The sequence below is a fragment of the Schistocerca gregaria genome, chromosome 3 (genome assembly GCF_023897955.1).
Source record: "Schistocerca gregaria isolate iqSchGreg1 chromosome 3, iqSchGreg1.2, whole genome shotgun sequence".
Classification (NCBI taxonomy): domain Eukaryota; kingdom Metazoa; phylum Arthropoda; class Insecta; order Orthoptera; family Acrididae; genus Schistocerca; species Schistocerca gregaria.
Genome location: NC_064922.1, coordinates 607,278,780 through 607,422,958, shown reverse-complemented (window position 1 = coordinate 607,422,958; position 144,179 = coordinate 607,278,780). Strand labels below are relative to the sequence as shown.

The window sequence follows — 144,179 nt, the reverse complement described above, 5'->3', positions numbered from 1 at the left end:
GCTTAAGGGCAAGACAGGAACATTAATTTAAGAGACATGAAAACTCGGCTGAAGGCCGCACATCAGAAAAAAATTTAACGGCTTAAACCCTAGGAACAAGAGTTTCAACTTTAGAAGAATGAAGGCTTTATCTTACAAAATTTCATATAAAATTCGGCTGAAGGCCTCTATAAAGAAGAGGCTAACAATCTCATGCCTTAGGGGCAAGACAAGAACAATAATTTAATAGACAGCCGAGCGCTCCACGCAACCAGCAAAACGACTGTAAGATTTCAATACAACGACACAGAGAATATTGGCTCCACAACGACCAAGGACACCTCAGCTGTCTAACTACACGCCGCGCTGGACGGAGACTTCCTTGCTGCTCCACGCCAAGCGAACGACTCGTCACACACCGCCCAGCCGCAAACTATATCCGCCACACCAAAGATAGTACAGCAGTACTGATATCGACACACGCTGTTGCTGCCACTCATGGAGAGGACAGCAACATTATCGCGATAACCGCAGGAGAAATAACACCACAGGACTAAAACCAAGGTTTAACCTAAGACAAGCATGACTCGGGTCAGCCACGGCTCAACTGTGAAGGACACGGAAATTCCGTGTCCCGGGGTGGATGTTATCGGCTTCATTCTGAGTCTCTGTGTGGTCAGTTGGTCGAATCGTGCAGTATCCACGGATATGGAGCATTTAGATGTGACGGTGGCCCGATGTTGGACGAGAAATGAACGTGAAGGTAGGCAGACTCACCATTAAAGATATGTCGACCACGTCTGACCACGACACGTGAGGATCACCGTACTGTGCACCAAGCACGTCGTAACTCATTCACATCAGCACTTGTTATCCCCCAAAAGAAGTAATGGAATCCCTGCAACTTTCCATGTCATCTCGCACGACCGGTCGGAGACTAGCTACAGCCTAAACAGGGGATTAGCTTTCCATTAGGTGGCTACCTGTTAACATAACAGGATCAGTTGAGTTTGGAGTGGTGCTGTGGCGAGAAGCACGGGTCGCTGATGCATGTCGTCACGTTGTGTGAATCGCTCTTATGCACTGTCCCAGATGCCCATTATTGGCGACTATGGCGGCTACCTAGATACAGATCCCATTCTTTCAGTCTACTCTACTCAGTCTACTATTACTCTTGGTATCATGATGTGGGGTCTTATTGCGTATGACTTCAGGCCACTACTGGCAGTGATTGAGTGAACTCTGATGACACATCGGTTTGTCATGGTCATGTAGTGGCCTGATCAGTCATCTCTCACTGCGTGATGCTGGGGAACTTGTAACCTCCCCCTTACTAATCGGCCTATCCTGGTTGTGATATAAAATATGACCATGGGTTGCATATATGTCTAATGGATTTTTGCTAATTGGATAAGGCTATCTTTCCCAAAGAAATAACACCGATAAGAAGGAGGAAAGTGTACAACAGACCCTTCTGATGGAGAAGTCTACTAAAAAAAGTAATTAAACCTTGCAGGGTTATAATATGGAAAGATGAAAGTTATATTGTGCATTCACTCACGAACAACACTGGACAGAAAACGGATACCACTGATCATGAATCCAAAAGTTACACTAATGAACAAAAAGGTCGTCAGCCCACTAGGGTAATTTCCATCCAAAATCTTGTACAGGATGATGGGAAAGAAAAACCTGTATTACTAAACAATGACGTGGCAACAGAAGATTGACGCGTTTTTGACACTAATTTTATGTGATTATGTAATGATAAAGAAAACTGGCAAGTCACTCTTACGTTATGTTTGGCATTAAATTTTGAAAGAAAAAAAACAAAAAAACAATCGAGTAATGATTTGAATATATGCAATGAAACTTTATGTTAATATTGAACTTCGTTACGTGAACAATGACTTTCAGTGGCCTTAACGTAACGTCATCAAAGAAATTTGGAGAAAAATCAAGCACTTTTCCTTTGCAGTTACGTATTTTGCAAACTGGATTTCAAATTATTGTCAGACCAACTGAGCCTTTTTTACTGACTTGAACAGAAATAAATAATAGAATACGTACCAAACCAAACAGCCATGTGCTCCAAGCTATATGTACAATAAATAAAACTTCCGGACTCTTAATTTGTGCATTTATGTAGATTTGGATTTTTTCCAGTGATTGATCAAACTTGAAAAATGAAATTGCTTTACTTTACTCATATACTGAAGCCTCTGTTGTACAACAGTTAATTGAAAGTAGCCTGAGGCTAAAATTCTTAAAAGTGAAATTATTCATTAATAAACTGGCTGTAACAATTCGTTTCTTATCACACTCGGTTTGCATATAAGGAAAAAAAAGTAAGAAGGATCCTGCTTGGTAACGATGTCTGAGGGCAATGAGGACACAATCGCCCTGAGTTTAGCTGACTATTATTTCAATAAATTTTATCAATCAAATCACATTCAGTTGTGCTGCTGGGTTGGCTATTAATACTTTCTACCAATGAACAGTGTTACTTCAGCGCTGTGCATACGACTTAACTTGTGGCCGACTACAAATCTGCGTTGCTGGAACTGCTGCTGTTGTTGAAGACGGTAGCATCTTGTGGAGCATGGCTAATTACAGGAATGGGCAAATGTAATTAATACAGCCTCTTTCGCCCATCTACTGTCCTTACTCCTGCTACTAGACATCTGGTCGGCGCGCGTACAAGTACATGATGCCGGCGAAATGGTACACACTACCGCGAGAGCGTTGACACCACACTTCTGCACTCTAGAAGCACTGAAACATGTCTCCTTCTCCCCGCGAGCTCTGTGCAAAAACTCCCTACCCCCAAAGAGTTTACAATGCACAAGCACTGCTATTATCGTTGCTAGTCGATGCAAATAACAATTCCTTTGGCTTTTTCCCAGAGCTTATAAGTTTCACAGTGAGACACAGATAAATACAATGAAATGTCAACAGACTTCTACTTAAATTTACACATACAATGAAGCAATGTCCTCACTTAAAAAAAGAAAACTCACAAATATTTACATACTATTAAGCAAATATATATATATATATATATATATATATATATATATATATATATATATATATATATGCAGGTGCCATGCATCCTGCGTTTTCGGTGTTACAAACTCCTGTGGCTGGCGAGGTTCTGAGTCCTGTCCTCAGTAGGACATGTGTGGGACGAGCTGGGACACCAGTCTGATCCCACTGTCACTATGCTCGAGAGAATACAATGACTTTCTGACACTCTTCCCAATGGGAACAGTACATGCATCCAGTGAATACTGATAATTGGGCTCACAGTGACAAGTAATTCGTAAATTTGACTCAATTTTGTGATCTGCGTCTACATCCATACTTTTCAAACCACTGTGATGAGAATGGCAGAGGGTACTATTGGTGTTTTTCTCCATTTCCAGTCATTTATGGAGCGTGGGAAGAATTAATGTGTAAATACCGCATGCCATAATTAACCTCCTCTTGTCCTCAATATACCTATGGGACCGATACACAGGGGGTTGTGGAATATTCCTAAAGTTATCATTTCAAGCCAGTAAGAGGGCTTTCTCGAAATAGTTTACGTCTGTCTTCAACAGTTTTCCACGTCAGTCCCATCAGCATCCCTGTGACACTCTGCCACTGGCAAAAAAAAGCCTGAAACATCAACACATAATCTCTCAATCTGTGAAATTTCATTTTGTGTGCTCCACCCCTTCTTACAAATGCTTCGCTTTCTTTGTAAGGTAGCATATATATTTGTGCTATGTTTAACGTTGTTCAACCGACGTTGTTGTACGGATTTGTGTTTGGATGACTTTAAGAACCACTTAAGAGGGACAGTCTTCCAGCGTCGCAATGGGAGCATAGCTGATTAATTGAATCGAGAATGGATATCTTTGAAGCTATCATGCACGAGTTATGCTGCACAATTTTTTTGAATAAGAGTGTTTCAGAATTCTTTGAAGGGATTGCGTAGAGTATTTTATTTTGGAATAATCACTTTACTTTATGATTTAAAATGTTTTAGAATTATAATGGTTATAGTTTTACCACAGTATCAGCCACAAGCGTGGTACAGACAATTTATTTACATTATATTTTAGCCAATGCTCCTTTCAGAACGTTTAACATTCGTCGTCACATGGCTGTTATAAGCTTTCATGCTGAGGAATTGTTTTCTGCTCATTCATTGTTTGGTCCAATGGTGTAGTTCCTGGGCGACGCATTTGTAGGATATGTCTACTGCAGTTTTCTAAATTTTACATTGTTTAGCGTGCACTTTGTATATACTGTACAATTTATTAATCATCGCTTTGATAAGCATAATTTTAAGTTTTATGACACCCCATACCAATCAGTGAGATTCAAAGAACGTGAGCCTGCTTCACATGACTGATGAAACAAGAAAGATTATTTGAACTCGGCCGATAAAGTTCCGGATGTTGGTGGTCAATATTTTGTTAGCATTTTGGTCCAAATCTGCGCCGCAGATCCCATCGACGGAAAGGTTATTAGAAAAGGTTATTAGAAGCGGAACACAGACTCGTGAAAGATGGTTAGAGATGGAATTATTCTTGTCCTTTTCCATGGAACTGTCACAAAAGTGTGCGTTTGCATAAATATCCCACCATATGCCACCACACTGTGTGTGTCGGAGAGTGCCCCGTACCACTAATAGTCGTTTCCTTTAGTGCTCGACTCGCAGACAGAGCGAGAGGAAAACGACTGTCTATATACCTCCGCACGAACCCTGAATCCTAGTATCTTATCTTCGTGATCTTTACGCGAAATGTATGTCGACGGCAGTAGGATCGTTCTGCAGTTAGCTTCAAACGCCAATTCTCTATTTATTTATTTATTTATTTCGTTGTGTTCCTCGAAGAGAACATCGCCGTCCCTTCAGGGATTCCAGTTTGAGTTCCCAAAGTATCTCCTCTGAGTTGCTTTGATGTCTTCCTTTAATCCGGTCTGGTACGGATAGCATACACACGATCAGAAGAATAGGTCGCATTAGCGTCCTATCTGTTGTCTCCTTTGCAGGTCAACCACACTTTTCCAGAATTCTCCCAATAAATCGAAGTCGACCATTCGCCATCCCTACCGCAATCCTAACGTGCTCTTTCCATTTCGTATCACTTCGCAACGTTACGCCCCGCTTACGCCCCGATGTGTAAACGACATGATTGCGTCAAAACAGGACACCATTAATGATGTATCCGAACATTTCCGTTTGTTTTTTCCAACTCATCCGCAGTAACTTACATTTTCATACGTTTAGAGCAAAGCTACAATTCATCACACCAATTAGTAATTTTGTCTTCGTCATCTTGTATTCTCCTACAGTCACTCAACTTCCACACCTTCCCGTGCATCACAGCATCTTTTCCAAATAACCACAGACTGCTGCCCACAATTTTCGCCAGATCATCTATTTATACAGAAAGTAATAGAGGTCATATTACACTCCCTGGGGCAGTTCTGACGATAACCTTATCTGTGATGAAAACTTCCCTTCGAGAACGAGGTACTACGTTCTATTACTTGAGAGGTCTTCGAGACAGCTGTTTGGTCGTTTTCAGGTGGAGCACGGCATAAAACCTTTGCTGCTACCCACTTGAAAGCTTCTAAACGACTGTAGTTATAACAGTGGATTTTATGAGTAAATAGTCTTAACAATGAAAATCGATGATGTTGTCTTTCAAAGACGACCTCTTTCAATTTACAAATTAGAATATGCATAAAACGCTTTGCATGCATTCGTGCGCGCGCAAATCCAGACCACACCGCAAGAAATAAAGCACGAGAGCAAATAATTAAATGAAACATAATTTTCTAAACTCTCTGGCGCTTCTGTTGATATGAAGCTGATCTGGAAGTCAAATGCTGCAGATAATTTTTAATGTCTAAGTGAGAAATGACTTAAGTATTTTCTCAACCTCTTTTTCTACGCCAGTCGTATCTCGGGGTTGGTGAAAGTCAGCTTGTGCAAAAAGTGACGAACAGAGAGATGTGTTATAAATGCCTACTTAATAACTCTCAGCGGTACTGTTGCCAGAACGCGAAGACTATCCACCAGTTCTTGTTTTTGCCTTTTTAGGAAATTAGTGACGAATTATTTTTTTTATCCTGGAAAGCACTGGCACTCTCCTCTGTAGAAAGTGAAATAAGCTTTGCTTCTTTTGGAGCAGGGTCACGGCATCCACCGAGTCCTTTGATCGCCATTTCATTTGTGCCATTTAGGATGGTACCAAAAATGTTTTAAATAGCTCTCAGCGCTATGGGACTTAACATCTGAGGTCATCAGTCCCCTAAAACTTAGAACTACTTAAACCTAACTAACCTAAAGACATCACACGCTTCCATGGCCGAGTCAGGATTCGAACCTGCGACCACAGCAGCCGCGCCGTTCCGGACTGAAGCTCCTAAAACTGCTCGGCCAACGCGGCCCGCTCAATGGCATGGGACCTCGTCTGATCAAAAGTAAGTTCAGAGCATCATAACAATTGGATTGTTATTTAAATATTGACGGTATAGTTGGGAAATCCTTTTGGTTAGCGTTTAACAAATGCGACATGACCATACACGGTGTTTTCTCATGATCATTAATGTAATATTTACTATATTCTTATGTCTAATGTTTCTACGTCGTGGGCAGCATCGGGCAGCTTTACACATATCGCGGTGTTATTGTGCGCTTTTTAGAGGTTATCATGTATGCTTTGCAGTTTGGGGCTTCTTACTTCTGAATCGTGTTCAAAGTATTTGTAGCACCCTTGAATGCAATAACCCATTTTTAGGTGTGGGATTCGTAGGATTTGGTTTCTTATAGATCTTCACCAACTTATTGTATGAAGTTCCGTTAGCGACAATCTTCTAAAAAGAGGCTGTCCTTATCGCCTCCGTAGCTCAGTGGTCAGGTCGGCTAATTACCATCCAAGAGCCCAGATTCCATTTTCGGCCCGGTCGGACATTTTATCCGTTGGGACTTGGTGTTATGTTGTCCTCACCACTTCATCATCATTGACGCGCAAGTCGCCGAAGTGGCGTCAAATAAAAAGACTTTCAGCGGTCCGCCAAACAAGAACAGACGGGTTCTCCTGCCCAGTAATGCCATACGATAATTTCGTTTTTGTGATGGCACTATACTCTGTTTTATCCTTATAGACGAAACATACACAACGAGGCATATTTGAAGAGTTTCCATACATTTTTCCGCGTATGAAATTGATGAAACAATCTTCACGCTACTACTGCAAGGAATAATATTATAGCTACGAAACTTAAGTGCGTCGTCTTTACTCTTGCCCCTCTAATTTCTGAAAAGGAGTGCAAATAATGTTAGTCATATGACTGAGTGATGGGCTCTAAGTTAAAAGGAGGAGGTGGAATTTTTATTAGCAGAAATCGGGGAATCAGGAGGGCCACTGTGGTGTGACAACTGACGAAGGGAGTCTGTGAAAATGCTGGCTGGTGATGTGTTTTGGGTTCTGGCTAACTACGAACACTCCAATCACTTAGTAGGGGAGAAAGGGCAGGTTGACCCACTTTTTCACCCTTTTTTCCCCAGGTTGTATTTTAAATGTCGGCATCGATCGTTCTATGTGGAAAAATTGTTAGGTTATTTCAGCACTTATACAAATAAGTAATTACTGGCTCTCAGTGACTGTCTATTGCTTGAAACATATTTAGTATAGAAATACCTTCTGAGGCAACAAACCCCACCCAGAGGGCAAGATGGCGCAGCAGTTGGGGCAAGAATTTATCATTTAATTTAGTTGCGGCATTGGTTATTTAGTTGAAAAGATATCTACTTTAATACCTACAGTTTATTTTAGTAAAAATTCCTACCGCTCTGTGACAAAGACTAAAAATCATAATTGTGTTATTAGTATTATAGTAACAGTTTGTCAGAAAAGTATGTCTGGAAGATTTTCATCAGTCTTCGAGTGGATCCCCAATAGGATCTTCACAGTACAAACATTCATAAAAATGTTCTTTGAATTTTAACTGATGAGAAATGTGTCCACATGTTATAACTTGGACATTGAATCCATTTTGCCTGTATTGCTGTGACAAAGTAGTTTAAGTCAACTAAGATACAGGACATCCTCATCGTCATCTTCTACGTCTTAAAAAATCTTTTTAGGAATGCCTACGTTCTTTCTGCTTTTCATTCGAGGAGCTTTATCATGCGATTTTGCTTGACCATGGCCATTCTTTTTTGAGTTTTTATACAGAGGTTCCATACTTCTCTTTAAAGCGTTTTCTTTCCTATCTGTCGAGGTTTGTTGTTCGCATTGTAACGAATCTTTCACTGGAGTATGTGTCAGTATTTCTGAAGCTTTTTCGTTTGTTTGCTGTCTTTTTCCTTGGTTGCGGTTTCTTAAATGGCCTTCCTTGTTTAGGTGTCGGGAAGCACGGCTATGGAGGTGAGGTGACGTTTCATTTAACAGGCTTTGTTACTGACAATATATAACTACCACTGCATTCTTGAACAGTTGAAGGGCCAGTTTCACCAATTAAACCACAAACAAAGGCATTGTTATCAGTTCTGCCTACGTACGAATGCATTGGTGCACAGAAAAAACTGAATAGATATTAACCATTTAAAATCAATGTGGAACGCACTTTGCTTATGTAAAAATTCTAGTGGATATGATGTAGACTTTGAGTAGATTGGACCTGTTAAATTAAAGTTAAAAAACTGCCACTTGTTTATATTGTAAAACACTACGACTGACGCGCTTCCAGCATCAGAATAATAAAAGTAAAAGAAACTGTTAAAACTCGCTAAAATGGAACATGCACCAGGCACAATAAAATTGATAATAAAATTAAAACATCGTGGCTACTTCCCTTGTTGCAGCCGTGTCTTCCAATGTTCATCTCTACATAGTCGTCAAAATATAAAAAAACTAAAATGGTGTCGCATATGGTGTTCAACATCTAACCACATGACTCTCTCCTCTATCGTCGTAAACCGCCCGTGCGTCTTCGTTGATACCACACAGCACGTAGCCAAACACGACACTGAAAGGCGAGTGAACTCACGCGCAAGTAAACAAGGAAGTCACAGAGATGTCTATACAATCAGATAACGTATACATGTCCCAAGGACCTCATGAAATGATGGTTCCTGCCAATTGTTAAAATGTAGTCACTAAAAGAAACCAGTGAAATGTTTGAAAAAGTTATTTGTATCACCAGTTAGATGTTCATTCAGTGTGTTCTGATTATCCGCGCTATGTATCGTAATTTCCAGCTGTTCTAGTAGATCCAGCTTTTCGTCTTTGTCCTGTCTATGTAAAATAACGAGATCCTGATCTGTTCCCAACATGGGGTGTCCCGTTTCCCAAATATGCGTGGCTACAGCTGACTTTTCGAAATTATTAAGCTGGAAGCATCGCTATGTTCTTTGTAACTTACTTTAAAGGACCTACCAGTTTGGCCCACATAGCTTGCCTTGCAAGTGTTACACTGAATTTTATAGACCCTAGCTCCCTCATATTAATCGCTTTCCTGCTGTAAATTATTTCTTAATTTAAATCGCAGCGAATTATTGGTCTGAAAAGCGGTATCAACTTTAAACGGTTTGAAAATGTTAGCCACTTTTTGCGAAATATCACCGAAGTATGATATTGTCACTCTCGTAATATTATTTGCGGTATTCTTCCTTGCATTCGCGCGCTGTTTCTGTCGTATTAATTTATTGACAACGTTTTGGTGATATCCGTTAGCTCTGGCTAATTGTTTCACGATGATCAGCTTAGTCATTCTGTCTTCTTCATTCATAGGAGCTCTAAAGGCTCCATCTATCAAAGATCAAAAAGCAGAAAGTTTCTTGCTTTTAGGATGGCAGGAATTATTTTGTATCAACACAGCAGTTGTGGTTGGTTTCCTAAATATTTTAAAAACATGCCTACCATTATGTTTCCTAATACATAGGTCGAGAAATTGTAGTTCACCATTTTTCTCTTCTTCCACAGTGAATTCAATTTTACCGTGTACTCGTTAAATTTTTACAAACATTTCACTGGTTTCTTTTAGTAACTACATTTTAACAATTGGCAGGAACCATCATTTCATGAGGTCCTTGGAACATGTATACGTTATCTGTTTGTATAGACATCTCTGTGACTTCCTTGTTTACTTGCGCGTGAGCTCACTCGGCTTTCAGTGTCGTGTTTGGCTACGTGGTGTGTGGTATCAACGAAGTCGCACGGGCGGTTTACGACGATAGCGGAGAGAGCCATGTCGTTGGATGTTGAACACCATATGCGACACCATTTTAGAGTTTTTTATACTTTGACGACTATGTAGAGATGCACCTTGGAAGACACGGCTGCACCAAGGGAAGCAGCCACGATGTATAATTTTATTAACAATGTTATTGTGCTTGGTGCATGTTCAATTTTAGCGAGTTTTAACAGGTTCTTTTATTTTTTATTTCTCTGATGATGGAAGCCTGACGCGTCAATCTTAGTGTTTTACACTATAAACAAGAGGTTGAGCCGATATATTTTTTAACATTGACATTCACAACCACGACCTCTCAGCCAGTATGGATAAAATCAGAGTTAAATTAAATTATTGCCAAAAGACAGCGTGGTTGGTTGGTCATGTTCGCTGATGTGCCTTTAAGTAGACCATTGTGCCCCATTGCCATATTGGAATTATTTTAAGTAGTTTATGAAAATGTTTTAAACATTTATACAGCGTCGGAATAATGCTTCATCTGTGTACTGAAATAGTTGCAATTACTTGCTTAGTAACAGCGTTGTCTACGAGTATACAACAGAATGTTTTGAGCAAGCAGAATTTACGTTCACTAAGAAGAAAATTTATAAAGCATTCCCTTCCTCGCTCGACAATGTATGTGCACTGATGCGTCTGTGGGAAGACGACGGTATTATTGCTACCAACCTCATTAGTCGTTGGCGTATTTTAAAGGCACTTTAACGAGATGATATCAATTGGTCATCGTTCCCCTATGGTCAATGTGTCCTTGTCTCCCCTACATGTGTAAAACGTCATCACTTTTATTTACAGAATAAGGAAAAATACATAACATTTACGATCTGGGTTTCTGATTCAGTAATGTGTATTTGCTTGAAAGCCCTTTGAATACCAGTGAAGCTATGCACTGTCGATATTGTCTCACAGCAAGGCACCCGAGTTCTGAAGACGGATCATGTTGAGCAGCGTCGTAAGAAGACGCGGAGGGATACATTTGCACGCAGTTAGTGCAATAAAAGACGTCTCCACCCACAGGAATAGGGCGAGTCCGGTAGGTAGGGAGTTTCGTGGTGGCGCAAGCTGGTGGACAGACCCTGAGTCGCGTCTTCTGCGGAGACGGTGGCGGCGCGCAGCGTTGGAATACACGGTCGGCATGTGGCAGTGGAAATCACGAGTGACAAAATAAGGCGTTTGCATTTCGCGGATGGTTATTGGTATGAAGGCACCCACTGCCCTGTTGTGTTATTAACTTGGTCACTTACCATGTTATTGTACACAGAGCAAAGTTCAGAATACGATCTTAAAAGGTGTCACTGCAGTGAGGATCCCTTCGTAAAATGACAGAGTGTGGCTGCTTTTTACTTTTAATTAAGAGTGATCTGAAAATGACATGAAATAAAGATGTTAAAAATGTGCTTGACCATGACGTTTAGTCGAAACCTCACGATTAAATAAACATCGCATTACAGCCTACTATGAACCATGTTTACGTTTATTATTCTCATAGAATTTATGCTTAGGTCTGTTTGTTTCTGTCACCGCTGCTTTAACATTTAGACACTTCCCTATATATCACTCTTCATATGATTATCCCATAACATCTTTTTTCACTCCTTTGCTATGACAGAAAATGAGCCAAAGGTTTGGTCATTACAAAATGTTTTAACGACACTGAGATCACAAAAATCATGGAATACCTCCTAATATCGTGTCGGACCTTCTTTTGCCCGACGTACTGAAGCAATTCGACGTGGCATGGACTCAACAAGTCGTAGGAAGACCTCTGCAGAAATACTGAGCCAAGATGCGTCTAAATCAGTTCATAATTGGGAAGGTGTTGCCAGTGCAGCATTCTGTGGACAAATTGACCTCTCGAATATGCCCTGTTTATGTTCGAATTGTTCAGAATGTTTTTCAAACCAATCGCGAACAACTGGGGCCCCGTTACATGACGTATTGTCACCCACATAAATTTCATCCTCGTTCGGGAGAATGAAGTCCTTAAATGGGTGCAAACGGTCAATGATCTGTTCATCTGGACCAGAGGATGGAATCGATTCCATGAAAACACAGTCCAAACCACTACAGACCCACCACCAGCTTGAAGTTTACCTTGTTGACAACTTGGGTCCATTGCTTCGCAGAGTCTACGAGACACTCGAACCTTACCACATCCTCTTACGAACTTACACTGAACTCATCTGATCAGGCCACAGTTTTATAGTCGTCTGTGATCTTACCGAGAGAGATGCTGCAAGCGATGTCGTGCTCTTAACAAAGTCACTCTCGTGGGTGGTCTGCTGTCATAGCCCACTAACGATAAATTTTGCCTCACTGTCCCAACGGATATGTTCGTAGTAGGTCCCACATTGATTTCTGCAGCTGTTCCATGCACTGCTGCTTGTCTGGTAGGTTGCTGTTCTCGGCCGTTAAGTGAATACCGTCTGGTGTTGTCTTGACTGCGGTAAGACTTAATACGTGAAATTTGTTATTCTGGGCACACGCTTGACACTGTGGGTCTCCAGAGATCTAGCTCCAACTACCATTCAGCGTTCAAAGTCTTAATTCCCGTCGTGCGACTCTAATCACGTCATAAACTTTTCAAAATAGGGTACAAATGACAGTTCCGCCATTGCACTGTCCTATTACACCTTGGATACGCGATACTAGCCCCCCCCCCCCCCCCCCAAATCTGTCTATGTGCATATTGCTACCCCATTGTTTTTGTCACGTCAGTGTAATTTGCTATTATTTTTTTCGGGTGTTGCTAATAGTGCTATTAAAACTGCAGATACTAGTAGCATAATACCAACAGTACAACTGTAATTTCCTAGACTTTCTCCGCTATTCGGTGTCGTCTCGCAGAATCGGGTGTACTGCCGGTGATGTGCGCCTTCGCAACACAATATTCCCACGTCTTCATCAGGTGTTTCCTGCGACACAGGAAGATATTACAAATACAAGAAGACCCCATTACTTACATCAGCACCTTTATTGTTTCTACAGTAGCTACTACCATAAAAACATATGTTACAAATTTTAACAACAATATTAATACTTCCAGTACGTTAACTTGCGGAAGGGTCACTTACTTTCAAAGCATATTGTCTTGTGTGGTTATAGCCGCTGTTTCTCCCCTGTAATCTGAAATGGACATACGCACTTTGCTGCTATTACAATACACTGACGGAATATAATCGCAGCACCATAAAATAATTCAGGTAGAGTAATGAAATTTCAGGAACACATTTGTCTATGTCACATATTTAAGTGATGAATTGGTTAATGATAGCGTGAGATAAGTCATTGCAAATGCGAAATGCTGGTACATTAATTCGTTTAAGCACCAGAGCGTTGAATGCAAGACTGCAGACGTGCATATATTGTGTCGTGGATGTCAGTTTATTGGATGGAGTTCGATGCGTGTTGCATTTTGTAGACCAATACTGGGACGGCATATGCTGTTTGTGGACCGCCCTGGAGCAGACGTCGGGCGGCGTCCCACGTGGGCTCGACTGGAGACTCAGCTGGTGATCCAGCAGGCCAAGGCGTCATGTCGGCTGGGAGCTTGTTTCTCAACATGGTTACGATTGTGGGCGGGGCACTAATCAGTTACTCTCGGTTGCGCAACAAATACCTAAAGTTTATTTAAAGAAATTAAAATTTTAAAACAATCTCTGAAAAAAGAAACACAATTGACTCTATGATGGCTGAAGGCCTTGTCACAAAAAAATCCACAATTTTAGAGACGAAGGCCACCAACAATAACCTCAAACAACAAACGGTTGAAGTCCTGAATTAGAAGTCAGAACAACAATTCCAAATAGCACATATTAAGATAAATACTTCGTTTTAAAACAAACTGTAACATGGCTGAAGGCCTTGTTACCAAAGAAGAGAAATTATCAGTTGGCTGAAGGCCACAAACAATTTCAAATAACAGACGGCTTAAGGCCTGGATTAGAAGTCAGGAAAACTATTTCAAATAGCACACATCTCAACAAATACCTTGCCTTTAAAACAAGTTTGCTTTTTTTAAAAAAAATAAAAGCTTATTGTAACACGGCTGAAGGCCTTATTATGAAAGAAGTGAAATTATTTTTCGGCTGAAGGCCACACACAACTTCAAATCACAAACTGCTGAAGGCCTGAATAACAATTCCAAATAGCACTTTTAAAATAAATACCTTGCTTTTGAAACAAGTTTGCTTAAAAAGCTTACTGTAATACAGCTGAAGGCCTTGTCACGAAAGAAGTGAAATTATTGCTCAGCTGTAGGCCACACCAACAATAAATTAAAAAATTACAAATATCTTTAAAACACACATCACACTCCAAGGAATCAGGACAAGCGGTTCTGAGCAAGTGTTCAAAGGGTCGGTCTGGGAAGGTAACTCAAACATAAGGTAAGGTGAGACAGGCAGATAAGAGCTGTACTCACGTAACAGGATGGCAACTCAAACTAGGGGCAGCTTAAGCGGACTGACTAACCAATCCGCCTAATGTCCGATCAGCGGTACAACGATGGAATATTTTCAGGCAAGGGTGAAGAGACAGACAGCACTACGTCTTCAGAAAACACCCAAGGCCGAATGAAACACTAGAACCTCAACAAAAAAAAGTGCATAGTACAATACAAGAAGCTGTCCAACTGCTCGCCGTGTTGGACAGCATCAACACAACGAGGAAAGGTACACTGCCAGAAAAGTACGCTAACCTCCAGGGCAGGTAACTGGGTTTTTAGCGGCCACAAGGCAGAAAATACCGCCGGTTTCACTTCACTAATAAGGACAATACTAAGTTGAGTGATGAATAACAAATAGAGAAAGACGGCTGCAATATTTCACAGCCTCGAAACACTTTACTCGCTGCAGCCAGGCTCAGCGGCTCTAGGAGCAATTACCGACCGACCGAAGGCGAGACGTCAGAACAGTCGAAGTTGCATTAGCAGTTAACTCTTCAGTCAACTTAAACGGCCAGGGTTCGGTGTGCAACGAAGTCGTCGCTCTCTCAGCTACTCCTCCTCGATACGGCAGGGGCAGCACGCCGCCAGCGGTCCAAGCTTGCCCTCGCGCTGCATGGCCTGCTCGCTGCTGTGCCCCAGCCAAACTGATCTCCGTTCGCAACTCCCCACTCCACCCAGCGCGACCCCGGAAATACGAGCGGTCGTTCCAAAGATAGTACCACAGTACTCGTATCGATAAGTGCTGCTGCTGCCACTCATGGGCAGGCAAGCCAGCAACTTAATGACGCCACTAAATCGAATAAGAAACGAGATGCCATAACCGCAATGACAAGATGTCAAGCAATAAAAGGCACGAACACGAGCTGTGCACGGCTCATCGACAATCTGTAGAACATGATGAGTTACAACAGCGGTGTGTAGGTGAGCGTTGGAAAGCGCCCCAAAATGCTGTTCATGAATGGCAGCTCAGTGGGTCGAATCAGCAGACTAACGAACAAAATTGCAGTCGGAATGCCTGGGATAACAACGAGGGTGCTCCTGCTGTCGTACGAAGTCGCACCCCAGACCACAACTCAAGGTGTAAGTCCAGTGTGTCCAGTACGCTGACAGGTTGGTAGCAGTTCCTCAACCGGCCTCCTCCTAACCATATAGGGCTGTCGCTGGCACCGGAGCACAACCAGGGTTCAGCAGGAAACACAACAGACCTCCACCCTGCCCTTCAATAAGCTTTCAATTGACACCAGAGGAGTCGGAAATGGCGGTGACTTGGGGTCACAGTAATGCATGCCGCAGGATGTCTGTCTCAGAGCCGTCCTTAAAGTAACCGGTTTGTAGTAGTTCGTTGTGTCACTGTGGTGCCAACAGCTGATAAAATTGCTCCTGCAGATGCAGTACAGTGCGCCAGAGCCATATGTCGAACACAAAGGTAGTGCCACGTGGGCATCTGGAGCCGGCCTTCTCACGACCGTACATTATCGTGCCCACCGCTCCAGCAGCCAGGTACAGCGGCGACTTTCCTGCCAAGGGTTTGTGCAGTGACGCAGAAGGAACATCCAACTTCTCGTAGACCTATTACACGACCTTGCTGAAACTCAGAGGTGCTGACAATGGTATCATTGTCACCTCAAAGGCATTCTTGCCTAACGTCACTTCACTATGTTCAGTCTTAAAAACGAATGCTCACGACCGTTACAGCGAACATTTAAAGCATACCTGAGCTACATTCTCGTAGTAGCTCTACCAGCACCACTCTTATGGGACTGGCGGGAAATGTAATTAGACATTGTCTTTCAAATGTAGAAACATGCCAACCGACAACCGTTTATGTCACAAGACTCTTTCATGGTGTTGTGATTTTTTTTTGTCAGTGTGTATCTACTCTCTCCGTATCCTTCGTAGCAGACTGTCCAACAGTGTCTTGCTGCCTGCAGACCGCATGGCGAGGGATGAGCTTTCATTGATTTCGCTTGTTCTTCTCAGGTACTCTACGTCACTTCACACTTTCGTGAATGGGACGTGTGATCGTAGAGTTACCGGGCTTCGTTCTCATTTGCAGTCTGTTCTACTAGCCAAGCTCCTGTTTGATATGGCTAACTACAGTTAACCCTTGATTTTTCTGAGATAACATAGCTAGAAAGTTTAGAGCCTCAAAGTCCTTACTTTGTTATGCTGCAAACAAACTTACGCCTTAATTCCTGTCTACTATTCCTTGATGCACCTTCACCTGTTGGTCAAACCCATAAAACACTGTCAGATGTGCCGAAATGGGAGCAGTCAGAGCTAGTCGTTTCCGTACTACTTATTCTGTTAGGATATGTAGTCCTTTTCTTGGATCAAAAAGTATTACGTGTAGCCGTTTCTTTACATCAGGAAGATAATGAAACATTCTTCTTCCTGCATCAGAGGAATTCCATATCTGCTGCCACGCTGTAAATAGTAAATTATTTACTATTAATAGATTTGTTCCTGGCTCTCCAAAATATTGCGTTGTCTTTCCTTTACCAAATACACTCCTGGAAATTGGAATAAGAACACCGTGAATTCATTGTCCCAGGAAGGGGAAACTTTATTTACACATTCCTGGGGTCAGATACATCACATGATCACACTGACAGAACCACAGGCTCATAGACACAGGCAACAGAGCATGCACAATGTCGGCACTAGTACAGTGTATATCGACCTTTCGCAGCAATGCAGGCTGCTATTCTCCCATGGAGACGATCGTAGAGATGCTGGATGTAGTCCTGTGGAACGGCTTGCCATGCCATTTCCACCTGGCGCCTCAGTTGGACCAGCGTTCGTGCTGGACGTGCAGACCGCGTGAGACGACGCTTCATCCAGTCCCAAACATACTCAATGGGAGACAGATCCGGAGATTTTTCTGGCCAGGGTAGTTGACTTACACCTTCTAGAGCACGTTGGGTGGCACGCGATACTTGCGGACGTGCATTGTCCTGTTGGAACAGCAAGTTCCCTTGTGGTCTAGGAATGGTAGAACGATGGGTTCGATGACGGTTTGGTTGCACCGTGCACTATTCAGTGTCCCCTCGACGATCACCAGAGGTGTACGGCCAGTGTAGGAGATCGCTCCTCACACCATGATGCCGGGTGTTGGCCCTGTGTGCCTCGGTCGTATGCAGTCCTGATTGTGGCGCTCACCTACACGGCGCCAAACACGCATACGACCTACATTGGCACCAAGGCAGATGCGACTCTCATCGCTGAAGACGACACGTCTCCATTCGTCCCTCCATTCACGCCTGTCGCGTCACCACTGGAGGCGGGCTGCACGATGTTGGGGCGTGAGCGGAAGACGACCTAACGGTGTGCGGGACCGTAGCCCAGCTTCATGGAGACGGTTGCGAATGGTCCTCGCCTATACCCCAGGAGCAACAGTGTCCCTAATTTGCTGGGAAGTGGCGGTGCGGTCCCCTACGGCACTGCGTAGAATCCTACGGTCTTGGAGTGCATCTGTGCGTCGCTGCGGTCCGGTCCCAGGTCGACGGGCAGGTGCACCTTCCGCCGACCACTGGCGACAACATCGATGTACTACGGAGACCTCACGCCCCACGTGTTGAGCAATTCGGCGGTAAGTCCACCCGGCCTCCTGCATGCCCACTATACGCCCTCGCTCAAAGTCCGTCAACTGCACATACGGTTCACGTCCACGCTGTCGCGGCATGCTACCAGTGTTAAAGACAGCGATGGAGCTCCATATGCCACGGCAAATTGGCTGACACTGACGGAGGCGGTGCACAAATGCTGCGCAGCTAGCGCCATTCGACGGCCAACACCGCGGTCCCTGGTGTGTCCGCTGTGGCGTGCGTGTGATCATTTCTTGTACAGCCCTCTCGCAGTGTCCAGAGCAAGTATGGTGGGTCTGACACACCGGTGTCAATGTGTTCTTTTTTCCATTTCCAGGAGTGTAGATGGCAGCTTATTTTCTTTAAAGGTCCAACGACGTACTCAGATTGATACACCTAAGACTTCTATAGAAGTGTTCTGAAGTCCCGACAACAGCGTAGCAGAATTCCAAACTGTACTTTTCTTAATGTAGCAGCATGTTTCACCACCATTAATGTGTTCACTCAAACACTGCCACCACAACCGAAAATTGCAGTTAATATAGCCTCTGTGTATAGCCTGATTATTTTCAGGAATAATTTAGACGTTTGCGCCATCATACAGCTACCTTCCTTTATGTATTTTTTGTGTGTACTTAGAATATTTCTCTTTCATCTACGTACAGATCTAAATACCTGTTAACAGTATGTCTTTGAATTATAGCCGGATTTATTTTAATCAGTGGGGTCCCTAATAAATCTTCCTTTAAGAAACATGTGTCTAGATTTTTGTGGTGCCACCATGAGTGACCCCTCATGAGTCATAGACTTTGCCGTGGCGGGAGGAGTGGGTGGGAGGGGTTGGAGGGGGGGGGGGAGGAAGGGGGACGGGCGGCGGCTTGCGGAAATGTGTGAAGAAGCCTGGCTAATCCATGTTTCCTGAATAGGGACAGCGGCCATTTGGAAAGGCGATGGGGTAACATTGTGGATGGCTGACTCATCTAGCTTTGTAATATTATTAGCCACCATGGCCTTTACATGCTGTACGTCGATCGGCTCAGAGCAAGTGGAAAATACTTCATTTATGTTTGCCGAAGGCATGCTGCCCTACAGTATTGTTATGATATCCTCTTGGATAAAATATTTCATTAGAAAAGGTAGTGCCAAATTCTGATCTCCCGGAAAAATAAAACTGGGAGTGTGCAAGTTGGAGTGTGTAGTATTAGATCCCTTAATCATGTAGCTAGACCAGACAGTTTGATATAAGAAATGGATAGACTAAAGTTACTGTAAGAATTAGTGAGTTGCGATGGCAGATAGAACAGAACTCTTCCTCGCCTGAGTACAGGGTAGTGAATACAAAATGAAACGGGGGTATTGCAGGAGCAGATCAGATGATGATTACGACAATAATAAATCACTTAAGCTTCTGTGAACAGCGTAGTGAATGCAGTATCGCAATCAGGACAGATACAAAACCAATAAATTTATGGAACAAATTGATTAAAATAAGGGGCCGATAAATCAGACACATCCTGAGGTGTAAAGGAAACGTCAATCTGGTAATGTAGCGAACTGCAGAGGAGAGAGCGGGAGGGTTAAAAACTGCAAAGAAAAAGATTTGTGTTTAACATCGCGTTGAAATCTAAGTTATTAGAGACAGAGCACAAACTCGGATTGTGTCAGAGACGGAGTAGGAAATCGGCCGAGCCCTCTCAGAGGGACAATCCCGGCATTTGCCACGAGTGACTTAAGAAGAAAACATAAGACCAAATTATGGATGGCCGCATGCTGATTTGAACCGTCGTCCTCCCCGAATACGAGTCCAATGTGCTAACCACTGCACCACCTCATTGGGTGTAAAAACTTGTCCAGTTTGAGAAGCCCTTTCTCTTGAATAAATCAACAATTTAAAAAAATATCTGTTTGTCTGTGCATGTCCATCACGTCTACCGATTCCCGCACATTAGGATCGTTCCTTCGTGGTACGTCGTTTTTTTTTTTTTTTGGTCTTTGAGTATATAATGATAAATGTTTCTGAGTTATTAGTTAGCTTATGCTATCCTTCATTCCTTAGAATACTAAGGGAGAAGGACTGCTTTGGAGTATGTGCAGTTGTTTACTGGATTACTGTAGAGACTAATACACGACACTATCAAGTCCTATATCAACAGTTACCAAACGTATTACGAAAGGATGTCTTCAAGCATCTCCTTGCGGTCTGTAATTCAGACACATTATGTGGTCAAAAGTATCCGGATACCCCCCAGAACATACGTTTTTCATATTAGGTGCATTGTGATGCCACCTACTGCCGGGTACATCGGCCTCAGTGGTCATTAGGCATCGTGAGAAAGCACACTGGCTCGCTCTGCGCAACTCACGGACTTCGAAAGTGGTCAGGTAATTGGGTGTCACTTTTGTCAAAAGCCTTTACGGGAGATTTCCACATTCCTAAACAACAGTAGGTCCACTATTTCCGATGTTATAGTGATTTGAAAAGTGGAAGAGACACCTACACCACTAAAGCATAAAGGCCGACCTCGTCTGTTACTAACAGAGACCGCCGATAGTTGAAGAGGGTCATTATGTGTAATAGGCAGACATCTACGCAGACCATCACACAGGAATTCCAAACAGCATCAGGATCCACTGCAAGTATTGTGACAGTTAGGGGGGAGGTGGCAAAACTTGGATTTCATAGTCGAGTGGCTGCTCATAAGCCACACATCACGCCAGTAAATGCCAAACGACGCCTCGCCTGGTGTAAGGAGCTTAAACATAGAACGATTGAACAGTGGAAAAAGGTTGTGTGGAGTGACGAATCACGGTGCACAAAGTGGCGATCTGATGGCAGGATGTGGGTTTGGCGAACATCATCTACCAGCGTGTGTAGTGCCAACAGGCCAACAGTAAAATTCGGAGGCTGTGGTGTTAGGGTGTGGTTGTTTCATGGAGGGGGCTTGCATCCCTTGTTGTTTTGCGTGGCACTACCACAGCACAGGTCTAAATTGATGTTTTAACCACCTTCTTGCTTCCCACTGTTGAAGAGCAATTCGGGAATGGCGACTGCATCTGTCAACACGATCGAGCACCTGTTCATAATTCACGGCTTGTGGCTGAGTGATTACACGACAATAACATCCCTGTAACGGACTGGCCTGTACAGTGTCCTGAACTGAATGCTATAGAACACCTCTGGGATGTTTTTGAATGCTGACTACGTTCCAGGCCTCACCGGAAGCTGTCATCAAGGCTAAGGATGGCCCGACACAATATTGAATTCGAGTATTACCTATGGTGGACGCCGCGAACTTGTAAGTCATTTTTAGCCAGGTGTGCAGATACTTTTGAACACATACTGTATGTTAGTAGAACTTTTATGGATAGACTGGGGAACAATGAGGAATTGTTAGGAGTTGTAGCTTCCTCTGAGGGCCTATTATTCCAAGTGCATGTAAGTCGACATTCGCTACAAAATATCCCGGGTTCTATTCCCGGCTGGGTCAGGGATTTTCTCCCCCTCGTGATGACTGGGTGTTGTGTGGTGTCCTTAGGTTAGTTAGGTTTAAGTAGTTCTAAGTTCTAGGGGACTGATGACCAAAGCTGTTAAATCCCATAGTGCTCAGAGACATTTTTTCGCTACAAAATAATTGCAGAAAACTCCTCCAAATCTGGCGTGAGTGGTGCTGAAGGTTCGACTCAGGGACGTTGTTGTTGTTGTTGTTTTTATTGTTGATAACTCCAAAGACTGCTTTTATGCAGTTCTCCGAAGTCCTCTGTAGTGTCCAAGCTTCATCATCAAATAACTATAGCAACCTACACACCTGGTCACTGTATTCTTTCCTTGGTCTTCCTCTCGCTTGTCAGCGGCTTTAATTCGAAGCGAGATTTGTCAACGAAGACTAATCTGCTCCAATCAATGAGACTCCAGGCCAAAGACGTATCTGTAGATGCCCTGGACAGCGGTGGGATAGCAGCCTGAATGTCACCGGCCATGTGGCCTGACAAGCAGCAGTGGTTTTCTAGGTTGTCATTTCATTTCATAGCAGGGCCGTTTGGTTGTCATCCGCCACACCATTACAGCACAGAGGTACGTCGACGATATTCTGCACCCCATTTTGTTGCCGTTCATGGCGACGTCATTTTGGATCTACATTTCAGCAAGAGAATGCCCGCCCACAGACGGTGAGTTGGTCAGCAACGTCCCCAGATCTTGAAACGTTTGGATCATTACGGAGAAGACTCTCTAATCATCTCGAGATTCTGACACTCTAACGCGTCTGGACGGAGTTTGGCGCGATATCCCTCAGGAGGACACCCAACAACTGTTCCAATCAATATGCCGAATAACTGCCTGCACAAGGACTAGAGGTGGAACAGCCCGTTACTGACTTGCTCAGTTTGTGGAGATCTTTCTCTTGAATAAATTATCCAGGTTCTCTGAAACTGTAACCATTTGGGGGTCTGTATATGTATATCACATCAACCTATTTTCGTCGCATGCGGATAATTCCTCCGTGGGTCTTCTTTTTAGTCTGAGTGTATCTGCTATGCTATTTGTGTCTGCAGTGTATACTAATTTCCTCGTTTCACTAACTGTGTGATCAGACTTTAGCGAGGAGATTGATATCGATGCTGGTGAGCTTCCCGTAAACTACACACTTGCACGTTATAAAACGTCAGTTTGTGCCATTGTATGCGGTCGTCAACACTTTCCTGGTAAGTACCAATGGTTACTGCGGGCGCAGCACCAACTCATTAAAGCAGTTCCCTCCAGTTTCTGTAATGAGTGCAGCCGGTCGTGGTGGCCGAGCGGTTCTAGGCGCTTCAGTCCGGACCCGCGCTGCTGCTACGGTCGCAGGTTCGAATCCTGCCTCGGGCATGGCTGTGCGTCATGTCCTTAGGTTAGTTAGGTTTATTCAGTTCTAAGTCTAGGGGACTGATGACCTCAGATGTTAAGTCCCATAGTGCTTAGAGCCATTTGAACCATTTTTTTGTAATGAGTGCCAATCAATACAGCATACACAAGTTCTATAAAGAGCTTAGTTCCCATTCGTCTCACACACAACATTCTATCACAGCGTGTGTTGTCTTTTCACACATTTTAAGGAATAACAAGGACAGAAGCGAAGACAGGTTATTATGTTTAAGTTTGCATTTTCCGAATAGTATTAAATAACATTGTGGAGACCACTTAGTATAGCGACAGAGCATTTGTACATAATTTTACAACAAGTTATAGAAACTGACTCTAATTGCGACACGCTACGAACTATTGTATAAAAAAATGTCATTTTGTAGATAAGGTGGATACTTGAGTTACGTTATTGTGCGATATGTAGCAACATTGTAACAGAAACACAATTTCATTGGTATCCACATAATTGCTCTTTTCTAGCCTGAGAAATGCATACACGTGTGTTGGCGTATACGTATAAACCTTAAATAAGTCAAATGAACTAAGAATATAATCCAGATAATTGTCTTTTATCTGTTTTTGGTAGGATTTACAAACACAAACTCAACTTGCTGTCACAAAGAGGGCGCGACCTAACCACAAAAGTTGCCAAGTCAGTGCTGCTTATCTCAAAGCAGAACTCAACGTTAAGCAGTCTTGCATGAGCCGGCACTTCCGCCGACCTTGGCACCGAGATGCCTGGACGCTTCTCGTGAGAAAGTGCTGTAGTGATGACGTCACCGAATGTTGTCTCTGCCGAGGTCAGCCAATGCGAGATAAATGCAGCGGAAAGGAGCACTTGCATTCAGACGACATCACATTGCCCTGAAGGCGGCGCCGACGTCCGTGGCTGAGGCCTACATCAGGGTCAGCACACGTTTGCAGTGTCGTTGCTGATCAGGACTACAGGCTGACAGGTGAACGTCGCTACTTAATACGTTATGCTCTCCACATTCTTTATCGTATATTAATCTTAATGTACATGCTTGAAGAACGTTCGTATAAAAGTTCACGCCGGATGGAAGTGGCGATTAACGCTCTTGTTGGACACCTTTTTGACGATCTTCTTTTCGACCATATCATTTCTAACACAGAAACCATCATCATGGATGGTTGAATACAGACCGCGCCCTCTATATTAATGGTTCCCAACCTGGGGGTAATTACCCCCGAGGGTAAAATGAAATTTTCTGAGGAGTAAAAAGTAAACGATTCGATTGTGTTTTAGTCATGCAACTAAACTATTTTCAAAAGATCATTACTAGAGCCAAAATTACGTAAGACTCTTATACTGATTATATAAGTTACCAGTAATTACTTTTTCTCAATTAGTAGCATTAATGCAGTGGAGGTTACAGGTTTCTCACATAGTCCATCCACTACACACATTGTTGTGCTTTGTGCTCTACATCACTCCTTTTGATTGACAGGTCCTTAACCTATTATTTCCCTAACACCTCTTCCTCCTCCTCCCCAATCACTCAGGGAACTCCCATTACTGATAAAAGTACACTTTTGATATTAATTTCATTGACTAATTAATTAAATCAATCAGTTAATTATATCTACCCTCTGCAAATTCAGTTGTTCGCGTTCTGGGTGGTAGTGAGTTTGAGGGGAATGCTACTTTGTGACTGGATGGTGGGGCTTTGGGAGGTGGTGGGAGACTGGAAAGCTAATGCATGAGAGATTTGTTTTTGTACAAGGTTGGGAGGATAATTGCGGTCTGTGAAGGCTTCAGTGAGACCTTCGGTATATTTCAAGGGGGACCACTCGTCAATGCAGATGTGACGATCGCGGGTGGCTAGGGTGCATGGAAGGGACAGCTGTCACGTGGCAGCTGTCGAAGTGGTTAGCAGGTTTGATATGGATGGAGGGAATGATGTAGCCATCTTTGAGGTGGAGGTCAACATTTAGGAAGGGCGCTTGTTGGTTTGAGTAGGATCAGGTGAAACAAATGGGGGTGAAGTTGTTGAGGTTCTGGAGGAATTAAGAGAAGGTGTCCTCACCATAGATGCAGATCACAAAGATGACGTCAGTGAATCTGAACCAGATGAGGGGTTTAGGATTCTGCGTTTTTAGGAAGGATTTCTCTAGATGGTCCATGAATAGGTTGGCGTAGGATGGTGCCATACTGGTACCCATAGCTGTACCCCACATTTGTTTGTTTGTAATGCCTTCAAAGGAGAAGTAACTGTGGGTGAGGATATAGTTGGTCATAGCGACAAGGAAGGATGTTGTTGGTTTGGAATCCGATGGGTGTTGAGAAAGGTAGTGTTCAATAGTGGTGAGGCCATAGGCTTTAGGAAAGTGAGTATAAAGTGATCAGCCGTGTGCTATGTGGTAAAGGGATAGGAATTGTGAAGGGTTGGTGGAGGAAATGGTTGGTATCTTTTATATAGGAGGGTAGTTTCCAGGTAATAGGTTGAAGGTATTGGTCTGCAAGAGCAGAGATTCTCTCAGTGGGGCCACAGTAACTGGACACAAAAGAGCATCCTGGAAGCATGTACAGGAAGTAGGAGTGCAGGAATGGTAGGGTTGAGTAGAGAGATGGACTCTAGAGAGAGGTTGTGGGATGGGCGTAAGGATTTGAGTAGCGACTGGAGATCCTGCTGGATTTCTGGAATGGGGTCACTGTGTCGAGGATTGTAGGTGGAAATATCTGACATCTGGCGGAGTCCATCTGCTAGGTAATTCTTGCAGTTCAAAACAACAGTGGTGAGGCCTTTGTCTACAGGTAGAATTATAAGGTCAGGATCAGGTTTTAGATGGTGGACTGCAGTTCTTTCTGTGGATGTTAGGTTAGTTTGCATGTTGAAGGATTTGGAGAATGACGGCGCGGCAAGGTTCGGAGTCCATATATCTACTCACCCCTGCTAGTCCCCACACTCTTACCTGCTACATGTTTCATAAAGTCCATAAACCTAACGACCCAGATTGCCCCATTGTGGCTGGTTACTGTGCCCCCACTGAGAGAATCTCTGCTCTTGTAGACCAACATGTTCGACCTATTACCTAGAACCTACTCTACTATGTAAAAGATACCAACCACTTCCACTACCTACTCTTCACAATTCCTGTCCCTTTACCACCTGGGGCCCTGCTCGTCAATATTGATGCCACCACCATTTACACTACCATTGCTAATACCCGTGGCCTTACAACTATTGAGCACTACCTCTCCCAAAATCTGATGAATTCTATACCAACAACATCCTTCCTAGTCACCATGACCCACTATATCCTCACTCACAATTACTTCTCCTTTGGAGACATTACTGACAATTAAATCTGGGGTACAGCTATGGGTACGTGCATGGAACCATCCTATGCCAACTTATTCATGAGTCTTCTAAAGGAATCGTTCCTAGAAACCCAGAATCCTGAACCTCTCACCTAGTTCAGATTCATTGATGACATCTTTGTCATCTGCATCTATGATGAAGACACTCTATCTATACTTGTACAGAACCTCTTCAACTTCATCCACATTTGTTTCACCTGGTCCTGCTCAACCCAACAAGCCACCTTCCTAGACGTTGATCTCTACCTTAAAGATGGCTACATCAGTACCCCTGTCTATATCAAACCTACTAACAACCAGCAATAACTCCACATCTACAACTGCCACCCATTCCATACCAAGATGTCCCTTCCTTACAGCCTAGTCACCTGTTGTCATCACATCTGCAGTGGTGGTGAAATACACTAAAAGTCTCAATGAAGACTTCATAGACCGTAATTATCCTCCCAACCTTGTACAAAAACAAATTTCCCATGCCTTAGCTTTCCAATCTCCCACCAACTCTCAAAGTCTCACTGTCCAGTCACAAAGGAGTGTTCCCCTCTGACTCAGTACCATCCAGAACTGGAGCAATTGAATTACATGGTTCTCCAGGGTTTCGACTACCTTTTATCGTGCCCTGAAATGATAAATGTCCTGCCCACTATCCTTCACATCCCTCCCACAGTGGTATTCCGCTGTCCACCAAACCTACACAATATACTGGTCCATCCTTACACATCCACTGGTCCCAAGCCCTGACCCCATGGTTCACACCCCTGTGATAGACATAGATGCAAAACTGCCGCATACATCCTCGAGCCGCCACCTGTGCCAGTCCAGTCACAAACATCAACCATTCCATCAAAGGTAGAGGTACCTGTGAAACCTGTCATGTGATCTATAAGCTAAGCTGCAACCACTATGTTGCATTCTATGTGGGCATGACAACCAACAAGCTATCTGTCCTCATGAATGGCCACCAACAAACTGTGGCCAAGAAAAAAGGGTGTCCCACCCTGTTGCAGAAAACACTGCGAAACATGACATTCTTCATTTCACGGCCTGTGCCATATGGATCCTCCCCACCAAAACCAGCTTCTCTGAATTGTGCAGGTGGGAACTCTCCCTGCAATACATCTTATGTTTTCGTTTTGCTCCTTACCTCAACCTTCGTTAGCCACACTGTGTTCACCCATCCAGCCCCTTCCCTGTTGCCATTCCAGCACTACATAGCCATCATTCCACTATCACACTCAGTCTTTTTACTTCTCTCGTTTTCCGCTACTTCCCCCCCCCCCCCCCCACTCCCCCCGTCACCCATGCCCACTGTCTTATCTGCAGAACTTCACAGTTTGCCACCTCCACCATACTATCCCTCCCCCTCCCCACCTCAGCCTCGTCCTTATTGACACCATGTCACCACGCCCATCATGCAATGGTGCTGATGCTTGCAGTGTGGTTTCAATTGCCTGTTGCCTGACACTGCGGCCATGTATGTGAGTCACTTTTGCGTATGTGTTTGTGTATGTATGTGTGTGTGTGTGTGTGTGTGTGTGTGTGTGTGTGTGTGTGTGTTGTATGTGTCTATGTCTGTTGATGATGAAGGCCTTAATGACCGAAAGCTTTATTTATTTGTGACAGTAGTTTTGTTGTACCTATCTGCGACTCAGCATCTCCATTATATGGTGAGTAGCAACTTTCCTTTTCAAAATATTGTTACATCCATTCTGGATTTTCCATTGGTTGTTTATTTATAGAATTTACGGGATACGAGAAGGTGTATGGAATATAGTTTATCAGTCAGGAAATCGATCGCTATATGCAATATTTAAACGATTGCAGCGCTTTTTTTTTTAGTCTGATCGTGCTTGGAAACGCTGAGCAGGCTTAGTTTATATTTGCGTCCAAAATGAGGGATGTTAAGGTTCATATTATTTACTCTCCTCACTTTTCGAAGGACACTGGTGTCTAAGCACAGACAGGAAAATGAGAACAAATATATACCTAAAAGTTCACCACATATTTCGAAACCCATCGTCACTTTTCACGTATGACAAATTGCTGAAACTATTTTGTGTGGATCAAGAAACATACAGAAGTCATATTGCACTCACAGTTAAATGCTGCAAAAGTCGTCTACACATCATGAATGGAATGAAGTGCGATGCAGCAACCGCCGTTTGATGTATCCCGTGTGTGTGTCTACCGCTAGTGCGCCGCAACGAAGATCAGCACCAGCCAATGTAATGTTTACAGATCACGTTACTAAATAACACAGACCACGGACCACATATCAGCCTCCTTTATATTCGCAGGCCCCAAAGTCGAAACACTCGCTCTCTCTCTGCCTCTCCTCCTGTGACATGTCACCGCCAGGCCTGCACGCCGCGTCGACCGCCGTCCGACCGAGCGGCAAACGAAACAGCGTTTAGCCGGTAAACACCTGCTGAATACCGACGCATGCGAGGTGCCTTCCAAAGCAAATTCCTGACTGACAACGGATTCCGCCATGGGCTCTAAGCTTCTGTCTGTGCTGCAGATAAAGTCCTCACGACAATGAAGTCAATTATATAGCACACAATATGCTGTTTATTTACAAAATTTAATTTTCTGGGGCTGGATCTCACTTTTATGTGGTGAAAAAGCTCGCACCCATCAGCTACTTGTCCTAATTACGTAGATACAATGTGGCAGATTGAAGGAGTTTCCTTATTGGATAATTTTCCTGTGTGTGCTCACTTTGACATGCAGTGATCGACTGAGCTACTTCTCAGTGCCATCACCAGAGGACGTTTCACCCCCTACTCCTCGCCAATCCCTCCCTACCACTCCTAAAAAAAGTTGGTAAGAAAAAGACGCACTTTGTCCTGGAGAAGAAGGATCTCACAACACGAAATTCAAATCAAAGTATCGATACACGTTCTTTATTTAATCACTTTGGAAGAGACGGGCAGACGTCGTCACTGCACCCCCAGTCCTTGCTTCCCATGACATAATAACTGTAATCACAAGGGAATGAAATGAAGTGCGATATAGTAGCCCTTGTTTTAGCACACCTGAGTGTGTTTCTGTCGTCAGGGTGCCGCCACGAATGTCAAGGCAGCGAAATATTCTAATTACAGACCATGTTGCTAAATACCACCTACCAGGGACTTGATATCAGCTTCCTTTGATCTCGTGGCCCCCAAACAAATCATCAAGTGGCAGCATTCTGTTCATCGGGAAATTCCAGCCTGGCTTTCTGTCTCTGTCGGTCGCCAGAAGCCACTCCATTGTTGTCTGTGTGAACTAGTGTCTCCAGACTCGAAGCTGAGGTAATCATTTCACCTTAGAATACTGTATTCCTGCTGCCTAATGCTGGAGGCAAAGGGAAAGCTGACGCAATTTCGATATAAAAAATGGGGAGAAATAATTCATTTGCACTAAACTGTTAAATTAATTGTTTGAAAATTTACAGGAGTCGAATAGATCGCTTAAAACACTCACATCCACCTTACAATGATCCTTCTTCATAATAAAACATATTTTCAGCATTTGAGTATCACACGCAAACATTATCAAGTAAAGACATTTCCGTCACAAATAGATCGTAGCGCTGAGTGACTCCGAGGTGCTGTGCGTCTCCTCTCCTCCACAACGGTTCCACTAAACGTATCTGCTGCAAAAACAGAAAAGAACAAAATCCTGACTATCATACAAGCTAACGATCATGAGGCGCGCGCCTCGAGCCCACTGCATGGTAGCCCATATATGCACTGCCTGGGAGAGACACCCACACCTCCACCAGCCATGCCTGCCGGCACCGAAAGCACGCGTGCACGTAATATAACTATCAGAAACAATAAATTCATCAATCGGGAAATTGACGCCGCGACTGCGTTTTTAAAGGTACTATACACTCCCAAATTATTCTCTCCGCTAAATTCGCAAGGGGTGGCAATTGCCTTGCCGTAGTGGATATACCGGTTCGCGTGAGGTCACAGAAGTTAAGCGCTGTCGAGTGTGGTCCGCACTTGGATGGGTGACCATCCAGGCCGCAATGCGCTGCTGCAATTTTTCTGGGTTCACTCAGCCTCGTGATGCGAACTGAAGAGCTACTCTACCGAATAGTAGCGGCTTCTTTCAAGAATACCATCATAATGACTGGGAGAGCGGTGTGCTGACCCCACACCCCTGCTATCCGCATCCTACTCTGAGGATGACACGGCGGTCGGATGGTCCCGGTAGGCCACTATTGGCCTGACGACGGAGCGTTTTTTTTTTTTGTACATTTGGAAGGGGGAAGACGGTGCTACTGCGTGATAAAATAGAGACAACAAAAAATTTATCATTGGAGGGCAGCGTGGAGGGTAAAAATCGTAGAGGGAGACGGAGAGATGAGTACACTAAGCAGATTCAGAAGGATGTAGGTTGCAGTAGGTACTGGGAAATGAAGCAGCTTGCACAGGATAGAGTAGCATGGAGAGCTGCATCAAACCAGTCTCAGGACTGAAGACAACAACAACAAACAACAACAAATACCACTGCAATACAGAGACCAATCCGATGAATCGAAAAGCACGAAACAAGACGCACTTAAACCATGATCCAGTCTGTAGCAAAAAGCTGTCAGAGTTAGATGTCGGAGACAGGTGCAAACACTCGCATATCCACCCCACCCTCCTGTCCTGAGATCCATAGGCAGTGCTCCTGTCCCCACGTACATTGCCAGCGCGAACGAAAAGAGATCAGTGAAAATTTCCGCCTTAGCCGCACTCGCTGTCGTGGTCGCGCATGTACGTCAGAGTGTACCACTCCCAGCTATGGAGGGCATCCTGTAATGGCTGGAGTGGGAGGAATTCGGATGTTATCAATACGCCCAGCCCAAAGTTCATCATTTTGAATTTTCTCTCGCGCAACACACGCCCGTCCTCTTCTGTCCCTCTCACCCAGCACACTGGTCACTTCGCCAGCCATCGCTGGCGCGGTCAAGATTAGACAGGTAGGCACATTCTTTGTTTGCGTCCAAGGCTGAGCTAGCCGCTACTTCCGGTTGCCAACTACTTGTGATCGCCCTTGCGGTGCACTGCGAAACAAGCAGCTGCAGCTTGGACGTGTGCAGTCCTTCTAAACAATTGCACCCTGACATACGCCCACCAGTTTAAAAAATCTACTTTACCCAATCCGAGGCCACGATGTTGTTGACCATACATCTCGAATTTCTCACGCGAAATGTAAATTCCTCAAGTTTATACCCTTTATTTTCGAAGATAGTGTAATCGAACAACACACGCGTTTTCACGTCCCTGAAGTATCGTTAATTGTTATGAAAATCCCGTACAGGGCTATAGCGTAGGTCATATTCCCTTTCTTTCATTAGGTAGAAAAATTTCTTTCCTTATTCGTCACGTCATACAGGACAGGACTAGAATATTAAACTCAGTTTTGGCTCATGACGGATTGCTAAGATCAACCACTGTCACAGGATGTCTCATCACATACTTAATCTCTTGAGGTAACAGCTATGTATCACTTTATAAATTCGGTAACACATTTGATTTTATAGGAGGATGATTGAAATATCGTCAAAACATATAGTGGCAACGAGAAAAGCAGCAAGCGAAAAATCATGTCCTTGGTACCCCACCCACACCTACACCCGCCAGGACGAATGTCACTGATATCAAATCGAGAGGCTAATGAATTAAATTGATCATGAGAGCCACTTTGCATGACAAGTAACTTTTCTTTTTCAGTAGTCGGATTACTCTCACCAGACAGCTCAAATGAGAATCCCTGGATGGAAGACGATGGGCTTTTCGAGGAACACTATTGTGAACCGGCATTTAAAGCTGACCATAGAAAGCTTCTACAACCGTCAACATGCATTGCGCTTAAGGACCGTGTTATTAAGAACACGACCACAATATTACCCTGCATGGAAAGCGGTCTTGGTTCTACAGGCACACGCAAGAGTCACTGATAGTGTCGCGCCATCTGATAGAAATGGTGTATGCAACTTCGAATAAAGTCTTTCCATTGAACCCTACACCTGCAATGGATCCTATGCAACCACTAGTGAATCACATTCGTGGCACTCTCATATCGCGAAACGAGTCACCTTTCTTGAAACTATCTGCTACAGCAAAACTACAACGTGGTTTTAGACACTGTCTCTGCATCTTAGAACCGTTCCTTAGTCTCTGCCGCGGCCTCGTTACAGCTTCGTCCATGTGATCATCCCAATCTAAGTCGGAACTGAATGGAAGTGGAAAAGCGCTATATCCACCACCTTCTGCAACCCGTGTAGAAACAGGTTGAGCTGAGTTAATCCAACAGGATGGTGTTTTGATCACTCGGTGGAAATGGGAACGTGATACTATAGTTCGGCCAACAAAGCTGACCACGAAAGGATTCTACCGCTGTCAACATACATCATGCGTAAGGACCGCGCTATTAAAAACGACTATGTTACCGTCACCCTGCATAAAAAGTGGTCTCGGTTCTACAGGTACACATAAGAGTCGCTGGCAATGTTACGCTTTCTGGTAGAAATGCTGTATGCAATATGGAATAAAGTCTTTCCATTCAACCATATTCGTGCGTTGGATGCTATGGAGATATCTTTTACTGATTACAGCCACTAGTGCATCATATTCGTGGCACTCTCATATCTCGAAACGATTCTCCTTTCTCTGACCTATCTGCTACAGTAAAATTCCAACCTGGTTTTAAATAGTCGCTATACAACTTGTAACTGCTCCTCAGTCTCTGCCACGCCATCGCTGCAGCTTTGCGCATGCGACCGTTCGAATTTAAATCGGAACTGAGAAGACGTCGGAGAGCGCTATACCTCCCACCTTCTGCAGGCCATGTAGTTACAAAGTGAGCTGAGTTAATGTGACAGGACCGTGTTTTGACCACCCGGTGGACATGGGAACACCCGTGTACGATGTCTAAGCTCAGCGCCAAACATGCAGAGGTAGTATAAAAGACAGTACAAACAGTTACGGTGGTGTTTCTTGTCGGGAAAATTAGGAAGACTCCACATCATACAGGTACTGCATTCCGAAGCAGATTTGCATCCCTCAGGGTCCATTCACATCTATAGTTATTCTGTATCGTCCAACAGAGAAAAATTACGATCTATGAAAGCTGTGCTAATTTCTACCAGCAGAGAACTGGATAAAATTTTTATACTGAACCTCTCTCTTCTGATGTATTAGAAACAAATACTGTGTGCATACTGGCACCGAGCGTATATGGTGATCCTATTAAATATACAGGCACTGATCCACTGAAGCAGGTGGCCAGGGATCAAGTCCCTTGCACAGACCAACGTAAAGTTCCATCGCCTGTGCTGTAGGAGGCCCACACTCCACAGACCAACAGTAGCAAAAGAGTGATTCCCATTCTGTAGTTTGATACTTTGTTTCTTTCTGCTGTAACACGCTTTGTACACTGCCATACTTTTTGTTTTCTCCGCCACGACTTCGAAATCTGTGTCAGGTTCTGAACTGACATTAACATGCTTTGATCCATTACCTTTCATAGAAAACTAGAGTCGCACAGTGAAAATCATGGTGCTGCTGCTACCTCAACACACGCATCTGATGATTCCAAATAAAAGACAGCCACAACATATGGAAACTGGTAGAGTTTTGGGGGGTTGCGGAGCATTTCCAAACAGCTGCCTGAAGGTGATTGATGGCCTCTACATTCAAACTTATCTTTCACAGTGACGGAACAGCTGATGGCTAAGAGTTCCGTTTCGATTTATACCTCGTTTTTCAGTCATGTACCAATCATTCTTTCAGTGTTAGGCATCCCCAGAAGGTGTTGCCCCTTCTCGAACACTCTTTCTCCATCTCAAAAAAAGCGATCTAAGTCAGTCATTATGTGGTAATCAACAGCATACCAGTGAATGATGGTATGAAAAAGACACCGTCGATGTACTGTAATAAACATCACAGTTGATAATGCGATCAATTTTAATAATTTTACCGTCATTTCAACAGCGACCAATGATGTGGCAGCATGCCTCCCAATATCTGTGTCATTGCTAAAATGTCCCTTCGCTACTTTGCGAATACTATTGCGAATGTGGGTAGATACCAGTGCAGTACGTCCATTCATTGTTAATTCTCGAACATATACATCAAGGTGTAACAGACAGTGATCCACACATTTCTAGCACTTGGAGCATAGTGCGTAATTTATGATCTTTCTGTATGTGCATGGGAGTCACACGGCATTCCCGCATTCTTAGAATAAAGTTAGAGACTGAAAGATCTCCTTGCATTGTCTTTGACCAATCCTTCCTCCATTACCGTCACCGATTTAATCTGTAGCTGACCAGAAGTGGATCGCTACATTGTGCGTCTCGTGAAGGAATAGAGCGAGCCAAGTCTGTAACTGCTGTTCCACATTCATCCAAGAGGACAATATTTCTCCACGTCGATGAGGTTAGCACCTCTTTTCGGTGTATAGGAGTAGATGTGAAAGTGTGGTGATATAATAGCAGACGGTTGAGAAAAAGAAGAAACGGGTAGTTTTGATGCATGACAGAGGTTCATGCGGACGGAGTTTGAAGCATTTTACGTAAATCAACAGTGCCGCCAATAATTCTAAGGCATTGCTCTAATATCTGGGGTCAGTACCAAGAAGGTATTGGTAAGAGAGAACATAAACACATCCACTTCTAAGGATACACAGTTCTACACGTAATACAGGCTATAATGTTAGGGCAGTGGGTTTTCCAACCCATTAGTCATGTGGGATGCACCGCTGTTAATGTTCCAATGTCAGAAATATATTTCCAGAGCACGATACACATTCTCCTTGCAGGTTTCTCTACGATAAACTATGATGAAAAACCGTAAAATTAAAAAAAAACTACTTCCTTAAAACACCTATTCTGTGTGATACATGCGCAATACAGCTTTCCAAAGGTGTATAGAACCCACTGTTCACAACCGATCATGTTTCAGAAATTATACTATGCTCGTATCAAACCTACATAAAATGATCTTCAGTGATGGAGAATACCTCGTATAAAGAAAGAGAGAAACACATAGCAGCGATGTTTGACGTGAAATTACACGTCATGCCGCCACTAACTCCATAAACAGGACATGAAGATTCGACTTTATGACGCAAGATGCGGCAGGGGAATCGATTACGTCGCATGAATCTTCGTTCGTCTAGAGGAATGTGTCGAAACACGATGCACATGTTTCATCACACATGACATGGAAGCTCTTTGATGACTGAGAGGTTTACTGTTAGCGATCGCAAATACACAGTGCTCTAAGTCACACATAGAACACGCAGTTGTATACGAGTCGAATGAAGGTGACGTCGCACAACTGATGCATCCCAACAGAACAACGGGAAAAAATGGTCAAATGACCTGCAGCAACATCTCCCTCTCTCTCTCTAGGATGTATCACCAGTCTACTATTAAGTCATAGCTCACTACAACCCCATCTCATGCGATCACTCCATCCACTCTGAATTATCCTTTAAGGAAGATGCAGATAAGTTTACAGGCAGTTGATTCTCTTTTTTCCAGGAAAGCATCAAAGTGAGCAGTGAACTTGCGTGTGTCACTATTACCTTAATAGGCATGCTGTAGAATGTTGCCTCGACGAAAAAAATTACTGTTTCCGTGGTTCCAGGTGCTTCCATGACAACATTTTCTGACATTCCTCTTGCCGCCGTATGTACACGAATTGTTCTGCATCAAGCAGAAGACGTGAAAGTACTTCCTCAATTTCCCCGTATTTCGACGCACTTTTCCCCAATTTATACTATTTTCCGTAATTTTTGTAATTTTATCAATTTTATGTCACTTCTACCCATGCGATCATGACATCAATTCTCATTCCCTAATCTAAAATTACTTGTAGTACAGCTGCCAACAGCTAGAGCAAATGCATTATTTTCTGGCTGGGCGACGTACTACACCAAGGTCCTCGAAAGCATCCAGTCACCTCCAACCAAATATTCTACAGTTGCTGTTTGGTCTTTTCTGTATGTCTGCATCTCGGAAGCCTCCCATGAACCTGTCTTCCCGCTGGTGAATCCAACTTCCAACACAGAACACATCTCCAAATGTAACACACGGTGCATCCACTTTCAAAGACTATCCTGGATGTAGTATACTGTGGATGTGCATCAGAATATCGTTCCGGATATTATGCACGGCGGATCAACCTTCAAACCTTATCCCGGACGTGGCATATTGTGGGTCTGCATCCCAACATCGCACCGTATATTACGCTTGGCCGATCCATAGTCTGAACGTAACTCAGGTCTACTCCGGGTCATGGGAGCCTTCTGCGACACAGACATACAGACAACAACAAAAGAAAAATGCACTGCAGCTGTAGAACATGTGGTTGGAGGTGCCTCGATGCATTCGAATACGCTGGCAGGGTACATGGGGACAGGGGGTTGGGTGTGGAGCACGGGACAGGAGTGCAAGTGTTTCCAGTTGTCTCCGACATCTAGCCCTGACAGCTTATTGCTAGAGACTGGCTCAGGGTTTAAGTGTGTCGTGTTTAGTGCTTTTCAATAAATCCGAGTGGACTCTGTCTTGCAGTTGTATGTGCTATTCTATCACTCAGTAGAAACTTCGTCCCTCCTTCCGAATGTAGCGGAAAGTACTTTTAAAAATGCAGTCGCGACGTCAAATTCCCAATTGATCAATTTATTGTTTTCGATAGTTGTAATGCGTGCATGGATGCGTTCGGTATGAATCTCTCTCTCCCAGCAAGTGCAGACGGGGGCTACCCTACAGTGGGCTCATGGCGCGCGCCTCGCGATCGCTAGCTTGTGTGAGGGTAAGGATTTTTTTCCCCACCAGATACGTTTAGCGGAAATATTGTGGTGGAGGAGGGCGCGTAGAAGACCTCGGATACATTTAGCGCAAATATCTTTACCCGATAATGTTTGGGCTTGATACACAAACGATGAAAATATGTTTTATTATGAAGAAGGATCATTGTAAGGTGGAAGTAAGTGCTTTAAGAGATCTATTAGACTCCTGTAAATTTTTAAACAATTAATTTAACAGTTTAGTGCAAATGGATTATTTCTCCCTATTTTTGATATCGAAATTGCGTCAGCTTTACCTTTGCCTCCAACATTAGGCAACAGGAATACAATATTCTGAGGTGAGATGAAAACCTCCAGCTTCCTGTTTGGAGACATTGGTTCACACAGGCAACAATGGGGTGGCTTCTGGCGACCGACAGAGACAGAAAGCCAGGCTGGAATTTGCCGATGAACAGAATGCTGCCACTTGATGATTTGTTTGGGGGGCACGAGATCAAAGGAGGTTGATATCTGGTCCGTGGTCGGTGGTATTTAGTAAAATGGTCTGTAATTAGGATATATGGCTGTCTTGACTTTCGTGGCGGCACCCTGACAATAGACACATACGCAGGAGGGCCCAGACGAGGGCTACTATATCGCACTTCATTCCGTTCCCTTGTGATTACTATTATTATGTCAAGAGAGAACAAGGGTTGGGGGTGCACTCAGGATGTCTGCCCGTCTCTTGCAAACTGATTAAATGAAGAACGTGTATCGATATATATTATGGACTTTGATTTGAATTTCATGTTGTGGGATCCTTCTTCTCCAGCACAGAGTTAGTCTCTTTCTCACAATTATTTTTAGGAGTGGTAGGGAGGGAGTGGCAAGGAGTAGGGGGTGAAACGTCCTTTGGTGATGGCACTGTGACCTATCTCAGTCGATCGCTGCATGTCTAAGTGAGCAGACACAGGAAAATTATCCAGTAAGGCAACTACTTCAATTTGGTGCATTGTAACTACGTAATTAGGACATGTAGCTTATGTATGCGAGCTTATTCAAAAAATAAATGTGAGATCCAGCCCCTGCAAATTAAATTTTATAAATAAACAGCATATTGTGTGCTATATAATTGACTTCATTGTCGTGAGGACTTTCTCTGCAGCACAGACAGCAGCTTAGAGCCCGTGGCGGCATCCGTTGTCAGTCAGGAATTTTCTTTGGAAGGCACCTCTTATGCGTCGGTATTCAGCAGGTGTTTACCGGCTAAATGCTGTTTCGTTTGCGGCCCGGTCGGACGGCGATCGACGCGGCGTGCAGGCCCTGGCAGTGACATGTTACAGGAGGAGAGACAGAGAGAGAGCGCGTGCTTCGATTTCGGGGGCGGCGAGAATAAAGGAGACTGATATGTGGTCCGTGGTCTGTGTTATTTAGTAACATGATCTGTAAACATTACATTGGACTGTGTTGATCTTCGTTGTTGTGCACTAGCGGTACACACACGCATAGGATACATAAAACGGCGGCTATTCATGATCTCTAGACCCCTTTTGCAGGGTTTACCTGTCGGCATATTAAGACGGCTGTATGTTTCTCGATCTGTAAAAAAACAGTTTCCCACTGAGTTTCTTGTAATTTGTCCGTCTGTGGAAAGTGATAGTGGGTTTCGAAATATCTCATGATCTTTTATACATATATTTGTTCTGATTTTCGTGCCTTAGAAAAATGAGGAAAATAAATAATAAGAGCCTTAACATCCCTGATTCTGGCAGCAAATATAAATTAAGCTTACGCAGCTTTTTCTAGTGCGATCAGAATAAAAAAAAGCGCCGCAGTTGTTGAAATGTACCATACTGCGTTCGATTTCCTGACCTGTTCTTTAAATGTACTACATTCCATTACCATCTTGTATCCTGTAAATCGTTGAAATTAACAGTATTCTATATAGTTCAGACAATTTCCCACCAAATTTCTTAACTAAGTACATAAACTACACACATCAAAAAAAGTTTTCCATCACTCCTGAAGATAGACGTTGACTGTAGACATTGTATCACAGACGCAGTCCCTCACACTGTGAGAGATGTCACTAAACCCGCTCAGGGATGTAAACATCCATGCATGAAAAGCGCCTATTAGACGGAGGGGGTCCGACAGCCAATCAGTTCCAGTCATTACACCAGGAAGGAAGTACACGGCTCGTGTTGCCTGTAGTTCAACCATGCCTAGACGGTCAATAGCGCTGTTCGATCGCGTCCTCATTGTTACTTTGTGCCAGGAAGGTCTCTCAACAAGGGAAGTGTCCAGGCATCTTAGAGTGAACCAAAGCAATGTTTTGTTCGGACGTGTAGGAGATACAGAGAGACAGGAACTGTCGATGACATGCCTCGCTAAGGCCACGCAAGGGCTACTACTGCAGTGGATGACCGCTACCTACGGATTATGTCTCGGAGAAACCCTGACAAAAACGCCACTATGTTGAATAATGCTTTTTGAGCAGCCAGACGACGTCGTGTTATGACTCAAACTGTGCGCAATAGGCTGCATGATGCGCAACTTCACTCCCGACGTCCATGGTTAGGTCTGTCTTTGCAACCACTACATCATGCAGCACGGTACAGAAGCGCCCATGAACATGCCGAATGGACCGCTCAGGATTGGCATCACGTTCTCTTCACCGATGAGTGTCGCATATGCCCTCAACCAGACAGCCGTCGGAGACCTGCTTGGAGGCAACCCGGTTAGCCGTCGGAGACCTGTTTGGAGGCAACCCGGTTAGGCTGAACGCCTTAGACACTGTCCAGCGAGTGCAGCAAGCTGGAGGCTCCCTGCTGTTTTGGTGTGGCATTATGTGGGACTGACGTATGCCGCTGTTGGTCGCAGAAGGTGCCGTAACGGCTGTACGATACGTGAATGCTATCCTCCGACCGATAGTGGAACCATGTTGGCAGCATATTGGCAAGGCATTCGTCTACATGGACGACAATTCGCGCCCCCATCGCGCACTTCTTGTGAATGACTTCCTTCAGGATAACGACATCGCTCGACTTAAGTGTCCAGCATGTTCTCCAGACATAAACCCTATCGAACATGCGTGGGGTAGATTGAAAAAAGCCGACCGTAGTGGCCGAGCGGTTCTAGGCGCTACAGTCTGGAACCGCGTGACTGCTACGGTCGCAGGTTCGAATCCTGCCTCGGGCATGGATGTGTGTGATGTCCTTAGGTTAGTTAGGTTTGACTAGTTATAAGTTCTAGGGGACTGATGACCTCAGCAATCAAGTCCCATAGTGCACAGAGCGATTTTAGTGGAAAAGGGCTGTTTATAATGTGACCCACCAACCACTCTGAGAGATCTATGCCAAATCGCCGTTGACGAGTGGGTCAATCTCGACCAACAGTGCCCTGATAGTCTGCCACGACGAATACAGACATGCATCAACGCAAGAGAACGTGCTACTGGTTATTAGAGGTACTGGTGTGTACAGAATCATGGAGCACCACCTCTGATGGTCTCGCTGTGTGGTGGCACAACATGCAATGTGTGGTTTTCATGAGCAATAAAAATGGCGGAAATGATGTTTATGTTGATCTCTATTCCAATTTTTTGTACAGTTTCTGAAACCCTAGGAACTGAGGTGATACAAAACTTTTTTTGATGTGTTTATGTTCCAAACACCGCCGTGTATCGTGCAAATTGCTTTAATAAAAAATATTCTACACTAAGTAGTTTAGACTACATTCTATACACTGCAATCGATTTCCTAGCAAATTCTTTAACTAAATAAATAAACTACACTCCTGGAAATTGAAATAAGAACACCGTGAATTCATTGTCCCAGGAAGGGGAAACTTTATTTACACATTCCTGGGGTCAGATACATCACATGATCACACTGACAGAACCACAGGCACATAGACACAGGCAACAGAGCATGCACAATGTCGGCACTAGTACAGTGTATATCCACCTTTCGCAGCAATGCAGGCTGCTATTCTCCCATGGAGACGGTCGTAGAGATGCTGGATGTAGTCCTGTGGAACGGTTTGCCATGCCATTTCCACCTTTCGCCTCAGTTGGACCAGCGTTCGTGCTGGACGTGCAGACCGCGTGAGACGACGCTTCATCCAGTCCCAAACATGCTCAATGGGGGACAGATCCGGAGATCTTGCTGGCCAGGGTAGTTGACTTACACCTTCTAGAGCACGTTGGGTGGCACGCGATAGATGCGGACGTGCATTGTCCTGTTGGAACAGCAAGTTCCCTTGCCGGTCTAGGAATGGTAGAACGATGGGCTCGATGACGGTTTGGATGTACCGTGCACTATTCAGTGTCCCCTCGACAATCACCAGAGGTGTACGGCTAGTGTAGGAGATCGCTCCCTACACCATGATGCCGGGTGTTGGCCCTGTGTGCCTCGGTCGTATGCAGTCCTGATTGTGGCGCTCACCTGCACGGCGCCAAACACGCATACGACCATCATTGGCACCAAGGCAGAAGCGACTCTCATCGCTGAAGACGACACGTCTCCATTCGTCCCTCCATTCACGCCGGTGGCGACACTACTGGAGGCGGGCTGCACGATGTTGGGGCGTGAGCGGAGGACGGCCTAACGGTGTGCGGGACCGTAGCCCAGCTTCATGGAGACGGTTGCGAATGGTCCTCGCCGATACCCCAGGAGCAACAGTGTCCCTAATTTACTGGGAAGTGGCGGTGCGGTCCCCTACGGCACTGCGTAGGATCCTACGGTCTTGGCGTGCATCCGTGCGTCGCTGCGGTCCGGTCCCAGGTCGACGGGCACGTGCACCTTCCGCCGACCACTGGCGACAACATCGATGTACTGTGGAGACCTCACGCCCCAAGTGTTGAGCAATTCGGCGGTACGTCCACCTGGCCTCCCGCATGCCCACTATACGCCCTCGCTCAAAGTCCGTCAACTGCACATACGGTTCACGTCCACGCTGTCGCGGCATGCTACCAGTGTTAAAGACAGCGATGGAGCTCCGTATGCCACGGCAAACTGGCTGACACTGACGGCGGCGGTGCACAAATGCTGCGCAGCTAGCGCCATTCGACGGCCAACACCGCGGTTCCTGGTGTGTCCGCTGTGCCGTGCGTGTGATCATTGCTTGTACAGCCCTCTCGCAGTGTCCGGAGCAAGTATGGTGGGTCTGACACACCGGTGTCAATGTGTTCTTTTTTCCATTTCCAGGAGTGTATATTCTGTACACTGCATTGAATCCCATAAATTGTTTAAATAAACAATATTCCACACATTGTCTAAATTGTTTAAACCATGTTCTATTTACTACATTCCGTTTCTCTCGAAATAATCGATCGACAGATTCTTTTTCCCTCCAATTTCCGGGAGGTGGAGGGGAGGGCGGGGGCTGGGGGTTTCGCAGAAGGTGGATTTAATTAATTGATCGATTTAATTAATTAGTCAGTCAAATTGATGTGGAAAGTGTGCTTCTATCAGCGAGGGGAGTAGCGTGAGGGATGGGGGAGGAGGTGGAGGGGTCGAGGAGGAGAGGGCGGGATGGGGGAACAATAGGTTAAGGACCTGTCAATCAAAAGGAGTGATTATCCCCAGGAGGAACAACCCGTCAATCGAAGGGTGTCTTACTCCGCTTAGTGGAACAATGGGATTGCCCCTGAATGTATACTTGCATCTGAATGTAGGCAACCCGCAATGCGCGCTGAACCATAGTTTGTCTTATTACTACCACTTACTTGCCCATAGATCACTAACCTCACCTTCCTCCTCCCCCTCTTACAGCTTTCCCTCCCCCTTGTCTGGAGAGTTATCTGTCGAAACACTCAGCTGTTTCACAAGAGTTACTATTATTTCAACCTTCGCCTATGTCATTAGTCTTTCTCTTTCTGGTGATATTATATACGATTTCTTAGTATTGTTGATATTAATTATTCTTTTTTTTTCATTGTTACTCTGTCGGTGATTGTAATTATCCTCATGCTAACGCCACAGATATTCAGAAAATGAAAACATTTCACACTATTTATGTTTTTGGTATATACAGTTCACGATGAGAGAGAGAGAGAGAGAGAGAGAGAGAGAGAGGCTGGTGGTTCTACAAAGGCAATGAATAAATACAATCAGCTCATTAGCATCACGCAGATGGTCCATTCCATTTGAAACTGCTTCGGTAAGGTAAATAAATATTCTATGGTTTCACGCAATTTATGCCGCTTCACGTCTTTCTATAGTACAATTCGCGAATGAAATTCGAGGAACTTGTTGCTTTATAGCTCTTTGTAAACATGTACTTTGGGGACACTATATTTTCTTACTATGTATGGATACAAATTCCTGATTTTTAATAACAGCTCTTCTCAACATGTATGGAATCTTTTTGAGGAATGTCCCACGTTCAGTATGTCAGTAGCTCTGACTTATGAGCCCAGTACTTCACTGGTCGCACAGCCCGTCTTTGAAAGTGTTCTTTCTATTTTGTGAACAGGGTAAATGACCCAGACATATCACTGATACCTTGCAAAATACCTCAAGTGTAGTAATGTTTACAGACATAAGTATTTCTGAAACGCATCCCTTACAGTCGTAATTACACTGAGGTGAAATAGTCATTTGATACCTCCTAGTATCGTGTTGGACCTTATTTATCCCGGCGTAGTGCAAACACTCGACATGGCATCGTCTCAACAAGTCGCTGGAAAATTCCTACAGATGTCGCTGGAAAATTCCTACAGATGTATTGAACCACGCTGCCTCTTTGTTGTGGTCTTCAGTCCTGAGACTGGTTGGATGCAGCTCTCCATCCTACTCTATCCTGTGCAAGCTTCTTCATCTCCCAATACATACTGCAGCCTACATCCTTCTGAATCTGTTTAGTGTATTTATCGTCCATGTGTCACTTCCATACATGGCTACACTCCATAAAAATACTTTCAGAAACGACTTCCTGACATTTAAATCTATACTAGATGTTAACAAATTTCTCTTCTTCAGAAACGCTTTCTTTGCCATTGCCAGTCTACATTTTATATCCTCTCTACTTCGACCATCATCAGCTATTTTGCTCCCCAAATAGCAAAACACCTTTACTACTTCAAGTGTCTTATTTCCTAATCTAATTCCCTCAACATCGCCAGACGTAATTCGACTACATTCCATTATCCTCGTTTTGCTTTTGTTGATGTTCATCTTATATCCTCCTTTCAAGACACTGTCCATTCCGTTCAACTACTCTTCCAAGTCCTTTGCTGTCTCTGACAGATTTACAAGGTCATCGGCGAGCCTCAAAGTTTTTATTTCTTCTCCACTGATTTTAATACCTACTCCGAATTTTTCTTTTGTTTTCTTTACTGCTTGCTGAATATACAGATTGAATAAGATCGGGGACAGGCTACAACTCTGTCTTACTCCCTTCCCAACCACTGCTTCCCTTTCATGTTCCTCGACTCTTATAACTGCCATCTGGTTTCTGTACAAATTGTAAATAGCCTTTCGCTCCCTGTATTTTACCCCTGCCACCTTTAGAATTTGAAAGAGATTATTTCAGTCAACACTGTCAAAAGCATTCGCCAAGTCTACAAATGCTAGAAACGTAGGTTTGCCTTTTCTTAATTCAGATTCTAAGATAAATCGTAGGGTCAGTATTGCCTCACGTGTTCCCATATTTCTACGGTATCCAAACTGATCTTCCCCGATGTCGGCTTCTACCAGTTTTTCGATTCGTCTGAATAGAATTCGCGTTAGTATTTTGCAGCTGTGACTTATTAAACTGACAGTTCGGTACTTTTCACATCTGTCAACGCCTGCTATCTTTGGGATTGTAATTATTATATTCTTCTTGAAGTCTGAGGGAATTTCGCCTGTCTCATAAATTGTGCTCACCAGATGGTAGAGTTTTGTCAGGACTGGCTCTCCCAAGGCTGTCAGTATTTCTAATGGAATGTTGTCTACTCCCGGGCCTTGTTTCGACTCAGGTCTTTCAGTGCTCTATCAAATTCTTCACGCAGTATCATATCTCCCTTTTCCTCTTCATCTACATCCTTTTCCATTTCTATAATATTGTCCTCAAGAACATCGCCCTTGTATAGTCCCCCTATATACTCCTTCCACCTTTCTGCTTTCCCTTCTTTGCTTAGAAATAGGTTGCCATCTGAGCCCTTGATATTCATACAAGTGCTTCTCTTTTCTCCAAAGGTCACTTTAATATTCCTGTAGGCAGTATTTATCTTACCCCTAGTGAGGTAAGCCTCTACATCCTTACATTTGTCCTCTAGCCACGCCTGCTTAGCTATTTTGCACTTCCTGTTGATCTCATTTTCGAGACGTTTGTATTTCTTTTTGCCTGCTTCATTTACTGCATTTCTATATTTTCTCCTTTCATCAATTAAATTCAGTATTTCTTTTGTCACCCAAGGATTTCTACTAGCCCTCGTCTTTTTACCTACTTTATCCTGTGCTGCCTTGACCACTTCATTCCTCAAAGTTATCCATTCTTCTTCTACTGTATTTCTTTCGCCCATTCTTGTCAATTGTTCCTTTACGCTCTTCCTGAAACTGTTTACAACCTCTGGTACTTTCAGTTTATCCAGGTCCCATCTCCTCAAATTCCCACCTTTTTGCAGTTTCTTCAGTTTTAATCTACAGTTCATAACCAATAGATTGTGGTCAGAGTCCACATCTGACCCTGGAAATGTCTTACAATTTAAAACCTGGTTCCTAAATCTCTGTCTTACCATTATATAATCTATCTGAAACCTGTCAGTATCTCCAGGCTTCTTCCATGTATACAACCTCCTCTTATGATTCCTGAACCAAGTGTTAACTATGATCAAGTTATGTTCTGTGCAAAATTCTACCAGGCGGCTTCCTCTTTCATTTCTTCCTCCCAATCCATATTCACCTACTACGTCTCTTTCTCTTCCTTTTCCTACTGTCGAATTCCAGTCACCCATGACTATTACATTTTCGCCTCCTTTCACTACCTGAATAATTTCTTTTATCTCATCATACATTTCATCAATTTCCTCATCATCTGCAGAGCTAGTTGGCGTATAGACTTGAACTACCGTTGTAGGCGTGGGCTTCGTGTCTATCTTGGCCATAATAATGCGTTCACTATGTTGTTTGTAGTAGCTTACCCAAACTATTTTTTATTCTTTATTAAACCTACTCCTGCATTACCCCTATTTGATTTTGTATTTATAACCCTGTATTCACCTGACCAAAAGTCTTGTTCCTCCTGCCACCGAACTTCGCTAATTCGCACTATATCTAACTTTAGCCTATCCATTTCCCTTTTTAAATTTTCTAACCTATCTGCCCGATTAAGGGATCTGACATTCCACGCTCCGACCCGTAGAACGCCAGTTTTCTTTCTCCTGATAACGACATCCTCCTGAGTAGTCCCCGCCCGGAGATCCGAATGGGGGACTATTTTACCTCCGGATTATTTTACCCAAGAGTACGCCATCATCATTTATCCATACAGTAAAGCTGCATTCCCTAGGGAAAAATTACGGCCGTAGTTTCCTCTTGCTTTCAGCCGTTCGCAGTACCAGTACAGCAAGGCGGTTCTGGTTAATGTTTCAAGGCCAGATCAGTCATCATCCAGACTGATGCCCCTCTTAAGGAACCATACGTTTGTCTGGCCTCTCAACAGATACCCCTCCGTTGTGGTTGCACCTATGGTACGGCTATCTGTGTCTCTGAGGCACGCAAGCCTCCCCACCAACGCTAAGGTCTATGGTTCATGGGGGGAGTGCTGCCTCTTTAGCCGTCCATAATTGCGGAAGTGTTGCGGGTGCAGAATTTTGTGCCCGAACTGACCATTCGATTATGTTCCGTAATTGTTAGATGGGATACATGTCGGGCGATCTGGGTGGCCAATTCATTCGCTCTAATTTTCCAGAACGTTCTTCAAACAGTTCGTTAACAACTGTTGAAACGTCCCCTTAGAAAAATTATACACTAATGTGCTTAAACTGACACACAATATTTTTAGCGCAACGCAATCTGAGTTCCAAAAATCCCTACGAAGAATGGCCCTGACTAACATTAACCTATACGTTTCACAAATCACTTACCTCACAAAAATCTTGGTTACTGGAACTACTACAATACAGCGAGCACCACTACTGCCAGCTAAATAGTCATAATATATATAGCAGTTCATGACATCCAGTCTTACAAACTTCAAAACTCCGCCATCTCTCTCCCCACATCCACCACTGCTGGCGGCTCACCTCCAACTGCGCAATGCTACGCGCTGTTCACATCCATCTGCCCAACAGTACAATGGCGAGTATTACAAAAATGCCAACCAGCCACTGACTGCACACAGCACAGCCAGTGATTTTTAATACAGAGCGCTATATGGCGTTGGCGTTACTAATATAAGATCCTAAAGAGCCTACTTACACTGTGTCACTGTGATAGGGTGCATTGTCATCCATAAAAATTCCATCGTTGTTTTGCAATAAAATGTCCATCAATGGCTGCAAGTGGTCTCAAAGTAGCCGTAACCATTTCTAGCCAATGACTGGTTCAGTTGGACCAGAGGAGCCAGTGAATTTCACGTAAACACAGTCCTCACCATTATGAACCTACCACCGGCTTGCACATTGCCTTGTTGACAACCTGCATCTAAGGTTTTGAGGGGCCTACGCCACACTAAAACCCAACCATCATCTCTTACCGACTGAATCGGAGCTCATCTGACTACGCAACCGTTTTCCAATCGTATAGGGTCGAAGCAATATTGTCAAGAATGCAGGATGGGCGCCGTGGCAATATCATGCTGTTACTAAAGGCACTCAAGTTGGTCGTCTGCTGCCATAGCCCATTAACGTCAAATTTCGGTGCACTGTTCTAACGGATACGTTCGACATAGATCCCACATAATTTTTTTCTGTTATTTCATGCAGTGTTGGTGTCTCTTAGCACTGGCAATTCTACGCAAAGCCCGCTGCCCTCGGTTGAGGCCGCCGGCCACTACGTTTTCCGTGGTGAGAGTCAATACATGCGATTTGGTATTCCCAGCACACTCCTGACACCTGACTCTGTGAGACTCAGAATATTGAATTCCCTAACGATTTCCGAAATGAAATGTCGCACGCGTCTAGCTACAACTGGTATTCCGCGTTCGAATTCTGTTAATTCCCGTCGTACGGCCATAATCACGTCGGAATTCTTTGCACATGAATCATCTGAGTACAAATAACAGCCTCGTCAATGCACTGACCCTTTATACCCTCTGAATGCGATACAACAACCATCTGTGTATGTGCATATCGCTGTCCCATGACTTTAGTCAAGCCAATGTGTAAGCTTAGCTTCAGCTACTGTTGTCATTTGACTGTTACTTTTTGTACAAATTACGTAAATATTTGATGTCAAAGCTAAGGCATATTCTTACTTTGTCTGCGGTACTACATGCAGATGGTTGATGTACTGCAGTTTTCCATGTCCATGATTCTTTTGGAAAACAGAAAAATTTTTCCTCACATTTCCAACAATTTCTGCTTCGTAACTGAACAAAAACATATTCCATGAACGGAAAAAGATAGAAAAATAGAAATCAACACCTGCTGGTATTATTTTTGGTCTGAAACCGATTTCGAATCTACGTTTATTCTTCAAAAGCCACCTTACAGTGATAAACGGAGGGCAGTTCTGGACCATTATTATAGCCCCTCCCACGCCATTTCTGTCCCATTCGCGACCTGTGCGTCGTGATAACTTCCTTATCATTCCTAATTTTCCTTATTTTTTCGTCATGCGACGGAACGCACCTGATAAGAAGCAATTTTCTGCCCAGCTTCCCTCGTAACGTATGTTAACAGTAAACATCGCCGTGTTGCAAAACCCCTCTCTTGCTGCGTTTGCCATTAGCGTGTGTCGAACATTTCCATAACGCTCTTGAGCTTACCAAACGAATACGTCACAAAACGCGCCTCTCTTTGTTGTGTCTTCTCCGCGTATCGTCTCTTAAACTAACTCTTTAGGGTCTAAAAGAAAGAATTATAACGTGCAGAAGAGCATTGCTCAGGAATCAGTTGAACGACTGTTTTGTAATGGCAGCAAAAAAGCTGGCAGACCGAAATCGCAGCCACAGTTGAAGGCCACTATCATGAATCAAATGCAACACTCCTCGCTCCTTTATTTACTTTTGGGACACAGAGACAAGGAACTGTTACTTTTAAATAAGAGGAAACTGATCTTGTCAGTATTCCAGGTCAGGTACAACAAGGCACAAAGTATTTTCTGCAAATAAAATACACTAGTATTATGTCCACATAAAGTGCATGTTACTGAGTAGATATAAGTTTTTAAATGATCACTGTAGCTGAAAAAGAAACGCACAGGCATTGTATATAAAGTTTCCCATGTTAGAATCCACTTGAATTTCTTTTTCTTTCCGTAAGAATTACATTCTTCGTCCTACAATTTGTTGTAAATTAAGCTCTCTTTTGCCTTGTGTCAAACACATTTGTATGATGTACAGATAATTTTCCACGGAAGATGCGAGATAATTATGGCTATAGAGCAAAGGGAATGACCTCTGCCGGTGTCGGAAAATTAAATGTACTACCTATATTTGGCAGAATACGTGAGTGTTGTTCACACAGTTTCATTGATATCAGCCGGTAACAGACTGACCGTATGTCACGGCGACCTGGGGCTGCAGATGCACCTTTGGTTCTATAAATAATGAATCACAGTAGATGACGAAGGTCAAATAAATGCACCAAGTCGCCTTCAATGGAATCACAGTAGTCATGCACCACTCTTCATCATCAACAAGCTGTTTTTGACCGCTTCGTTGCTATGGCGTTACTGAACACACTCCGAGACGGTGGTTAAATCATTATCGAGATACGAGCGAATCCTAGGCGTGTGGGATCTGGACTTTGGCGTGTAACAACACCTGCTCAGGATAATGAACTTGTCAATTTCACGGCAAAATCCTCTTTTAAACGTGGTGCCGATGAAACATACTAATGTATTTCCCGGATTTAGTGCCGACCAATGGAGGCCTCTGCTTAGCAAGCTTGCGGCCATCAAGGAAAGGTTCCGAGATGATCATCGACTCTGCGCATTAACGTTTGCCGAGCACGAGGTCAATCGTGATTGGCGGAAGGTGAACTGGTATTTTCTCAGAAAATGACTGTCCAGTATGAGTGAGTACACAGGGCATGAGGTGCCCATTTCCACACCAAATATAGCCATCTCGCAGCGACCGTGTGTCTGGCAGTATGGGGCTTGATGTGTTCGTGTGAATTTCAGATGCTTGACGGGCTAGATGATCAACTTGATGCTGTCCAGTATGCCCTTATTGCGAGTAATATTATCGTCCCATCAGAGTGACAACCGTGTCTTGATGGAGTAATCTGTTTCCAACAGGATCAATCGTCGATATACATGTCAGCGATGGTGCAGCAGTAGTTTGCAGAAAAGAATGAGATTTCGCTTTTGGACTGGGCCCCTTCTGCGCCAGAATTAAACCCCACTGAAAACTTATGGGCGGAGACGAATCGGACCTTGCGAGAAAACAGGCCTGAACCTCTCTGCCGTGGAGGAGGAGGCAGAAAATAAAGTATTTATTAACCACCTCAAACCCTACCATTCTCGCAGATCGCGGCAATAATTAAAATTCAAGATCTTTGGATAAGATATTAAGTGGTAAAGAGAGCACGTGTAAAACGGCGGCACTGGGTTGAATGCGGAGAAACTAAGACCCAGGGAGGCAATGATCAACATTTCATAAGTAATAACACGATTTCACTCCTGTCCATCTTGGAGCATAAATTTACGAGAACACAAAATTAGTGTATCAATCGAAATCTACATTTTATTAAATCTTCTGAGAGAATATCGAAGTTAACTGCTTGCTTAGAATGGCTAAGTCACAAACGATAAGATAGAGGCGAAGTCTTAAGGACCACAAGGTGAAATGACTGTCTCTGAACACGATCATAGTAATCGAGATGCCAAATTCAGAGAGGCCCAAGCATCAACAGGTCAAAACTGTGCATAGGTAGGATGAAGACTACTGGTGGCTTCACAGATCACTGCAAGATGGGGAATCCGGGTTGGTTGGCTTGCTGTTAACCGCTGGATACTAGCTCGCTAACAGCTTTAGCACCGGTGGGTGGATGAATTGCAGCCACATGACGTGGTAGAATGGAGTAGGTCCTCGCTAGCTGCGCCTCCTAGGAGCGATGCTGCTACCATCTGTGGGTGAGGTGAGCACCCGGAGTCACTGTGGTGGTGTTCAGAGCTTGTTATTGTGTTGCTGTACTGGCTCTTTTTGTTGCTTCCGTTGACGGGGCCCCTACGCTCTGGTGCATAGGCAACCTGCGGCGCAGTACTGATATTTTGGTGGCCTATGTACCCAGATATAACAACAAACTGTGCCCTTTTGACGACCGTAAATACATTAATATGAATAGTGAACTGTTCGTTCTCTTAATTTCATTGCTTAAACAGAACTAATTAACAGAGGAACACAAAGTATGGCCACTAAGCCAGATTTGAACCAAACCTTGTCTCCAGGTAGTTGTCTACCATTACAGGTCAGGTAGTTGTCTGCTAGGCAGTTCATAGTGCCATTTAGCTACAAATGTCGATTTTTAGGTACTACGAAACGAAGCGCCTTTGCTGGGTCAATAACGCTACGAATGACACTGAGCAGTTTTCTTTCATATTTTTAGAGGGTGTGTCCGCATGCTAAGTGAGAAAAAGGTGTCAATGACCCTACTATATCTACATTACAACGATTCCTTACTCCAATGAGCACATCTGTGCGCCTCATGATGCGATTGTCTCCTGCATAACGAGGGGATAATTCAAATTTCAGCCATTCTAAATGAGATTTTCGTTCTCCAAAAATGTGATGCTTTGTGAGCATAAATCATGTTTCATAATTCTACAACAGATTTATTATACGTACTGCAATCTGAATTTAGGATTTCCGTACTATTCCTTTCTGGTTTCAACTACCTTCCTGTACCTAATACCATGTAGGCGTTTCTGCCTTTAACAATGAGGACTAATTTTAGGACATTACTTAGGATGCTGCTACATTTTACTAATGGCACTTGTATTACTGTAACTTGTATTCAACAAAGACATTGGTTTCGCGCTATCTAATACATATCAAGCAGAATTTTTGTTGGTTGGATATCAGAACTTATTACTCCTAGTTATTCATGTAGCTAATCCGCAACTGAATGGTAAACTAACGAAAAGCTGTTCCAGTTCATTAAGTCCAAGACCGGTTTCTGCCTTCACATCAGGCAATTTTCGAAGGGATCTGAAAATTGTTCTGTAGAGAAGTAACGTCAGATTATTATAATTAATCTGAGACAAAGTGCAGTGAAGAAAGCTGTAATTTATCTTTTTTGTTAAGTTGTAAAGTTAAGCACCGGCACGATGGTCCGAAACGAGAGAGCAGATAGGGCTGTGACGAAGACGTCAGCCAACTGCGGGCTGACCGACCCCTCCCCAGGACGACAACGAGACGGCCGCGCCCTCTATCCTCTATGCCTCACTTGTCTACAGCAGCATCAAGATTAGGCACTTCAAGACCAGCGACGCCTCATGAAAAATGGACCTTGCCGTTGGTGGGGAGGCTTGCGTGCCTCAGCGATACAGACGGCCGTACCGTAGGTGCAACCACAACGGAGGGGTATCTGTTGAGAGTCCAGACCAACATGTGGTTCCTGAAGAGGGGCAGCAGCCTCTTCAGTAGTTGCAGGAGCAACAGTCTGGATGATTGACTGATCTGGCCATGTAACAATAACCAAAGCGGCCTTGCTGTGCTGGTACTGCGAACGGCTGAAAGCAAGGGGAAACTACGGCCGTAATTTTTCCCGAGGGCATGCAGCTTTACTGTATGATAAATGATGATGGCGTCCTCTTGGGTAAAATAATCCGGAGGTAAAATAGTCCCCCATTCGGATCTCCTGGCGGGGACTATTCAAGAGGAAATTATTATCAGGAGACAGAAAACTGGCGTTCTACGGATCGGAGCGTGGAATGTCAGATCCCTTAATCGGGTAGGTAGGTTAGAAAATTTAAAAAGGGAAATGGATAGGTTAATGTTAGATATAGTGGGAATTAGTGACGTTTGGTGGCAGGAGGAACAAGACTTTTGGTCAGGTGAATACAGGGTTACAAATACAAAATCAAATAGAGGTAATGCAGGAGTAGGTTTAATAATGAATAAAAAATAGGCGTGCGGGTACGCTACTACAAACAGCATAGTGAACGCATTATTGTGGCCACGATAGACACGAAGCCCACGCGTACTACAGTAGGACAAGTTTATATGCCAACTAACTCTGCAGGTGATGAAGAAATTCATGAAATGTATGATGACATAAAATAAATTATTCAAATAGTGAAAGGAGACGAAAATTTAATAGTCATGGGTGACTGGAATTCGAGTGTAGGAAAAGGGAGAGAAGGAAACATAGTAGCTGAATATGGATTGGGGCTAAGAAATGAAAGAGGAAGCCGTCTGGTGGAATTTTGCACAGAGCACAACATTATCAAAGCTAACACTTGGTTTAAGAATCATGAAAGAAGGTTGTATACATGGAAGAAGCCTGGAGATACTAAAATATATCAGATAGATTATATAATGGTATGACAGAGATTTAGGAACCAGGCTTTAAATTGTAAGACATTTCCAGGGTCAGATGTGGACTCTGACCACAATCTATTGGTTATGAACTGTAGATTATAATTGAAAAAAGAGCAAGAAGGTGGGAATTCGAGGAGATGGGACCTAGATAAACTGACCAAACCAGAGGTTGTACAGAGTTTCAGGGAGAGCATAAGGGAGCAATTGACAGCAGTGGGGGAAAGAAGTACAGTAGAAGAAGAATGGGTAGCTCTGAGGGATGAAGTAGTGAAGGCAGCAGAGGATCAAGTAGGTAAAAGACGAAGGCTAGTAGAAATCCTTGGGTAACAGAAGAAATATTTAATTTAATTGATGAAAGGAGAAAATATAGAAATGCAGTAAATGAAGCAGGCAAAAAGGAATACAAACGTCTCAAAAATGAGATCGACAGGAAGTGCAAAATGGCTAAGCAAGGATGGCTAGAGGACAAATTTATGGATGTAGAGGCTTATCTCACTAGGGTAAGATAGATACTGCCTACAGGAAAATTAAAGAGACGTTTGGAGTAAAGAGAACCACTTATTTGAATATCAAGAGCTCAGATGGAAACCAAGTTCTAACCAAAGAAGGGAAAGCAGAAAGATGGAAAGAATATATAGAGGGTCTATACATGGGCGATGTACTTGAGGACAGTATTATAGAAATGGAAGAGAATGTAGATGAAGATGATGTGGGAGATACGATACTGCGTGAAGAGATTGACAGAGCACTGAAAGACCTGAGCCGAAAAAAGGCCCCGGGAGTAGACAACATTCCATTAGAACTACTGACGGCCTTGGGAGAGCCAGTCCTGTCAAAACTCTATTATCTGGTGAGGAAGATGTATGAGACAGGCAAAGTACCCTCAGACTTCGAAAGGAACATAATACCTACGTTTCTAGCATTTGTAGACTTGGAGAAAGCTTTTGACAATGTTGACTGGAATACTCTCTTCCAAATTCTAAAGGTGGAAGGGTAAAATACAGGGAGCTAAAGGCTATTTACAATTTGTACAGACACCAGATGGCAGTTATAAGAGACTAGGGACATAAAGGGAAGCAGTGGTTGGGAAGGGAGTGAGACAGAGTTGTTGGCTTTCCCGGATGTTATTCAATCTGTGTATTGAGCAAGCAGTAAAGGAAACAAAAGAAAAATTCGGAGTAGGTATAAAAATCCATAGAGAAGAAATAAAGACTTTGAGGTTCGCCTATGACATTGTAATTCTGTCAGAGACAGCAAAGGACTTGGAAGAGCAGTTGAATGGAATGGACATTGTCTTGAAAGGAAGATATAAGATGAACATCAACAAAAGCAAAAAGAGGATAATGGAATGTATTCGAATTAAGTCAGGTGATTCTGAGGGTATTAGTTTAGGAAATGAGACACTTAAAGTAGTAAAGGCGTTTTGCTATTTGGGGAGCAAAATAACTTATGATGGTCGAAGTAGAGAAGATATAAAATGTAGACTGGCAATGGCAATGAAAGCATTTGTGAAGAAAAGAAGTTTGTTAATATCGAGTATAAATTTAAGTGTCAGGAAGTCGTTTCTGAAAGTATTTGTATGGAGTGTAGCCATGTATGGAAGTGAATCATGGACGATAAATAGTTTGGACAAGAAGAGCATAGAAGCTTTCGAAATGTGGTGCTACAGAAGAATGCTGAAGATTAGATGGGTAGATCACATAAGTAATGAGGAGGTATTGAATAGAATAGGGGAGAAGAGGAGTTTGTGGCACAACTTGACGAGAAGAAGGGACCTGTTGGTAGGACATGTTCTGAGGGATCAAGGGATCACAAATTTAGCATTGAAGGTCAGCGTGGAGGGTAAAAATCGTAGGGGGAGAGATGAGTACACTAAGCAGATTCAGAAAGATGTAGCTTGCAGTACGTAATGGGAGATGAAGAAACTTGCACAGGATAGGATAGCATGGAGAGCTGCATCAAACCAGTCTCAGGACTGAAGACCACAACAACAACAACAACAAGACCAGCGACTTAGGAACTGTCTATAATGACGAGCATTGTTTATTTTGTGTGTCACCCTTAGCTTGCGACACGTATGTTTAACACAAAGTTAAGATTTGTAGTCATTTTCTTTTGAAGAAATTCATTAATGCGATTGGTTGAATTATTGTCTAGCGATGCGAAAAAGCAGGCTCCTAGACACCCCATGTTTGACAACTAGGCAGGATACAACTTTTTCAAATAAATTCTTAGAGGCTATGTGTAAATTATTGACACTCAACTACTAACATTGATCAGTTTATTTTATTTTTTAAATCTAGCTCCAATAAAAAGAAAATTCGACCTTTTTAATCTAGTTAATGTAGCGTCATTTTTCATTACCAATTTCTGAATGAAAGTAATACATATTTTACCTATTATAATTGCTAATGTTGAGTAGAGAAACACGATGGTGTAAAAACAAATTCTTTGGCATAAGTCTTGCTCACTATCGATTCCTCACCGACAGCGCAAGGTTACGTCTTTGGCGGACTCTGATTTAGGGGTAAGAGGGCCCAGTGGACAGCCCGTCGAAAAGTAAACAGATATCGAGCATGAAAACTCGAAGAAGGTGTTACGAACTATGAAAAAAATTCAAAATAGGAACGGTGAACGGTCCAAGCGAAAGAAGGGCAGCATAGGGCGGCCTTGAGGAGCGACCGCGTCGTGGGTTAAGGCGCTTGACTGTCCAGTGGGCGAGCCGTGATATACGTCCCTCGCACCAATTCTTTTTCTTCCGCTGTTCGCTGTATTCAGATTTGTGACTCTGTCGTCGTGAAACGTCCAACAGAGAGATGTAAGGAAGGAACCTATAATGACGTTTCTGCACAACTTCCCTATTACCAGCCGACAGGAAGTGGTTTTCGAATGGTAACCGCGGACGTTTGATGATAAGGCGTCAAGTCAACCGAATCCTTACCGAAAAACACGTCCGATGTGTCATACACGGCACTAGTGACAATACGTGTGGCATATGATAGGAGTCTCTTACCGACGGACCTAATCTGTACGCCTGGTAAGTAGTGAGATATGCCTCCTTGCTCGATTTAGGTCTCGTATGAATGTGGATGTGATCACTCTCAGTGAAATGATGAAAACATCATAGTTTGTCACATAAGCTGCATCAAATGAAAGCAACAGTTTCACAATCACACAGCTTCTATGTGCTGTGTCAAAACATGTGTTTTTAACGATTTGGAAGTTGTGTTCCGTTTTGGAAATTTTGACTCTTGAATTCGTTTGTTGTAACATAGTTTACACCCGTTTACCTCTTCTCATTTCTGTGAGACGTCTATGTGGTATCTCACCTGCTCTCACTATTCGTCACGTTTTTTCTTGCGACGGCAACGTGTTCTTACCACATAACTCATAGTGTGACAACTGCCAAGACTACACAAAGAGAACAAACATTTCAAAGACCGGACGAAAAGTTCATAAGGCTGTGAAAAAAAATGAAAATAAATGGCACGAGACAGTTCTGCACACGGCTCGTCCACCTCACAGTCCAAAACTGTGTCCACTTAACCACAACGCCGTCGCTCTGTCAGTCTGCCCTATATTCCACTGCTTGCCCGTGGACGGTTCACTGTTACTATTTTGCTTTCTTTCACAATTCAATACACCTTCTTCCTGTTTTCATGCTTGATCTGTGTTCAGGTTTTAACGGGATAAGCACTGGGACGTCTTACCACGAGCATTTCTCGGTGTTGCGCTGTCTTGTGAGCGGGGCATGGATTGCTAAGCTCTCTTGCCTGAGAAACACGGCGTTCGAGTTCCAACACGCCCAATTCTGTTCGGTCAGTGGGTACATGGGCGGAGTGGAGCAGCAAACGCATATGGCTGTGTTTGGCGGGCATCTTGCTTGACCCTGTGACGTGTTTTATGCTCAGTGGCTAAGCGTATCCACTTCCAAGGACCGTGTACCAGTAGCGTTATTCGGTTCGTCTACCGACGTGGAATGGCAGCATTCCCTTTTGGCGAGAATGTGCTTAACAACTGTTTGCTACATGTGTACAGTGCAAGGGAAAGCTCAAGTTTTCCAGTGTTGTGCCTTTTTTTCTTCTTTTTCTTTTGAGCCCAGTGAACTGGTCTATGTTGGGCATATGTGCGTTTGCCGCACTAGGTGAATTGGTTTTGTTAACAATGAGCTAGTTAGTGTTTCGGGCTCTAAGTCATTGGTACCTTCTTTTATCTGTTGTTTTTTATTTACATATTGTTTAAATTGAAAAATCCGTTTAGTGTACTTTTTTGCCCAATAATAGCCATTTTTAATTGTTTTTGGTGTGATGCGGTAATTTGCTTGACTTTTACGATTACTGAAAAGATGTTTTTGAATGTGTAGAGTGGGCTTCGTTTGAAGATCAGCATTTTCAGCACACTCGTTTCTTGCAAAAACTTGATCCACATTTTTAAAAATCGTATTTATAAATCGTATTGCGCTCACATGTTCTTATAGCCATTGGTTATGACGGATCATTGGTTGATTTAATTCGATTCTTAAACGCTATTGAATGCTGCTTCTCGTAGTATGTTAAATGTATATTCTTTCTCTGTTTTAGCATTTTTTTCAAGTGTATATTAAACCAAGGGCAGCAAACAATAAAACTAATTGCATTTCATCTAAACGTACTTTCTGAAATTATTTAATTTATATCTCAACGTTTACGAACTGTTGTTCATTTGCTCAAATACTCTTTTAATAGAGAAATCATTTTGCCAAATTATTATCACTCACTAGCTAGTATTCCCAATATCCAGTTTTTTAAATTATTTCAGCTGTAAGGGTCATGCATGCTAGTGTCATAAGATAGCGTTCTGTAATGAAAAGCAAAGTGGAATATCTGAAATTTTTTTGGAGTTAAAGGTAACTGATATTTTCGAATAAATGTCTTCTCTGGGGGAATTGTCACGTTTTACTTTCCAGCATTTTACTGCTGCCAGCACCCTGCTACCTGCCCCATTTTAGAGTGATAGCATACCGTGTGGGAAGTCTGTAAATAAATTTTTCAACTTGAAACTCTGAGATGAAATGGAAATGAAGCCCAAATATTTTTTATCTGCTGAAGAAACCCTTATCACAAGACCCAACGGAGCACACGTCTTAGGTTTCAATGATAGCATTAGTTTCAATGTTTCTCTCAGCTACTCGTATGGGCATCGAGATTAATGTATTCCGTAGGTTTCGTGAATCGTTTATCACGGATGCTGGGATGATTCCCATGAAAAGATAACATTCGACTCTTTTTGCCATTGTAGCTTCGATGTCGACGGGGTACTAACCCTCAATAATCTTTTCTGCACATGGTGAAGATATGGTACTAGCGGGAGAAGTGATGGAAGTGTAGATTAGCCACAGCTAAGAGTTGTTTCCGTAATAAATAATACACTGAAGAGCCAAAGAAACTGGTACACCTGGATAATATAGTGTAGGGTCCCGCGAGCACACAGAAGTACAGTCACACGACGTGGCATGGACTCGACTAACGTCTGAAGTAGTGCTGGATAGGATTAACACCATGAATCCAGTTGGACTGTCCATAAATCCGTAAGACCTCGAGGGGGGGAGATTTCTTCTGCACAGCACGTCGTAAGTCATCCCACATATGCTCGATAATGTTTATGCCTGGGGAGTTGGGTGGCCAGCGGAAGTGTGTAAACACGGAAGAGTGTTCCTGGAGTCACTCTGTAGCAATTCTGGAAGTGTGGGGTGTCGCACTCTAGTTCTGGAATTGCCCAAGTTCGTCGGAATGCACAATCGACATGAATGGATCAGGTGATCAGATAGGATGCTTCCGTATGTGTCACCTGTCAGAGTCGTATATAGACATATCAGGAGTCCAATATCACTGCAACAGCACACGCCCCACACCATTGCAGAGCCTCCACCAACTTGAACAGTCCCCTGCTGACATACAGGTTCAATGGATTCGTGAGGTTGTCTCCATACCCTTAGACGTCCATCCATACAATTTAAAACGAGACTCGTCCGACCATGCAACATGTTTCCAGTCGTCAAGAGTCCAATGTCGATGTCGACGGATCCAGGCGAGGCATAAAGTTTTGTGTCGTGCAGTCACTTGTTGATGTCCCATCATTGAAATCTACAGCAGTTTGCGGAAGGGTTGCACTTCTGTCAGGTTGCTGGATATTTTTTTGGCCCCGGCGATGTCGGAGATTTTCTGTTTTGCCGGATTCCTGATATTCTCGGCACGCTCGTGAAACGGTCGTACGAAAAAATCTCCACTTCATCGCTACCTCGGAGATGCTGTGTCCCACAGTTGGTGCGCCGACTGTAACACCTCGTTGAAACAAAAACTTAAATTTTGATAACATGCCATTGTAGCAGCAGTAACCGATCTAACAACTGAACCAGATACTTGTTGTCTTAGACAATGTCGACTGCAGCGCCGTATTCTGCCTGTTTACATATTTGTGTACTTGAATGTGCATGCCTACAGCAGTTTCTTTTGCACTTTATAACATGTCATGGACTGTCAAGAATGACTGCAGTGCTGCGTCTTGGGTTTTAGTTATTTCTCCGTGTCGCCGACCAATACTGTGCTGTGATGTAGTCCTTGTATCTGCCTGCAGTTCTCAGTTTCACGATGAGCGCCTCTGTGACGATGGTTCTGGTACTGATGCTGGCAGCTGGAGTGAGCCACTCAGCTAAGATCCTGGGCATCATCCCGACGCCGTCCATCAGCCACCAGCTGCCTTTCAGGCTGATAGCTCTCGAGCTCGTCAGAAGAGGTCACCAGGTCACACTAATGACTGCAGACCCCATAAAGGTAAGTAGATCTCTGGCTGTACCCAAGATACCACTGTCTTAGTACTGGAAGATGGAATCTTCTGTTTAAAATACAAGTTTATGCCGTATGGAGTGCAGGTTTCTTCACTGAAGGCTATTAGTAGGGACCGCAGGAATTCTGTGAACAGCCTACAGAAATATCTACAGAATGTTAGCAATGTATCTGGAATTCCTCGTCTGTTGCGGCATGCGACGAGAAGACTCTTCTTCATGAACAGTTGCCCTTGATCAGCACTTACCTGATTTCTTTGTTTCCTTGCTGCCGTTAATAACGTAAAAACAGCGAAATCAGGCATTTATTCTCAAGGGTCCACTCATTCTTTGTGACTTATTGCTGCTTCATTTCTTGTCATGACATCAGTGGATGCCAATATTTGAGAGGCATATACAGGGTGATTATAATTAAACTTTCAAACCGTTGTAAAAATAACACCACTGGTCGGAATGATTTCAAATTGGAACGGAATTTTATCGGAGGAGGAGGAAAACGTATGGCAGAACAGAAATAAGTAGTTACAAAATGTAGTAACAGATGGCGCTGTAAGTATCATAATTTAATTGTGGTCGACTACAAATGACAAATGAATCATACAACTATGTCTAAGGTTTACGTTTGATGTTATACAAAATGTAGTACTCAGCGTGTACGGTGTACAGGTTTGATACTGTTAGTCACGTAAGTTCATCCGCCACTGCAAGATCATATCACATCGGATGGGAAAAAAAGGGTTTTTAACTGTCCTGAGGCCAAAAGCGTATAAAAAGCACCAATCAAAATCGAATCAGATTATTAATTTCCGTGTGACTGGCGCAAAACATGTTCCATATGCTGTCCACCGTTTTCTGCAACAAGCTGAAGTCGAGAAACAGCATGTTCCACAAGTGATCGAATCGTTTCCCGATTAACATTCAGAATGTGTTGCGCAATGCGTGCCTTCAATACAGCAAAGATTGCAATCGGAACACTTAACACAACATCTTTCAGGTAGCTCGACAGCCAGAAGTCACACGGATTAAGATCAGGTAGTCGGGACAGCCAGGCTGCAGGGAAATGATGGCTGATAATTCTAGTAGTTCCGAAATGGCGCTTTTTCCATGTAATCTTCAGCATTCTTCTGTAGCACCGTATTTCAAAGGCTTCTATTCTCATGTTGTCTAAACTATTTATCGTCCATGTTTCGCTTCCATACATGGCTACACTCTATACAAATACTTTCAGCAAAGACTTCCTAACACTTAAAGCTGTACTCGATGTTAACAAATTGACGTTTTACAGAAACGTATTTCTTGCCATTGTCAGTCAACATCATGTAGCCTATTTGCTTCGACCATCATCAGTTATTTTGCTGCCTAAATCGCAAAACTCACATACTACTTTGAGTGTCTAATATCCTAATATAATTCCCTCAGCATCACCTTATTTAATTAGTATACATTTCATTATCCTGTTCTTGCTTTTGTTGATGTTCATCTTATATCCTCCTTTCAAGACACTGCCCATTACGTTCAACTGCTCTTCCAAGTCTTTTCCTGTCTTGTCAGAATTACAATGTTGTAGGCAATCGTCAAAGTTTCTACTTTTTTTCCGTGCATTCTAATTCCTACTCCAAATTTTTCTATTGTTTCCTTTACTGCTTACCCAATATACAAACTGAATAACACCAGGGACGGGCTACAACGCTGTCTCACTCCCTTCTCAACCATTGCATCGCTGTCACGCGTCTAGATTCTTATAACTGCCATCTGATTTCTGTACAAATTATAAATAACCTTACGCTGCCCTATTTTACCCCTAACACCTTTGGAATTTGTAAGAGGGTCTTGCAGTCAACATTGACAAAAGGTTTTTATAAGTATACAAATGCTGTAAATGTAGGTCTGCCTCGCCTTAACCTATCTTGTATGAGAAGTCGTAGGGTGACTGTTATCTCGCGTGTTCCTGCATTTCTCTGGAATCGAAACTGATCTTGCTCGAGGTCGGCTTCTACCAGTTTTTTCGTTCGTCTGTAACGAATTCACGTTAGTATTTTGCAGTCGTGACTTATCAAACTGATGGTGCGGTAATTTGCACATGTGGCAGCACCTACTTTCTTTGGAATTGGAATTGTTATATTTTTCTTAAAGTGTGAGGATATTTCGCCAGTCCCATACATATTGCTCACCAGATGGTAGAGCTTTGTCAAGGCTCCCAAGGCTATCGGTAGGTCTAATGGAATGTTGTCTACTCCTGTGGCCCTGTTTCGACTTAAGTCTTTAAGTGGTCTGTCAAATTCTTTACGCAGTATCATATCTCCCATTTCATCTTCATCTACATCCTCTTCCATTTCCATAATATCGCCCTCAAGTATACCGCCCTTGTATAGACACTCAATATACCCCTTCTACCTTACTGCTTTCACTTCTTTGCTTAGAACTGGTTCTCCATCTGAGCTCTTGATATTCATACAGGTGGTTTTCTTTTCTCCAAAGATCTCTTTTATTCCGCTACTGTCGCAGGTTCGAATCCTGCGTCGGGCATGGATGTGTGTCATATCCTTAGGTTAGTTAGGTTTAAGTAGTTCTAAGTTCTAGGGGACTGATGACTTCAGATGGTAAGTCCCATAGTGCTCAGAGCCATTTGAACCATTTTTTTCTCTTTAATTTTCCTGTAGCCAGCATTTACCTTTCCCCTAATCATATATGCTTCTAAATCCTTACATTTGTCCTCTAGTCATTCGCGCTTAGCTATTTTGCGCTTCCTGTCAGTCTCATTTCTGAGATGTTTGTATTCCCTTTCGCCAGTTTCATTTACTGCATTTTTGTATTTTCGCATTTCAACAATTAAATTTAGTATCTCTTGTGTTACCTAAGGATTTCTATTAGTCCTCGTCTTTTTACCTACTTGATCCTCTGCTGCCTTCACTATTTCATCCCTCAGAAGTGCCCATTCTTCTTCTACTATATTCCTTTTGCCCGTTCTTGTCAATCATTTCCAAACGCTCCCTCTCAAACTCCCTACAACCTTCTGCCCTTTCAGTTTATCCAGGTCCCATCTCCTTAAAATCCTACCTTTTTGCAGCTTCTTCAGATTTAATCTACAGTTCATAACCAATAAATTGTGGTCAGACTTCACATCTGTCCCTGAACAGTCATATAATTTAGAATCTGGTTCCGAAATATCTCTATCTTACCATTCTGTAATCAATCTGAAACCTTGCGCTGTCTCCAGGTCTCATCCATGTATACAGCCTTCTTCCATGATTCTTAATCCAAGGGTTAGTAATGATTAAATTATGCTCTGTGTAAAGTTCCATCAGAAGGTTTTCTCTTTCATTCCTTTCCCTCACTTCCTATTCTCCTACAATTTTTCTTTCTCTTCCTTTTCCTTCTATCGAATTCCAATCCCCTATGTTAAATTCTCGTCACTCTTAACTATCTCAATAATTTGTTGTATCTTATCGTACATTTCTTCAATCTCTTCATCATCTGCGGAGCTAGTTGGCATATATACTTGAACTACTGTGGTGGGTGTGGGCTTCATGTCTATCTTGGCTACAATAATACTTTCATTGTACTGTTCGTAGTAGCGTACCCGTGTTCTTATTTTTTTTATTCATTATTAGACCTACTTCAACATTACCTCTATGTGATTTTGTGTTTATAACCCCGTATCACCTTGATAACAAATCCTTTTCCTCCTATATCTAACTCTAATCTATCCATTTCCTTTTTTCAGTTTTCTGACCTATCTGTCCGATTAAGGGACCTGACATTCCACGCTCAGATCCGTAGGACGCCAGTTTCGTTTCTCCTGATAACGACGCCCTCCTGAGCTGTCTCCGCCCGAATAGGGTGGGGGACCATTTTACTTCTGGAATATTTTACCCAAGAGCATGTCATCATCATTTAATCATATAGCAGAGTTGCATGCCCTCGGGAAAAATTACGGTTGTAGTTTCCCCTTGCTTTCAGCCGTTCGCAGTACCAGCACATTAGGGCCGTTTTGGTTGATGTTGCAAGGCCAGATCAGTCAGTTATCCAGATTGTTGCCCCTGCGACTACTGAAAAGGCTGTTGCACCTCTTCAGGATCCACACGTTTGTCTAGCCTCTCACCAGATACCAATCCGTTGTGGTTGCACGAACAGTACGGCTGTCTGTATCGCTGAGGCACGCTGGCCTCCCCGCCAACGGCAAGATGCACTTACAGTCATTAATTTCGTGAAATGTGGAGCTGTGTCTTAAATCCTATATAACAGTCTAGAAATATTGACGAAACATGGTATGTTTTTAAAATGAGTTGCAGCATCAAGTACCTTATGCACCATGTTGATTATTTTACAAATATGTATGTTTATCTCTTGCACTTGATTAATTGTTATAATATTTCAAATTTCGTGTCATAGACAGCGGTAGTCGCTTACTCATGTTGTATTTAATTACAGTGGTTTGGTTTCAAGCTTGCCATGGGAAGTGCGACGTCATTTTCTTTTTTACTGTATTTTAAACACATTTTGATGGTTATTAGAATGTTAAATTATACTTTAATGTGATTCCTTTCGATAACTTGTTGATTTGTCTCTCAAGCTTGAAATTGAAAACTTCTATGTTGTTTCTTGTGAGCATTAATAAGTACAGACTAGCATAGTCAGTCTTTTAATTTACTGTTCTATAAGATACTTTTAATATTCTTTAATTTATCGTTCAGTAGTCCATCAACAACGAAGGTGGCTTACAAGACACTCGTTCGACCTATACTTGAGTATTGCTCATCAGTGTGTGTACCAGGTCTGGTTGACAGAGAAGATAGATAATATCCAAAGAAGAGCGGCGCGTTTCGTCACAGGGTTATTTGGTAAGCGTGATAGTGTTACGGAGATGTTTAGCAAACTCAACTGGCAGACTCTGCAAGAGAGGCGCTCTGCATCGCAGTGTAGCTTGCTGTCCAGGTGTCGAGAGGGTTCGTTTCTGGATGAGGTATCGAATATATTACTTCCCCTTACTTATACCTCCAGAGGAGATCACGAATATAAAATTAGAGAGATTCGAGCGAGTACGGAGGCTTTCCGGCAGTCGTTCTTCCCGCGAACCATACGCGACTGGAACAGGAAAGGGAGGTAATGACACTGGCACGTAAAGTGCCCTCCGCCACACACCGTTGGGTGGCTTGTGGAGTATAAATGTAAATGTAGATGTAGATGTAGTATACAGATCTGCCAGAAATTTTTAAAAACATCAGTAATATATTGTCTGTCTATGACTATAAGTCCTTTCATTTTCTTGAGTTTCATCGTTGTAGATATTCCTGTAGACATGCTGCTACTTAAAATTTGCATCTTTTAGCTGTTTCCAGTAGTCTACACGATCTAATTACTGTTAAATTTCCTCAGATTTTTTTCTTAATTCTTTTCGTATAATATTATTCAGAGTGGTATATTCTACACTATTCCTGTCCATTGTGTTCCTTTCTTCGATGAGCTAAATAGTACTAACGAAGTCGACCGTTCTTGTTAGATTCCTGGAGTGGGACCTCGTTTGCCGCAGTGTGGGTGCTTGTTGTAATAGTCTCAGTGACTTCGTTTACTTCTAAGGATTTCAAATTTTCTGTTGACTACGTTTCTCAGGTAAAGTTTGTCGAAAGCATGCTTTCTTCTCCCTAAGTCATTGGCTCTTGAAAAAAACTGTGCTTCCTTATCATTTTTGAGAGTCAAATATGGAGTCAAATGAGAAGTTCGCTCGAACTAACCTATGGTCGCTTCCCGTGTCGAAACTGTTGACTACAGTCACATTTTGACAGTTCAGTCTTTTGATAGTTTGAATGAAGTCTACTTCATTTTTGGTTTGCACCAGGGCGCCTCGATGTTCATTTGCAACCTACCAGATGCTTAACTGATTCCATGACTCCCCGTATCTTTTTTTCCTATTTTTGCATTGGAATCTCCCATAATGATATCCAATTGTGTCTCTTTATGATCTTTTGCTTTAGTGATTCCTTCGTAAAGTTGTTAGACATCCTCTCCTTCACTTATTGGAGCATAAACTTCAATGACCCGTATGGCAAATTTGCTGCTCAATTTGGGGACAACGTACAGCAGTCTAGAAGAACAGTAAACCATTTTCCGTATGAATTCCTTGATATTTCTGTTGACTAGAATAGCAGCTGAATGTACAAAAGCGTCCCCTTTAGTTCTTAAAATGACGTGACTGGATGGAAACGTCTCAACCTTTTCTCCTTGTAGACTTGTCTCACAGATACCCATGTTATCCCATTTACAGTTTTGTCGTTCTTATTCAAGTCTCTCACGGTCTTCAGCTTGTCTCATTGTTCCTACGTTGTATATGGCTACTCTTTACCCTTTCTTCTTGAATTTTTGCTTCCTCCAGAACCCTTGAAGCCGAATGATGAATCATCGTTGTGAAATTCTGACCATTTCACTTTTCTCATCTGGGTTAGTTCCGTTTAAAAATTCGAAGTCATCATTTGAATTTATTGAAGGTGATTGACATTTAAGACAGCACGCTTGCCAGGCGTGTTGGTGATCTAATAATCGCCGGCCCCTAACGTGGGACATTAGACAGAACCATTTCTAAGCTTTCGTGAGCATCACAGTAGGTTTCTAAGATGCAGCAGTAACCTTTAAGGAAACTATGGGTTCTGCAGTCAGTTGATTGCTAGTCTCAGAAGAGGAAGAGATGCATGGCGCTGTCGGCTGAAGAGAAAGAGAAGGGAATGGGTGAAACTCAGTGCCTGCACCAAACAGCCTATTACTCTTGAACAGCAGCAAACCGAGCGAGGTGGTGCACTGATCAGCACACTGGACTCGCATGCGGGAGGACGACGGTTCAAACACGCGTCCGGCCATTCTGGTTTAGTATACGCCATGTATACGCAGTTATAAATACTGACAACCATCAGGTGTGTAATGGAATCCCTACAATGAAAATTTGTGCCGGTCCGGGAGTCGAACCCACATTTCCCGCTTGTTGTGAGCGGTCGCCTTATCATTTGGCTATCCGAGCGTGACTCAAGGCTGTACCCCAACTTTCATATATCGTCAACTATGTGTCGACAAATTACCTATTTGTTTCTGTCTCGAGTTCTTCAGCCGACGTTCGTCTGATGATTTTACTGACGTTTTGTCAGCACAAGTGGCTGGCATTGTCAAAGCTTCACCCTCCATTGCCGGTGGTGAACTGGAGCCGAGCTCGTGGCCGCAGACTATAATATGTACCTGACGCGCCAACGTGTGAGGGCTTCTCCGTGGAGAACACAGCGTAAGGACAATTTTCAAACCGACAAGGAAGGTCACAGAATGTCTTAGATCGTCAAAGGATAAAAGGGACCCACTTGCAGTGTCGGGAATATACCGTATACCATGCGCATGCGGAAAAGCTTATGTTGAAATGACGGGACGATCAATTAACACCAGGATCAAAGAGAATCAGTGACATTGCAGGTTGGGTCAGGTGGAGAAATCGGCCGTGGCAGAGCACGCACTGAATGAGAGCGACCACGTAATAAAATTCGCCGACACAGAAATTCTCTCTGTAGAGAAACACTATCACATGCGAACAGTTTCAACGAGAAAGAGGAAAGCCTTAAGGTAAACGGATCCTGGCTTCCCGTACTGCAGCGAACGATCGTCGCAGGTAACGAGAGGAGAGCCGCCCCGGAAATGACGGCGGAGAGGCCCTCGCACGTTGGAGCGTCAGGTACATATAGTCTGCGGCCGCGAGCTCGGCTCCAGTTCACCACCGGCAATGGAGGGTGAAGCTTTGACAATGGCAGCCACTCGTGCTGGCGGAACGTCAGTAAAATCATCAGACGAACGTCGGCCGAAGAACCCGATACAGAATCAAATAGGCAGTTTGTCAACAAGTGGCCACGAAAGCCTTAACAATTTTGTGTGTGTCTACAACCTGTACCGTACATCCATTATCTATATTCCCTTACAGGGGAAACATCTTACTTGAAAATTGCTTGCCAGGTGTCGGTGCATGAATATGATAGTCCAGTGCCAGCAATTGCACCGTAATTCGGAATAACACAGGCACTATAACAGCGTATATATCGCGTTTCCCCTAAATCGCCTCAGGCAAATGCCGAGATGGTTCCTTTCAAAGGGTACGCCCGATTTCCTTTCCCAGTTTTCCCCAATATGAGCTTGCGCGTCTCTAATGACCCAGTTGTCGACGGGACATTAAAACACTAATTTCTTCCTCGTCGAGTAGCAGCACGGGGATCGCCGAGTTTAACGTCCTCATAAACCCAACGGATCACTGTCAACAGCAATACGCGCCCTCACTCCATGAAACGTTGCGGACATGTGTGGAGTTTTGTCTAGGACACTGGCGCATAGTTTGATGCTACACAAATTCAGGGCCAACACCTCTCCTCATCTTGCTGGCCAAATATAGGCAGGGAAATGTCTCCCACCACCAAGATCCGAAATGGTTACCTCCAAGTCGTGTGAAACTGCAAAAGCGTCTGTTATGGAGCTCGGTCAAGGAGACGAGTGCCGTCGTCAAACAGCTGAAATGACACTTTATACCTCATTCAACGCTATTTAGACATTCGTGAGCGTCTGTACTGTATCTTGGTGCCTGAAGATTGTACGCCACAAAATAGGGTCCAAACGACGTCCATCTAACATTACTGTGTAAACTTCACATTTAGACTGCTCTCTGGTCCCAACGAAAGTGAAAGCACAATTCAGGAATTACGAGTCTGATGCTCTGCGTTCTGTCATTCACTAACATCGGAGAAGCTGGATGCAGGTCATGTCTAAAGAGTTAGCAAATTTCCACATATTCATTCATTTGCAGCAAGTTAGCAGTTTTCGTCTTCTAGTTCTTCTCTTCCAGTTATCAACTTTTAGATATTAGAATGTAATTCATTATTATTCTTGTTAAACATGTTGGAAAACTGCTCACTAAAATACATTTTTTCTCTTAGAAAAATATTCAGAATTATACAGAAATTGATCTATCGATGTCGTACGACTACTGGAGAACAAAGTTTGATCTTGTATCGATGGCGGACAAAAGTCCAACTGAAACGATACCGACTTGGACTCCTCTGGGACAGGCGATTTGTGAGATGCAGTTAGAATCCCAACAGATGAAGGATTTTCTTCGGTAATGTAATTATGATGTTTGAATTGAATGAGATATTTAACCAATTTTGAGTACTGAGATAATGAGACATCGCAATTTCTTTTGCAGGTCCCAGCCGTCGTTCGACGTAATTATCCTAGAGAAGTTAATGTATTATTGCTATTATGGGCTAATTCACCAGCTGGGATCGCCACCAGCAATTGGCTTCGTGTCTATGGCTGCTCCTGCTCCAGTACTCGCTTCTTTGGGAAATCCCAACAACCCAGCATATTCCCCCGATCTCATGCTTGACTACACAAACCACATGTCCTTCTGGCAGAGGCTGTATAATGCCTACATTATGGCACTATTTTCTTATACGTGGAACTATGAAGTGATGCCAATACAAAATGAACTCCTTAGGAGGTATTTTGGTCCCGATCTCCCCCCTACGTACGAGATGGACAGAAACTTCAGCCTCCTTCTTGTCAACAACCACTTCAGCGTCAATTACCCGCGCCCATTGCTACCTAATGTCATCGAGCTGACGGGACTGCACCTTGAGAAACAACGGAAGCCACTTCCTCAGGTAAGTAGAAAAATCTATTTTGGTTAAACCGTAATGTCCTTTCATCTTTAACACTAGAACAGCGGAGTTTCTGACATTGCTAAAGCGTAGAAAAAGTGTCACTTTGAACCCACATATTGTATATTCATATGAGACTTAAACAAGTAGTTCATTTTAGTTTTTGTTAAACCATACCTTTTTTCTAGTAATCACAGTAATTATTTAACACAATAATTAATAATTACTTATTATTTCACCAATAACATGTGTTACAAATTTATTGTTGCTAATGCCAAAAAGTAGCTTGTCATTTATGAACTATTCGTACAGCGTTCTGGACACATTTAGTGTATTTGGTCCATATTACTCTCGCATGTTTTCTACACACGGCTTTGTATTACTTGTCACTCCAGTTAATTGGAATCTGGGAGACGCACTTAGAACAGGTGATTTATGTTTTAAGCACACATTTTCTTCACACTGCTTTGAGGCACTTCACATAGTTTTCGCTGGCCTTGTTGCCTTCTCAGAGGTTTATTTGGCACTTACTGCGCTTTCTAGGTGTTGTCAGTTCCGTATCCTCTTCCTTTGCCTGATGTTCTTGCTCTTTCGTTCCCTCTAGTTCATTCTTCAGGTGAAGTATGATCTTCTTCCTTTCCATCTTCTTATTCATTAGCATGTTTTAGATGACCGATGCGTTTACTGTCATCATGTCCAAAAGGCTGTAGAAGACATGCACTGGCCCTCTACTACATGCAACCTTTGTGGTACATTTACAGGTCACTTGACCAAACACGTCCACCCCATATTTAGTTGCATTCTATGTTCAGGTTTCTTCTTTCCTTTCTAGTTTATTTGCTAGTACAGCGTGCAGTGTAGTCAGAAGAATGACATTTTTATTCTTCTTTCCTTGATGTACGGTCATGGTGCACTCTTTCTTGCCACTATGGTGCACCATGGTGATGAAGTGCATTTCAGCATTCGGCTTCCCTACTTCATGGGGGGAGGGGGTCTCGCTACGGTCTTGTTCACTGTGCTAACTAGTGAACTTTTCTTTGCTTTGAGTTTTCAGCAAGTTGAAGGGCCGTAAAAATGTTTTCTGTCGTCACATTTTTCCCTTAATTTACAGATGGCTTCATGAGACTCAGAATGATGTACTCTCCAATTGGTTGCTTTTCTCTATGCGTGCCATCTCTGCCCAGTCATGGTAAAGCGTTACATATAGACTTTGGCGTTACATCGACAGCCAACCAGAATTTAAGACCACATTTGTCTGGTTTGTTGGAGATGAATTCAGTGAACCTAAATCTTCTTTTGCTTCGTAATAGTAACTTGTCAATGGTTACATTTCTCCGGGGCGATAACAACGAATACTGTTTTCAATCAACTTTTCCTAAATTTCGGATACAAGAGCGAATTTGTTGGCTGCCAAGCGTTCAGTTCGGATTGATTTTTAATCGAAACGGAGATAAAAGTAATTCACTACCAGATGATGCTCTCACGCTCTTCATTAGGATTGGTCACCAAGAATATTGGGGTACCATATAGTGATCTGGATGGTCACGTAATGCCTTGCTCTCATATTACTTCTAAATGATCTTTCAATACTTTCATTCTTGGTGGCGATAACCTATAGGCCGTGTCATTAACAGGGATCTAATCGATTAGCTCGGCGCTATATTCATCCAAACTCGTCATCCCCTACTCCTCAGTCAACGCATCAGGAAACTCTGCCCATACCCGTAGGAATTTCTCCCTGACTCATTTGTTCCTCAAATGCATTTAAACTCAAAATCCCTCTACCACTTCCTCCCAAATAAGATTTAGCCTTCTTTCCGGCCATGGTCCCCATCGACAATGCTTACAAAAGTAGAATTATTCCACAGGCCTAAACTTAAAATTGTTACCCTGATCAATCAGGAATTAAACCACTTTGGCAACACTATCTGACATGCCACAAAGAATTGGTAGTCAAAAGTCGAAACCGTGCTCCACAGGTCGATTAACGCACATACTGGTTCTTCATTAACTGCACACACGCACGGTGAGTTTGGCATCTCATTAGCCTTCATCGCTCTGATTAACCTACCCTTCCTTGCAGTACACAATCATTCCTTTCGTGGCCCTACGTACCATACTTCCAACATGTAACCTTTGATGATGCTATCTCACTATGTTTTGGAGACTACGAGCTTCTTTATTGTGTCTCCTACAGTATTTTTGCTGTTCCTGTTTTCCTTACAGCTGTCTGTTGCTCACTGCCACTCCTTTCACGTCATGTCCATTCTAGTGTGGGCATCTATTTATTACGTAGCCCATATTTGTTTTATTACTTAGTATAGCTGATAAGAAGTTCTGGGAATCTGGCAAAATATAGCTCCCTGTCCTCTTTCAGGATTTAACTCACCTAATATATGACTTACGACCAGTTCTTTAGTGTATGACATATCAAATTCTACCACTGTTATGTCAGTTAACTCGCTCCACATATTTTATTAGCGGCTTGCTAGCATCCTGATAAACCAACTATTGCGTGGCTCTAGACGGCATTTATTCACAGATCCTATCCCAGAATTACCTCCGTGTGTTATTTCCCAAATGACTAGCAGTACTTTCTCAAGTAAGCTACCCTTCACTGTTACAGCAGTTACTCTTTATGCTTCTAAACCACTCATCTGCATCGTTCGTGATCTTATCTGGAATCCAACCACAAAGTTAAAAAATTCACCTATACAGTCAACCGAATCTAATGACAACTTAGAACATTCATGTAACACATCTTGCGGTGGGTTTGGCAACTTAACGAATAAGGTTTCAAAAACTGTTTGCCCAATTATTGTAGCATGATCTGTCTGATGTACTTCCAAAATGGTTTTCCTCATATTACCACTCCTATCCTGCAACAGTTCTTGAACCGTATTACCATCAAAGAAGACATGCTGCATCTGATCTCTGTTCACACCTGCAAAATCATTCATTCTATGAAGGTATTGTTGAAATGGGCCTGGAGTCTGTGCACTTGGTTAGGACTGCGAGTAGCCTGGCTCTGGACGATTTCGAACATTTCCTCATATTCAGTAGCAATATTCTCGGCAGCCAAACTCACTTCATTGGGATCGCTAGTCCTTTGTGTGGGCATGTGACTGTTTTGTTGCACTTGTTCCACCAATATATGAATGTTTTCTTTTAGCTCTATCTTCCATCGCTTCAGTTTGTACTCCATCACACTTCTTCTCAAATAGGTCGGATCCTTCACTTCACACATTCTGAAAAAGTCAAGCTGAGTAAACAGAAAAGACGACCTGTATCTTAGTTCCTCCTCACTCAATCACGCTCAGGTACCACAATCGTTATTACAGTTTACTGGGCCACAATGTGAAGTGGACAAAGCGATTGACTGAGTAAGGACAACATTAACAATTTTAGCACATTCTACTCCTTCCACAGTGACTGCAGAAGTCCCCCGCAAGTCGTAAACTTTTAGAATTCTTTGCGTGCCTCCTGCTTATAAGATGAAGGAGAAAACCATATCACCATCTATTTCAGAAATACTGTTATCGATTTCAGACCCTGATTCTTCTATCAGACCCAGAAATTCTTCATTAGTCCAACTGGCCCCTAACCTCCATTTTAGGACAAACATTTTCAATCAAGATAACTATGGAAGCACACAGAAACAACGAATGTGCGAGCATAGATAACTCGAGTAATGTGTTTTTGAAGTCAAAAAATGGTTTAAATGGCTCTGAGCACTATGGGACTTAACATGTGAGGTCATTAGTCCCCTAGAACTTAGAACTACTTAAACGTAACTAACCTAAGAACATCACACACATCCATGCCGAGGCAGGGTTCGAACCTGCGACCGTAGCGGTCGCGTGGTTCCAGACAGTAGCGCCTAGAACCGCTCGGCCACTCCGGCCGGTTTTTGAAGTCACGTAGCACTTTCGGAAGTCGGAACACCAAGCTAGGTTCTCTTCAAAGTACTGTAATAGCGAACAAGTGACATGAGTGTCCCTGCTCGGAAATTATGTATTTTGAAATAATAGTGAGAAATGGAAAATCACAACGATTCGGGTGGCGTCAGGAATGCGTCAACGTTTATTAAGATCAAAATACACAGGACGTTGGTCACTGATCACCATATAAAACAATTCTCATTACAATTTTCCAGCAGAGGGCAGTCTCTGTTTTTCGTTTAATCCTTTCGCTACGGTGAACTTAACGCTGAAGTCGGTGGACTGCCGCAGCAGCTCCGCCTCGCGTCCACACTACTGGCCATTAAAATTGCCACACCACGAAGATGACGTGCTACAGACGCGAAATTTGACCGAATGGAAGAAGATGCAGTAATATGCAAATGATTAGCTTTTCAGAGCATTCACACAAGGTTGGCGCCGGTGGCGACAGCTACAACATGCTGCCATGAGGAAAGTTTCCAACCGATTTGTCATACACAAACAGCAGTTGACCGGCGTTGCCTGGTGAAACGTTGTTGTGTAAGGAGGAGAAATGCGTACCATCAAGTTTCCGACTTTGATAAAGGACGGATTGTAGCCTACCGCGATTGCGGTTTATCGTATCGCGATATTGCTGCTCGCGTTGGTCGAGATCCAATGATTATTCTGTTTTCAGCATCATGATGGTCGCATCCGCGTTTGGCGACATCGCGGTGAACGCACATTGGATGCGTGTATTCGTCATCGCCATACTAGGGTATCATCCGGCGTGATGGTATGGTGTGCCATTGGTTACCAGCTCTCGGTACCCTCATGTTCGCATTGACGGCACTTTGAACAGTGGACGTTACATTTCAGATGAGTTACGACCCCTGGCTCTACGCTTCATTCGATCCCTGCGAAACCCTACATTTCAACAGGATAGTGCACGACCGCATGTTTCAGGTCCTGTACGGGCTTTTCTGGACACAGAAAATGTTCGGCAGTTGCCCTGTCCGGCACATTCTCCAAATGTCTCACCAACTGAAAACGTCTGGTCAATAGTGGCCGAGCAACTGGCTCGTCGCAATTCACCATTGACTACTCTTGATGAACTGTGGTATCGTGTTGAAGCTGAATGGGCACCTGTACCTGTACACGCCATCCAAGCTCTGTTTGACTCAATGCCCAGGCGTATCAAGACTGTTATTACGGCCAGAGGTGGTTGTTCTGCGTACTGATTTCTCAGGATCTATGCACCCAAATTGCATGAAAATGTAATCACATGTCAGTTCTAGTATAATATGTATGTCCAATGGATACCCGTATATATTCTGCATTTCTTCTTGGGGTAGCAATTTTAATGGCCAGTAGTGTATTTCTCCGCTTCACCACGCTCGACTTGTGTGCAAGTTTGACCAACGCACCATGCTCAACTGCTCATTTTCCACCTTGTTTCTAATCCGAAGTTATATGTTGTTAACCTTAGTTAGTTTCTACTAGAAGTGATATGACAGAAAATCGATATACCGTGGAGGATGCCCTTTCTCTCATACTGGGTGGTGACTCTCAAGATGAAAGCGAATCAGTGCTCGAATCTGACGATGAACATGATACATCCTTGTAGCTGCTTCTACATCAGGTATACGTGCTACTGCAGCTGTTCCATTGACATCCCCGGACTTGGATTTCTGCACGGACACAGACAATGTCAAAAACACGTGTGATTTGTATGAATATTTCCCCGAAGAAATATACAGAATGTGAGAGCAGGACAGAGCGGCGCGGGAAGTGCGCCGTGCAGCGGCCACGGCCTGGCGGGACTGGCGCTCTGCCACAGAGCACGACGCGTCAGCCACGGCTCCGACGTCAAAGGCTTAAATCTCTTTGTTTTAAAATATCAGTCATAAAGCACTTCTAAACGAAATTAATTTCTTAAGAAAAATATTTAAAACAATATCCCAGCCATACCAATGATAGTTCACAGATTTACATCGAAAATTCTTCCTTTTATGCATTGTGCCAGCTTTATTAATATTACTTTGTCTTCTGTAGTTTCAGTTGATTAATGAACTATCTCTTTCCACATTGCCTCAGGAGGCACAAACAATCATAAGAAAAAACCAAAGGCCCGGCCGTGGTGGCCGTGCGGTTTCAGGCGCTACAGTTTGGAACAGCGTGACCGCTACGGTCGCAGGTTCGAATCCTGCCTCGGGTATTGATGCGTGTGATGTCGTTAGGTTGGTTAGGTTTAAGTAGTTCTAAGTTCAAGGGGACTGATGACCTCAGATGTTAAGTACCATAGTGCTCAGAGCCATTTGAACCATTCTTTGAAAACCAAAGGCAAAATCTTTGTGATTACGAATACCAGAATTAACAAGTCCTAGCGAATAGACAGGAAATTTGCTCAGAGTTAGTAGAAGAATCAACAGCAACTAGCTGATATCAATGCTCATAGAACTTGAATTCGAAACAAAACATAGCTTCCCTTTTAGTACGTTTACTCGTGTCCTGGCCGTTCCTTCAAACCATAATGTATCTGCCGGTATGATGCGTCCGCCTACCACAGACCACAAAAATACACTACTGGCCATTAAAATTGCTACATCAAGAAGAAATGTAGATGATAAACAGATGTTCATTGGACACATTTACACTCCTGGAAATTGAAATAAGAACACCGTGAATTCATTGTCCCAGAAGGGGAAACTTTATTGACACATTCCTGGGGTCAGATACATCACATGATCACACTGACAGAACCACAGGCACATAGACACAGGCAACAGAGCATGCACAATGTCGGCACTAGTACAGTGTATATCCCCCTTTCGCAGTAATGCAGGCTGCTATTCTCCCATGGAGACGATCGTAGAGATGCTGGATGTAGTCCTGTGGGACGACTTGCCATGCCATTTACACCTGGCGCCTCAGTTGGACCAGCTTTCGTGCTGGACGTGCAGACCGCGTGAGACGACGCTTCATCCAGTCCCAAACATACTCAATGGGGGACAGATCCGTAGATCTTGCTGGCCAGGATAGTTGACTTACACCTTCTAGAGCACGTTGGGTGGCACGGGATACATGCGGACGTGCATTGTCCTGTTGGAACAGCAAGTTCCCTTGCCTGTCTAGGAATGGTAGAACGATGGGTTCGATGACGGTTTGGATGTACCGTGCACTATTCAGTGTCCCCTCGACGATCACCAGAGGTGTACGGCCAGTGTAGGAGATCGCTCCCCACACCATGATGCCGGGTGTTGGCCCTGTGTGCCTCGGTCGTATGCAGTCCTGATTGTGGCGCTCACCTGCACGGCGCCAAACACGCATACGACCATCATTGGCACAAAGGCAGAAGCGACTCTCATCGCTGAAGACGACACGTCTCCATTCGTCCCTCCATTCACGCCTGTCGCGACACCACTGGAGGCGGGCTGCACGATGTTGGGGCGTGAGCGGAAGACGGCCTAACGGTGTGCGGGACCGTAGCCCAGCTTCATGGAGACGGTTGCGAATGGTCCTCGCCGATACCCCAGGAGCAACAGTGTCCCTAATTTGCTGGGAAGTGGCGGTGCGGTCGCCTACGGCACTGCGTAGGATCGTACGGTCTTGGCGTGCATCCGTGCGTCGCTGCGGTCCGGCCCCAGGTCGACGGGCACGTGCACCTTCCGCCGACCACTGGCGACAACATCGATGTACTGTGGAGACCTCACGCCCCACGTGTTGAGCAATTCGGCGGTACGTCCACCCGGCCTCCCGCATGCCCACTATATGCCCTCGCTCAAAGTCCGTCAGCTGCACATACGGTTCACGTCCACGCTGTCACGGCATGCTACCAGTGTTAAAGACTGCGATGGAGCTCCGTATGCCACGGCAAACTGGCTGACATTGACGGCGGCGTTGCACAAATGCTGCGCAGCTAGCGCCATTCGACGGCCAACACCGCGGTTCCTGGTATGTCCGCTGTGCCGTGCGTGAGATCATTGCTTGTACAGCCCTCCCGCAGTGTCCGGACAAGTATGGTGGGTCTGACACACCAGTGTCAATGTGTTCTTTTTTTCATTTCCAGGAGTGTATTATACTAGAACTGACGTGTGATTACATTTTCACGCAATTTGGATGCACAGATCGTGAGAAATCAGTACACAGAACAACCACATCTGGCCGTAATAACGGCCTTGATACGCCTGGTCATTGAGTCAAGCAAAGCTTGGATGGCGTGTACAGTTACAGCTGCCCATGCAGCTTCAACACGATACCACAATTCATGAAGAGTAGTGACTGGCGTATTGTGACGAGCCAGTTGCTCGGCCACCATTGACCAGACGTTTTCAGTTGGTGAGAGATCTGAAGAATATGCTGGCCAGGGCAGCAGTCGAACATTTTCTGTATCCAGAAAGTGCCGTACAGGACCTGCAACATGCGGTCGTGCATTATCCTGCTGGAATGTAGGGTTTCGCAGGGATCGAATGGAGGGTAGAGCCACGGGTCGTAACACATCTGAAATGTAAGTCCACTGTTCAAAGTACCGTCAATGAGAACAAGAGGTGACCAAGACGTGTAACCAATGACACCCCATACCATCACGCCGGGTGAGACGCCAGTATGACGATGACGAATACACGCTGCCAAACACGGATGCGACCATCATGATGATGTAAACAGAACCTGGATTAATCCGCAAAAAGTGACGTTTTGCTATTCGTTCCCCCAGGTTGGTTGGTGAGTACACCGTCGCAGGCACTCGTGTCTGTGATATAGCGTCAAGGGTAACCGCAGCCATGTACTCCGAGCTGATAGTCCATGCTGCTGCAAACGTCGTCGAACTGTTCGTGCAGATGGTAGTGGTCTTTCAAACGTCCCCATCTGTTCACTCAGGGATCGAGACTTGGCTGCACGATCCCTTACAGCCATGCGGATGAGATGCCCGTCATCTCGACTGCTAGTGATACAAGGCCGTTGGGATCCAGCACGGCGTTCTGTATTACCCTCCTGAACCCACCGATTCCATATTCTGCTAACAGGCATTAGATCTCGACCAACGCGAGCAGCAATGTCGCGATACGATAAACCGCAATCGCGACAGGCTACAACCCGACCTTTATCAAAGTCGGAAACGAGATGGTACGCATTTCTCCTCCTTACACGAGGCATCACAACAACGTTTCACCAAGCAATGCCGGTCAGCTGCTGTTTGTGTATGAGAAATCGGTTGGAACCTTTCCTCGTTCCTGCACGTAGTAGGTGTCACCACTGGCGCCAACCTTGTGTGAATGCTCTGAAAAGCTAATCATCTGCATATCACAGCATCCTCTTCCTGTCGGTTAAATTTCGCGTCTGTAGCATGTCATGTTCGTGGTGTAGCAATTCTAATGGCCAGTAGTGTACAATAAAATACCAGCTCTTGCATCTGAAACAGATCAGTATGAGACTGAGAGTATAATGGCCTCTAAAAGCCACATTGTTCAGGTATAATTCAGTTCCAGACACTTGACGCGATCGGCACGGCAAGCAACGTTATCAATGAACAACGTGATACAAGCGAGCGTCAACTAGTTCTGTACATATTAACATCCCAAAACATGTACTTAAGCAGCCGCCGAGTGTTAAAGTAAGATGCTGCACAATCAACTACAATGTTCAGCAGTATGATATCACAGAATTAGCAAGACAGAAGCATAAGAACAATAAGAAAGACAGTTGCTAGGGATAGGAGAAAGTGGATGGAAGAATGGACAAAGATAGTGGAGGAAGACTGCAGAGTAAATAAGAAAGTGCTACATGGAACCGTCAAAAGTTATAGGACAGGTGTGAGGTAGGATGCAACAACGACACAAATGGAAACGAGATTACTGACAAAGAGACACTGAAGATAGTGCGGAAGGGGTATTTTGAGCATTTGCTAAATCTAAACGGAATTGGAAATGAAGATAATAGACCAAAGGGTCCGCAGCTCGTTGTCGTGCGGTAGAGTTCTCGCTTCCCGCGCCCGGGTTCCCGGGTTCGATTCCCGGCGAGGTCAGGGATTTTCTCTGCCTCGTGATGACTGGGTGTTGTGTGATGTCCTTAGGTTAGTTAGGTTTAAGTAGTTCTAAGTTCTAGGGGACTGATGACCATAGATGTTAAGTCCCATAGTGCTCAGAGCCATGTGAACCATTTTTAGACCAAAGGAGGTAGACGTTAACTCTGAAGGGGGTAGGCGGGAAGGACCCGATATGGAAAGAAATGGTACTATCACTGGACGAGATGAAAGGAGGAAAGGCACCAGGTATGGACAAAATAAGTGTCGAAATGGATAATGCAGCTGGGGAGGTTGGAGAAAGTTGGTTGTATGATGTTATGAGGGTGACGTGGAATGATAAAAAGACTCCAGAAGATTGGAAAAGATAGTTGAAAGGATTTTAGGAACTACAGTGGTCACACTGATACCGCACTGTGTAAAGGTATATGACAAGATCCTGAAGATCAGAATCCGAAGAAGGGTAAAGAACAAATTTAGAGAGTAACAGCATGGATTCAGAGCCGAGGGATCAACTGTTGACCTCATATTTGCAGTGAGGCAGCTCCAGGAACACCACTATTGATTTCGGTTAGAAACTGCGGTGACCTTTCTCGATATATAAAACGCGTTTGATTGCGTCTGCAGAGGAAAGGTCCGGGAAGCACTAGAAAAGAAGGAAAGGGAAAAGAGATAACAAGCAGAGTGTAAGAGATGTAAAGTGGAAGTCTGAGTGATGTGAAAGACAGCAATGAAAGACAGACTAGTTCCAGCAAGTAAGTGGTGTGAAACACGGCAGTGCATAGTCATCCCTTCCCTTCATTGTGGTAACTGCATGAAGTAATGAGGTACATGTATGAGGTAATGACTAAGCTGTCAGAAAAAACTGGAGAACACAAGATGAGAGGAATGGTGTTCAGGGATGACTTGATGGTCTGGGGAAGCACGAAGGAGGAGGAGATTCGGGAACAGCTGGATGCTTGTGAAGTAACTGTGAGACAATATTGAATGAAATTTAATGTAAATAAATGTGAGATCCTTGTTACAAATAGAAAAAAAAATGGTTGAAGAAGGACTGGTGATGAACAACTGAAGAAGGTGGAAAGTGGTAAGTACTTGGGAAGTGGGGCAGAGGAAAACGGAAGAAATGAGAAAATGATTAGTGAACGTGGCGCAGAGGCAGAAGCAGTTCTGCCAAGTTTTAGGAGTCTGGTTTGGAATACAGATTTCCCACGAAACAGCAAATAAGTAATATATAGAAGCGACAGCATCCTGCCCCAGACCTATGCATTTGAGACATAGGTAATGAAGAAAACACATGGAGGCTGATTACAGGGTTGTGAAATGAAGTTTCGCAAAAGTAGGATAGGAGTAACAAGGAGAGATAGGACAAGGAATGAAAGGGTAAGGAAAACAGTAAAAGAGGATCCCTTACAGAGCAGGATAGAAAGATCAAGGCCAAGATGCTATGTGAACTTACAGAGAATAGAAAACAGGAGGATTCACAAGAAGATACATCAAATGGAGATGTGAAAGAAAGAGAAAAGAGAAAGACCATGGGATAAATGGCTGAAAGGTATGGAGGAGTTTGCTGAAAAAAGAGGTAGGGACTGAAGATGGTGGGAAAACAGGACTAGATGGCGAGATTTACGTTTCAAACGGACCCAGTCTGGGGCTGGAAACTGTTCAAGACGATAATGATGATGATGATGAAGAGGAGGATACCTGCCCCATTAGGACACGTTATTCATCAACGTCTACCTCTAGTCACCGTGGCTCTTTCATAGTTCATGCGAGAAGCTAACCGCACTCCTTGGCGTAGTCTCCACCAGACAAATAGCAGCGCTCTAGCGTGGTACCTCGCTTTCGACAACATGTGCACGGTTCCTCCTGTTTCCTTGCGTCACACTCTCTGTCATATACTACCGCTGGCCTCCTCCTGTTTTCCAAAGAACTCCCATTTCCAGATAAACCACTTCCTCCACAGAGGAGTTTTACGTAATATGGATAGGGAAGTACCACCAACCTAGTTCGGCTAATGCCACCCTAGGGCATCGTGCTTTATTGGGCACTCATGTTAGATTTTTCAGTATTTACATGACTCTCTCGTGTGTGTCAAACAAATCAGCGGCCAGTCCTGTTCGGTATAGCTCCTACAAACCGAGCGAAAGTGTAAGATTGATCACATTGGTGTCTCATGCAGTCTCGTGTCTAATCTGTCATTGGGTACTAAGTTTCTCCATTTTGGGAAATGCACAATTTTTCGTTTGTGTATACCTAAAGCAAATTGTCAAATTTTCGACCGCTTTGAAATCTTCTGACTGAATAATTGTACAGCTTTTCGCACATGGTGTTTCATTATACATTAAAGTGACAAAAGTCATTGGGTATCTCTTGATACCATCTCGGACCTCCGTTTGCCCGGCGTAGTGGGGCAGTTCGACGTGGCTTGGACTCAGCAAGTTGTTGGAAGCCCCTAGCAAAACTATTGAGCCATTCTGCCTCTATAGCTGTCCGTAATTGCGAAAATGTAGCCGGTGCAGAATTTTGTGCTCGAACTGAGATCTGGATCATGTCCCACAAATGGTAGGCGGGATTCATGTCCAGTGATCTGGGTGGCCAAACCATTCGCTCGAATCGTCCAGATTGTCCTTCAAATCAGCCATTAGCAGTTGTGTCATCCTTAAAAATTCCATAATTGTTCTGGAACATGAGTCCACGAACAGCAGCAAATATTCTCCAAGAAGCATCGCATAACCATTTCCAGTCAATGATCGGTTCACTTGGACCAGAATACCAAATCGATTCCATATAAATGCAGTCCACACCTTCATGGAGCCACCAACGGCTTGCAAAGTGCCTTGTTGATAACTTGGGTCCATGGCTTTGAGGGGTCTTCGCCACGTTCGAATCTACCATCACTTCTTGGCAACTGAAAATGGGATTCATCTGACCTAGTCACGGCTATTCATTCGTCTAGGCTCCAACTGATATGGTTACGAGCCCTGAAAAGGTACTGGATGTGATGTCGTGCTGTTAGCAATGGCACGTCCGTCGGTTGTCTGCTGCCATAACTCATTAACACCAAATTTCACCGCGCACTGTCCTAACGGATACGTTTGCCGCACATCGCACATTTATTTCTGCGTTTATTTCAAGCAGTGTTGCTTGTCTGTTAGCACTGATAACTTCACGCAACCGCTGTTGCTCCCAGTCGTTACGTGAAGGCAATCGGTCTCTGCGTTGTCGGTGGTGAGAGGTAATGACTGAAATTTAGTATTCTCGACACACGTTTGACTCTATGGGTTTCGGAAGACTGATTTCGATAATTATTTCCGAAATTTAATGTCCCATGCGTCTAGCTCCAACTACTATTCCGTCTTCAAAGTCTGTTAATTTATGTCCTGCGACCATATTCATATCGGAAGCCATTTCACATGAATCGCCTCGGCACAAATTACAGTTCCTTTTTATGGCCTGTGTACACGATAATAACGGCAGACTGTGCACATCGCAGCCCAATGACTTTTGTCACATCCGTGTAAATAAAGGTAGCTTCAGCAAAATATCTGCAGCTGAGACGTGGGTGGTGGTGGTGGTTAGTGTTTAACGTCCCGTCAACAACGAGGTCATGAGAGACGGCTACGGTCGCAGGTTCGAATCCTGCCTCGGGCATGGATGTGTGTGATGTCCTTAGGTTAGTTAGGTTTAAGTAGTTCTAAGTTCTAGGGGACTAATGACCACAGCAGTTGAGTCCCATAGTGCTCAGAGCCATTTGAACCATTTCATGAGAGACGGAGCGCAAGCTCGGGTTAGGGAAGGATTGGGAGGGAAATCGGCCGTGCCCTTTAAAAGGAACCATCCCGGCATTTGCATGAAACGATTTAGGGAAATCACGGAAACCCTAAATCAAGATGGCTGGAGACGGGATTGAACCGACGTCCTCCCGAATGCGAGTCCAGTGTGAGACGTGGGACTTAGGGAAAGCAGGAAAGATGTGGACGGGATCTAATCAGTTACCTTTGGTTGCACAGAAAACACATACAATTTATTTAAAAAAAACACAAAACTCTCAACAATCATTTTAAAAGGTTTTACTACACTGGCAGCTGAAAGCCTTAGTAAAAGAATTGCAAAATATTGTCAGCTGAAGGCCACAAGCAATGTGACACACAATCAACGGGCGAAGGCCTGATTAAGAAGACTCAAGATTATTCGTCGGCTGAAGGCCAGATGCAGTTTCAAAAATACACAACGGCTGAAAGCCTGAATTACCAATAAGGTGGACAATTACACGTTAAAAATACCAAAAACCTTTTTACCAATCTTAATAACTCTAACAAGTTTTAGTGACCGCTGAAGGCCTTATCAAGTTATAAATGAAACTATTTGTCAGCTGAAAGCCACAAGCAATATTACAAACAATTAACGGCCTAAGGACAGCAACAATTTCAGAATACACAACGACACAAGGGCTGAATTATAAATGGGGAAGGCAGTTACACATTAACAAATGCTCAGATATTTTCTTCTTAACAATCAAAATGGTAACAAGCTATAGTAACGACTAAAGGCCTTATTAAGAAAAAAAATTGCAAATAATTCCTTGGCTGAAGGCCACAAACAATGTTACACACAATCAACAGCTGAGGGCCTGATTGAGAATGTTGAAAATTATTCGTGGGGTGAAGACCACAAGCAATTCCAGAATACACAAGGGCTGAAGGCTCGATTTACAGATAATGTGGACAACTACACCTTAAAAATAATAAAACCCTTTATAATGATCTTAATAACTTGTAACAAGCTATAGTGACGGCTGAAGGCCTCAGTATAATGTAACTGAAAATTATTTGTCGGCTGAAGGCCACAGGCCTGATTGAAAATTATTGGGGCTGAAAGCCACAAGCTATTTTCAGAATACAAAAGGGCTGAAGGCCAGAATCACAAGTAAGGAAGGCAGTTGCATGTTAAAATACTAAAGGCTTTTTAAAGAATCTTAACGAACTTAACAGGCTATAGTGATGGCTGAAGGCCTTATTAAGAGAAAATTGAAAATAATTTGTCAGCTGAAGGCCACACGCAGTGTTACAAACAATTAATGGCTGAAGGCCAGAATTACAAGTGGGGAAGGCAATAACACGTTAAAACATTAGGGTAAATTTTAAACAATTATGACAACTTGCCAATCTAAGATGGAGAGATCCACAGACATTGCTCCATGGATCAACCTGAGGAAGGGGACTACAGCAGTGTAAGTCGTGAGACAGGCAGCCAAGAGTTGTACTCACGTAACAGGATGGTAACTCACACTAAGGACAGTTTAAACGCGACCGACCGACTAACCAATCTACCTAACATCATATGACCTGTACAACGATGGAATATTTTTAGGCAAGGGCAAAGAGACGGACAGCACCACGTCTTCAGAAACACACCCAAGGCTGAAGGAAACACTAGAACCAAGGTAGACCTCCCAAAAACACATGCACAGCACAGTTCAACAGGCTGACGAACTACACGCCATGTCGAACAGGATAAACACGACGAGGGAAGGGCAGGTAACTGAGGCGTTAGCGGCCATAAGGCAGAAAATAACGCATGTTGCACTTTTTTAATAAGAATCATACTAAATCCAAACTAACATCAAGGAGTAGACTGCGGCTAATAGCTTCCACCAACCTGACAGACTCCACTTGTTGCGGTTGGTCTCGCTGACCCTGAGAGCAGCAACATGCAAACAACTGCGAGATCTCAAACAATGGAGGTTCCAGTACTGGATAAGTTTCACCCAACTTCAGACCTCCTGGGTTCAGTCGTCGGCTACAGCCCCTCAGCCTGACAGCGCCAGCACGCTGCCAGCTTTCCCGGCCTGGCGCCGCGCTGTGGACCTCCTCGCTGCTCCATCCGAAGCCGAACTGCCTGACGCACGCAACGACCTGGAAATACTAGCCGTGGCACCAAAGATGGAACCACAGTACTGGATATCGATAGCCGCTGCTGCTGCCACTCGGGGACATTCAATACTAGCAACTCAGTGGCGCCAGTAACACATGAAGGAATCGCCACTACCGCTATTTAAGTTATGAACGGCAAGAATGCGAGCCGCACATAGCTGTAGTACTTATCACCAAAAATTCCACAATATTGATCCGAAGGCCACTAACTGTAACCTCAAAAAACAAATGGCTGGAAGCCTGAATTAGAAGTCAGAAGAACAGTTCCAAACAGCAACATATCAACAAATACTTTGCTTTAAAAACAAATTTGCTTTATAAACAAGTGTTCGTAAGAGGGCTGAAAGTCGTATTATAAAAGAAGTGAAGTTATTACTCAGCTGAAGGCCACACCAACAATAATTAGGAAATTACAAATAGCCTTAAAACAACATCACAATCTAAAGAATCAGGCCACATGGTTCTCAGCAAGGGTTCCAAGGGTCGACCTGGGGAGTTAACTCAAACATAAGGTAAGGTGAGACAGGCAGCCAAGAGTTATACTCACGTAACAGGGTGGCAACTCAACTAGGGACAGCTTAAACGCCGACCGACCGACTAATCAAACCTCCTAACGTCCGATCACCGTACAACAATGGAATACTTTTAGGCAAGGGCAAAGAGACAGACAGCACTGCGTCTTCAGAAAACACCCAAGGCTGAAGGAAACACTAGAACCAAGACAGACCTCTCACAAAATATGCACAGTACTATACAAGAGCTTGTCGAGCTACACGCTGTGTCGGATAGCATCAACATGCCGAGGAAAGGTACTCTCTCTTTCTTCTCAGCTGTCACTGGTCCTGTAGACTACGCGCTGCATCAACCATCTGCTTCCACCGCCTTCTATCTCTCGCAGCCTCTATCCACCCTGTAGAATTTCCTAATGCTGCGATGTCTTTCTCTATGTCATTTTCCCACCTTGTATGGGGTTGCCCAATGGTCTTCTTGCCTGGAGAGTTCCTTCAAATGCTTTCTTGGTGATTCTGTTGTTTTCCATTCTAGTCACATGTCCAGCCCATTGCAGCGCCTACTTTTTAATTTCTTCATGATAGTGGATTTCATCATTAACTGATAAATTTCATTGTTCTTTCCAATTCTCCATACACCATTCTCCAACACAGTTTCCCAGATTTTTCTCATTACTCAGAGAAAAGGTACACTGCCAGAAAAGTACGCTAACCTGCAAGGCAGGCAACTTGTGCATTAGCAGCCACAAGGCAAAAAATACCGCTGGTTGCACTTCACTAATAAGAATAATACTAAATTCAATGATGAATGAAGAATAGAGAAAGACGGCTGCAATATTTCACCGCTTCGAAACACTTCACTCGTTGCCGCCATTCTCAGCGGCCTTGGGAGCAACAACCAGGCGGCCAAAGGCGAGATTTCAGAATAGTTGGGGTTGCATAAGCAGTTAAGTCTTCACTCAACTTAAACGTCCAGGGTTCGGTGTGCAACGAAGCCGTCGCTCTCGCAGCTAGCCCTCCTCGATCCTGCAGTGACAGCACCTTGCCAGTGGCCCTGGCTTGCCGTCGCGCTGCACAGACCTGCTCGCTGCTGCGCCCCAACCAAACTGATGTCTGTTCCCAACTCTCCACTAAATCCAGTTCGCAGACAGCATTAAAATGACTGATCATTCAAAACAAAAAGATACGCGTGGATCCGCGAAAACAATGCCACCAACAACTCACAATACTAAAACCAGTCATTGTGAAACAACACGGACGAATTATAAGTCGGCTCCAATATAGAGAAGCCACAAGCAGTCGGAAGACCAAATGCACGTCGTCTGCTGCGATGATCGACCTAACGACCAACCAACGGTCGTCCCCACGCAAGTCACGCATGGGAATGATCCCAGTATAAATCGTGGACTGACAACTTATGCCATGAGGTCACTTCGACGGGCGGACACACACACCCCAGTGAAAGTTGCACTACTCGAATATCACGGTCCATTCAACTAAAACTCCCTGAATGTGGTCCTTGACGTGTTCGTGCACTCTCGCGACCACATCCTTCCTGCAGACAGTGCATGTGTGTCGCCAACGGTCGGGGGCGAGTGCTGGCTGTCCGGACCTCACTGCTGCTCAACTCTCGACTGAACAGCGAGAAGGTCCACTGCACGAGGGCAGGCTGGGACCGCTGGCGGTGTGAAGGCACTGTCGGATCGACGGGGCTGTAGCTGACGACCAAACCCAGGACGATTGAAGTTGGGTGAACCATTTTCACTACTGAAACCTCCACTGTTTGAGAGCTCGCTGTTGTTTGCTTGATGTTGCTCCCAGGGTCGGTGACACCAACTGCAACAAGTGGAGTCTGTCAGGTTGGTGGAAGCTATTAGCCGCATTCTGCTCTTTGATGTTAGTTTGGATTTAGTATTATTCTTATTAGTGAAGTGCAACCAGCAGTATTTTCTGCCTTATGGCCACTAACGCCCCAGTTACCTGCCCTGTAGGTTATCGTACTTTTCCGGCAGTGTACCTTTCCTCGTCGTGTTGATCCTGTCCGACATGGCGTGTAGTTCGACAGCCTCTTGAATTCTACTGTGCATATGTTTTTGGGAGGTCTACCTTATTTCTGGTGTTTCCTTCGGCCTTGGTTGTGTTTCTGAAGACGTGGTGCTGTCCTTCTCTTCGCCCTTGCCTAAAAATATTCCATCGTTGTACCGGTGATCGGACGTTACTCGGATTGTTTAGTCGGTCAGTCGGCGCTGAAGCTACCCCTAGTGTGCATTGCCATCCTGTTACGTGAATACAGCTCTTGGCTGCCTGTCTCACTGCTTACACAGCTGTAGTCACCTGCCTCAGGTCGATCCCGGGAGTACTGTCTGTAAAGCACTCCGTCTTATGTGGACAAGTTGTTATAATTATTTAAAATTTACCCTAATGCTTAACACTTTCAACACTGCCCTATTTACACCCGGCACTTGGCTGTGAACTGGCGTGTTTAATGGATGCTTGAAATTAGATTGCAAAGAACAGAAAAATGATAGGAATGTGGTTCTTGCATCATTTAAAAGGAAAAAGTAAGAGCTTCACATGAATGTGAGTTTCTGTTGTAATATAAAATACAAATGGGTGTTATAATTAAAAAAAGAAAACACAAAAATATCGTGGATAAAAAATTTTTACATGATCTCTCTCTTGCGTAATGCCATTTTTATAGTATCTAAATTTAAAACAAAACATCACTGGACTGTCTAGCTGCAGGTACCTGTAAACTTTAGTATTTTGATCGTTCAGATGTAGTTAGCCTTTGTGTGAAAATTCTGGAAACACTGTGGGACGAAAAGGCCAACGCCACAGTTCTTGCACCACCATCTACTTTGCTTCCTGATGCGCTTACCCGTCTCTTTCTTCCCCCTGTCTGAACATACTTTGCAATACCTAGTAGTATTCACCTTCTTTGCAGTGGGCGGGACCTTCTCGGGAAAGTGCCTTGCAAATGTCCTCTATTTGTGAGGATGAAGCGGCTTGTTGCTGAAAAATATTTCCGCCCTTCTCAGCCAATTTCTTCTCCACTCTGTGAATAAAGTCTACTAGTACTACATTCTTCCTAGTGTTCTGTTTATATAAAATAAAACTGTTGACAGTTGACACGATAAGCAAGTGGAAAAACAGCTTTTTCCACCACTTCAAAGTTTTTCGGGCAAACGGACGATAGCTGGAGAACTGATCTGCCCTGTCAACCCCAGCTTTATTCTTATTGTAATCAATAATAACGTCTGGCCTTACAATTTCTGCTATTCCACCTTTGGCCCTAACTTGAATACTAGTGCTGGTAGACTTATGATTTGTGGAAAGAGAAAAAACATGTCATTGTGACTTCCACTTCACTGCCAAGAGATGGTGTTTCCTTTGAAAAACTATTTTTTTTAGTTTTAGTGTTCTGAATATTCGTCGCAAAACTTTCCTGTTTTTCATTACAGTTCCCACTCCAAGAGCTTTATTTTCCCACAACATGTGCAAAAGAAATGGACTGGTGCAGTACCTATCCATATAAATGCAATGTCCTTTGCCAAAGTACTATGAACACAATCTTTTTACAAGGTCCTGGATACTATCGTTAACACTGCCAGCAGAACCTGTATATACATTACAGTTTAGCATATAACCAGTTGATGAATCGCAGAGATCATACAATTTTATTCCATATTCATTGGGTTTGTTTTTCATGTATACTCTGAAGCTTGTTCTACCACGAAAGGGACACATTGCCTGGACGAAAACTAATTTTGCTTTTTTTCGCAAAAAAATCAAACAAAAGCCTCACTTTGTGAAGTGGGTCGTGCTTTTCTTCGCCTCTACTAATGAACATAGCATTGTCATTCAAGTGTAATATCGACAATGTAGCGCAAAATCGATCGCGACTCAACAATTTATTCGCAAATCCTGTCTGCGGAAACGGGTCTGTTGACCAATAATCACAGATTTTCGGCAATTTGACGCCGCACATATGCAAAATAATACTGAGAGACCAGTAAATCTCTTGCAATTTTACTGCAGATCACTTATGCCAAACAGAGTTTATTTTCAGGCTACCTTTGCGTTTCATTGTCGTAATAACTTTACCAGCGTACAGATTCGTTTCACTTTTGATGAGCTAAATATGGTCGTCATCAAAGAAATAACAAAAGTATCGAAGCTCCTCAGTGGCATCTGAAAAAGACGATGCTACACCGACGACTTCCTGGAAATCCGGCAGTGCTGGCCTATCGTCTAGTTCTTGCTCTTTGTGCTCAGTGAGGCTCACATGACCAGGTACCACAGATGGTGACTGATGGTCTGTACCATTGTCGTCATAGAAAAAAAATAATGCTAAGATTGGTACTAAAAGGTACTAAATGCAAGTGAAGTAATGAACATTACTCACAATACAAAATGCGGTAATGAAGTCTTCACTTTATGAACAATAGAGACATATACATACCTGAACCATCACTTGTACTTTCGTCTGCAGAGTACGAATCCTCTTTGTCAGAATCGTCAATTTCAGATCCTGCATCTCCTTAAAGAATATCTAATATCTCTGTCTCCGTCAACTCGCTGCGCTATATTTTCACGATCATAAACACCTGTGAACGAACTGCAGGTAACTTCGTCTTTGCAGTGCTCACAACCGCTCCCAGAATGAGATAGCCGATAAGTGCTTGCCTCTTGGGGAAGAAGAATGAAATACTTCCACATTAGTTGACGAAACTGCTTCGGAGATCCGCTAAAAGCGCTTACGGAGCCGAATAAAGGCTCGCCCGTACGATATACGGGCGCCGTCACCAACGTCAGGGCGGCCGCGCCCGTATGGCGTAAGGGGACCATGCTCTAAGTGTTAACATGCTATTGGCTTCCCTACTTGTAATTCCGGTCTTCAGCCGTTAATTCTTTGTAACACTGCTTGTGGCCATCAGCCGACATTATTATTTTTCAATTTTCTCTTAATAAGGCCTGCAGCCGTCACTATAGCCTGTTACAGTTCCTTAAGATTGTTTAAAAAAGGTTTTAGTATTTTAACATGGAATTAACTTCCTTTCTTGTGATTCAGGCCTTCAGCTCTCATGTATTCTGAAATTGCTTGTGGCCTTCAGCCCACGAATAATTTTCAACTTTCTTATTCAGGCCTTCAGCTGTTGATTGTGTGTAACATTGTCGGTGGCCTTCAGTACATCTTCACACTTGTGACATTTTACAGCAGCAGTCATTCATATCTTGAAACTGTGTATACATGCAAATTAAACATATGAAACAGGTGATCTCTGGTGTAGGTGAACTCTGATGTTCTCACTTTAGGCTTGTTATGATGCAAAGAGGAGTGAAGCTTTAATCTGTGGCTAAACATATCGAGACTTAAAATTAATAAAATATAGCTAAATTATTGTGGAAATAAAACAAGATGCGCTGGCAGCTGGTGACACAACAGAAACATTACACATAATGATTTCAGTTTCCTTAGTTATCAGTTAGCAAATATATCCAGGCACATATCATTAACTCTTATCTACAACCTACTACAAGTTCTTATCCACAACTCCAAACAACATAGATATACCCTCTAAGACGAGGAGTAGCGCTCCTGGGGAAAATAGACTTTGATGTACCCATCGGCTCAGTGATGCAAATGAGTTTAGTGGCTTTTAATCTATAGAGGAGAATACCTTGTAATGAAAATAATTTGACACCCAATTTAGATCGTTACAAGTGATAAGTGTAGTGTTTATTGCGCTTAACAATAAAAGAAATTCACCACAAATCCCATCAAAATCTGTCTCTTTGACTGTTTTCTACATATTTGTGAGACATTACCTATTGTAACAATTTGCTTGCAAGATAAACTGGCTCATGAGACTACTTATTTTACAGGATATCAAGGATTTCCTGGATGGTGCAAAAGATGGTGCAATTTACTTCAGCCTCGGCAGCAACGTGAGAAGCACTGCGCTGCCAGAGCATAAGAGGCGAGCGTTCCTCGAAGCTTTCGCGCAGCTGCCTCAGCGCGTGCTCTGGAAGTGGGAGGTGGACAGCCTGCCTGGACAGCCGGAGAACGTCATGATAGCAAAGTGGCTGCCCCAGCAGGACGTGTTGGGTAAGCTTCTGTACAGTACACCAGTCTTTACAAGTAAAGCTTCGTCAGTGTCGTAACTTTTACGTCTACTGCCACTTTTTCAGCACATCCAAACATTAAACTGTTCATTACCCAGGGAGGACTCCAGAGCATGAATGAAGCAAGTTACTTCGCAGTGCCTTTGATTGGCATTCCTTTCATTGGAGATCAGCCCCACAATGTGGCTAAGATGGAGCAGGCCGGTATAGGCTACCGCTTGCAGTTCAAAGACGTCACTACCGATACGGTTTTGAGTGCCATTCATACAGTACTTGGAAACGGTAGGTAAGTTTATACGTTTCCATTTTGTAGAGAAAGTAACAAACTAACACATAATTCTACTCCTCATATTTCTCGAATTGAGCTCTCACTCACCTCCAGAGATTCCTATATCGACAAAATATTTGGTCTTTACCTCATTTCGCTCCTTTAGTCAAGCGACGACATATTCTGAACGTATTTGCACATGATATACCTTTGTTTTAGACGTAAAATAGATAATTTCTGTGGATGAATGTAGTTGCGTAGGCTTCTACAACCAGAGTCAGTTGACATAAAAGTTTTCTAATTATTGTACCGCACCATAATGTGCACTACTGGCCATTAAAATTGCTACACCAAGAAGAAATGCAGATGGTAAACGAGTATTCATTGGACAAATATATTATACTAGAACTGACATGTGATTACATTTTCACGCAATTTGGGTGCATAGATCCTGAGAAATCAGTACCCATAACAAACACTTCTGGCCGTAATTACGGCCTTGATATGAATGGGCATTGAGTGAAACAGAGCTTGGATGGCGTGTACAGGTACAGCTGCCCATGCAGCTTCAACAATATCCCACAGTTCATCAAGAGTAGTGACTGGAGTATTGTGACGAGCCAGTTGCTCGGCCACCATTGACCAGACGTTTTCAATTGGTGAGAGATCTGGAGAATGTGCTGACCAGGGCAGCAGTGGAACATTTTCTGTATCCGGAAAGGCCCGTACAGGACCTGCAACATGCGGACGTGCATTATCCTGCTGAAATGTAGGGTTTCGCAGGGATCGAATGAAGGGTAGATCCACGGGTCGTAACACATCTGAAATGTAACGTCCACTGTTCAAAGTGCCGTCAATGCGAACAAGAGGTGACCGAGACGTGTAACCAATGGCACCCATACCATGACGCCGGGTGATACGCCAGTATGACGATGACGAATACACGCTTCCAATGTACGTTCACCACGATGTCGCCAAACACGGATGCCACCATCATGATTCTGTTAACAGAACCTGGATTCATCTGAAAAAAAAATGACGTTTTACCACTCGTGCACCCAGGTACGTCGTTGAGTACCCCATCGCAGGCGCTCCTGTCTGTGATGCAGCTTCAAGGGTAACCGCAGCCATGGTCTCCCAGCTGATAGTCCATGCTGCTGCAAACATCGTCGAACTGTTCGTGCAGATGGTTGTTGTCTTGCAAACGTCCCCTTCTGTTGACTCAGGGATCGAGACGTGGCTGCACGATCCGTTACAGCCATACAGATAAGATGCCTGTCATCTCGACTGCTAGTGGTACGAGGCCATTGGAATTCAGCACGGCATCCCGTATTACCCTCCTGAACCCACCGATTCCATATTCTGCTAACAACCATTAGATCTCAACCAACGCGACCAGCAATGTCGCGATACGTTAAACCGCAGACGTGATGGTACGCAAAATACCTTCTTACACGAGGCATCACAACAACGTTTCACCAAGCAACGCCGGTCAACTGCTGTTTGTGTATGAGAAATCGATTGGAAACTTTCCTCATGTCGGCACGTTGTAGGTGTCACCACCGGCGACAACCTTGTGTGAATGCTCTGAAAAGCTAATCATTTGCATATCACAGCATCTTCTTCCTGTCCGCTAAATTTCGGGTCTGTAGAATGTCATCTTCGTGGTGTAACAATTTTAATGTCCAGTAGTGTAGAAGCTATATATGAGAAGCCAACGTTCCGGCCTTCTTCTGGGTCTACTGATGTGCCATAGCTGTGATTCGATGCTCGTGATGTTAATGCTTACCAAACTATTGTTGTTGGTGAAGTTTATAATAGAGAAGTGGAAACTCTTATTTGTATTCGAGAGTGCCCATTGTTGTGAGAACACGGAACACATAGTCGTCGTAAGGTGAATCAAGATGAGTTTGTATACATGTGTTATGAAGGATATGGTGTGTATGTGAAACTATACATTCTGTTGGTGATTTGACTGTACATTATCATAAATAAAAGTCCCCGCCCTTGTAAAAAATTGAAAAAAAGCGTTAATCTTGCCAAAAAGCGAGAAGCGATTCTTCTGGCTGTTGTAGCTCTGAGGGGCACTCTGGGATGCTCTCTATGTGAGGCACCTCAGGACATCTCTGTGAGAGTGTGGCTCGATTGTATGATTTGAACATGAAGCCGCCATTCCCTGCGCAGCCGCCCTCATAACCAAAGCACATCAGGTAGACCCAGAAGAAGGCCACTGTAACCACGGCCGAAACGTCAGTCCTCCTGTATGGTTTTTATAATATGATATGGTAAGATACTCAGAAAACTTTCATGTAATACAGGTTGCTACCTTTCAGTTGTACCTTTTTTACTCTTCTGAACTTGTATATGAATCGAGTGTGAAGTTAAGTGAGACTTGTAGAAAGATTCTCCTAACTTATATTGATTTTTTTGTTTCCTATTTATGTATTAGTAGGTTTTACGTCATGGAAGCTTTTCTTCCTTGTGCTGTTCTTTTATCGTCACTCCTAATTGCTACTTGAAACAAATGATCATCCATCCTCTTTTTCCTCACAGCTACCGAGAAAACATGAAGCGGTTCTCAGCGGTATACCGCGAGCACCAGGAGAGGTCCCTGGACACTGCCGTGTGGTGGATCGAGTACGTGATACGTCACAAGGGAGCTCCCCACCTGCGCAGCGCAGCCCTCGACCTGAGCTGGTGGCAGCTGCTTCTGCTCGACGTCATCGCATTCTTCGTTGCGACGGCGTCAATCGCGATCTATTTGCTCTACAGGATAGCCTGTTATTGCAAAAGTCTTGTGGCTGTTAATCTGAAGCAAAAGACTGCGTGAAACTAATTTTGGAACGAATCTGTAGGCGTTTCATCGTTTTCGACTATAGCTAGCCGAGTGTTAGGCCACATAGAAGGTTGTGTTGCAATGTGAACCTCAGCAAGTGACTTCTGAATTTCACAAGGCACTGTTATAAAAAAGGTATTACTCCTGCTATGCAGATAACAGGGACATAACCCCCTTTGTATTTATTAATTGAATGACTGTATTTTGTATAAAGTAAACATTTTTGATTCGTACTATCTTTCTTTGACTGGTATTTGCAATGTTATGTGATGCTGAGAGTGGAAACGGTTCTTATTCTGAAACTTCATAGCAGATTAAAAATGGATGCGTGACCGAGTCTCGAATCCAAGATCTTTGCTTTTTGCAGTAAAGTGCTCTACTGACTAAGCTACCCATGCATGCCTGATGACCCGACGTCACAGCTATCCTTCCGCTTTAACTTCATCCTTTAACTTCCTTCCTTCAGGTACACAGGTTTGATCTACCACGAAGTTTCATAGCAGCACAAACTCCGCTGCAGAGTGAAAATTTCATTGTGGAAACTTTACCCAGGCTGTGGCTAAGCCGTATATCACAATATCCTTCCTTCCAGGAGTGCTAGCCCCGCAAGATAGGCAGGAGAGCATCTGTAAAGTCAGGAAGGTAGGAGACGAGGTACTGGTGGAAGTGAATCTGTGAGGACGGGTCGTGGGTCATGCTTGGGTAACTCAGCCGTTAGAGCACGTGCTCACGAAAGGCAAAGATCCCTAGTTCGACTCTCTGTCCGACACAGTTTTAATCTGCCAAAAACTTTAAATTCAGGGCACACTTCACCGCAGAGCGAAAATTTCATTCTACTTCTTATTCTGTTTACTTTTGCTTTTACTATTTCTCTATAGATGTCAGTTGCCCCTTTGTATTTTTATTTATTTATTTTGATGGAGCTGTTTTCTCTGTGTACACCTACCTTACAGAAACACACACGTGTTTGGGTACACTTATGAATTTTGTTGGTAACACAGATACCCACCATGTATGTATGAGGCAGACAATTGTTTCAAAATATTCATTTACTTATTGTGGAAGTAATACCGATTACATTAAAATAGTTACCCTTGCTTCAATTATAGTCACTTATATTCACTGGCAAAAAAATCATTAAGTAACCCAAATCAAATCTAAGCTTCTGCATTATCCAGGGATGCTTCAAGAGAATTTGTTTGTTAAGGTAGGGTAGAAGCAGTAGCAGTTGATATTTCAGGGTCGTCTTCTGCGATAAATCATAAGATGGTACAGGATTATTTGCAACAGACAAACATCAGTTAGCTGTCTAAACTCAGTATAAAGCAATCAAGGATTATCGTTTCAGCTCCAAAGTGAATACATCATAGAGAAAAGAAGATAGCATTTTAGCGAAAATATGCAAGTAGTAATGTGTGGTGTGATTCGCGTTACATTGGATTCTATAAAGAAGGAAAAAACACTACAACAATAGTAACTTGTCACGAGTGGCAGCAACTGACATAAATGTAGCTTATTATCACCCCAGCAGCGCACCGTTCAACTACCACACGAGACAAAGCGGACCTGCTGTCAATGTGCCTCATCTGTAAGCTTAGAATAGAAGATTGTAGGTAGATGATGGTGAGAGGACTGCTTGGGTATCCAAACTGGTCGAAGGTTTTTGAGACATCGGCCACCATACTACCTCAACTGTAGGCTATTGGATATGCGAATAATTTCATGTCAGTCATGGTAAACTGGCCATGTGTTTCTCCTTTTCCTTTTGACAGAGTGTAGCAACAGCTTATCACCAACGGTTTCATTAGCAGAAGGTTCACCTAAGGACGTTCAAGAACTATGACATGGGCCAGTGTCAGAGGTAGGCTGCTATGCTGTTAAAACAAGCTTTTGGAATAAACGAGCTAAAATAAAAACTAAGACCAAAGTTTTCATAAAGACTCGTTGTTTCGATAGAATTGAAGGAAAAAGCTTTGGATTATTATATTTAATGGTTTTGTTAACCACCAAAAGATTCTGGTAACCAGCCAAATACTCGGGATGAAACATAATGACTATCAGAGAACAGTTGGTTCTTTTGGAAACTGCAACACTGACACTTTCATTAATATACTCATTGAAACCACGGAGAACCTAACGATCGATATCGTGATAGGGCTTTCGAACGATGTACCTTCCGATTTAAACGGTGTGGCACCTCAGTGCGACCGTAGTGAAACTCTAGCATAAAGGTAGTTGTTGTTATGTGCTTCAGTCCAGAGACTGGTTTGGTGCAGCTGTACTTGCTACTATATCCTGTGCAAGCTTCTTCATCTCCGAGTAACTACTGTAACCTACATACTTCTGAATCTGTTTAGTATATTCACGCCCTGGTCTCCCTCTACAATTCTTACCCTCCGCGCTTCCCTCCAGTACTAAATTAATGATCCCTTGATGCCTCAGAACATGTCTTACCAACCGAACCCTTCTAGTGAAGTTGTGCCACCAATTCCTCTTCCCCCAATTTTATTCAGTACCTCCTCATTAGTTACGTGATGTACGTATCTAATCTTCAGCATTCTTCTGTAGCACCGCATTTCGAAAGCTTCTATTCTCTTCTTGTCTGAACTATTTATCGTCCATGTTTTTCTAGGCGCGCAGTCCGGAACCGTGCGACTGCTACGGTCGCAGGATCGAATCCTGCCTCGGGCATGGATGTGTGTGATGTCCTTAGATTAGTTAGGTTTAAGTAGTTCTAAGGTCTAGGGGACTAATGACCACAGCAGTTGAGTCCCATAGTGCTCAGAGCCATTTGAACCATTTTCGTCCATGTTTCACTTCCATACACGGGTGCACTCCAACAAATACTTTCAGGAAAGACTTCCTGACACTATTATCTATACTCTCTTCTTCTAAAACGCTTTCCTTGCCATAGCCAGTCTAAATTTTATATTCTCTCTACGACCTGATGCTGGGTACTTGATGGAATTAAGGAAAATGTGTAAGGGAGGATCCACCAATAAGACTTCCTTTTAACACAACCTGTTTATTTAACAATATATAAACAGTTTTACAGATAATCGAAGCATCTAAGCATAAAATTTTCTGAACAAATTTGCAAAATTCTTTTGACGTGAAATGTTAAGTAGAATAACCTTTCAATATTTGCAGAAATATCTGGAGTGCTGCACAGGAAAACAGCAAACGATATGACGATGATAAGGCTTACATCAAAGCAACCAGCCTCTTAGTTTCATTCGGCAACCAAGGTGCGACTGGACCCCGACCCGTCCCTTCTGACAATTGACTAAACACCTGGTAAAGTTGGCTGTTAATATGTTCAAGGTTAAATTAACTGTCGGTTATTAAGACTGCTTTGAAGGAACGTCTTAAAATATCACTTGTGAACATGTATTACAAGAGTGGCCGAGCGGTTCTAGTCGCTTCAGTCTGGAACCGCGTGACTGCTATGGTCGCAGTTTCGAATCCTGTTTTGGGCATGGATGTGTGTGATGTCCTTAGATTAGTTAGGTTTACGTAGTTCTAAGGTCTAGGTGGACTGATAACCTCAGACGTTAAGTTCCATAGTGCTCAGAGCCATTTGAATGGGAACTCACTCAGCGGAACTACAAGATTCATCTAAAATACATCAATAATGACGCGATTTTTCAAACACGGAAACGAACTGCTTATTAAAAAAGGTTGCTCAGAGTATAACTAATGACCGCGAAATGTAATTACAATCAAAGAAATTAACCTGTTAACAGCTAAATCTAACGACAGGTCCCTCTTTTGTTTAACGGCGATCTGTGCTTTAGTACAATTGCTCCGGCTGTATTTACGACCAAAAGCTGATTAATTAGAATATTAATGATCGGGTACAAACCAGAAAGGAAAGGCAGTATAGTAGCGGGACAAATTTTCAAACGACAACTAGTGTCTTAGTACGATACTACTGCCTATATTTACGACCAACGAGCCAACTGAGTACCTAAAAAACTCTGAGGGTTGGGTACGAACCAGAAAACAATAAGAAGAGCAGGCAGACAAAGAAACAAATCACCACGAGGATTATATAATGTTACTCCCCTTTATCAGCAAGCATTTCCATGGATTCATGGTGCGTCGTACTGAGTGGCGTCGATGAAAGCCAGGTAGGAGAGGGAAGCCAGATCATGAGAGGTCGTCCGACACGAATATTGCCATTCAACCAACGGAATGTCGGCCTGCTCCTTGTAGTTGACGCTGACCCCGGTGAAGTACTCCGGTACCTGCGCCCTGCGCAGGCCCTTCTTGTACAGCTCGTGTCTTCGGCCTGTCGGACCCCGTGACCAACTCTTGTCACGACACTACCGCCAATCCCCAAACTTTTACCTTCCTCTCGGGCCACGGCTCACAACCAAAATCAGTTATTTTGCTAACCACATAACAAAACTCATCTACTATTTTAAGTGTCTCAATTCCTAATCTAATTTCCTCAGTGTCACCTGATTTAGTTGGACTATATTCCTTTATCCTCGTTTTGATTTTGTTGATGTTCATCTTATATCTTCCTTTCCATTCCGTTCAACTGGTCTTCCAAGTCCTCTGCTTCCTCTGACAGAATTACAATGTCGTCGGCAAACCTCAAAGTCTTTATTTCTTCTCCGTGGATTTTAATTCCTACTGCAAATGTTGCTTTTGTTTTCTTTACTGCTTGCTCAATATATAGATTGAATAACATCGCAGATAGGCTACAACAATGTCTCACTCCCTTCTCAACCACTGCGTTCCTTTCGTGCCCCTCGACTCTTATAACTGTCATCAATTTTCTGTACAAATTGTAACTAGACTTTCGCTCCTTGTATTCGACCCTTGCCACTTTCAGAATTTGAAAGAGAGTATTCCAGTCAAGATTGTCAAAAGTTTTCTCTAAGTCTACAAATGTTAAACGTATGTTTGCCTTTCCTTAATCTTTCATCTAAGATAAGTCGTAGGGTCAATATTGCCTCATGGGTTCCAACATTTCTATGGAACCTAAACTGATTTTCTTCGAGGTCGGCTTGTACTAGTTATTAGTATTTTGCAGCCGTGACTAATAAAACTGATATTTCGATAATTTTCTAACCTGTCAACAAATGCTTTCTTTGGGATTTTAATTATTATATTCTCCTTGAAGTCTGAGATTATTTTACCTGTCTCATACATCTTGCTCACAAGATGGTAGAGTTTTGTCAGGGCTGGCCCTCCGAAGGCTATCATTCTATTGAATGTTGTCTGCTCCCGGGGCCTTGTTTCGACTTAGGTCTTTCAGCACTCTGCCAAACTCTTCACGCAGTATCACATCTCCCATTTCATCATCATCTACGCCCTCTTCCATTTCCAGAATAATGCTCTCAACTATATCGCCTTTGTGTAGACCCTTTACGTACAAATTCCAGCTTTCTGCCTTCCCTTCTTTGCTTAGAACTGGTTTTCCATCTGAGATATTGATATTTATACAAGTGATTCTCTTCTCTCCAAAGGTCTCTTTAATTTTCCTGTAGGAAGTATCTATTTTACTCCGAGTTATATATGCCTCTACATCCTTACATTTGTCCTCTAGCCATCCCTGCTTAGTCATTTTGTACTTCCTGTATATCTCATTTCTGAGACGTTTGTATTCTTTTTTGCCTGTTTCATTTATTGCATTTTTATATTTTCTCCTTTCATCAATTAAATTCAATATCTCTTCTGCTACCCAAGGATTTCTACTAGCCCTCGTCTTTTTACCTACTTGATCCTCTGCTGCCTTCACTATTTCATCTTTCATAGCTACCCATTTTTTTCCTGCTGTGTTAATTTCCGCCAATCTTATCAATCGTTCCCTAATGCTCTCTCTGAAACTCTCTACAACATCTGGTTCTTTCAGTTTATCCAGGTCCCATCTCCTTAAATTCCCAACTTTTTGCTGTTTCTTCAGATTTAATCTACAGTTCATAACCAATAGACTGTGATCAGAGTCCACATTTGCCACTGGATATGTCTTAGAATTTAAAACCTGGTTAATAAATATCTATCTTACCATTATATTATCTATCTGAAACCTTCCGTTGTCTCCAGGCCTCATCCATGTCTACAACCTTCTTTCATGATACTTAAACCAAGTGTTAGCTATGATTACGTTATGCTCTGCGCAAAAATATACCAGGCGGCTTCCTCTTTCACTCCTTACCCCCACTCCATATTCACCTAAACTTTTTCCTTCTCTCCTTTTCCTACTATCGAATTCCAGTCCCCAGGACTATTAAATTTTCGTCCCCCTTTACTATCTGAATAATTTATTTTATCTCGTCATACATTTCTTCAATCTCTTTATCATATGCATGGCTAGTAGGCATATAAACTTGTACTAATGTGGTAGGAGTGAGCTTCGTGTCTATCTTTGCTACAATAATACGTTCACTATGCTGTTAGTAGTAGCTTACCATCACTACTATTTTTAATTCATTATTAAACTTTCTTTTGCATTACCCCTATCTAACTTTGTATTAATAACTCTGTATTCACCTGACAAAAAGTTTGTTCCTCCTGCCACTGAACTTCACTAATTGCCACTATATCTGGCTTTAATGTATCCATTTCCTTTTTCAAATTTTCTAACCTGCCTGCTCGATTAAGGGATCTGACATTACACGCTCCTATCCGTAGACCACCAATTATCTTTCTGCTGATAACAACGTCCTCCTGAATAGTTCCCGTCTGGAGATCCGAATGGGGGACTATTTTGCCTCCGGGTCATTTTACCCAAGAAGACACCATCATCACTTAACCATACAGTAAAGCTGCATGCCTTCGGGAAAAATTATGGCTGTAGTTTTCCCTTGTTTTTAGCCGTTCGTAGTACCAGCACGGCAAGGCCGTTTTGGTTAATGTTAGAAGGCCAGATCAGTCAATTATTCACACTGTTGCCCCGGTACTGAAAAGGCTGCTGTCCCTCTTCAGGAAGGCAATTTCGTCTAACTCCATATCTCTCCGCTTGCAGCTCTGAGTGCCTAGGGTTATGGCTATGGCTCCTTTGATGTTTGTATTCATACTTGTGTACACACAATACAGAGTGACTTTGTTCTTTAAGATGAGAATGGACTATCATAAATGATTTATCTCGTGGGCTATTATCTCCAGACTCGAGCTTCTGACCTGACATCCATGGAATAGTCTAGAGAAGATGAAACTTACTTCCAGTCCAGGTACTTGCCAGTATATTACACTCATGTTCAAAACAAACAAATAGGACACCTTTAACAACTAGGGAGAGGACGTTCACATTCACAGGATGTGTGTATTAGTATGTTCTGCAGAAATGATTAGCATTTGAACCACGTCGGCCAGCGGGTTGAAGGTCAACATCGATATCGCGGCGCAACACCACATACCGGTAAAATGTTCCTGCGGCTCTCGTTGTCTCCACAAACCGAAGGTAAATTATCAGTGTGGCTTGAGCAGACCTGCACGATGCGACGTAGACGTATGCGCGAACAGTATCGTCAAGTCATTGAGTTTGAAAGAGGACGCATTATTGTCCTGAGAGAATATGATACATTCATCCAGGAAATTGCTGCTTGTGTGGGGCGAAGTGTTTCGGCAGTGCAACGAGTGTGTGCAGAATGGTTCTCGGAAGGCCATAGAACGTGGTGAGATGGGTCAGGTCGCACCATCCAGACCATCCTGCGAGAATATCATCACCTCATTCGAATGGCACTGCAGGACAGATCTGCGTTCTCCTCGGCTATGGCGCAACAGTGGGACAGTTTAATACATCATACTGTATCAGGGGTTGCCGTTTATTATGGTATGGGTTACGTTCGCGTAGTTCATTTCTCCACCATCCTTTGACGAAAGTGCAGAAACATGCTAGATGGCAATGGTTTATGAAACGATGTCGCTAGCGACAGGAATAGAATCAGACAGTGCTTTTGGACGAATCCAGTTTCTTTTTGTTTGAAAATGATCGCCGCATTTTGGTTCGCCACAGACTGAGGGAGCTGCATCACAGTGACTCCATTCGCACAACACGTACAACACCAATTCAAGGCCTCATGGTGTGGCGTGCTGTTTTGTACAAACACAGATCACAGTTGGTGCGTGTCTGGGGCATTGTGACTAGTGTGACCTGTGTGAATGACGTCCTGCGACCTCTAGCCATACCCTTGCTGCTCAGTACCTCAGATGCCATTTCCAGCCAGACGATGCACGACCACATGTTGTTGCACGAACATGTTCCTTCTTGGTGTCACAGGATGTCAGGTTTCTACCCTCGCCCGCCAGGCTGTCAGACTTGTCACCAATCGTAAATATGTGGGATATGGTGAAACGACAGGTGCTGCGCTGTGACCCAATGCCAACCATCATAGATGGACTTTGGAACCAGGTGAATGCCTCATAGATGGCCATGCCAAAGGACGCCGTTCGTGCCTTATACACGTCGGTGCCATCACCCATCGAACAAGTTATCAGGGCCCAATCCGGACCTTGTGCCTCCTAGGCAATAGGACACATGCTGAACCGAGGTGACTGCAATGCTAATCATTTCTGTAGAACATACTAATGTAAATGTCCTGTGAAGATGAACATCCTATCTGTAATCATTCAAGGTGTCCTGTACTTTTTTTTGGAAATTTTTGGTACGATCTTATGGGACCAAACTGCTGAGGTCATCCGTCTCTAAGATTACACCCTAGTTAATCTGTCTTAAACTAACTTACGCTAAAGACAACACACACACACCCATGCCCAAAGGAGGACTCGAACCTCCGACGGAAGGAGCCGCACGAACCGTATGTTTTTTTTTTGACCTTGAGTTTTGTAACTTCGCAGGAAGAATGTCGTTCATTATCTACGTAAAAAGGATTTAATGTTATGTCCTTGCTTTCTTTTTATGTAAACCAGTGTATATCCAAATGATACTGAATTTTCTGTTGCCAGGCTCGCTACAGACACACTATAATAGAGTCTGACTAGCATATTTACTGATTTAACAGCATAGTAGCACACAATGTCCACGGCCTAACCTTTTACACAACAGTTCGTCGTAAGCACGATAACAGACCATGTAGAGGGGAAACTATAAGTTACCTTAAAGAAAGGCCATGTACTGATATCACATACATGACTTCAAATACAAGTAGAGTCCATGTTAAAGCAAGAGTAACTGTGCTCAAACTGAGGAGTGGCAGACACACCAAGATGCAAACATGAAGCGTTGTGCAGTTTCCGCAAGACGTGTAATGTACTATCACGGGAATCAGTTTTTCCTATCAAAACAGGTCCAGTGCAGGCATGGATAAATGTCTTCTCTTGTCGCTGCTGTGGTTAGTACTCACTAATGCAAGCTGCATTTTGGCTGTCTTGGTGTTGTAGTTACCAAGTCTGCTACTCATTTCATATTTACATTTCATTGTTACAGTTGGTCCTCACCCTGTAGTTCTTATATACGGTTAGTATGGTAAGTGCACCTCACGGTACATGCAGATAATGCAAATGCTCCAGTTACTGTCTCCATGGATGTTGGTGCTTCATGTGAAGGTCACTATTGTAGTGGTGTTGTTTGAGTCGTTGCTGGTTAAGACTGCACGCAGGTTGGTCCCTGCTGTGGGAATGGTGTTGGGAGTGTTAACTGGAATAATAGGGATTCTCATAGACGCTCATTTTGCTGGGCCATCGACCTTCGTCTTCTTGAGGCTGTAGTCGGTGTTTGTGAAACAGCACAGGGCCTTGCTGAGTTTTCTATATACATGTTGACCTGTCCCAACAACTGTGTCACTTCCTGGGCTTGGCCAACTGCAGTTGATTGTAATGACATATCAGTTCTCTGACCCCAGGAAAGACGCTCTGTGTTTATTGCCTGTAATATGTTGTTTGGTGTTATGCAACCTACGTGATTTTCGTCAGGTCTCCTAATTTGGCGGAGAGCATGTTAACTACGCATGGATAACTTGACAAGAATCTCACCACTATGAACCACGTCGACTTTAGGTAGAACCCTGCATAGTGTAGATGAGTGGCAGGCGATATCCGAAAAGTGAAAACCGACGTGGGAATTGCGATGTTTGATGCTCAGAGTATTCAATGTTTCTATATGTTTGGGCCATAATGACAACCAAGTTTTTTGTACCTCCATTAATACAATATATGAGGAGCAGGACGAACTTTCTCAGTGGCTTATCAGTGACCACGTGGGACATATTCCGATCCGTAACCAGCAAAATAACACCCATCAGTCTGCGTTTCAAGCAAAAAAAATGTTCGAGGTAGGGAACGAACAGTATATTGGAGGTAGTCATCTTGTTCTGAGGCGTGTGATAAATTAAATGCTCTGATGCGAATACTATAATCCTTCTTGTAAAACAGCTTTCTTCTCAAGCGTAATGTTGTATATCGAATGTAAAAGAGGGGGCAGCCAGTAGTCCAAAGGAAAACTCGCAGTATCTGTCAATAACAATAAGAACAAATCTAGAAATCGCAGTTTAAGTAATTTGTGAATACCGATCGGAGTGACACATTGGGCTCGCTAGATAATAATTACGACAACAGTAAATAATAAACAATATTGGAATGCATCTAACGAGGAAGGGAAGGTAGGGGAAGGAGAGTAATCAACTGGAACGGATTGGTATAGTCAGGATGACAGGAGGAAAAGGGGATTAGAAAACATGGGGGGGGGGGGGCAAGAAGAAGTGAAATGGCGTTAGACTTTCTACCCACCCATTCCATTAACTGACCTCTACAGTTGGGCCAAACCTCCTCCTCCTCCAATCCCCTACCTCCACTTTCGACTTTCCAATCACACTCTTCAGCTTCTTCCTTTTTTTTAAAAATCTTATACTCACATAATATTATCTACTCCTATTTCTCCTTCCATTTCCACCCTCTCCCCACCTTCCCTCCCACGCCCGTTTTTTCTCTCATATTTAGTACTTTTTTATATTATTTCTGCCACTTACTATATCGTTATGTGTTATTCATTGGCTTTTGTACTTTATTTCATCTGTTCCTTATGGACTTCGTTTTCTTCAGGTTGCATAATGTTTGTTCATATTATTAACGATCTGATGCACACATGTAAATGTAAAGATGATGATTCACAAACTGCCTCGAAAGGTGACCACAGGCGGTCAGATGACACCTAACAGTTACAAACTTTTACCTATGGTACTTTTGTATTTACTATGTCTTCCCTAGTCTACATTCTTTGACAATTAAATATAAAAGGCTTGTATTATTCTTGTTTACTTATTTTAGTCTGCCTTAACAGATATGACGTGTTAATGGTCTTAGAAGCAAACGAATATCTCGTAATTTTTTATCAATGTGCATCTTATAGTTTTTAAAAGTTTTTGAGTTTTTTTACTATGTGTCTTACTGTTTCCTTGTTCTAGTTTTTAGCATTGTACTCGAAAATGTCTTAAAAGCCGAAATATAGATAGTACAGAAGATATATACAATAATATATAATCAAATGACAGTTTATGGTTAAAAAAAAGTGATATTCGTCGTACATCATCTGTTGATCTGTCGTTTTGTCTTCACATTTGTTTTTACATATTAAAGTACGTATTAAAGTACCGAAATAAGTATCCTATGAAATACACCATATCTTTTCATTACAGAGTTCTCTTTTTGACACTGTCTGCATCTCCTCTGCGTGATTTCAGTGCTTTTGTTAGTTCCTTTTGTGTCAGCCTCCTTCCTTTCCTCGTCATTATATAGAATTTTAACCAAGTACAGACAACAGAGGCAAGGAAAGGTTGTAGCCTGAAATTATCCTCTGCAAATAGCATTGAATCAACTCTTTTCTTACAGCTAGAGGAAAAACTCAGCGCCTCATTACACGTCTGCATTTTCGAATTATACAGGATGTTGCAAAGTGTCAGCACCAACCGTCTGGGTGTGGTTTATCACCAAGATGTCCGCTAATACTTCGATGTGACGCTAAGCATCCGTTAGTGTTTGGTGACTGTGGAACGACGAGGTTTCACTGGATTATCAGGGTCTAATGTCGAGATGTGCTGCTGGCTATCTACCCCAATAAATTGATAGAGAGATATTCAACAAGAAAACTTTAAGATTGGGTGTCTAAGAGGATAACTTTTTTAGAAGCGAATCAGGACCTTTTATTTTTCTGGACCTACACTCTTTCACACAAAACAGATGTCTCGATTATATAGGCACTTTGAGGCAGTGAGAACTTCCTGGTACGCTCCACGAGGTCTTGTGTTGTTTGCGTTGTGCAGACGAGCATTGCGATTCACACTCTTCGTTTTATTAGAAGTTTTTTTATACTCGTATCATTGTTCGCGTAGAGAAAAAAACGTTTTCGTTTAGTGTAGTGTCCGCTGGAATTGTGTGACTTATGCTAGCCACACTTTTGCAGCGGTAGTGATTCACAATTAGGGTAAGGTCTGGTAAGAGTACGCATCTGCTAAGAGTTCGCAGTGGAATTTTCTCTGCATTGGCAACACTGGACGAAAATGTAACATTATATTGATATGCTGCTTCTATAGCGATGCCATCACATGTTATCGTGGAGAGCTCCGCCAGATTTATTGGTTAAAGCAGGTAAATATACGCTTTTGTTTCAAATTATGTAATCTTTTAGTTGTACGTATATCGTAAGCAAAAAGCACTTTTTAGGTGTGCACTAAAAAATAAAATTCTTTTCTAAAAGACTCATTGTTCTCTGAGGAACAAACCACGGCACGACAAACTGCGGAACCAAGCAGTGATTATCATCCGTGATTTTTTTTAACTGTGTGTCGCATCTGTTAAGAGACGCTGTAAGGAAGAAAAATCTACGCGGGCACTTTTAACCCCCGCCTTCCTCTTTATTTCTAACTTGCTGTCTATGTAATTTTCTTTGCATCAAAACAATTTTTCTAGTGCATGCGTGTGCGTAATCCAAATATGCGAGTTACGTACATTACCACATTAAACACTAAATAATATGTGCTTTATTGTAACGTTGTTTCTTTTATTTTAAACCCATTTTATTCCCGAATATGTAGAAAGCGAAAAAACAGAAAGGGGAAGTACAAGAAGCAAAGATAAGTCCTTGGTAACGAAGAATGTACGATAAAAAAGCGACTGAAAGCAGTTACTATTCTGTCTGCGGGGCGTCTGTTATTTCATTTGCGATTGTGGACTCGCGCTGTTATTCTTTCAATGTTCAGCATCCATCCTTGTGATAAGCACACGTTACGGAGGACTATCAGATGAGGAGATAAGGGAATTGCTGGAGCAGTCTTCTGATTCTGAAAACCAACCTACTGAACGTGAATCTTCTAGTGATGAAGATAATGAGGTAGTCGTCGATGAAAACTCAGAATTACACGAAGAAGATAATGAAGAATCTCTTTATGGAAATGGAGAAAAACAATTTAGTGCAAATTCTGCTGAGTGTGACTTCCTGTTTTCTCGTAATGGGACTGAAATACAGGCCATAGCCCCTCAAGCTGGAATTAATGGCAGGAGGAGCAGGAACGGATCCATTGAAAGAGAACCAGGGACCTACAAGGTATTCGATTACGAAATGTGATAATGTAGAATCTTGTTTTATCTTGCTCTTTCGTGTACCCCTCATTGACAGTGTGTATGTGGACCAAAAAGGAAGGTATAATCGTTTACGAGGACCGGGTGGCCTGCAGATATGCATGAAATGAAAATGTTTCTTTGTATTCTGATCCTGACTGGAGTTTAAAAGTCAAGAAACGAAGATATGAGCCAGCTTTGCAGTGTTGAGAATGTCCGACCTCTGTCAGCTTTGGAGTGTTGGGAATGGCCGACCACTGATCAATGAAATTATGTCTCACAACCGATTCCATGATGTTCTGAGGGCGTTGCGCGCAGCGAGTGCAGCAGCCCGACATGGTCAAGTGACAAATTGCAACCAATCAGATAATTTTTTGAGATGTGGGAAGTTACCCTTAGGTATGCATACATTATAGGACGGTACATGACTGGACGAACAGTTGGTCACATATAGATGGTGCTGTTCATTTCGGCAATAAATCCCCTCAAAACCTGCTGGATATGGAATAAAATTCCGGGCAATGTGACAGTGAAACGAGCTACTATTGAAACTGTATATGATGAATGAGGAAGAAACCAGAGGCCTGCAACTCGGAGAGAATGTTGTGGGAACCCTGGTGATTGAACTTGAAAAATCTTGACGTTATATCACTTGTGATAATTTTTTTAGTCTCTCGTTTTAGCACACTATTTGTCGCCAAAAAGCTGACACTAGTCGATACTATCCGAAAAAACAAAGATGAACAGCCTGCCGATTTTATTACGCCTAAAGGACCTGAAGTATACTCTACATTATTTGATTTTCAGACAGTGGTGATGATAGCTTCTTATGTTGCTATGGAAAACAAAGTTACTAGCGTCCTTAGCCTGAAGTTATATATCTACATACTATGCCACAAACGACGGCGTTGATACCTAGAACCAGAAGACGCTATGCTGCAGTATGAAGAGAAAAATAAGGCGCTAACCATTCCTGGTTTTCTTCAAAATAATCAATGTAAGTGTAACGATTGCATACATAATTTGAACTGTGTCGGCGTCAGCTGTCACCAGCACTCCGATCGGCAAAGATGTATCGCGAAGGTCGATAGTAGGCGCTGGATCAAGCTCACCTATCACGAGAGAGGCCAGAGATACACTGACAAGCAGCACGTCACCAACGCCCTCTCGACAACATGTAGTTAAGCCTCGATTCACTGACTCACTCGTCGAGTTTGGCGTCTGTCAGTACATTCACAGAGGGTGCTCAGTTCCCATCACAGCTACAACAGTACACAGCAACCAGATTAGTGGCTATAGCGGAACTAGCAATGAGACTTAAGTTGGTAATAGGAAGGTCACCAACATTGTCTGCAAGAGGACCATTACAGATGAGCTTGTACCAGAACACATGAGCTGTGTTCCAGTTAAGTAAATGTTCATGCATATTAACACACGTGTGCATTTGTGTTGTTGAAAGAGGATACTGGCCACCCGTAACAACATCATGTCCCTGGTTTCCTTGCAGTACAAGACACTACAGTGTCAGTGAGGATAATTCAGTGGCGATCGAAGATAATAAACCTGGCTGGAGATTTTGTTTCCTTCTCTTGCGTTTTAGCTAGCAGAGGTGATCGTGTTGAAGGGTTTCTATTTGATAATGTGTTCTTGCTTATATTATAGTAGTGGAGCTGCAGAACTAATCAAATTTCTCTTTTCAGAGGCTTTCCTTGCGTTTTGCTATAATGTGTTTGTGTCAACCATGAATTCCACCCCTCCACTCACTGCCCCCGCGCCTCGGGAGCAGACGGCCAATGTGATGGATCTAACGCAGTTTCAGTACCAACAAATCGCAACCTTACTGACGACAGTACAGCGACTATTGGCTGCACAAGCTGCGTCGGCCACACAAACACAACTGACCAACCAACCAGTCCAGGAAAGGCTGCTGACCAGTATACGACCATTCCGACAATTTGAGGAGATAGAAGAAGAATGTATTGAATACCTGACTCATTTTCAAACATATTGCCAAGTTCACTGTCTTCAAGGTACTGCAAAGTTACAATACTTTCTTTTGATTGCGGGGTCTCAATATTGAGGTTAATACAAAAACTAATACCAACCGCGTCTCCCGACACACTCGTCTGTGGCCAAGTAATCGCCGCTAGTACACAGAATTAACGGGCGATTAGGTAGTGTAAATTTAAGGGTAGTTGCGGTCAACTTTTACAGTGACTTAATGAACGGGATGCAATAACATTCAATCGCCCAGATAGTAGAATACGGGAACAGATCTTAAAGTACTCTGATCCATCACTACCCCAAGTATTGCAAATCTTAGAGCAATATGACCCGGATGTCAAACCGGCCGATAAGTTTGACGAGGCCCCGATTTCCTGTGTCGACTCGCCCCTTGTTCGTCGACTCGCCGCTCTAAGCAGCCACAACAACGACCGCGTACGCAGCCACGCGGAAGTCACGTGAACACGTAAACAGGCCTGTGAATTCAGAATGGTTCAAAGGCTTTGAGCACTATGGAACTTAAAATCTGAGGTCATCAGTGCCCTAGACCTTAGAACTACTTAACTTTACTAACCTAAGGACATCACACACATCCATGCCCGAGGCAGGATTCGAACCTGCGACGTAGCGGTCGTGTGGTTCCAGACTGAAGCGCCTAGAACTGCTCGGCCACTGCGGCCGGCGCCAGTGAATTAAATGGTTTCCCTTGATGTTTTGCTCGCCATAAAAAACAGGATTGGCCATCACGTAACGCAACGTTTTACATGTGTGGAAAAAAGAGCCATGTCCAAGCAGTTTGTTTGCAACAGCACAAAAACGGAAATTTTGCCCACTCTCAGAAAAAAAGAACAGGCTCGTCCACATGCAGTGAACGCTGTGTTTCCAAACCTACAACAGGTTCTGACAAGAGTAAGATTGTGCCTTCTTCTCGCCCTAGTGCTGTGCAACAACGTTCTGAGAAACTATTTGTATCGCGTGAACTTTCAGTTAGACACAGTTGCCTCAGTAACTTAGCTTAATCGTGACACGTACGAACTATTAGGCTCGCCAAGAATTTCTAAATCTAGCAAGCACATCGCTGCTTACAACGGAAAGGTAATTGCAGTGCTTGGACTGTTTGCTTTGCCTGCCAGTTACAAATCTCACACTAGGACAATGACTTTTACTGTGTTGAAGTCAAGAGACAGTGAGAACATATTCAATTTAGATGACCTAACCTAACATCCAAGACATTGTACCCCCCCCCCCCCCCCCCCCCCGCCACTCTTTTGTGGATACATCCTTGGCGAGAATGGGACCCTGAGCTAGTGTGGCTCTCTTTCCTTTCCCGGCTACATACTTTCCTTTTACACATCCTTCCCCATCCTCCATCCTCCCCCCGCCCCCCTCACCTCCGCCTTACCCATTCCCCTTCTTCCCCTATGGTAGTATGTTTCGTACCTCCGTCCAGAGACAGACTCTTGTAACTGTAAGGCATAGTCTCTCTTCTTTGCTCTCTATGCTGGAAAGTCTCTGTCCTCTTTCCCTTGCCTCTTTTCTTTATCCTCTTCTCCGTTGGGGCGTTTGAAACAACTCTTCTTTCCTTTTCTTTGTTCCTCCCTTTCTCTTTCTTTCCTCGCTGTGCGTGTCTGAAGGCCGACGCCCGCGTTCCCACGCGTAGCTGGTGACGGGGTAATGCGTAATTCCCCGACCCAGGTAGACTGGTACGACACGTACATACCCTCTGGTAACAGCCAGGCCCAGGGAGGGGTTATTACCCGAGCTGGTACCTTCTGAGCGTTGCTTCCTCTACAAATTGCCCCATTTTCAAAGATGAACGGCTTATTTAGAAAATCAGAGTGAAGGAAAAGGTGTCTACATTTGCTGCTCGCAAGTTATTCGCCAGTCGAAAGCCCACTGTGTCTCCAGCAGATAAATATAATACTGTCCTTGCATCTCCTCGGCCTACTAAGGAGGCAGCCACACAAACTTGTGATCTCACCTTTAGTGCCACTGTCGTCAGGTCGGCCAGCACAAAGATCGCCAGTTCAACCTCACCATTATCAACTACTCACTCTGCGGCTCGCCCTTCATTGGCTCCTGCTAAATCACGAGCCCCAAAAACGGATACCCGGACTTCCATGAGAGAGCCTACTCGCGAAGATTTTTTACGCACCCCGACTTCCCAACCATCGATTCGTCCCTCATCTCAACGTCCTGTTTCCCGAAAGACTCATAAGAAACCAAGTTCCTCTCCTTCTCCGCCATGGCGTGTCTCACATACAACGTCACCTGGCGGTAACCGCCCTCGGCCGTCTTCCGTGTCGCCAAGGCGCACTGCTGGCGGCCGATCAACCGGCCGATCGCTGGTGGCAGGAGCTGCCCCCGAACAACCTATGGATCAGGATCTTTTGCCTTTGGCAGAATGCCGTTGCACGCTGTCTGCCGCTGGCTCTCAGCAGTCGTTGAGTTGAGAGCAGCTTTTTCTGTCCACCCTATGTCAATTATCCACTGGAATATCCGCGGCATTAGAGCCAATCGGGATGAATTTTCGATCCTCTTACGTTTCTTCTCGCCGCTCACCTTCTGTCTTCAGGAAACAAAGGTGCGTCCCCACGATCGCTTTGTTTTCCTTCCTTTCCAGTCAGTCCGATTTGATCCCCCCTCTGATGTCACTCCAGCACACGAGGGGATTCTTCTCCATGATACTGTCCATTGTCACCCAATCCCCTTAATCTTTGCTGTCCGTCTTTCCCTTTCTGGATACACCTTCTCTCTTTGTACCGTATACATTCCATCATCCACACTGATGGCAAGAGCTGATCTCTTTCATCTCCTTGGCCAGCTCCCGCCCCCCTATTTGTTGGTTGGGGACTTCAGTGCCCACCACCCGCTTTGGGGATCTCCGCATCCTTGTCTGCGAGGCTCTCTATTGATTGACCTCTTCCACCAACCGGATCTTGTTTGCCTCAACACTGCGGAACCTACATTTTTGTCTGCCTGCACAACAAATTTCTCTCATTTGGACATTTCGGTCGGTACTGTTCAGCTAAATGGTTCAGATGGCTCTGAGCACTATGGCACTTAACTTCTGATATCATCAGTCCCCTAGATCTTAGAACTACTTAAACCTGACTAACCTAATGACATCCCACACATCCAAGCCCCAGGCAGGATTCGAACCTGTGACCGTAGCGGTCGCGCGGTTCCAGTTTATAGTGCCTGGAACCGCTCGGACACCCTGGCCGCCCTGTTCAGCTAGCTCGGCGCTTTGAATGGTTGGTGATACACTCTCCGGTGACCATTTTCCATGTGTCCTTCAATTGCAACCACAACTGCCATCTATGCGCCCGAGACGCTGGAAGTTTACCCAAGCCGATTGGACACTTTTTTCGTCTCTAGCGAGATTCAATGACCGTCACTTTCCTAGCGTCGAGAATCAGGTCACTCATGTTACAGAAGTTATTCTTACAGCTGCGGAACGTTCAATACCTTGTATCTCCGATTTGCCCCGGCACCCTCGCCCTCCCCCCCTCCTCCCCCAGTTCCTTGGTGGAACGAGGCGTGCCGTGACGCAATACGCAAGCGGAGACGTGCTTTCCACGTTTTCCGCCACCATCCTACTTTGGCCAACTGTATCCGCTATAAGCAGTTACGTGCGCAATGCCCTCGAGTCATTCGCGATAGCAAGAAGGCAAGCTGCGACTTCGTTATTAGCTGTTTTAACACCTTCACTCCCTCCTCAGACATTTGGAGTCGAATTCGACGGTTATCTGGCGCGCCTACGTTTCTCAGATCTCTGCGCTCACTGTCGCGCATGATATCTTAGTGGACGCCGTCGCAATTTCTAACTCTTTGGGTCAACACTTTTCTGAGATTTAGAGCTCCTCAAAGTACCCACGAGCCTTTCTCCCGAAGAAACGTGCAGCAGAAGTGTGACTTCTTGCTTTCTCCTCTCAAAATAGCGAAACCTATAACACTGTTGTCTTCCTGCGGGAACTCCAACATGCACTCTCTTCTTCTCGTTCTTCCACCCCAGGACCGGATAGTGTCCATGTCCAAATGTTGCTGTATTTATCATACCATAGTCTGCGTTACCTCCTTCGTCTTTATGATCGCCTTGGACCGACAGTACTTTTCCCAGAAGATGGCCGAAGCTATCGTTCCTGTTCCGAAACCTGGAAAGGACAAACAACTCCCCTCTAGTTATCGCCCCATTTCTCTCACTAGTAGTGTGTGTAAGGCTTTGGAACGTATGGTGAATTGCCGTTTAGCCTGGGGGCTGGAGTCCCGAAGCCTTTTAACACCTGCGCAATACGGTTTCTTAAAACATGGTTCTGCAGTTGACAATCTTGTTGCTCTCTCCACTTATATCATGAACAGTTTTCTTAGCAAACGTCAAACAGTAGCAATATTTTTCGATCTGAAGAGAGCATACGATACCTGTCGGAGGACAGGCATCCTCCGCACACTGTTCTCTTGTGGCTTTCGAGGTCGGCTGCCCCTCCTTATTCGTGTATTTATGACAGAGCGCACATTTAAAGTGCGGGTGAGCACTACTCTCTCCCTTAATTTCTCCCTATAAAACGGGGTGCCCTAGCGCTCCATGCTAAGTGTGTACTGTTTGCCATCCAGTTATGGATTGTCTTCTTCCCGGTCTCTCGGCTCCCTCTTTGTAGACAATTTTGCGATCTACTTCAGCTGTCAATGGACCAGCCTTCTTGAACGACATCTTCAGGGAATCCTCGATCACCTCCACTCTTGGAGCATCGAAACCGGCTTCCGCTTTTCCCCCAGTAAGACCGTTTGTGTAAATTTTTAGCGTCGTGCGGAGTTTCTTCCGCCTTCCCTACATCTAGGCCCTGTCGACCTTCCATTCGCGGCAGTCGCTAAATTCTTGGGACTTATGTTTGACAGAAAAGTGTGCTAGTCCCCCCACGTTTCCTATCTTTCGGCTCGCTGTCTGCGATCCTTCAACATCCTCCGTGTTCTGAATGGTACCTCCTGGAGAGCGGACCGAGTGGTCCTTCTCCGCCTATATCGCGCCTTAGTGCGCTCGAAATTGTACTATGCCTCTGCTCGGCCGTCTATACTTCGGCGTCTCGACTCTGTCCACCACGGCGGACTGTGTGTAGCGTCTGGAGCTTTTTACACCAGCCCTGTGGAAAGCCTTTATACTGAGACTGCTGAACCTCCCCTGTCCAGTTATGCTAGCCGTCTGTCTTCCATGCCCGCTAATCCGGCTCATGACCTTTATTTCGACGCTTCCTTGGATTTAGAGTATGCAGGCCGCTCTTCCTCTCTACTATCACCGGGAGTCCGCTTCCGCCAACTGCTGCGTTCTCTTTCCTTCCACTTTCCCAAAACTTTCTTGACAACTGGGGGTACAGCACCGCCTTGGCTCGGCCCCCAGACCTGCCTGTTTCGTGACCTTTGTCAGTTTTCAAAGGATGGTACCCCTTCTTACGTTTATCGTCGGGCATTTGGTGCTCTATGCGCACAAATGAAGGATACCACATTTATTTACACTGATGGCTCAAAAACATCATTTGGTGTTGGGAGTACCAATATTGTTGGCGACACCACTAATAGATTTCGGCTTCCCGACCAGTGTTCGGTTTTTACTGCGGAGCTTTACGCTGTTAACCAGGCTGTCCAACACATCCGTCGCCATCAGAGAATACAACATGTTATATGCTCAGATTCGCTCAACTCAGTCTCCAAGCTCTTTACCCTGTCCACCCCCTGGTCTATCGGATTCAGGACTGCCTCCACTTGCTGCACTTAGGGGGGAGGGGGGGCGTGTCTCTGTGGCATTCCTCTGGATTTCAGGATATTTTGGTATCCGTAGAAACGGAGCCGTCGATATAGTGGTCGAGGCTGAAGTCTCTCTTCCTCAGCCTGCCCTTCGCATGGTTCCATTCGCCGATCTACAGAGTGTTTTATGTCGTCGTGTTGCTCTTTTATGGCACGCACATTGGTCTACAGTTCCCAATAATAAATTGCGGGACGTGAAAGCTCTTCCCTGTGCTTGGACCTCTTCCTCTCGAACTCGTCATCGGGAGAAGGTAATTTTAACTAGACTCCGCATGGAGCACTGTCGTTTTAGCCATCGACATTTTTAAGTGGCGATCCTCCCCCGCTTTGTCCCCACTGCCCTCAACTGTGGACGGTGAGACTTCTTCTACTTCAGTGCCCTATATTTTACTCCACTACGGGCCCGTTTGCAGCTATCGCCTGATATATCTTCCATTTCAGCAGATGCAGCAGATGACACGCGCTCAGCCGATCGCGTCCTCGAGTTTATCAGTGTCAGTGAGATGACGTCGTTCATTTGAAGCTCTTTTTGGGGAAAACAACCCCCCCCCCTTTCTAAAGTGGTTTTATAAGCTTTCCTTCTGTTTTTTAGTTTCCACTTTTTGAGTTTCGCTCCCATTGCTGTCGATTTCCATTTTTTTAACTCTTCCCTGAGCCACAGAACGGGCACTAATGACAGTAGCAGTGTAGCAGTTTTGCGTCCTAAAACCATCATCATCATCATCATTTAAGACTGATTATGCCTTTCAGCGTTCAGTCTGGAGCATAGCCCCCCTTATAAAATTCCTCCATGATCCCCTATTCAGTGCTAACATTGGTGCCTTTTCTGATGTTAAACCTATTACTCCAAAATCATTCTTAACCGAATCTAGGTACCTTCTCCTTGGTCTGCCCCGACTCCTCCTACCCTCTACTGCTGAACCCATGAGTCTCTTGGGTAACCTTCGTTCTCCCATGGGTGTAACATGACCCCACCATCTAAGCCTGTTTGCCCTGACTGCTACATTTATAGAGTTAATTCCCAGTTTTTCTTTGATTTCCTCATTGTGGACACCCTCCTGCCATTGTTCCCATCTACTAGTACCTGCAATCATCCTAGTTACATTCATATCCGTAACCTCAACGTTGTTGATAATGTAATCTGAATCCACCCAGCTTTCGCTCCCATACAGCAAAGTTGGTCGAAAGATTGAACGGTGCACAGATAACTTAGTCTTGGTGCTGACTTCCTACTTGCAGAAGAGAGCAGATCGTAGCTGAGCGCTCACTGCATTAGGTTTGCTACACCTCGCTTCCAGTTCTTTCACTATGTTGCCATTCTGTGAGAATATGCATCCTAAGTACTTGAAACCGTCCACCTGTTCTAACTTTGTTCCTCCTATTTGGCACTCAATCCGTTTATATCTCTTTCCCACTGACATTACTTTCGTTTTGGAGATGCTAATCTTCATATCATAGTCCTTACATTTCTGATCTAGCTCTGAAATATTACTTTGCAAACTTTCAATCGAATCTGCCATAACAACTAAATCATCCGCATATGCAAGACTGCTTATTTTGTGTTCACATATCGTAATCTCACCCTGCCAGTCTATTGTTTTCAACATATGATCCATAAATAATATGAACAACAGTGGAGACAGGTTGCAGCCTTGTCTTACCCCTGAAACTACTCTGAACCATGAACTCAATTTACCGTCAACTCTAACTGCTGCCTGACTATCTATGTAAAGACCTTTAATTGCTTGCAAAAGTTTGCCTACAATTCCATGATCTCGTAGAACAGACAATAACTTCCTCCTAGGAACCCGGTCACATGCCTTTTCTAGATCTATAAAGCATAAATACAATTCCTTGTTCCACTCATAAAACTTCTCCATTATTTGCCGTAAGCTACAGATATGGTTCTGACAACCTGTAAGAGGCCTAAACCCACACTGATTTTCATCCAATTGGTCCTCAACTAATACTCGCACTCTCCTTTCAACAATACCCGAGAAGATTTTATCCACGATGCTGATTAAAGAGATACCTCTGTAGTTGATACAATATTTTCTGTTCATTGGAGCAACGCCTTTTTTCAAACCCTTCAGTGTCCGGAACTTCTGCAGAGCAACGTATTCACAGTCACCGTTCTCATCGTACAGCTTTACAAGCAGAACGCGATTCTACATTGAGACAGTCATGACGAACGTCGCATACGCGTAAGGAGGAAAAGCCGTGTAGCCCGCGTGTTTATGTTTTCATTTACGTATTCTGACACATACAGCGCCATCTATTGATCAATTTTCACACTATTTTTTTTCTTCTGCTATACTTTTTCCCTCTTCTCCGATAATATTCCGTTGCAATTTGACGTCATTCTGACCAGTGGTGTTATTTCTACAGCGTTTTAAAAGTTTAACTTTAATTATAATCACCCTGTAAACTGTAGAATGCAAAACACTGTGTGCACCTTTTAGATTTGAAACATAATCTAAGTTCGAGCACGCAGCAGTTTGCTTGGAATTTATGTTATTTTTGATATATCATATATTCTAACATTTGGAAGTTTCATGGTATGAGACACGTAACTATTTAATTTAATGTTGTGCATTTTCTTCTTTTATTATGTAGATCACTGTGCATTCAAATAATAATGAGTCTTCATTTACACCACACAGACACAATCTAATGTTCACCGTCAATCCGAAAAAGCTTCGATACTGATTTAATTCCTGGCGTATAAGCGACGTCAGCGCAGTAACTACGATGGCAGCTTGAACTAACTGCTGTAAACAACAGGTGCCTACTCGACCTGTGGAATTCAGTTGTGGCACAAATGTGCGGGCGCCGTGTGTCAACATTGTTGTGTCACATTTCTTAATGGAGCATAACTACCAAATCAAACTCTACAGGATGGTTTGAAGAAGAAAAAATATGTGCTATGTTTGCACACACTTGACTCACGAACAAAACGAACGACGCTAGGACGCCTGCTGCGACTAGACTGAAATGAAAAGCCAGCCGCTGTGGCCGAGTGGTTATAGTCTGGAACCGCGGGACTGCTACGGTCGCAGTTTCGAATCCTTCCTCGGGCATGGATGTGTGTGATGTCCTTAGGTTAGTTAGGTTTAAGTAGTTCTAGGGGACTGATAATCTCAGAAGCTAAGTCGCACAGTGCTCAGAGCCTTTTGAACCATTTTTGAAATGAAAAACGCCGTCGATATTTGTTTGGAAAAAGATGAGGAAAGACGGGACGGGATGTTACCAACACGAAACTACCACAAGTGGAGAAGGTGCTGAAATTCACTTGAAAGGGCAACGATTTGGCGGCATAACCCATATTGAAGCCAATATGAAGCGTACTTTGAACAACACCTCAAAGAAGGACTTTTCTGATAATTAGCCATGACTATATGAACATCCCGTTGCAAGAATGTGTGGGGAGACTATGTAGAACACTTGAAGCTTTAAAAGCAGTATATTAAGTTTTCTCAGTTTTTTAGCAATCCACTCTTGAAACGTTTTGGACTGACGTGTTAGTCTAGCTAGCTCATTTATTCACTTAACATTACAGTAATATACAATGTCCACTTCCTAACCGTTTGGAGTGCAGATCGTCATAAGCACGATAAAAGCCAACATACAGTGTGAACTATGGATAACCTTGAAGAAATACCACTTGACGATTCCAAACACGTGAGTCCAAATAGGATCCAGGTGAAAGCAAGAGTAACTGTGCATAGCCTGATGAGAAGTAGACACACCGTGATCCAAATGCAAATGGTGTATTCTTTTCCCAGGTCCTTCCTGTGCAACAGGAGTCATGGCAAGCTTGGGTAAATGTCTTCAGTGGTTACTGTTGTGGTTGCCACACACTATTACTTGCTCCATTTTCGGTTTGCTTTCTGCTTGGTGTTTCAGTTACTCACTCCACTACTGGTTCCATGTTTACAGTTTTCTTCTTCTGGCTGGCATACTGTGCTGTGTGACGAAAAAGTGAAGCATTAAGAAGGGAAGGAGGAAACGAAGTGAAATTTCATAGGTTGAAATGGGAAGTGAAGTTATTCAGCTATTCGAAAACTGAGTCAAATTTACAAAGAGCTTGGCAGAACGACTTACATATCATTATGGCGTTGCACCCCGGTCGGCCTATATACATGCACTGATTCGGTTGGGTGTGGTGTCATAAAGCCGTTGTATCCTCCAGTGAGGCAAAGGGCTATCAACTGCCCTCGATATACTGGACACCGGCAATGGGATCACTCAGAGAAGAAGAAAATTGGGCCATCCAACTGTGTCATCAGCAAAACAAGAGAAAGATGCAGCTGAAAAATTGAATATTTTATCCAACTGTGTTTTGGGCGTACTTCACTCAGGATTAGAAGATCAATATACCAGTATGATAAAATCAATGACGTTCTGGTTCGATGGGGAGAAGATACGATAGTGTAAAAGAAAAGTGGCATTGACAAATTTTGAGAGGCGGAGAAATGAGAGAGTCGTCGTTGCCTGTAATTCCACTGGGACATATATTCCACCGTTCATCATTTTCAGTGGTAAAACAGTACGAGAAGAATACAAACTGCGTGGGAACCCCTCCAGGCACTCAAGTGTCTGTGTCAAATTCGGGATACATAAACGAAGATTTGTTTTGGAGTTGTCTCCAACACTTAAACAAGTACCGTTCTCAAGACACATGCCTTTTACTTTTATACTGTCACAGTTCATGCCTTTCTCTCTAATGCCTGGAAAACTGTGTGGTGAATCATACTGAACTGGTCTATCTGCAACCACATACTACACACATTCTGCTGCCGCTGAACAGCAAGCCATTAACAGGGTGTTACCGCCAAGAAGCAAATTACAGTTTGGTATTTGTGGGAATCGCAGCCTCCAGATGCTTAATAAACGTACACATGATCCATAGTAGGCTGTAATGCTATAGTTATTTAAGGTGCGATCAGCTAATTTCGCCTATCATTGTCAAGGTCGTTTGTAACATTTGGATTTCATGTCATTTTAAAGTCATTCCTTATTACAAGTAAAAAGACTTAATATAGTAATCTTTACTTGTAATTAAAAGTGATTTGTAAATGGCATGAAATACAAATGTTACAAATGTGCATGACAGTGACGCTTAGTCGAAATTAGCTAATCACGCGCATAAATAAACATCGCAATACAGCCTACTACGGACGCTGTGTACGGTTATTAAAAAGTAAATTCATTTATACACAGTACTCTGCCAGCCTCTATTGCAAAATATTTTTTTGGTAAAATTTTTGATGTCATCTAGAGGTGTGAAGCCAGTGTAGGAAATGCTGTGAAGGGGTTTTAGTATACAGGAATTTTCCCCTTCAATCCCAACAAAATAGCATCACTTAAATTCGTTCCTATATCTACATATCTGAATGATGTATCCAGTTCTGTTACCACAGAACAAAAAGTAAACCCAGGCGTTCTAATCGTTCATGACGTTCTGAAAGTCACAATTCAACAACATCATCTTCATCATTTTTTTCTGTTTTGGGAACTCCAAAGGAAACTACAGGTACCAAACATGCTAGAAGACGGAAAATTTCAGCTATATATCTAACTTCATCATTTCTTCTCAGTCTTACGATACATAAGAGAAAATTGCATTTTGAAAACTCCCAAAGGAAAAAGATAAAACGTTGCAGTAAAAGGCTGGATGTTCAAGAGAAACCTTCAAACGGAAAAAATGATTTATCTTCATCATCACCCAAAGCTGAGTAAGAGGAAGAAAACGTACCTTGTGACCGTAGATCTGTGAAGAAAGGGGAATGGATCACACGTGATACACTGTGTGATCAAAAGTATCTGGGCACCCAAAAAAAACATACATTTTTCATATTAGGTGTATTGTGCTGCCATTTACTGCCAGGTACTCCATATCAGCGACCTCAGTAGTCATTAGACATCGTGACAGAGCAGAGTGAGGCGCTCCACGGAACTCACGGACTTCGAACGTGGTCAGGTGGCTGAGTGTCACTTGTGTCATACGTCTGTACGCGAGATTTCCACACTCCTAAACATCCCTAGGTCCACTGTTTCTCCCTAGGTCCACTTTTTCCGATGTGATACTGAAGTGGAAAAATGATGCGGCACGTATAGCACAAAAGCGTACAGGCCGACCTCGTCTGTTGACCGACGGAGACCGCCGACAGTTGAAGACGGTCGTAATGTGTAATAGGCAGACATCTAGCCAGACCATCGCACAGGAATTCATAACTACATCATGATCCACTGCAAGTACTATGACAGTTAGGCGGGAGGTGAGAAAACTTGCATTTCATGGTCGAGCGGCTGCTCATAAGCCACACAACACGCCGGTAAATGCCAAACGACGCCTCGCTTGATGTAAGGAGCTTAACACTGGACAACTGAACAGTAGAAAAACGTTGTGTGGAGTGACGAACCACGGTATACATCTACATCTACATGGATACTCTGCAAATCACATTTAAGTGTGAACGTCATCTGCCAGCGTGTGTAGTCCCAACATTAAAATTCGGAGGCGGTGGCGTTATGGTGTGGTCGTGTTTTTCAAGTAGTGGGCTTGCACACCTTGTTGTTTTGCGTGGCACTATCACAGCACAGGCCTACACTGATGTTTTAAGCACCTCCATGGTTCCCACTCTTGAAGAGCAATTCTGGGATGGCGACTGCATCTTTCAACGCGATCGAGCACCTGTTCATAATACGCTGCCTGTGGCGGAGTGGTTACACGACAATAACATCCCTGTAATGGAATAGCCTGCACAGAGTCCTGATCTGAATCGTATAGAACACCTTTGGGATGTTTTGGAACGCGGATTTCGTGCCAGGCTCGACGATCGACATCGACATCTCTCCTCACTGCAGCACTCCGTGAAGAATGGGCTGCCGTTTCTAAGAAAACCTGATTGAACATATGCCTGCGGGGATGGAAACTGGCATCAAGGCTAAGGGTGGAGCAACACTATATTGAATTTCAGCATTACCGATGGAGGGCGTCACGAACTTGTATGTGGTTGCTCTTTGTCGGAAAGAATTCCAGTGTGGGAAATGCGTGTAAGAAATGCTGGAACTCTTAAGAAGTGTAACTAAAGTATAATCTACCATATTTTGTATAATTGTATGACAGATAACAATGATTCACACAGCCCCATTTACGATTAAATATCCCCAAAGAATTTTAATTTTTCCTGTGTGTTAGCACTCTAAGTGTTGTTGTGTACGATGAATAGGAATTGCTTTTGAAGCAAATGTACCTGCATTGTTCTGGCTTAATCACAAGCAAAAGGCACAAAGACGATGAACGGAAAACCAGAGAACGCGGCGAGGAAACGTCTGCCAATGGTGCGTGTAATTGGACCGCGCGGCGCCAGGAGACACCCCCCCCCCCCCCCTCCCCCTTGCAAGAAGTGAATAAAACCGCCGCTCCTGCCACCCTCGGGCGCTCATATCGGCTCCCTATACGGACAATAGTGGACTGGATTCGCCGAGCGGTATTAGTGACGTGTGTCAACTTCCAGCAACATTACACATAGCCAAGGACTGTAAGTTATATTGCATGTTGTCCCTCGTTTACAACTACTACTTTTCAATTGCTGTATAGCATTCCGAGAATGCAGCTACCTGTAGGCACCGTATAAGCAACCAGACGGCGAGATCCAACAACTGGCGACGAGGTGCTACAAACAATTCCCGTGCCTGACGCCCGCCGAAACAAGCACCGCCTACTACAGCTGCTATACCACTTTTTCGACAGTTTAGTTACCAACAAGAGGAATGGCTCGAGTGGTTAGCCCAGTTAGAAATGCATCTCATCGCTCACAACGTCCCACGTACTGCGAAACTACCACATTTGTTATCAACGGTAGGAAGTGTAGTGTTCAGATTAATTTGAAAAGCCTTTCCGAACACCACTCGACAGTGCCATCGCCTCTCTAACAAACTATTACGACCAACAAGTGAATGTGGTAGCAGTTAGGCTTCAATTCTTCAATTGCAAGAAACGGTAGAAGCAAACTTATGAAGTGTGGGTAACAGATTTGTAGTGCATGACAAGGAAATGCAAATTCAAATGTGCCAGCGGTGCTTTATATTCAGATGTTATGATGCGTAATGTGATTTTGTATAAAGACTTGACGTCAAACTCAGATAACAAATTTTGAAACTGTCTGATCCACCATTTCAGCAGGTAGTGCCAATACTACATCAGTACAATTCCGGAGCCTTGTCGGCTCGCACATTTGAGCAGTCAGCTATACGTCGGGTTGAGCCCCTTAGTTATGATCACCACATTCCGCACCGGCGGCATGCGGTAGCCACGCCGAGTAAACAACACCTGTCTACGCCGCATAAGCAATTCGCTAAACAGATGGCTACACAGGCTAACAGAATTAAGTCTTGCCCACAGTGTTACACCACAAACGCCAAGATTGCCCCTCCCAACAAGCTCAGTGTTACACTTGTGGTAGGAAAGGACATGTGAAATCCGCATGCTTGCAACGGAACTAACATAAGAATTCGTCCCACTCACAAAAAACTAGTCATAGGGCCCTTGTCATTAATGCAGAGTATTCCACGTCTGCAATTATCAAGCGTGCAGTTCCTTCAGTGATACGCTGGTCAAACAAACTCTTGGTTCATTTACTTACTTGTGTGAAACGTGTGAAATTTCATTGGACTCGGGTCCTCTGTCATATTTGCTAAATCGTCACACATATGTACTGTTAGGCTCCCCACGCCTGTCTAAAACTAGCACGAAACTGACAGCATATAATGGACAAGACATTCCCGTTCTCGGAATATGTACTTTTCCTGCCATGTATCGCTCGCATACGCGAGCAGTGACTTTCATAGTGCTACAATGGTGCGAGTGTGAGGACATATTTGGACTTGATTCTTTTGATTTGTGTGTCTCTAACATTCAAGACAATGTATTGTCAGCGTCTGCAGCCAATGCAAAAGAACAGTGTAGCTAGCTTGCTGAAAGAATTCCCAGAACACTTTTCTGAAGGTTTAGGCAAAGCTAACAATTTTGTTGCACATATTACGCTCAAAGACAATGCTTAGCCGAAATTTTACCGGGCCAGAACTGTTCCCATTGCATTACGGGACAACTTAAAAAATTGAAAGATAACGGAGTTATTGCGCCCATATCAGCTAATCTATGGGCAAGTCCACTGGTCTTGCTCCCCAAATGTTTAGGTCGCATTCGCCTCTGTGTTGACTGTAAGTCTACAGTCAACCCACAAACTGTAATTCATACTTATCCATTACGAAGCTCAGAGAATCCCATGGAAAAATTATGAGCTGGACGCTATTTTTCAATAGCTGATTTGTGCGAGGCATATCTTCACATACCACTCGATGAAGAATCTCAGAAAGTGAGTGTAGTGAATACGCATTTGTGCTTTTTAAAATTTTTGCGTTTGCCTTTTGGAAGTGCTTCCGCACCCCCAATTTTCCAACGGCATTTGGAACATCTGACTTCACAAGTGCCACACTGTTCAAACTATTTGGACGATATTGTAGTAGCAGGTGGTACACCTGAAGAACATATTGCAAATTTACGTGCTTTGTTTCGTGTATTATCTGATGTAGGACTAAAGTGTAGACTGGACAAGTGTGACTTTTTAAACCTGAGATACAGTACCTTGGTCATGTCATAAACAGTCAAGGTGTACATGCTCCACAGTCGCATTCGTTAGCCTTACGATACTTGCCAGTTCCTCGCAATGCCACAGAATTGGAGTCAGTTTTAGGGAAAATGAACTATTATATTCGGTTCAGACCGAACGCGGCACAAATTGCAGGTCCATTTCATAGCTTGCGTTTCGAGAATGTCACCTTTGTTTGGGCAGATGAGTGCCAAGTAGCTTTTCAAAAGCTTAAAGATGCATTGCTCAGTGATCACTGCTTAGTTCACTTTGATCTTGAAAAACCAGTTGTACTGCAAGTTGACGCTTCCTCTTACGGAATCCGTGCTGTGCTTTCGCACAGAACTGGTGATAAAGACAGACTTATTGCTTTCTCATCAGAAGTGTTGTCCAAAGCACAGTGTAACTATTGGCAAACTGAAAGAGAGGCTTCGGCTTTTTTGTATGGCGTCACCAGATTCCACCAATATTTGTATGACACCAAATTCTACTTAATAACGGATTACAAGCTTTTTGCAGTCCTTGTTTTATCCGACGAAACCGATGCCTACACGAATTGTCGAAAAATTGCAAAGATGGGCTTTGTTGTTGTCTCAATACCAGTTCGAGGTTGTGCATCGTTCGACGGCTTAACATGGTAATGCGGACGCACTTTCACGTCTTCGGATTGGCCCTGATACAGACTTTGACGCTTCCGCTGCACCTTGTTGCCACATTGATACTCAGGACTCTGAATTGCTTCAGTATTTTCCACTGAAGTATAGGAAAATTTTCCAGCCCACAGAGGCCGATTCTGATTTGAACGTTTTGCTCAAGTATATTCGCACATGTTGGCCTCAATCATTAAACAGCATAAAGAACTATGAAGTGCTCCGGTACTTTGCACGTCGTCATAGCCTCGCTGTAGAAAAAGGTGTGATTCCTGTTCAAAATGACAATGGATAGTCACATGTGTTGATCCATAAAGCTTTGCAAAACGAGGTGTTGCAGTTACTTCATCAAGGACACTGGGGGACTGTTCTCACGAAACAGTTAGAACGTCAACACTGTACTTGACAGGATATGGACGCCCAAATAGAACAGATGACGTCACAGTGCCACGTAAGTGCGGAATATCAGTCCATCCTGCCACAAAAAATTCTTTGCTTGGCCCAAGTCGCAGTCGCCATGGCAACGAGTGCACATAGACTTTGCGGGACTTTTTTGGAACACTCTTTGGTTGATTGTGGTTGACTTGTATAGAAAGTTCCTTTTTGCTGTGCCCTTGAATTCGACAACGTCCCATAGCACAACTCAGGTGTTATGGATTTTTTGTGTCGAAGGTTTACCTGAAGCAATGGCGTCAGACAACGGCCCTCAGTTCATGTGAAATGCATTTGAAACGTTCTGTGAATGCAATGGCATACAGAATCTAACTAGAGCACCGTTCCACCCACAGTCAAACGGCGAAGCAGCAAATTGCCAAACTTCGATCCACACACACCAGGGATCAACCATTCAACCATGCCACTGTTTCTCGTCTCGTATCGTTCGCACCCGCGAGATGGACCGTCGCCGGCGGAATTGCTTCACGGCCAGCCGTCATCGAACACTGCTCCACCTGATCCACCCTTTTCAGCATCCAGCGCCGAAAGAGGGCCGCAAGTACACTCCGCATGATACTTCCTTTTACAAGTTTTTTAGCGGCAGCAGACGGTGGGCGCGCGGTGATATAGTCCATCGACTTGCCGCTTGCATTTATCTTCTTTCAGATCGGGATGGTTTGCAGCGACACCATCAAAATCAACCTTGTCTCAGTCATGTACACGATGATCTTTCAGTCTCTCTTCCTCCAGATACACGGGTCCAGAGGAAAGCGCGGCCAGAGCTTCCACCAGAGGGTATCATCAAGACATCGCAAGACGGAGCCTTTGCCTCCTCTACCTCCTCTCGTCCTACAGATGGAGCTGGACCTGCCCACAATGCAGCAGTCGCCGCCTTCTTCATCTGGTTTTTGGCAGCAGGAGGTGGACGCATACCCTTCTGGTCGTTTTCCGGGAGACGTTTCCATCAGAGTGCAGGCCGGATGGCGGAATACGGCTGGAAACTTGACGTCCCCTGTAGCCACAGCTACCGGCCCGTCTAGGAGCCCACAACCCTGCATCCCCCACCGTGGTAACACTGCATACACGACGACGGTCCGTCGCTTTGGGAGGGGGGAGGGGGGAGAGGAATGTTCTGGCGTAACCACAAGCGCAGGAACGAAGACGAAGAACGGAACACCAGAGAACGCGGTGAGGGAACGTCTGCCAATGGTAAGTGGAATTGGACCGCTCCGCGCCTGGAGACCCCCCCCCCCCCCTCCCCTTGCAAGAAGTGAATAAAAGCTCCGCTCCTACCACCCTCGGACGCTCAGATAGCCTCCCTATAGGGACAATAGTCGACTGGATTCGTCGAGCGGTATTATTGACGTGTGTCAACTTCCAGCAACATTACACATAGGAAAGGACTGTAAATTATATTGCATGTTGCCCCTCATTTGTTACTACTATTTATAAGTCTCAAAGTTAAGTATTGTCAATTCTACTTCAGAGAATGAACCCCCCCCCCCCCCCCCTCCTTGAACCATAGACCTTGCCGTTGGTGGGGAGGCTTGCGTGCCTCAGCGATACAGATAGCCGTACCGTAGGTGCAACCACAACGGAGGGGTATCTGTTGAGAGGCCAGCGTATGATTCCAGAAGAGGGGCAGCAGCGTTTTCAGTAGTTGCAGGGACAACAGTCTGGATGATTGACTCATCTGGCCTTGTAACATTAACCAAAATTACCTTGCTGTGCTGGTACTGCGAACGGCTGAAAGCAAGGGGAAACTACAGCCGTAATTTTTCCCGAGGGCATGGAGCTTTACTGTATGGATAAATGATGATGGCGTCCTCTTGGGTAAAATATACCGGAGCTAAAATAGTCCCCCATCCGGATCTCCGGGCGGTGACTACTCAGGAGGACGTCGTTATCAGTAGAAAGAAAACTGGCGTTCTATGGATCGGAGCGTGGAATGTCAGATCCCTTAATCGGGCAGGTAGATTAGAAAATTTAAAAAGGGAAATGGATAGGTTAAAGTTAGATATAAAGGGAATTAGCGAAGTTCGGTGGCAGGAGGAACAAGACTTTTGGTCAGGTGCATACACGGTTATAAATACAAAATCAAATAGGGGTAATGCAGAAGTAGGTTTAATAATAAATAAAAAATAGGAGTACGGGTAAGCTGCTACAAACAACATAGTGAACGCATTATTGTGGCCAAGATAGACACGAAGCCCACGCCTACGACAGTAGTACAAATCTAATGCCAACTGGCTCTGCAGATGACGAGGAAATTGAAGAAATGTATGATGACATAAAAGAAATTATTCAGATAGTGAAAGGAGACGAAAATTTAATAGTCATGGGTGACTGGAATTCGACAGTAGGAAAAGGAAGAGAAGGAGGTGTAGTAGGTGAATATGGATTGGGGGGAAGAAATGAAAGAGGAAGCCGCCTGGTAGAATTTTGCACAAAGCACAACTTAATCATAGTTAACACTTGGTTCAAGAATCATAAAAGGAGGTTGCATACATGGAAGAAGCCTGGAGATACTGTCAGGTTTCAGATAGATTATATAATGGTAAGACAGAGATTTAGGAACCAGGTTTTAAATTGTAAGACATTTCCAGGGGCAGATGTGGGCTCTGACCACAATCTATTGGTTATGAACTGTAGATTAAAACTGAAGAAACTGCAAAAAGGTTGGAATTTAAGGAGATGGGACCTGGATAAACTGACTAAACCAGAGGTTGTTCAGAGTTTCAGGGAGAGCATAAGGGAACAATTGACAAGAATGGGGGAAAGAAATACAGCAGAAGAAGAATGGGTAGCTTTGAGGGAGGAAGTAGTGAAGGCAGCAGAGGATCAAGTAGGTAAAAAGATGAGGGCTAGTAGAAATCCTTGTGTGACAGAAGAAATATTTAATTCAATTTATGAAAGGAGTAAGTATAAAAATGTAGTAAATGAAACAGGCAAAAAGTAATACAAGCGTCTCAAAAATGAGATCGACAGGAAGTGCAAAATGGCTAAGTAGGCATGGCTAGAGAACAAATGTAAGGATGTTGAAGCTTATCTCACTAGGGGAAAGATGGATACTGCCTACAGGAATATTAAAGAGACCTTTGGAGAAAAGAGAATCACTTGTATGACTATCAAGAGCTCAGATGGAAACCGAGTTCTAAGCAAAAAAGGGAAATCAGAAAGGTGGAAGGCGTATAGAGAGGGACTATACAAAGGGCGATGTACTTGAGAGCAATGTTAGGGAAGAGGATGTAGATGAAGAGAAATGGGAGATATGATACTGCGTGAAGAATTTGATAGAGCACTGAAACACCTAAGTCGAAACAAGGCCCCAGGAGTAGACAACATTCCATTAAAACTACTGACAGCCTTGGGAGAGCCAGCCCTGACAAAACTCTACCACATGGTGAGCAAAATGTATGAGACAGGCGAAATACCCTGAGACTTCAAGAAGAATATAATAATTCCAATCCCAAAGAAAGCAGGCGTTGACAGATGTGTAAATTACCAAACTATCAGTTTAATAAGTCACGGCTGCAAAATTTTTTTAAGAAAAGGCAAACCTACGTTTCTAGCATTTGTAGACTTGGAGAAAGTTTTGACAATGTTGACTGGAATACTCTCTTTCAAAATCTGAAGGTCGCAGGGGTAAACTACAGGGAGCTAAAGGCTATTTACAATTTGTGCAGGATCCAGATGGCAGCTATAAGAGTCGAGGGGTATGAAAGGGAAGCAGTGGTTGGGAAGGGAGTGAGACAGTGTTGAATGCTCTCCCCGATGTTATTCAATCTGTATGTTGAGCAAGCAGTAAAGGAAACAAAAGAAAAATTCGGAGTAGGTATTAAAATCCGTGGAGAAGAAATAAAAACTTTGAGGTTCGCCAGTGACATTGTAATTCTGTCAGATACAGCAAAGGACTTGGAAGAGCAGTTGAACGGAATGGACAGTGTCTTCAAGGGAGGATGTAAGTTGAACATCAACAAAAGCAAAACGAGGATAATGGAATGTAGTCGAATTAAGTCGGGTGATGCTGAGGGAATTAGATTACGAAAAGAGACACTTAAAGTAGTAAAGAAGTTTTGCTATTTGGGGAGCAAAATAACTGATGATGGTCGAAGTAGAGAGGATATAAAATGTAGACTGGCAACGGCAAGGAAAGCGTTTCTGAAGAAGAGAAATTTGTTAACATCGAGTATAGATTTAAGTGTCAAGAAGTCGTTTCTGAAAGTATTTGTATGGAGTGTAGGCATCTATGGAAGTGAAACATGGACGGTAAATAGTTTGGACAAGAAGAGAATAGAAGCTTTCGAAATGTGGTGCTACAGAAGAATACTGAAGATTAGATGGGTAGATCACATAACTAATGAGGAGGTATTGAATAGGATTGGGGAGAAGAGGAGTTTGTTGCACAACATGACAAGAAGAAGAGATCGGTTGATAGGACATGTTCTGAGGCATCAAGGGATCACCAATTTAGTATTGGAGGGCAGCGTGGAGGGTAAAAATCGTAGAGGGAGACCAGGTAGGACTGACGGAGTACATCGAAAAAGTTCAAAGAAGGGCAGCACGTTTCATATTATCGCGAAATAGGGGAGAGAGTGTAACAGAAATGATACAGGATTTGGGCTGGACACATTAAAAGAAAGGCGTTTGCCGTTGCGACGGAATCTTCTCACGAAATTGCAATCATCAACTTCTGCTCCGAATGCGAAAATATTTTGTTGACTCCGACCTACGGAGGAACGATCACCACGATAAAATAAGGGAAATCAGAGCTCGCACGGAAAGATGTAGGTCTTCGTTCTTTCCGCGAGCTATACGAGATTGGAATAATAGAGAGTGGTTCGATGAACCCTCTGCCAGGAGCTTAAATTGCATTTTAAGAGTATCCATGTAGATATAGATACAAGACTTATGACTATGACCTGTTCTCCAATACAATGTAACATGTGTAGTAAAATAATTAGTACCCCTTTAGAGCCCAAAAGTTTGAAACGATTCATTTAACCTCACCTTATGCTATATCCTAGAAGACCTGATAGCAACTTCGAATAACAGTACGTAAAACATTCTCGGTTTTCTTGCCGTTTCAGCTTGGGGTAAAATCTCAAGCTTTTGACGATAGCCTCCATCGTCATCGTCAGGAGCGACTGACTGTCTTCACTGCTCTTGTGGTGGCCTTATATAGCCCGTTAATGGCTTCTGATTGGTCGGCTTGTGACTGGTCGGCGATTATACACTGCTGTTTCAGACTGTCATTGTTTGAGCTGGTGGCGCCACCGCTTCCGTGGGACCGTAAACCGGGCAAGGAATGTCTCTGCTCCTTCTCTGCATCGAGCGCTCGTTTCCATGCACCGCTCATGTAGTATCCACTATCACTGTTAAAGTTCTCTCTCATCCTTATTTCAACAGCCTCCTTAATGACACAATCCCAGTATGTGGAGGGATGGGACACTACAGCAGCAGTGAAGACAGTCAGTTACTCCCGACGATGACGATGGAGGCTATCGTCGAAAGCTTGAGATTTTATCCCGAATTGACGCGGCACGAAAAGTAAGAAAGTTTTACATATCAGTGCCGTCGTGAAACGTTTATTCAGCTGGAGAAACTACGCTTCAGATATGATCAGTTGCGGAGTAATATGGCATTTCTGCAACGGTGTCGCAATAAGGAGATTGTGTTTAAGTCTGCTCTGGTTAAACACCATATCAAGTCGGTTAGAATAAAGAATATATTACGGAAGACAAGCCGGGCGATCGTCAAAGAAAGGTTACGGCACACAAGGTATTAATGCACGAAGTTTACATATTTGCCAACTTTTGTTATCTATAGTTCTCTCGCCGTTGGACTGGGAGTAGGCCGATATGACGACGGCTGCTCATCAAAGCGCTCATCTTAGCAGTACATCGTTTAAAGAAGCAAAGAAATCTTAGCGTCTTGCAGCTGTGCAAAGATCGGAGTCATCCAATGTAACAGCGTACACTGTCGTCATCCTGTCGGACAATGACCTAGACAAAGGAGCCATCTCGGCCCTTAATACAGGTTCCAATTTTGCTCCTACATCACGTACTATACCCGTAGGGGATCCAATCAGTGGAGTAAAACAGGCTGTGTGGCATCTTGCACAGGATGACGCCGACGAAGTGAGACTTATTACCAGTCGCTTTTTCGCCTCAGCTAAGCTTCTCAGATCTAATATCATGGGGGACTGATGAGCTTAGCTGTTTAGTCCTCCCTTAAACATCCCAACAACCACTACCAACACCATCAAATATCAGTAGAGAGGAGAGCAAGGGGCTCCGTTTACTTGGGAGAGATGAAAATCTTGTCGTATTGCCAGCTGACAAAGGAAATGCCACTGTCGTTCTCAATACTGACGAATATCATAGCAAAATGACAGCACCATGGAGCTTGAGGGCTTTCAAATAATAAATGATGATGTGATGGTGGCCCTCAACTACGCACTCACAGACTCAGAGTTGAAATATTAAAAGTTTTGGCTGTTTAGTTGTCTACAGGCTGGGATACGTAGTTGCCGCATTACAGAATTGGCTCTGAGCACTATGCGACTTAACGTCTGAGGTCATCAGTCGCCTAGAACTTAGAACTAATTAAACCTAAGTAACCTAAGGGCATCACATACATCCACCCCCGAGGCAGGATTCGAACCTGCGACCGTAGCGGTCGCTTGGTTCCAGACTGTAGCGCCTAGAACCGCACGGCCTCTCCAGCCGGCGCCACACTACAAGCCAAATACTGCTGAGCCTACAGTATACAATATGAATATACACATGAATCGAATGGTCGAAGGTTGCTATAACCCGGCAATTGCGAATGTACTGTAGAAATCTTCAGATAAAACATTGCAATTAAATAAAATCTGCAGGTACTATTTTTAACGACTTTAAATGATTAGTACGATAGTAGAAGAATGTGGTATATTTCTGCAAAACACTTACTGGTGTCAATGGTACAGCAATTAAAGAAAATATAAGTTGAATAACAGGGAATCGATAGATTTCGACTTCAGATAATTATTTATGAACAACAACATAGCTCACGAGATATTCACTTCTACATCTTCACTGCAGAAGCCACGGAAATCACACAAGAGTACAAGTCGGCACTCCGAAATATTTCTATCTCCCTATCGCGTCTGCGCGGGCAGCACTCACTCCCGTGTCCTCTCCCGTACTGTCTCTCGCGCCGCACTCTTCAGAACTCCCCCTCCATTCACTTCTGTAGTCGCCTCCCTTAGTAACGAGCGCTGTGATTGGCGATAGAACTTCCGTCATGTATCCAGGCCAACGTACACTCACAAACATTTTGAAACACATTCGAAATATTGGATTTTCATTTAAATAACTTGAAATTAAATAAATATTCCTATGGCTGAACTATAAACACGCTCCAACACACATTACTAAATACATAAACAAATTAAATAAACATATATCAAAGGGATAGAACAGAAGGTACGCCAGTAACCTAATGTCTCTGTGCTTTCTAAGACACAGTAAATATTTAACCAATTTCTTCATGAATGTTATATATCAGATATAAACAAATACATAGATGAATAAGTATATTTATCACCATGCTGCTACCATTTCTCGTGTAACTGTGGAGTAATTGTGGCCTGACACGATCGATAGTAATCGGCCACTTTGACCTCCAATAACTCATATACTATTGAAGTTACATGCCTGTAATTTATACCAACTTAGTTTTACACTAATAGCTTTCTAAAGACGCGTCAATCGACAAAATCGGATGAACCATTTAGATTTTGGAAATTCGTTGCTGGGTGTTTCTTGTATAATTTATCGTCGGATACTAAACTTTAAACTAATAAATATATTGAAAATCAGAATCTTAGTGCAAATAATGGTAATGTACATGTTTCTTCTTGAGGTATCATGATTCATCTGGCTACTATTATTTCTATATGAACTGTGAAATGTCTGCCAGTACAGCTTCACAAAGTCCGCCGTATTTGGCACTCCCTGCATGTCTCCTTCATCGGCAGCGTCACCATGGAATTCCCAGCCGCGCTGCTGATGGACCCCGGCTAACGTTCGGCAGCACGTGGCTGCCGACGAGCCGCGGCCCGCCCGCACTCCAACAATTCATGGAACACATGAAAAGCATACATCCGAACATCTGGTTCACTCCAGAGGTGGAAAGGAAGGAAGGTTGCCATTCTTAGGTGTTTTAGTGCAACAACAGGCGGACGGGCGTCTCGGCCATTCCATGTACTGTAAGCCGACGCATACCGATCTATACCATAATGCACAGAGTTTTCATAATCCTCCGTTTTGAACTCGTTGGTATATGGAGTAAAAACTGTTTCTGACCAGGACCTCTTGAAGTCCGAAATTAACCATCTGAGGTAGCTGTTCCGAAAGAATGGGTATGTTGCACGCGATATAAAGGCAGCGTTCTCCTAGAAAAGGAAACGTGAACATGCTGCACACTCACAGGATGAAACACCGATTTCGGTTCTTCGTTGTTGTGGCGCCATATCCAGCAGAATAGGAAGAGTCCTGGATAAACGGGATATAAGACCGATATTTCGTCCTCCTAAAAAAATTAAGGTGATTATGCGCCCTATTAAGGACAGTGGCGGACTCAGGGGCCCTGGAATTTGTAATATCCAATGTGAGTGTGGAAGCAGTTTTATAGGTCAAACCATTAGTAACGTTTCCGACGGTTATGCAGAAAAGCACCGGCGCATTAAAAATAAACAATGGGAGAAATCGGAAATTGCGCAGCACAGCCTAAGAAACAAACACAAAATACTGTTCGATGAGACAAATATTTTGTCCCATGCTTCCACATGTTGGTATTCTGTTGTTAAGAAGGCTGTTGAAATAAGAATGAGCAAGAAGAACTTTAACCGTGATAGCGGATACTATTTGAGTGGTGCATGGAAACGAGCGCTCGATGTAGAGAAGCAGCAGAGAGATTTGTTGCACGGTTTACGGTTCCACGGACGCGGTGGCGCCACCAGCGCAGACACTGGCACCGTCTGCGACAGCACTACGTAATCGCCGACCAATCACAAGCTGACCAATCATAAGCCGTCCACAGGCTATATAAGGCCACCGCAGCAGCAGTGAAGACAGTCAGTTGCTTCTGACGATGACGATGGAGGCTGTCGTTAAAAGCTTGAAATTTTATTCCGAATTGATGCGGCAAGAAAACCGAGAATGTTTAGCATGTCAGTGCCGTCACGAAAGACTTCTTTCTCACAGATATCAGTAATAGACTTTGGTGGCCACCCTACTTTTAACAAAGAATCGCAGCGCCGATTGTTTTTACCTACCTACCGATGATGTGTACGTGTTTGAAGTTACATTAATATCCTAGCTTGTCTTCTGGGTGCTTTCAGATAGTGTATATACTGCTCCCTTTAGTTAGCCTGATATTGGCAGCGACCGGCATTTGCAAAAACAACACAGGTCCTTGAGAGATTTTTGTTTACTATTGGGCCTGTATAAGAAACTGCGTAATCTCTTGATGAAAATACCTGATTTCAGCCCTGAGTAACAGCTAAACCGAGTATCCACTCAACATAATAGGGAAGAAATTTTAACGATGTGGCAATGTTTAACCGTATACAAAGAAAAAAACTGAGCAATTTGAAATGACACTTTTGAAGCTTTTTGTATTTGTTACATAAACAACAAAGAAGTTATCAAGAAATGAAGGAATTAATCTGAGAAACCAATAGAAATCAGAGGACTATTGCCAAAAATTATTGTAAACCACCCTAGTATGTATAACAGTAAATACTAGAAATTATTTTAAAAATATTTGATATGCACTCTCATAAAAGAAAAGGCAATAACACGTTGTCTATTTCATTTTCCTACGTGTAGAGTGAGTTCGAGTATCATCTACATGGGTCGTTCAATAAGAAACACCCAACATTTTTTTCAGAACACATATATTGTTAAGAGTCAGAATTTCGTGACAATATGCATCATGTCTTGCCCATGTCCTATTTTTCTATGAAGTCTCTATCACGTTCTATGGTCATACACCAACGTTGTGGAAGAACATTTATTCCCTTTTGGTAAAAGATCTTGTCCTATAGGCGTAGCCATGTTTTCACTGCATGAGCGACACTTTCGTCACTTTCAAATTGTGTTCCCACAGACAATCTTCAAGTGGCCCGAAGAGATGGAAGTCCAAGGGCGGCAGATCTGGACTGTAGGGTGGGTGAGCCAATAATGTCCAACCCAAATTTGCCTAAGTGTTCCCGGGTCCTCTGACTTGGGTGTAGACGTGCATTATCGTGTTGGAGCAAGATTTCTACTGGATTCGTGTCCCACAGAACACGTCGAGAACGGTTCTTGTATTTATTCAGAGTCTTTCCGTATGCCTCCGAATTGATGGTTGACCCTCCTGGAATCACACCCACGAGAATGACGCCATCACAATCCCAGAAGACTGTCACCATGACTTTTCCGGCAGAGGAGGATGTCTTGAATTTCTTCTCTTGTGGTGAATGAGGACAATGACACTCCATGGACTGCCTTTTGTGTCTAGCGCAAAGTGGTGCGCCCGGTAACGATCCGTGGCAAAAAGGCCACTCTGTTGATCTCAAAACGTTCCAATAATTCAGATGAAATGGCCTTCCTTTGAATCTTGTGGTCCGCTGTGAGCATTTATGGAACCCATCGTGACACCGCTTTGAATACCCGAGAGTCTCCATCATTGCAGACTCTCTTCCAATGCTGACTGCCGACTGTAGAACCAATTGTAATGCACCGGTCGGCACGAATAATGGCACCCGCGCGATTAAACATGTCTGGAGCAATGACTGTGACAGGACGTCCCGAGCGTGGCTGACCACAGAGCGCTGTTTCTGCATTTTCTGAGGCTGTAACTTTCTTTATCCATTGCTCAATTGCACTCCTATCAAATGCAGCATCGCCATACACTGCGCACAAACGCTTATGGATGTTCATCACGGTTTATTTTTCTGTACACAAGATTTCAGTAACATCACACTGCTTGTAAAGTGAGTCGTATGTAGACGCCCCTTTGACGGTGTACCACAGCTCTGACATATGTCAGTATTGTTGAAACTTCCCCGGAGCAGAGAACAAACATGAAATGTGAAGCACCAACAAGGACATTGTCTATGTATATAAACGGTTAAAAAAATTGAAGTTTCTTTAGTAGTTAACTTTAACAATAATGAAAATCTAATATGTTCAAAATCCCTAAAATCCCTGACTTCATGTCAACAGCATGCATAACGGTACAGCAATGATTTGCTATTCCATTCCAATTGCGTCGTATTTCCAGAACAATCTTGCTCAGCAGTATTGATCATTCTTGTGCTGACATTAATTTGGATCATGCAATTTCACATTGTAATTTCCATCATTTTACACACTGTGGCCAACAACAACAAAATCCATCACAACGGTAACAGAAACTCATAAGAACAAAGTTAATTCAGCTAATAGCTACCCAGGAGCACAATCTACTGCGATGTTCTATAGTTTGATGACAATGTTAAAACTATTTTCACAAAACAAGGTAATTTTAGTAATGAAATGTTGGATACGAACGAAAAAAATGTCATCTACATTGTCATCCGAAATGTGAGTCATGTGTAATGAAATGTGAACTAAACAAGAAAGAATTCTGCAATGAATTTTCAGCCAAATGTTAGGAAATAGTCACTAAATGTAATGAATTGACTACTAAATACAGTGAAATGTCTGCTACTCCAAATAAAATGTCATCAACATGTAAGGAAATGTTATTCAACATAAATCATTTTTTAACTAAACCAGACAGTATGTCATCCAAAGTCAAGACTGTATTCAATGAATGTTAACAACAGTGATGGAAAAGAATATTCAGATCTGGTATACACAGCGTAGCGTTAAATTACTGAACTTTCATCTCAGAATGACACTTTGGAAAAAGTTACGAGGCCTGGAGTAAACCATCTCAAAATACACTAGGTGAAAATTTATCAGAAGCACAAAACAATGATAAAGCTATGGCAAAAACCAGTAATTTACCACAGGAACAATCGGGTGTAGAACAAATAATACTAGACACATTCTGCCATCAGTTATTGCAGCATGTAGTGAAGTATTTATCCCACAAAACATAATGAGATCTGTAGTTACAAAACAAATCAAGTGGGTCTCTCACTCAAGTACATATCATATGGGGTAGGGGCAGTGCAAATTTACAGTAAATTTTATTACGTGAATGTCTGTTAAAGAAGAACAAATTCGAATTTCACAAATAAAATTATAAGAAGAATAACGGCAAACAGTAGTCGTTCAGCTCACTTACCTCTGGTGCACATTATATTTTACAGTCAAAGCATACCGAAAGATAACAACGTCATACCTGTGATGCTGTCGGTGACACCACCACTAAGACACATTGAGCATGAGGAACACATTGTACCCAGTCTCATTAAATTGAGTAGAGCTCTTAACAATACCAAATCAGTTACTATCATACTGGAGTAAGATAATGTCATTGTTGTGACACATGTACTAAATGCAAAATAAAAAAGATGTTTTTGCACGGGATTTTAGTACTTAACTGTATCATTAATATAAATTGGTAAGTAAAGAAACCTGCCATAAACATTGTTTGGGTGGGTTGGACCAGGGGCAATGTAAATAATACAGCAGATCTGTTACGTTATAATGTGATGCGGACTTTAGGGAGGTACTAACTACAGACCATTATAAATGGCTTGTTCAGAGTGAAGAGATTGTTCAGGCTACTGTATATGACGTAGTAGGAAAAATATCGATTATGATTGTAATAGAAATAGGTGTTGTGGTGAGCGTTATGTCATCGAATTGGTTAAATAAGATTTGTGAGGTCACTAAAGTACCCAGGTATCCTCTACAAAACTATAGAATCATAGGTGCTAAAGAGTGCAATATCAAGATCCAAATAGAGGTGAAAGTTAAAATAGGAAATGGAGATACAAAATACCCATTTCTAGTTACAAGTGGATTGATAGTGGAAAACATATTTGGCATTGATTCTCTAACAGAGAAGGATAGAGTAGTCAAGTTCACTATAGGCAAATGATTTCTAGATATCGGTAGCAAAGCACTTTAATTGATATAGTGAAAACTAAAACAGAACCTGGTAAATCCTGCCAGGACTTAACAGTAACGTTTCGTTAGACAAAAACATTATACGCCAAGAGTACATCTTCACACGTCACGTCACGCTGAAAACATTGAAAATGAAGTAATAGGCAAGAGTGTACGGACTAACACTATTGTCTTCTAGTAAAAAGCAGAATTAAAATAATTGCTATTAATCACTGTACATGTACTTGGAAACAAGCCTGGTATTATGAACACAAACCTATATCACGTTAATGTTCACCACAATGAAATCTGTTGTCATAACACTTATTCCATTCCCGTCACCAAGAGAGTAGTGATCACGAATTAGATGAAGCAAATGCTGGAGTGGAGAATAATTGGGCCTTCATTGTCGCTGTAGTGTAGTCCACTTCTATCTGTGGCAAAGCCCAATGGAACTAGTTGCCTGATTTTAGATGCAATGGCCATTAATAAGAGAGTTATTCCTGTAAGAACCTGACCCAAAAACTTGGATGAACAGTTACGGAAGTTCCACGGACATGAATATCTATGTTGATGATAGACTAAAGAAGTATGTACTGGCACGTAAGTCTCACTAAGGAATCTAGCAAATATATTGGCTTCATCTTCTGAGGAAGAAATTACGAATTTTGTGTACTACCGTTTGGTTTAAACGTAATTTTAGTTGTATTCATTACCGTCTTAGGTAATGTCTTAGCTCGTAAATTGCTAGAAAGAGTCACAGTGTATTCTGACGATTTGTTAACAGCCATCCACAGACGGGAAGTGCATGTAAATTTGCCAGAAGGGACACGACATGAATTCTCTGAAGAAAAAATTACAGCGAACCTGGAAAAGTCAAAATCTTTGAGGGACAAAATTAAGTTTTTGTTCACATAACTTCATCTACAGGAGTAAACAAGTCTTGGAAAAAATCAGTGCTTATAAACAAATTTCCTATCTCAGCACAAAAAACAGTTTAACACATCTTTCGACTTGTGCTCGTATTGTCGACAGTTCATCGCCAATTCAGCTATCACACAGCATAGCCTTGCTAAGTCTATTGAAGAAAAATCCACCCTGGCTGTGGATGATCGACTGTAAAAATGATTTTCAAAAATGTTCAAATGTATGTGAAATCTTATCGGACTTAAATGCTAAGCTTACGCACTACTTAACCTAAATCATCCTAAGGACAAACACACACGCCCATGCCCGAGGGAGGACTCGAACCTTGACCGGGACCAGCCGCACAGTCCATGACTGCAGCGCCTTAGACCGAAAATGATTTTGCTGCAGTAAAAGATGCTTTAGGTATCTCTGATATTTTACATCGTCCCGAGTAACCATTACCTCGTTTACTGGCTTAGGAGACTGTTTCAAACAAATTAAAAGGATGACAAGCAAGATATTCATTTTATTAGTTTTGCTAGCCAAACATTGCCAGAGTGCGAATGCCTTTAAAATCTTCAGTTGTTATATACACAGAAAAAATTTCAAGGTGATCGGTGGTCATCAGGCATTAAGCTTACTTACGTAACGTAAGCTACAAAAACAGTTCTCGGCTTTGCTGCCGGATCGTATTGTGTAACTCACACAGTATGTCATCCATGCAACAGCTCGACATCTCCAGGTTGTTGATAGCTGCTGCTGTTATTGCTGCAAGGCGCGTGTGCTGATAATCGCGCGGCGACGTCGAAATTTATCGGGCCGGGAGCAGGCAACACGTGTGCGCGGGAAGACGCTCGCAGTTGGAAGAAAGCGGCGCTCTTAGTGTCTCCTGCTGGGAGCCGCAAAAAGGCCTTCCGCGCGTGCGCTGTGGGCAATGGCTGTGCTGCCGGACCCTCCTGTGGTTAAAAACTAACTTAAATCTCAGCAGTGCATTGCGTCGAGTCATGAGTCGGAAGTTCTTGTTGTCCTGTTTTGATTTAATGACAACCGGAACTGGACTCCAGGCTGCGCTTAAATGAAAACCTGCATCGCTGTGGATAAGATTGCCCGCCGTACTGATATCTACGGCCTCCTCAACAACACAGTTCCAGAAAGATAACGCTGGGGATAAAATTTCAATCTTTTACTAAAACATACGATGCCCCGTGTTGAAGAAATGCCCCGCTTCAGCTGGTTTATCAGGTTCCCCCTGTTGTGTATGACGATAGTGTTCAACGCGACGTTCTTGCACGGTTCGGAATGTCTGCCCAATATAGGATCTTCCACACTGACATGGGATCTTATACACGCAACGTTTCCTAAGGCCAAGGCCATCTTTGAGCGAGCACAACAAATGCCTCAATTTTGCTGGTGGCCGAAAAACAGACTTGATGTCATGCCTTTTGAGGATTCTTCCCATTCTTGAAGGTTGTCGGCAAAATATGGCAATAAATCCGTTGCAGTGGGTGCCTGTGCATCTTCATTTATATCCCTGCTTTGAATTGGCTTAGAACGGAATGCATGACAGATCTGTCTATCGGAATAATCATTCTGTTGGAATCCATATTTAGGCGTTGTAGATTATTAGTTAGATTGTCGGCATCTGATGCCACGTGCGCTCTATGCACTAAAGAGAGGAGGTTACTACCGCGTTGCACAGGATGATGACAACTTATGGCCTGCAAATATAGCTCCGTATAGCTGATTTGCGATAGACACTGTGTCTCAGTGCATCATTGGCTTTTCTTCTGACTATGAAGGAATAGTAAAATGCCATCCTTTTCGACTTCCGTTGTAAATTGTATATTGGGATGGAGTGAGTTCAGATGTCAGAGAAATATAGTTTACGTTCCTATTCCGTGAGGCCACATAACAGATGTATCCAGAATGAGATTTTCACTCTGCAGCTGAGTGTGAGCTGATATTAAACTTCCTGGCACTTCCCCGCGGAAGGAGAAAGATCCCGAGTTCGAGTCTCGGAGTGGCACACAGTTTTAACCTGCCAGGAAGTTTCAT

At 43.5% G+C, this 144,179-nt stretch overlaps 1 protein-coding gene across 1 annotated transcript; it reads left to right on the top strand.

Annotated features, from left to right (window-relative positions):
• Nucleotides 1–23,993: 23,993 nt before the first annotated feature.
• LOC126354633 (UDP-glycosyltransferase UGT5-like) lies at nt 23,994–96,280 on the top strand. Its single transcript, XM_050004402.1, has 7 exons — nt 23,994–24,132; nt 60,555–60,751; nt 69,705–69,886; nt 69,974–70,433; nt 92,704–92,926; nt 93,010–93,229; nt 95,765–96,280. The coding sequence occupies exons 2-7, from the start codon at nt 60,569–60,571 to the stop codon at nt 96,039–96,041; spliced, it is 1,545 nt and encodes a 514-aa protein (XP_049860359.1). The 5' UTR covers nt 23,994–24,132; nt 60,555–60,568; the 3' UTR covers nt 96,042–96,280.
• Nucleotides 96,281–144,179: the final 47,899 nt, after the last annotated feature.

Bases quoted from the DNA above. Each gene is read 5' to 3' on its own strand.
- LOC126354633 (XM_050004402.1), top strand. From the start codon at position 60,569: ATGAGCGCCTCTGTGACGATGGTTCTGGTACTGATGCTGGCAGCTGGA. The intron at 60,752-69,704 runs GTAAGTAGATCT...TTTTTCTCTTAG, and splicing joins TGACTGCAGACCCCATAAAG to AAAAATATTCAGAATTATAC. The intron at 93,230-95,764 runs GTAAGTTTATAC...TTTTCCTCACAG, and splicing joins ACAGTACTTGGAAACGGTAG to CTACCGAGAAAACATGAAGC.